The sequence below is a fragment of the Stegostoma tigrinum genome, chromosome 6 (assembly GCF_030684315.1).
Source record: "Stegostoma tigrinum isolate sSteTig4 chromosome 6, sSteTig4.hap1, whole genome shotgun sequence".
In the NCBI taxonomy this organism is placed as follows: domain Eukaryota; kingdom Metazoa; phylum Chordata; class Chondrichthyes; order Orectolobiformes; family Stegostomatidae; genus Stegostoma; species Stegostoma tigrinum.
The window spans coordinates 68,187,973-68,332,151 of NC_081359.1; positions in this window are offsets into that span (position 1 = coordinate 68,187,973).

The window sequence follows — 144,179 nt, forward strand, 5'->3', positions numbered from 1 at the left end:
ATTTCTTTAAGCTACAAAAGGTAATTATGATACAAGAAATAAGCAATGCAATATATCAAGGAAATTAACATAAATAATACACAGAAGAATGGTAGTACATGACTGTTATGGTATACTATTATTTAGATTACCACTATTAGACGCTATCTTAGCGACACACAGAAAACAAATAGTGTTTACTTTTAGACTCTTACTCAGAAACTCCTCCCAGTAGGATCCCAATACACTGTCACCACCTGCCGTCCCCTCCCTGCTAAGCTAGCTTGGAACTTTGGGGTCTTGGGAGTCTATGCTCACCAATCAGAACGCAGTTTCTAGGTGCACCTGGCTGTTCTGTCCTGCCTTATCCGGATCCTGGATGAAAACTTCAGACTATTTAGATTTTTTGGTTTGTGTTGAGTCCGCTGATGCAGTAAGGTGTGAATTGGATCTATCGGGCAAGTACCTGGCTTTCTCTACTTTCTGCTGGTATTGGCCAGCTCAGTTTTCACCTCAGTTTGTGCCTGGGACTTGTGGTATCGGTCAAGTCGGTTGTTTCTTGGAGTTAACAAAGTGTGAAGCTGGATGAACACAGCAGGCCAAGCAGCATCTCAGGAGCACAAAAGCTGACGTTTTGGGCCTAGACCCTTCATCAGGGTCTAGACCTGAAACATCAGCTTTTGTGCTCCTGAGATGCTGCTTGGCCTGCTGTGTTCATCCAGCTTCACACTTTGTTATCTTGGATTCTCCAGCATCTGCAGTTCCCATGATCTCTGTTGTTTGGAGTTGTTGGTCTCCAGTTCTCATGGTCATGGTCGGTTGTTGAGATTCTTGCCTGTTCTTGCTTTGGAACGGCCTATGTCCAGAAGCTCTTGTTTGGATTTCTCTGGATGGCCTGACCCTTTTGGATGTCTTGTGTTCCGATGTGGCCCGTGTTTTGGCTTCCCTGTTCTTGGTTCTCGGTTTGGCCTCCTTTGTTCTTGGTTTTGAAGCTGCTTGTCAGGGAAGCTCATGGGAAAGCTATTTGTGCACAAGCTTGTGGTCGAAAAAAGGCTCTCTTCAGGTGAGATCAATGCTGGCAGTTATACTGACTGTGGGCATCATTATCTCCACTCTAATCTGTAGGTTTCTTTGAACTCCTGATATTCTCTTCTGAAGTTAATTGGCTTTCCGATGACTAGAGCATGTGTGAGTGAGTTTTGATCGAGGTTGAATGCCCAATACTGTCTGAGTTGAATAGCCCGAGGTGTAAAAACTGTATTGAGAACGGTCTAGGCCCGAAGCATCGGCTTTTGTGCTCCTCGGATGCTGCTTGGCCTGCTGTGTTCATTCAGCTCCACACTTTGTTATCTTGGATTCTCCAGCATCTGCAGTTCCCATTATCTCTGACCTCAAGCTTGGGTCTGTTGGTTTGATTAATTGTTCTTTTAGAGACGAGGTATAAATTGGGATTCCAGACTGAGCAATGATCCAAGATGGCAATCTCCACTCCTAGGCCTGCAGATTGTGTTTGGTATTTCTCCCAGATTCAGTCCATCTGTTCCTTTTCTTTAAAAGCACTTAACCTGACAAAGGAGCTGCGCTCCAAAAGCTTGTGATTTCTAACAAACCTGTTGGACTATAACCTGCTGTTATGTGATTTTTGACTTTGTCCACCTCAGTCTAACAATAGCACCTCCACATCATTTAAAAGTTTTGCAAGCCCAGTGTTTTTTTCCATATATTTTAATATTGGGGATTTTTGCTCAAACATACAGGTTTGAAAAAGGTGCAGGCTTTTTCCTGTCGTTCATGGGATGAGAGTATTGCTGGCTAGGCAGTATTTATTGCCCATCCCTAATTTCCCAGAGGGCGTTTAAGAATCAACCACATTACTGTGAGTCTGGAGTCACATGTAGACCAGAGCCGGAAGGACATCGGGTTTCTCCCAACAATTGAATCGAACCCCAGTCCACAGGACATACCAGGGTTTTTAGATTACCAGTCTAGTGATAACACCACTAGGTCCTTGCCTCCACTATTATGGAATTCTCCTTTTCTGTTTTGTGGTCAAACCTGAAACTAAATTGAAATCTTTTGGATATTTATTACCAACTTGAGTAGCTAATGAAGATAAGAGAATTTTTTTTTCAAAAAGTACTTTAAAATTGACATTTAATGAGAAGAAAATTGGAATATTTTAACAATTGTTACCCTAAAGCAAAATAATGCTATGAATATTATTTATTAACTTGCTTTTAGTTTAGTTTGCTGGCACCATGGCTCCTTCCAGTTTATTAATTAACAGATTAACTATGCAAGGTTCACTTATGCCTGTTTTTATTGCCTTAACAAAGGTGAAAATAAATTGTACTAATGCAGAAATAACAAACAAAATGAAAAAAAATTTAAAAAATGAAATGTTTTAACCTCTTCCTGGGTGGCAGCATCGTTGATTTTTATTGTCGACTTTACTTCAGTAAAAGCTGAATTTCTCATTTCATGCACAAGATCATTTTAAGTCACCATAAAGGAAATAGGTAATTACAGGAAACTGAATTAGCCCTCTGAGTGAAGAACAGACTTCAAAAAGGCTTTCCTCACAACATGCTAAATAGCTTACTTTCCATTCATCGCTGAAGCTGTAATGAGAAAGTGAACATTTAAGATCTTCATTAGAAGAGTTAAAAAGGGTAATTACAGAGGAGGTGGTTAGAATGTATCATTTTCTGCTACAACGTCGAATTGAAATAAGGTCCTTAAATTATTTTAAAAGGGATTTACAAAACTACTTAAGAAAGACGGAAATTAAGAGATATGTGGAGTGAACAGGGAAATTTGATTTGGTTTGGCTTGCATGAAAAAAGCCGCAGCCCACATTTGACATGCATTAAATTTGACTCGAGCAACCTTGATTGGACAAATAGCTTGGGCAGCCCAATAATTTTCTAGCTTTTGTGTGCAAAAGTATGTGTTTAAGACCCGTCCAGGAGATGCGTGCACAGAACCTGTGAGCTGCTGTCTTTCAGTAGGATGAGACTTTGTCTCATCACCTCTCTCAAAGAGTCCATTGTCTTGAAATTGCCAAATTGCTTGTCTCTAAATTGTTGCAGCCAGATGAGGGGGTAGGAGGCAGAAAGGTCAACAGGCATTTTCCTTCTCATTTCATTGTAATAGGTATGTTTAAAAAATTGGTAAGATGGACTTGTTAATGCCATGTGCTGGTTGTAAAAAAATCAACCAAACAGGTTTTTCTCAATTTTTTTTAACAAAGTGGTCAGTTTATTGTTCTGAATCTGACTCGGGTAAAAACATAAATCGAATAAAGTCGGTCACTAGACCAAGAAAACAACACATGCACTCAAGATGCACACATAACAACACAAATTAAAACAGAATCCCTACAGTATGGAAGCAGGCTCTTTGGCCCAACCAGTCCACACTGACCATCAGAACATCCCACCCAGGCCCATCCCCTTATAACACACCCAATCTACACATCCCTGAACATTACAGGCAATTTAGCAAGGCCAATCCACCTAGCCTGCATAGCTTTGCACTGTGGGAGGAAAGCCATGCAGACACGGGGAGAATGTGCAAACTCCACACAGACAATTGCCTGAGGGTGGAACTGAATCCAGGCCCTCGGTGCTGTGAAGCAGCAGTGCTAACCGCTGAGCCACTGTGCTGCCCGAATTAAACATAGATGCAGGTACATTCCCCAAAGTACTCATGCAAAATGAGAATCAAATAAAACTAAATACTGCAGATGCTGGAGAAGGTAATTAAAATCATAAAGTGCCGTTGAAACGCAGCAGGTCTGGCAGCATTTCTGGAGATGTTTTCAAGGCCAATGACGCTTCTTCAGAACCAAGGTGGTCTGGCCTGACCGCAGAATTTGCAGGTTTTTGGTTCTCACTTGAAATGATGGTTCAATATACGGATGGTGTGCCCCTTTTTTGTCTGGAAATGTTGCTATGGGAAGTCAGAGGCTTTTACTGTAGAATTCTGGATGTAACTAAAAGTCGAGGCTCAGCGAGCTCAAAGTTTAACTATTGGATTGAAGGGAGAGAGACAGAGAGCGAATGGGAGAATACCTGTTCCTCACTCCTGCTGGTAGATTCCTCCAGCCCAGTTCAAGTAAGACACAAAGCTTTCATGCTCACCTGTGTATTTCTTACTGCAGTTAAACATTTCAAAAGTCCCTTGCATATTCCAAGAGATGGTTTTTTTCAGCTCACTTCTGCACAGTCATTTTAGTCAAGGCTTCATAGCACGAGCTGAGAATATGTTAGTTTCCTTTACCGGATGTTGAATTTGAGATGCTTGTTTAAACGTGACTGTTAATAACTGGGTGAGTGTGTTACATTTCTTGGGAGATTATTGTTCTTGTTGAGGTCCTCATGGACCCTGTATTTCCAGGAAATAGAATGTGGCTGTAATAAAACTAAATTACCAAGCATTTTAACGTGTCAGTGTCTGTTTGCTTCAAAGAAATACTCTTTTTCCAGTTGTCATGAAGATGTCATTATCAAATATTACTTGTCAATTTTATCAGCTGAAATCACATATTGAACAGTTAGTGAAAGGCACTTTCAGATATTGAAAAAGGGTATTACACAGAAACAAAGGGGCATATTAAAATGGCTGCAATTTCTCATTGCCCTGAAATTCAAGTTCCACTTCTAACATACTCAATGGTGATCACTAAAGCTTTTGGAGAAATGTAAAAATCTTCCTCTGCACCTTACTAAAAATGGAGATTCAATGTATGCAACAGGACTCACCAAGGTCCATGAAACCAGAGCCAAACTGGTTGGCGAAATGTAAATTAACCCCTGTTACCTTGTGAAATATATAACAAACACTGATGTCATTTTGGGAGGGAAAATCTTACCCTTTCTTGGTGTGACCTGTGTGTAACTCCAAACACACAGTGATGTTGTTCACCCGTAAATGCTCTCTGAAATGGCCTATCTAATCACTATTGAAAAAATGTCTGATAAAAGGAATGAGCCAGACAGAGCACCAACATTAACCAACGTAGAGGAAAGAACAACAGTACACAGACCTGCTGACCCTGCAAAATCCTGCTGACTCATGTCTGGGAATTTAGCCAAGATTGAAAAAAACTGTTCCAGTGACTCACCATCATCAGCCTGAAGTAGTCATTGTTCCAGAATCCTACTTACAGGCCATGAAGTGTAATCATCATCTTGGGTATGTCCTCTCTTACCAATAACCAACCAGATTCTGAAGCTGGAGTGGAGGACGACAGCTTAGAGGCAAATAAACCCTTCTCAGTTTGAACTCCCACAGACCGGAGTGGGACAGGCAGTGTGGAGGTCAAGGGACTGGTCACTTGTGGATTGCTCTGAAAGGAGACTAGTGAGGTGCCTGAGCATGATTCCTCCTGTGGTTTCACCTTCCGAATAGCCCTGTCTCCATGTGAGGCCAGGACACCTAAAATCACCCTATTGCCATGCCTCCAATCATGGGGCCCTCTGGAAAGGATGATAGAATGTGCAGGTCCATGCACACATCCAGCAGACGCAGAGAGTTAAAATAGATGGGATGAGGTGAAAGTGGCTGCTACAGCCATTAGGGCTGGAGCAGGTAATTGAAATGTGGTAAGCTTTCCCAGGTGAGTGGGCAGTAGGCAGCCCAGGGTTGGTGCTGTAAGGAGTTAGGTGGTAGGGAATGGGAATGTGTGAGGAAAGATGCTGCATGCAGAAGTGAGAACAGTAAAACATGAGCCTTGATGGGAGGTGCGTGCAATATTACAGATAGAGTGAGTGTGACGTAGCAGAGAGAAGATCACTAGAGATCACTAACCTTCTTGTGCACTGGTGGTCATTCCTCCAGACCACAGGCACAGCACTGGCCTTCAGTCCAGGCTGTTAGGGTTTATTGGCGTGACTTTCTCTGCTTCCAAGTGGAGGACAACCCTCCTGGTCCCTGTGAGAGAATCCTGCTGTCATTTTCTCCCCTTTCCCATATGTTTGGAATTACTGTCCATTCATGAGCAGGGCAGCTTCAGAAGGTCACCACTTGTTCAGGCTTACAATGGCTTTTGAAATACGGCATGGCTACCAGGGATGCTGGCCTTCCGGTGGATATCTGGTGAGTGCTAATGGTGCCAGAAATGATGGTGATAGACTGGGTCTAACATTGGGCAAGAGAGGCACCATAGAGGTGTGGTAAGTAGTCAACGAGATGAGTTCGGGATGAAGCCATGAGATTTCTCACTAGATTTTGCAGAGAGAAACCCTTTCTAAAATTCAATGAAATTGACGCTTAGTCAAAAAATGCAAGGTCCAGGTCAGTTTGTCTGATGATACTTAGATCAATTCTAATGGTCAATATGAGGTAATTGATCCCAAAAGGACAACTGCCAACAGTTTGTACTAAAGTCAAATACATACCACCAGTGACTAATCAATGGAGAAATGTAACTCTTGTAAGTAGGGCTCAGAAAGCCACTGGAAGATGTAAAAGCAAGATAAATGTACAGGATAAGGAGCAGCTAGGCCCATGAATTGGAACATAAAGTAAAAAAAAGAAAGCAGGAAAAAAAGGAGTGTAAATCATGGATCCTGGGAACAAGCATGTCCCTACGAAGAGATGACAAATTATTGAATGGAATCCTATTAGTAGGGAGGGACAGGTCAAACAGTAGCAGTCCAGAGAAAAAAAAAATGTAAGATGGAGGACGTGGCTTAGTAAGGACAAGAAGTATAGTACAAATCAAGATATAACCAGGAGAAAAAAAACTCATGCAATCTGAAAGAATTTGTGGCCTTGTATAAACTGAAACACAAACCAAACAAAAAATTACAAAGCTGGAGAGAATTCAGAGTGTACACAGAAGTGCCAGAAAGGGGAACAGCCAGACCATTTCAAAGGCAGATAAGGGGGAAGAGATGTCTCTTGATGGCACTTATTAGGTCAAAGCAAAACATAATGTTTTGAAGGAAACCTGTGGGTTTGGGAGCGGGGGGAGTGTACCACAATATAATAATGGATTCGCTGAAGGCAGGGAGGGCAATTTTGAAACTTTTGTTGGCTTTCTTTACAACAAATTCTTGGCTCATTTGATCAATAGATATTAAAGCTGCAATATCCTCTAAAGAAGAAGCACAAAAGGCAGAGGGATATTCTGGAAGTTAAAGAAAATAGATATAAAGTCCAAAAAAATGCCGCAAGATCTTGGTCCTTTTCAGTAAGGTCTGACCCATTAAAGTTGGGCTATTTTCACTTAAAAGCAAACCCTGCCAAATCCTACTGGCATTTTGAGAGCAGCTTTCAGGGGACTTTATGATGCAAGTAGGTGATGTTTTATGAGGTGAGAGCAGTGAATTTGAAAACATGGTTACGAATGAGCTTAAAGCAGAATGTAAAAATGAAAGACAAGGTGATCAAGTGAGCCTTTTACTGCAGCAATGTGGTTAACTTGTAACTGTCCTCTGGGCAATTAGACATGAGCAATAAATACTGGTCTGGCCAGCAACACACTCAGGACATTTGGGGAGGTGATGGCTGAATGTTATTATCAATGGGCTATTAATCCAGAGACCACAGGTAATGTTCTGGGGATATATATTATAAAAAGACCATGACGTAGGTCTGTAGAACTTGAACCAGGAGCAATTTGTTATGTGTCCTTACAGCTACATAGTCAAACCTAGATTGACCCAGTGCTCCTGCTCCTTGTCACCTGACCCACTCTCTTAAAGGGACAGCACGCACTGCCCATGACAGAAACTTATCGTTTTTAGTGATGCATCTTATGCAAATCTCTGTTGGATTCTTAAATTCTTGTCGGAGAAGAGAGCAAATGTTGTCCTTTATCTTGGGAAGCTAAAAAGCTCCAAAGAGTAGTAGAAAAATATTCTACTGGCAGAACGTCTTGCCCTCAATGAAGTGGCAGATATGGCAACGTCCTGAGTGAAAATATTGGAAGGATAATCCAAAGAAAGGAGCAATTTCTCAGAACCTGTTGGGCTTATTGGAAATAAAATGATTCTTGGAGGTTTATTGTGCTAAGAGAAAAGAAGAGGATATAAAAAGTCATCATTTTGTCTGATTTTGTTGCATCTGTTAATTTATTCAAATAAGAAAAAGACAATCTGTTGTTATCAAATACAGTCCAAAGCAATGTCCGAGGCCAAGTGGAATGAGAGAATATGCGATGGATATATTAATTAAGGGTTAATTAGATGTGAATTGGTTGTTAAATATGGCGAGCTAGTAATCAGTAATGTGTGAGTTTTATGGAATGTGGTTAACTCAAATAAGAGCTGACTAAAAATGTGGGCTTTGCTTAAATCGAGTCAACTTCTAATGCATAACTGCATAAAGGGAAGCAGAGGTACAAATGTACCCCAAGTACAAAGAACAAAGAACAAAGAAAATTACAGCACAGGAACAGGCCCTTCGGCCCTCCAAGCCTGCGCTAATCCAGATCCTCTATCTAAACCTGTTGCCTATTTTCCAAGGATCTGTATTTCTCTGCTCCCTGCCCATTCATGTATCTGTCTAGATACATCTTAAATGATGCTATCATGCCCGCCTCTACCACTACTGCTGGCAACGCATTCCAGGCACCCCCCACCCTCTGTGTAAAGAACTTTCCATGCATACCTCCCTTAAAATTCTCCCCCCTCACCTTGAAATCATGACCCCTAGTAATTGGCCCCCGCACTCTGGGAAAAAGTTTCTTGCTATCCACCTTGTTTATACCTCTCATGATTTTTTAGACTTTAATCAGGTTTCCCTCAACCTTCGTCTTTCTAATGTAAATAATCCTAATCCACTCAAGCTCTCTACTGAAGTGGGAGGTGTCAGTATTCTTTACCAAGAGTGGCTCAGTAGTATCATATCTAACTGAGCTGGCTGAGTCCCAAACAACATAGCTGCTCATCTGAGTCTGTAGTAGGATGTGTGGAAACCAACTAGAATGAAAAACCTGCTTGGGCTTCATCTTACCAATTATCTGCAGCAGACACATCTGTCCAAAACATTATGTCCTGTCTTTGTGTTGAGAATTCCTTCAATTGTGTTATGTGACATTTCTCAGTCTGAACAGATCCAGATCACATGCACTCATGAATGGTGGGTGGATAATGAAATAACTCACTGGAGGTGAGGGCATCACCAATGTCCCAATGCTCAAAGATGGGTAGCTGAACAGCTGAACATAAAGGATAAGAAATTTTCAATCCACCATGGCCTCCTTCAAAGGTCCCCAACATCAAAAATATCAAATTTGAGCCAATTTGATGCAGTCTACATGAAATTAAGAAGTGGATGAAAACACTGGGCACTGTAAAGCTTATGAGCCCTGACAACACTGGCAATTATACTGAAAATAGGTGATCCAGAACTAAAACACTGGTATCAAACCAGCAAATGAAAAATTGCCAATGTATAACATGTGCACAAACATTAGGACAATTACTGCCCCATCAGTTTACTCTCAATCATCAGTAAAGTGGTGGAAGTTGTCGTTGACAGATTTTTCAATCAGCAGGCAATAACCTCCTCGCTAAAGCTCAGTTTGGGCACCACCAGGGCTACCCAGCTCCTTATCACACTACGGCTTTGATCCAAACATCAACAATGAAGCTGCATTTAAGGTAGTGCTGTCTTTCACACTGAGATTGCATTTGATGGCATGTAGTAACAAAGAAACCTAACAATACTTGGCACAAAGGATAATGGCAGTGGCTGTTGAAGGTCAACCATCTCAGCTTGAGGGCATCTCTGCAGGAGTTCCACTGGGTGGTATCCGTGGTCGAATCATCTTCAGCTGCTACACGAATAACCATTATAATGTCAAAGGTGAGAATGTCTGCTGTGTTTGCTGATCATTGCATCATGTTACAGAAGCAGTCCATGTCAGAATACATTTCAAGTTCTTGACAATATCTTGGTTTGGAATGACAAATGGCAAGTAACCTTTACAACACGGCACAGTCAGGTAATGACTATTTCTAACAATAAAGAACAGTATCCTTTTACCATAGCATTTAATGGATTACCATTCCAGAGACACCGTTACCAACATCTTGATGCTTCCTATTGATAAGAAACTGGACTAAACCAGCCATATTAATACTGTGACTGCAAAAAACACATCAGTCAATGGGAATTTGGGAAGTTTTGGAAGTTTTGTGGTGAGTACCTCATCTACTGACTGATAAAAGCCTGTGCTCCATCTACAAGGTGGCTCAAGTCAGATTGTGATAGAAAATATTCCACTGGCCTAGGCGGTGCAGCTCTAACAGCCTAGGGCCACCCAGGACAAAGCAGCCAGCTTGATTGGCACCCCATCCAATACCCTCAATATTCATTCGCTTCCCCATTGCACAGAGTGGTAGCAGTGTGAACCATCTTCAAATTGCACAGCAGCAGCTCACTGCGCTCCATTCCAATAGCACCTGTTATTGTAATAACCTCTACAACCTAGAAGGGCAGGTCAATAGTAACATATGGGAAAAGCATCAACAGCAGGTTTGCATCCCTCTCCTGCCTGCCCCTTAGCACCGGCAAATCACAAATTATCCTGACATTGAACAATATCTCCAAACCTTTATTATTGATGAAAACCTTGGAAATCCCTCTCTAATACACTGGGAGTGGAGCTAATCCTCATTAACTGCAGTGGTTCAAGAAAGCCGCACACTACTGCCCATTTATGGGCATCTAGGGGTGGGCAACAAATGCTGGCCTGAGTAGACATCACACTGGCAAATCAATTATAATGGGAAAACAAAAATTTGTACATTTTGGCTGGAAGCACAAAATTCCGTACACTATGTAAATAATCTGTAAAAGATTGATAACATGAAACTGTGCTTACTTAATAAAGGACTGGCTGTTTAATTTATGAAGTTCAATAAATCAGTCCAGTTAATAAATTATTTCTTTAACAATGGCAGCAAGCTTATGATAAAATCCATCAATGAGATAAAAAACAGCAAGTTTAGTGCTTCAGAGTGGGAACGCCATCTTCATCCAACAGTTGTGAGCTGAAAATTTTAACTGAGCTGAAAACAGCCATAATATAAAGCTGTGCAGCAGGGCCTGGCACAGCCCAGAGTTAAAGGAAACAGGACTGGGAACATAGAAAGAATGAAAGCAGAGTCAGAGCAGAGCACAGAAAGGCTAGAAGACCTGAGCTGTATGGATAGGCCAGATTGAGCCAGAAGGCATAGAAATATTCAATCTGGAACAGCTGCGACATTATATGAGCCTGGAGACATCAAAGGCAGACTGGAGCTGTAGTTTTTTAAATCATATTAGGGCAGCTGGAAACCATCTGGTGAAGTTAGGGAGGTAGACTGCAGCCAAATTATAGTAGCCCGGAGGACAGTAGGTAATGAGGCAAATTGGGGCCTGGCTACTTTATATGGGAGCAAGTGGCAGAGAGCCATACAATCCTTGAACCAAGATCCAATGCAACCAGATATGGTTTCATAAATCAGTGGGGAGCCTTAAGAAAGTTTCTGAGACAGACCCAAAGATTGAACCTTGCTTAATATCTTCCTCTGGCTGAGATTGTAGATCAAAGATTGCTGCTGGCCAAGCAGGAAAAATGCACATTAAAGAGGATAACCAGAATGCATGTGTGCTGGGTTGCAGGGACTCTGAAAGATGAATGTTTAATAATGGAGAGATCTAAAATTCGATTATGAAACCCATGATACAACACTTACAGCATAAGATCTGAATTGCAGCCTGTAATCATGACAGATTGAGGAACTGCACACGAAGATAAAAGTACTATTGGGCTACCTGATAACCAAATGCAATGTGAAAGTCGATTGTTTACCATCGTAGCAGTCCAGACTGTTGGAAGGAAGTTCTCATGTAATGCAACAGTTGTGACCTCGTGCTATGGAGAATCATGCTGTAGAAAGTCACTGTAGAAAGTTATGTTATAGGGAGATTGCTATAGAAAATCACTATAACTGTGCAGCAGAAAGTTCACATTGCCCAAACAGCATTCCTATTCGTCGATCGCTTACCGCCAATCTGCGTTAATGAAACATGCATTAGAGCCAAACTACCTGTATAAGGTTTTTAATGAAAAATGTAGTTTGAGGTTAGGAATTATGTGGAGAGCAACTCACCATCAGTTTCCACACTGTCAGTCCACCAATTACAAAGCACAATTCAGCAGTGTGATGGAATATTATTGACTCGCCTGGCTGAGCATTGCTCCAACAATGCTCAAGTAGCTCAATATCTTCTAGGGAAAAACAACCTACATGTTTGGCATCTCATTCACTACCTTCAACATTCATTCCATCACCACCAATGCACAATAATAGCAGTGTGTACTATGTACAAGGTGCTCTATAGAAACTCTCCATGGGTCCATTGACTATACCTTCTAACCCCCGAACTCTGCCACCTCGAAGAACAAAGGTGTCAGATGCATGTTCCCGTCCAACACACCCAACATAGTGGCTGAGAAGTATATTTGTTTTCCTTCAGTGTCACTGGGCCAAGATCCTGTAACTCTTTTTTTTCAAAAGCATTATGGATCTACCTACTACACAAGGATTGCAGTGATTCAAGAAGACAGCTCATCATCACCTTCTTAAGAGTGATTAGGATTGGACAATAAATGTTGGCCTACTTGGTAATGCTGGCAAATGAATAAAAAAGGGTCAGTTTCTTAGACGTGCTAGAAAGTGTAGATTCTATAAGCATTATCTCTTTCAAGGGATGCATGACAGTTTCATTTCTGTTGCAGTGAACTGGTCACTGGGCGTTGACTTCCTGGACATTCATGTCTTCACTACCAGGATACCTGAAAGTGCAATCTGAAGATGTTGGATAGTGACAATGAGAGATATTCATGGATAGTTGTGACCTTGAGAGGCTGACTGATAGGAACAGGAGAGCAGAAACAAAAAGCTCAGCTGTCTAAGAAGAGGCCCCAGAGGAAACAGAACTGGAAACAAGAAACTGTGAACTGGGTAACTTTGCAGCCGACTGTTTTCCACAAAATGTTTGCATGCTTCGCTGAACCGCCTTGAATCTCTTTATTTTTCTTTTAGCTCAAATCGTTGCAGTTATTTGCCTTTTTTGGTCTCAAGCATGTCTTAATTCATTTTCACGTTCAAGCTGTTTAAACTGAAATTGAGTCCCCGCTGTCTCAAGTGAACCTTCACTTGGTGTATGGAACCCAGGTACTTTGGCAATATTTTAATTACCTCCACTATCATAGTTCTGGCAGGAAATTGTTTAATTCTGCGAACCTAGTTTTTGTCAAGTCTTGTGAATCCATTGTGGATAATTCTTCCAACTGCTAGAGGGTTTTGGTTGTTTCCAATGGCATATTATTTTTATATGAAAAACCTAGCATCTTCCCTTTTATCATTTGTCACTTGAACTATTTTCACATCCAATCCCCTGTCTTTGTTCAAAGGAATATGGACCCACAAACTTGCAAACTTATGTCAGGACTTAAATGGGAAGTATGCACCAATAATCCTGCCCCAATATGTCACAGGTTACCACAAAATGTATAAAATGCTGACAAAACCATCAAAATGACCAATTTGCCAGGCTGGCTGCTAGTCTGGACCGACAGAATTGATATTAGGATTCTTCAGGAATAGAAAAACAAGTCTATTTCTTGTAACATACTTAAATTTAACAAGAACAGTGAAAAGAAAGGGTTCCTAATTTATGCAATAGCTCAGTGGTTAGCACTAGCTGCCTCGCAGCACCAGGGACCTGGGTTCAATTTCAACCTCAGGTGACTGTTTGTGTGGAGTTTGCACATTCTTCCTGTGTCTGTGTGGGTTTCCTCTGGGTGCTCTGGTTTCCTCCCACTGTACAAAGACAAGTAAATTAGGTGGAATGCCCATGCAAAATTGCCTACAGTGTTCAGGGATGTGTAGATTAGGTACATTAGCTATGTGTAATGTGGGTTTACAGAGATAGGTTAGGGGGATGGGTCTGGGTGTGACGCTGTTTGGAGGATCTGTGTGGACTTGTTGGGCTGAATGGCCTGTTTCCACACTGGAGATTCTATGAATAATACCTCTTCAAAACCCCTAATACACACACCCAATCATGATTAAGACAGGTTAAGAAATAAACAAATGTTTTAAACATATACAATGGGTGGAAAGAGAATACAGGCAGGGTAAAAATGTTCTGAAGTTCATTTCACAGTCTTTTTGAATTGAATTACGATAATAAGCTGTTGTGTGTAACGTGAAGGCCATTCTTTGATTTGATGGCTGATAGATGGACTTGGGTCTTTTCTTATATTAACTCATTCTTTCCAAACTTTCTTGGTCATTCTGTCTTCTTCACATGGAGAGATGGGGGTGCAGAGAGAGAGAGAGAGAGAGAGAGAGAGAGAAATGGGTGCTTTCTGTTTGCAGGCTCTTTCATTCTGTTACTTGTGGCGCTAACAGCTTCTTAACTCTCCATAACAATCAATCTGAAGACTGATGTCAATCAGACTTTCTTTAACTGGGATAACAAGATGTGGAGCTGGATGAACACAGCAGGCCAAGCAGCATCATAGGAGCAGGAAAGCTGACGTTTCGGGCTGAGACCCATTTCTGAAGAAGGGTCTAGGCCTGAAATGTCAGCTTTCCTGCTCCCATGATGCTGCTTGACCTGCTGTGTTCATCTAGTTCTACACCTTGATATCTCAGATTCTCCAGCGTCTGCAGTCCCTATTATTTCTTTAATTGGAATGATTTTTAGTGCCATTCAGTCTAAAATTCTGCCTTGGATTGTTTTCATATTCAACATTGTAATACGCTGCTCAATAATATGCAACATTTAACTTTCAATGTGTAGAACTTTCCTGGTTTTGCAGTTACGGCAGTTCAATGTCCATTTCATGTTGTAGTTCCAACAAATGACACATGTGTGGTCTCTTTTATGATCTGAAGTTTAAACATTGCATTAATCACTGGAGACACAAGGTTTGCTGTAAATCAAACAGCCTACATTTTCTGTCCTCTGCGAATTAGTGTCTTTGCCAATTCAGTCTCTGACTTAATACAAAACCTCACATTGTTTCAGTATCATTCCTGGATTTCATTCCTATGGACTCAATATTTCTGTTCTGAGTTTAAAGTCTCCCACGACTTTCTTAGCTCAGAGTTGTCTCCATCATTTCAGCCTATTGTATAGAAAATTATAAAGTGTGATATTCTGGTGAGTTATATGTTGCACAACTGTGTTGTGTGCTACACCCTAAGCATGTTGCAATATTTATTGCGAAATATGTAATCAAATATTTTGGATAATTCACTGTTGGATCAAACAACCAAACTCCAGTTAATTTTCTTAAGATCAAAATCCTGTCTGGGATGTTAAAAATATTTAATTTGTGATTAGAACTTGTCAAATATAAATCTCCATGTATGTCATGTGAATACCATATGCAGTGAGCAGCTGCCAGCTGTGATCTTTGATAAAATGCCGGCCACAGACTATAAAGAGCTTAATGAGCAGATGCTCTGAACCACTGGGATCCCCTTGAACCTGAACCTTAAATGACACTGAATTCAAGTTATAAGTCTTTGAAAATAACTTCCTTCACTTCAGAATTATTGAGATGATGTGGCGCTGATGGAGAAATATGCTTTCAGAGTCTTGTTTTAAGTCTGGCATCAACTATGCCACATCTGGCTTCAAAATGCCATGTTTTTTATTGCCATGACACTGAGTGAAAATATCTAATTTTTTTTAACTAAAGTTTCCACTTTGCCTGCTGCATTTCTACATTACAGTGCTAACTAAACTTCAAAAATACTTCACCATTGTCTGTAAAGTGTTTCAGGATATCTTGACGTGATAGGTGCCAAATGAAAATGTTTCTTATTAGTTGTTAAAAGACTACCTTCCCAGCTTTTCCTCTTTGTTTTTCTTATGCACAATGCTCACTTGGTTATGTATTGCCATTTTCTTAAGCATTGATAGCTCAAATCGATGGATCTACTGATCTGACAGTCCTGATAATGCACCTATAGTTCCAGGCTTCTTTGCTCAAAAATAAGGCCAATCACCATCACCCTTTAAAAAAAACTGGGACATGGCTCAACACTTGAATCCTGAGAAATATTATAAAAGACACATTTGATCATCAAGTAGCTGTTGAATGAGAGAGATAATGGCACACATACATGTAGGTACTTGTATTGGAATAGATGCAGGCACTACACTGACAGAAGGAGCAGGATTGTGAAAAATAACACTGCGCAGAGCCAGAGGAACACAGCAGGTCAGGCAGTATCATAGCAGCTAGAAAGTTGACGTTTTGGTTCAGGGCCTTTCTGTAGAAATTAAGTCTAACAATTGTGATGTGTTCTCTGTTCTTGTATGTTCTCACTGAAGGTTCTTAAAAACAAAATCCATCACAGAAAGCAGTGACTGGTCCAAAAAAAAGTGGCAGTACTAGACTCCTTATCATGAGTAGTTAATGTGCTTGGGAGCCAACTTGGGGAAGAATTTGCTGTGAGTCCATTCTGTCACTTCTGGCAGAGTGTAGATTGATCAACATGTTTTGAAATGTGTTCACTGAAGGGATGCAGAGTGGGTAGATTGTTACATCAGCTGCTATCTAATGCTGTTTATATGCCATTCAGCCAAACTACAGATATCCAACCTCTCCACTAGCTTCACTTAAGGGCACCACCACCCAACTTACCAGGTAGGTGTTTTTGGCTGTGTGCTTACTGTTGCAGTAATTGTTAGTACAGTGTTGTAGGATACTCATTAAATATGATTTAAGTGGGGCTGAAAAATGTGAGGTTCTTTAAAGACCTTTCGGTACAACTCCTATTCATAGGCACAGCAGCATCACAAAGAGATGGAAAATAGGCCACAGGAAACAAAGCTCTTCATTGAAAAGAAGGAAGCTCGGTCTTATTCATCCAGGATTTTCAGAAAACATTTGTTCTTTGACACCTCTGGCAGGAGCAATTTCTGTGGTGCCTGTCCTTCACCAAGGATTGGTTACACAGCTGTGCCATCTTCTTGGACCAGAGCTGCAATGTCAGTGTAGAGCAAGGTTGCAATGGCCTCCAGTTTTTAGATTTATGGATCATTCAGTCTGGAGCCATCACTATTGCCAGCATATCATAGTTTACCCTGTATCCCAAAGATCACAAAGGCCCTGAACACCAGGAAGATGGACTAAGGTATTTTCTCTCTGAGCAGACAGACTTGGGAAGAAACCTTCCTGTGGTGCAGGGAGCTGTCAATAACACACATATAACTTTCTGGGCATCATACTTCAATCTGGGGAATTACTGAAATTACAAAGATTCACACTCACTGAATTTGCTTTTATTGTGCAACTATACCAGGTTACCTTGGTGAATTCCTACTTTCCTGAAGCAGTCAAGTTGCGTTAATCTTGTGCCGATCAATTGTTATAGACATCCTCTAGCCATCATATCAAACCAGAGGATCATTACTTACGATAAGAGCGACTCACTGGCCACATAGTTAGTGATCCCTCCTCCGGAAGTAGGCAACACTCTTACAGTGACGATGCGACTAGGAACAGTGAAGCAGACTATTGCTCTCCTGAAGCAAAATTCTGCTATCTGCGCTGAGAGTGGCAAAACTCTAACATTCACAAGAGTGTGTTTCCTGATTTGTGGTGAGTTGTTGAGTCCTCTAAAATCTGGTCACTGTGAAGACACAGTTTAGGACTTCACCAGGCTGCAGTGACTACCTCAGAACGGTGGGAAATTTGTAGAGCAGCTTGCACATATGTTAACCTCCCATCAGATTACAGATCAATCAAAAGAATCCTGAATCACCATTGCGCCAAAACAGAATATCCTTCAGTTCTGTACCATGCAAGTGTCCTTTTGGGGAGAATCCTTGGGCAGCTTTGACAGATCACCTAAGCACAGTCTGGCAGCTCAGAGGTCTTGATATCTGAGCCCATGAGCCTGAGACAAAATCCAACCCAAAGTTTTGAAATGTTCATTTATGTCTTGTCAAATGATGAATGTCAGATAGATGTATCACCCCTGAAAAAATATACACTTACAGCCTTAAAGACAAAGTAATTCAGAGAAATGCAACAATTGAATTTTCAATATAGCACACAGTATATTTCTTAATCAATTTGCATATTATTGTATATTTCTGACCACATATGTTTGTAAGTGCCACAGTTCATACAGTGAGAGTAGATCAATCAAAGTCACTAACATCAGTACAGTTCCCAAAGCCTTGGAGAGGAAAGACCCTTTTGAACTTTAACATCACACCAAAAATGCATTTCTGCCCTGCCCTCAACTTACTTTGGGAAGTTAAGTGAGCCATTGATTTTACCTTTGTGCAATTGCATGAATTTTCAGTGAATTAAGATCTGGCTCAAGATTCTTGATAGTGACAAGTTGATGTACTTTTCCAGCGTTTCCATTTATTGCTCTTCTATGTGTAGCTTAAATGGATAACTTTCAGTGATTACTTAATATTCAGTTTGACTGAAGAGTACCAGAGGAAGGAGGTAAGGTGGTTCCAGGGACATTTCTTCTAGACCTGCTGCTGCACTATTCCATCAGATGTTACAGTATCTTTGATTAGGATTGACTGGAGAGCAGGGCCTTCTGAGATTCTAGTCTACAAAGCAGATAATAGCAAAACTGCGTCATTAATGAACATCTGTGTACGGCATCTGTGTTCTACTGTACTATAATTTCGATCACTATTGCCATCATTTTTTATTGTTCCTTTGTGAGTAGTGTAAAAAATATCATTAGTGTCACCTTGTTTATGACACAAAGTTACATCAAGGGCGTGGTTCGTCGATTGTTCAATATGATTGTCATTGAAAAGTAGCAACAACAGCATCACAGGGCTGAACTACCTTCATTCATTAATGCAAGGAATAAATTACACCTAAGCCCTTCAAAGCTCACCATAACATAATGACCTACACAAGTGGGTAAGATCTTTGATTTTCTAACACACAATGAGTTGGCAGCAATTGAAACAGGATTGCACAGCCGATCTCTGATGAAGGGTCTAGGCCCGAAACATCAGCTTTTGTGCTCCTGAGATGCTGCTCGGCCTGCTGTGTTCATCCAGCTCCACACTTTATTATCTTGGATTCTCCAGCATCTGCAGTTCCCATTATCTCTGCACAGCCTATTGCATTGTTTACCAAAAATTTCAAAATTCATGTATTTCACAGCAATGATCTACACCTGGTTTATCTGAAGAGGCAAGTAAAGGGATGACTGTGCTGGGATTAATCATTTTTGAAATAAAAGTGTTGCCAGTCAGAACAAAACGGTAAAAGACATGGACCCTCTCAAGAAAGCACCTTGTTGTATCTGCAGGCAGCAATTTGGCTGAATCTGCCCAAACTAAGTTAGCCTTGAAACTGTCAGGTGCAACAAAGAAATGTTCTTGATGTACATCTCAACAACTTGCCCTTACTGCAAATTGACCCTTTATGTTTTCATACAACAGATGCACAGATCAGTAATGGGCTTTGTGTTGTGTTTCAGCTCAGTGGTCAGTATTCTTCAATTACTGACAGATAGCTGGCACCAATAGGTGCTGTCAGCTACCATAGGTTGGATTCTTCAGCATGCCTTTGGTGCTAACTGGGACCTTTGGGATCCCTTCTATTCCCTGAAAATAGCTGTCACTATAGCAAACTGTCTGACAGAACTTCATTGTAATGGTCACTGATTTTAAAATCCTCAGACTTCTGCATTGCCTATTTTGTAGAGGTGTTGTTAGAGAATCACATATACTATATCTATGTATTGCAGAATAATCAGTGCCACAGTAGCACCTGACATCTGCAAGGTACCACAGGAATTTCAGCAAGAAGCAAGACAATACAGAGTTATTTTCCACTTCCCTTACGCTATGACATAAATGGCACCTGCATAGTTATTAAACCATTGCCAACTTTGATAAAGAAGGTGCCATCTCTGTGACATAAAATGCACATGCTCAGTACAGAATCAACATATTTGTTTTTATACTAAAGGGTGCAGTTAGTATTAGTGAAAACATGTACAAGTAACTTAATTTTCAATAAAATATCCCTAAGCTATATCTTACATTTAAAACAGGCTACGGACATGCACATACATTGCTGTATTATCTCCCCTCCCACACTCCTTGTTATTAAGTCATTTTTAAGACACAAGAATGTTTTATATGATTATGATGATTAATTCCATTGTAACCATTCTTATATACAATCCTTAATTATAAGAAACTTACAACTATGGTATTCATCCAAAAAACAATGTTAATGTGAAGATTATCTGGTTACTGGAGCTCTAACTTTAAATTTATAGAGTTCTTAGTTTTGAGTTTTGTATATCAACTCCTCTCCTCTATTTTCTCCTTGCTTAGCTTTCGTTCATTGTCTTTTTGAGTTGGTGAGGCTTTATTGGATAAACAGCACAAATGCAACTTTAACAGTGTGAATGAATAAGCTGATAGCAACCCATCCCCAATTCTCCAAAACTGAAATTTATTACATTTACTTTGGCAGCCCATGCTTTGGAATCTGTCACACTTACATTTCTAGGCAACTTGCACATTTACACCCTTCTCTGATGTGAGGAGGAGTTCTCTGTAGTTCAAAAGTGTCAAGGCTATGACATTGGCCTCTTTGTGAATAGACAGTATGAAAATGGCAAAAGTGGCAGTGAAAATCACTTTCAGTGCCTTAGGTTCTCCTGGTATTTCAAGGGCAAAGCATTTTATATGGTCATACTTTGTCTTGCAGTCATTAATATTTTCTCATTTATTGTTTATCCTCTATTGAAGTCAGACTTTCGTGTAAAAAAATGAAGCATAAGCAATCAAAAATGTAAAATTAACAGTTTGCATGTTTAAACAGTTTGATATCACAGGTGATGAGGGATATACTCTGAGCTCCTTATATCATCCATTTTGAGAAAACAGAAGTTTGTAATATGCAGGCAATTAAGACTTATCTCAAAGTGTTTGTATTATGCCCTATTGTTTAATAGCTGGTTTCATTGGAAGCTCTTATTAAAATAAAGAATGATTAAATTTCAGTGCAGCATAAATGTTATAACTGCAACATGTCAGGGAACAGTCCAATCAATGTGATGCAAATTATGTTGCTATTACAAATTCAAATGTAAGTACATTTTCTGAGCACAAATTTACATTTAGAAATCATAACAGTTTAAGAATGAGATATTCCAAACACATGAAGATATGCAGGGTTTGTTCAGATTCTCTGAAAATTAAGGGAATAGATTTTTTTATGATTGAATATGTTCAACTGAATGTGCAGCTGAGCTTATATTGCAACATGTGTGTTGTATAATGACGTTACACCTTGGGCAATAATGTAAGCATTGAAACACTTTCAAGGTTTTTCCTTTGGCTCAAAAATTGATTAATTGAGTGATTTCTTTTTCTGAAAAGAGTGTTCATAAAAAGACAAATGCACAAACGGGATTGAAAATTGAGACTGAAAACTGCAACTGAAGCCACTAATTGGTGCTTGAGATGTCTCTGAACATAGTGATTGGAACAAAGTTGACTTTGTTGGCTGTGATGTAACTGATTGGGGTTGTTAACTTGGGCCAATCAGGAAAGCCCTGGATGACTAATGTAACCAGGAAATGAGAATCTCCTCAGCTCAGGGGACTGGCTCCAAGCTGGCTGGCCACAGCCAGTGTACTGTGCACAAGTAAATAAAGGGTGACTTGATGATAGGATACACTGGCCTCTATGCAGTTATTTCAATGATACAATAAAATTCAGAGCTGATTCAAGGCATTCTTCTGGACAGGCAAGGTAGGTAGTGTGCAAAGGAAATGTTTGGAGGCCTTACTGCAGCCGCACCAAGTATTCCTTCAATAATACTTTGCTGAGATATAATTTCTTAAGCAGGCACCCAGAAAGAATTATGGTTGTAGAATTATGCTTCAGCTATTCCATGTCCCTCTATCAGCTCCACTCCATTTAGCTCCTGTGTTGCTGTCAATATTCGAGCATAAAGGGGACGCCACAGGAACATAAGTGTTCGGGAATTGTGGTACATAGTGAGAGAGAAAAATGAATGCCCTACGATTGCTGAGAAACAGTTCACAGAATCTCTTCCAAACTCTACTTTATAGTTTAAGGTTCTACGACAAACACTCACGAGGACTAAAAACCCTCATCCACGACATGCAGGGCCAACGTAGTTTACAAAATACCATGCAAAGACTGCCAAAAACATTACATTGGCCAGACTGGAAGGAAAGTAGCCGTCAGGGTGCAATGGACACCACCTACCAGCAAAAGAACATGACAAACTTTCCCTCATTTCAGTCCACTCAGACAACGAAGGATATCAATTTAACTGCGATGACGTGTCCATCCAGCTCAAGCCAACCATTGACACACATGGGAATTCCTAGAGGCCTGGTTCTCTAGGCGTGATGTTATAAATAAACATGTGGAATTAGACCCCATATGCAAATCCTTGCAAAGAAGAACCAGAAATGACACAACATCACTTGATCGGTGGCCTCACCAATGATGTTCCCTGGCATAGTGTTAAAATGACTGAACTACAATCACCCAGCTCAGTGAGCAAGCCAACAGCCTGTACTTTATCGTTTAGTACAACACAGCACAGTTCAAAAAAATTGTTCCAGTAAGGAAATCTAATCTAATCTAATTTAAAAGTTAAATTATCAGTCAGGGTTTAGGAACATCCAGAAGCTTTGTGAGTTTTCAATTCCTCCTTTGTGCATGTGGGCAGAAATAAGGTTGGTATGTGAGGCAATGGAATTCATAATAAATATAGCCTTCCATTCATTAACAAATCATTTCTTCTCTTGTACATGCTTGAAGTCAGGTGCTTCTTTCATTTCCTTCTAATTTCACCAAAATCTTAAGCAATTGCAGATGGTATTGAATTCTGAGATAACAAGGTGTAGAGCTAGGTGAACACAGCAGGCCTTCTTCTGAAGAAGGGTCACGGCCCAAAACATCAGCTTTCCTGCTGCTCTGATGTTGCTTGGTTTGCTGTGTTCATCCAGCCCTACACATTGTTATCTCAGATTCTCCAGCATATGCAGCTCCTACTATCCGTGGCATTGAATTCTGATGTTTTACATATATCCTAAATGCCGAACTCACTGCTCAACAAGCCCACTGGCTTCAAATGAAACAAATCATGTTATTTTTAAGTTTGCATCTGTAGTCTTCTTGGAACAGGAGAGAGCTTGTGACTGAATAAACTCCAGGCAGTATATCTAACATAATAAAGGTTATGGCTATTTTTATTTTCACAGTGATGTGGAGGTGCCAACGTTGGACTGGGGTGGACAAGGTCAGAAATCACACAACCAGGTTACAATCCGAAGGATTTATTTGAAAGCACATTTGGACCTCATACACACACATACACACACACACACACACACACACACACACACACACACACACACACACACACACACACACACACACACACACACACACACATCCTCTCTTGTACACACTATCTCTCAAGCACGCACACATACATACACACACGTGCGCACACACACACACGGGCACATGGGCACACACACTCACACAGATCCTCTCTCGTATACACACTATCTCTCAAGCACACACACACACACACACACACGCTCGCACACGGATCCTCTCTCGCACACACTATCTCTCAAGCACACACACACGCACAAATCTCTATGGGATGCATTCTATTTGTTCACAAAGTCCACAATTTATCGACAATCAGTCAATGTGGCATTTTAGAAATTCCTACTTCAGAAATAAAACCGGTCTGACTCTAAACCAACACAAAAACAGATTTGAGACAAGGCCTCACACCTAACTTGCATTGTCTGACCTAAAATGTCACCTCTTCCTCACAGTGATAAAACCTTTAGCTTTCTCATATCATTGACTCGAAATAAATTCAGGGATTTACATATAACGATTAATCAATTGAAACCTTCTAACTGATTAAAGAGTTAACAGTATCTTAAGTTTGTTTTAATACAACCTCATCAGTTGCGTTACTCTTTGATCTCTTACTTATAAATTCTGTGTTCTGTGTGCTTCTTTCTCTCTTCACGTGAAAAAGGGGCTACACTCCGAAAGCTTGTGTTTTCAAATAATCCTGTTGGACTACGACCTGATGTCATTCATTACTGATGTTATTTTCTCAGATAATTTAAATCTTGTAAGGTCTTTGATTTGATCTTGTATATAGTTTATCAGAAGATTAGAGACAATGATTGCTGTGCTGAAATTGACAGCAATTAGGTTTAAAATGTATCTACACACCATATTTGCGGCATGATGTATGAATTTCAGGAGTTCTGCACAATTGTACAATTATTTTGGTTAATATGCAGATATAAAATGACATCTGTCATCCTTGAACTTTGGGTCTCCACTTTGCATGCAGAAATAATAATTCAAAATCGAATAATAAATAGTCTCATGGGCAAATGTGGATTAATTAGCTAAAGCCAACATGGATTCCTTAAGCGTTTAATTAACTTGATCGAGTTTCTGAAGAGGCTACAGGGAGACTTTCAAATGGTATTTGATACAGTGCTGCATAGCAGATGTGAGTAAAGTTATTATTCATGTAATAAAGGGGACAGTAGCCATATAGAAACAAAATTGGCTGAGTGATTGAAAGCAGAATACCGATATTTTTCAGGCTGGAAGATGGTCTGTGGCAAGATTTCCCAAGAGCTGTCATTGAGATCCTTGTTTTTTTCTGCTTGGTATTAATGATTTTGATCTTGCAGTGCAGGGACCAATTTCAAAATTTGTGCATTTTTTTAAGTGTTGGAAGCATTATAAACTCGAAGTTGGTCAAGGGGGCAGAATAAATTCAATCCAGTAAAGAATGAGGTGATATATTTGGGTTGAAAGAATATGGAGTGACAGTATAAGTATATTCTAAGGTTTGCAGGAAGAGAGAGACCTGGGTGTGTATGTGCATAAATCATTAAAGGTGCAGAACAGGAGGAGAGGGTGAATCACAAGGCTGGGATTTATTAATAGCGGTGCTGAGTTGAAGAGCAGGGAGGTAAACATATAGAAAACACTGGTTAGATCTCAGCGAAAGCATTCTGTACAATTATGAAAAACAGATTTTAGAAAGAAAGCAAGTATATTAGGGAGAGTGCAGAAGAGGTTTACAAGAGAAACTTCAGTTATTTTGGTAGATTGGAGAAGTTGGGACTGTTTTCTTTAGCGAGGGACAGGTGAAGAGGAGATGTAATTGAAGTTTTCAAAATCATGAGAGTTTAGGCATAGATAAACTGTTCTCGCTCATAAACAGACAAAGAATGGGAGCGCTAAGATTTAAAGGATTTCAAACTTAATGTAAAGTTAATGTGATGTGATGTGCGACAAGCTTTTTCGTGCAGTCGTTAGTTAAGTCTGTGTGCACTATCTGGAAATGTGGTTTTGGCAGGCTCAACTGAGGCATTGAATAATTACTTAATTAGGATTAATGTACAGGGTTAAAGGGAAAGGATGGGAGGCTGGAACTAAATCATGAAGATCATTCAGAGAACTACTACAGACATCATGGAAAAATAGACTTCTTCTGTACTGTAAAAATGCTGGAGGTAGGAAATAACATTTCTGCTGTTTGTGCTTTCTTTATATCTATATTATCTCTTCAACATGCTAAGTATAGTGTGGTAAAATACTAAATGACCCATTGGATGATAAAGTGTCAGGTTTTGTTTATTGGTGTTTGGTATGTAAGAAATAATAACTGAATATACTATGAGAAAACTAGAATGCAAAAACTGTTTTTTATTGTGAAATTCAAAGTGACACAGTTCTGTACCTCCAACAAGTAGACAGGCAGCATGAAACCTTTAAGCTACTGCTTCAATTGGCGTAGGTACAACATTGCCTGGTTAGAGGAAGTGACTTTTTGAAATTGATACTTCTCTTGACTGCAGCAGAAACCATTGATGTAGTCATTCAGCGGACATGAAGATTTTGCTTTATTTCATTTTTTGGTCTTTTTGTTTATTTTTTCCCTTTTATTGTCAGTATCTCAATTGTGAGCGCAGTATTTTCATCTTTACTTGTAACTGATCTCTAAAATGATTTTTTAAAAATTGATATCTACACTCTGGCAGAGATGGTTGGAAAAAGAAACCTGCTCTATTGGCTGTCCTTAATCAAAGATTATTGAGGCCTCTTGTTGCCCCTCCTTCCTTTGCCCACTACCCTTGTCTGACATGGACTGGTTAAGGAATCAGAAGGAAAACTTCTCTTTTCTGCAAGGTTTAGGTGCTCTCCACTTACTTATTTATCCATTTATTGAGGAATGCAGGCACTGTTCTGTTTGAGTGCAAAGAACAGGCTTATTCCGAGAAAAGTAACTGCATAACAACCTATAAATAAAATTATTTTGTCAAAATCTCTTCCATTCAGGATATAAATATCAACCGCTGTTATATGAGGTACTGTTTATGAGGCACCATTCAATTTGGGCCCATTTCCATTGCCCATCAGCTAGAAAGAAATGAGAGTCAAAGCACAAATATTATGCAACTTGTGAATAACCTTGGTTTGGGAACATTCTGTTTCTCAAGGTCCTTGGGATTATATCCAGTGAACTGTATAAGCACCATTTAATCAAACAGTCATACAAACTCTAAATTATTATTGGAATTAATTTACTTAACCCAGAGGAACACTAAAAAATGAGGTTGCCAGCTGCATGTCATTCTGTAAGAGGGCAAAATCAGATTTATAGACACCCATAATCAGGAATATAATGAGGTATGTTGTCTATCAACAGTGGTGGTCTGAAGAGGAACAGATTGCAACATGTTACCTCAAGTCAGAATTGCCACTGACAGCTGACCAAAGTGAACAGACCAGCTCTATGTACATGACAATGCTGAAGAAGACAACATGCTTTTATGCTAACCATAAGCTAACTGACAGCAACAGTGCCTTGAAAAACAGCAACAGCAAAGGGGAGAATCACAGAAAAAGAAAACAACATTGCAACTGCGGGCCAAAAATGTCCAGCCAAGTTCACAGAGCACTGAACAAAGACAGTGAAGATAAATGATGATCTGCGAATCTGTTGGAGGGCATGTGTGGTAATAACCGTTGTAGACTTAGGGGATAGTACTTTCTCACACATTTAATCTGTACTCAGTGTTGTTGCAAATCAGAAAGTCAAAGTGGCTCTTGGGATATATATATTTGGTCCACTATAAAAAGCTGTGCTTGACTTAGAGTATTGCTGTCTTGTAACTCTCTTTTATTATTATACCAAAGAAAATGTTAAAATACTATAAATTAACATTTCCAAACAGTGATGCAAAAAAAAACTACTTTGAAAAACCTTGTTGTTTTGTTGGTACATTTTAAAATCAGTGAAGGCAGTATTGTTCTGTGCTCCCTTAGACAATGCCATAGGATGTAAACATATGAAATACAAAATAGGACAGGGAAAGAACAACTCACTTGTCAAAACTACCAGATTCATCCTTGTACAAAATGTACACAGAATTGAAAGGGACAGACAGCACTAAAGGGAAAATAGTAAGACAGTGGAAGGGTCAGAATGCCTCGGAATACAATTGAGTTTAGATTAGGTTTACTGTGTATGTATATGAATAGATGGAGTGTGGTAAATACATTTAGTAAACTGCAGGCTCAGCTAGCAGTGGAAGGTAATGTCCCAGTGATATTGGAGAGATGGCACAACAAAGAGCAGGGCTGGGTACTAAATATTCCTGGAAATGAGTTGTTCAGGAAAAACGGGGAAGGTAAGAAAGCAGGAAGGTTATAACATAGATTTGGGATAATATTAGCGTGCTGGAGCGGGTGTTAGGGGTGGGGGTGGGGGTGTGAAAGAACAGATGCTACTTGGCCTGCTGCACCTTGTTATCTCAGAAGAACAGAATCTGTTTGGTTGGAATTAAGAACCAACACTTAATTCTTTCAGGTATATTCTACGGGTCACCAACTGGTGAGAAAGATATAGAGGAACATATTTGCATGGAAACTACAGATCGGTGCATGAACTATTGATTATTGATAATGGGGAACTTCAACTACCCCAATGTAGACTACTATGATAGAAATACTGGAAAGAGCAACAGGAGAGCATGTTCTGGGGAATTTTCTGCAAAAGTTCATGTCCAGTTTAACAAAGAAGGAGACACTGCTGCATCTGGTTCTGAGGAATGATCAAGTGGTGCACGATGGCCTGCAGTTAAAGAGGAAATAATTCTGATACAGTCAAGATATTTTTCTTGAGGGGAAAGAGTATGATAAACAAAGCTAGAACTCTTTAAGCGATTAAAGCACTAGAGGGTAAGATAAGGACGGAAAGGTTGCTTATGACAGATATCAAATTGATAACGCAGTGAGAACCAGGGTGAATATAGAAAAGATATTGATGAAGTGAAACAAAAGCAGAAAGAGAGCAATTGGGAAGTGTTTTGCAAAAAAAAAAGTCAAAGGGAAAACAAAAGTTTGGATTAAGTATGTGAATAGTAGTGTGGGGGCAAAAGAAGAATTGAGGCCAATTAGGAACCGTTAAGGACATTTCCACATTGAGCCAAAGATATTGATTGAATACAATTATATGACTTCACCAAGAAGTGAACAAAACTGTAGTGCAAATGGAGGTAGTTCAATGGGCTAAAATTAATAAAGAACACTTAGAAGTTGATCCTTGGATCAAAGGTACCCAAGGAAGCTGAGGAAACTAAGGATGCAAATTGCACTGGCACTGATCGTGTTGTGTCTCACGAGGGTAATGTGCTGGAAATCAGGCCCTGCTGTTCCCGAAGTCATCCCAAAAGTTAAAGATTTTATAAAATTTTGCAAAATTCCATAATTTACCTGTCTTTTTGAATCCAGTTTCACAGAACGCATGAACCAGGTTTCTGTCCTTAACAAGAAAAACACTTTAGTACAAATAAATAGATTTTACCAATAGATAAATAATTCTGAACCATTGACATATTATTTTACTAGCAAAGACTCTCACTCCTTTATAAAGCTACATCTATAGACACATATATAGACAGATGCAAAAATGCATCAGTGTCATCAGTAGAGGAAAAAAACTGGAAAGGTAGTCCATAAGGTTTACCGAAGTGCTTTTCTTTTGGCTTTCCAGGGCTTAATAATTGTCAGTCTCTCTGAGCATGTTCTCAGAGCCTGTAGGTGGCACAGAGTGGCTGGCTCACAATTTAAAAAGGCTCTCACTTGTTGGTTTAAAGCAACAGTTTATAGTAACAAATGAAAGAAAGTAAAATATGGCTTTCTTCAAGTTTTAGATGTTTGTTACTGCAGCAAAAAGGACTCCACTTATCCTTCTAGGTGTTTGAAGGCTTCCGGCTATCTCTTTCACAACCACAAACTGTCCAGCTACCTGAAAGCTAATCACATTGTCATTGTCATGCAGAATGCCATTGTCATCGGCACTGGTCACCATTTTACAGACCAATCAGCTAATTGTTGCCAGCTGAATCTTATTTTGGACAAACTCTCTTGAGGCAGATCATTTGCAACTAAATTTCGCCCACTTTTTAAAGACACAACAGTTTAAACAGCAACTATAATAAATGCTGGTAGCTTGCTTTTAAAAAGTGCAGCAATCCTCTTTGCGATCCATGGTTTTTAAAATAGTGCTCTCTTTTTCATTTCAGTCCACAATCAAGAAAAGAGAAAAATAAAAATATATAGTCTTTGGAATTATAATCCTCTGACATTGACACAGTAATGCCGAAAACTGGGACATGTAATATCTTGTTCTAAAAAAAAGATGCAGAATTAAATCCAGAAACTATTGGCCAAATAGTAATTAGAGAGATTTGGAAACTTTCTCTGAGACAGAATAAAATGTAAATGGAACAACTGTGTGCTAATTAAGGAACACAAGCATGAATTTGTTCAAGGCATATTATGCCTAACTGGTGTGAGTTTTTTGATTATGTAGCAGACAATTTAGGATACTATGGTGATATATAATGACAATAGACTTCCAAAAGGGACCCAAGAAAGTGCCATACATGCAAAGTTTAATCCCACAAGAGAAAAATGTGAGTGGCAGTATGGATATGCTGAGATCGTTGAGCTACAGGAAATAGAAATTTGTATTGAATGCTTGCTAATTGGACTGGGACTAGATAAAAAGTGTTTCAGCAGGGATTGGTACTTGAATCATTGTCTTCTTGATCTATTATAGTGATCTAAACTATGCCAAAGCTTGAAAATGTAGTGAATGGTGAGGAGGACGTAATAGTTTTAATGACCTCCTTTTGTGTTCTGACCATTCTTTGATTGTGAAGAGTAGATCAGCTCTGTTTAATCTAATTGTTTCTTTTTTAGTTTCTTGAGAAATCTTGGCACTTTGGTGTCACAAGTATGAAGCTTGTAAGAATACTATGATTTTGTACCTTCTTGTTAAGTTAACGCAAATGGAAGAATTAAGAATGTCATGTGACCTGTTTGCAAATTCTGTCCAACAATAAACTTAGGTCACTTGGTTATTAAAGGTTAAAAGGGGGCCCATGTGATCTCATTGGGAAAAGAAAGCAGTGAGCTATTGAAACCCATAAACATCAAACAAAACAGCTATGCCGAATTAATAGTCCGTTAGGCTCCAAGTAACAGGAAGGTTTTAGGAATACTGGGTTCAATAGAAAGTTATAATTTAAATTGTCTATTTTCTTCTCAGATAGAATGGAGCTTTGGGGTCTAAAGAATAGCTAATTAACATTTCTACCTTGATGCAAGGCCCGTATGTTTCACATTTACCTGTGGATATGAGCTGAAAAGGGAAAGACCGCAGGAAGTAAGTGCAGAATTGGGTTGTATGTGGCCAAAAATTGAGCCTGCAAGAATCAGAGAGAGTGAGAGACAGAGAAAAGAGAGAGGCACATGCAACTAGTCCTCTGCTTTAAGCAGTGACAATGCTAGACCTTGCAGTGATCACACAAAATGCAAATTAGAGCTTATGCTCAGATTCAAGGAATTGTTTTTATCAGGATCTAACCCCCCTGCTCCTCCTCTGCCTCTGTTCAAAGCAGGAAGATAAATTTTCCAATATTTTTCAGTTCTGATGAAGTCATATCAGACACGAAACATCAACTCTGTTTCACTCTCCTCACATGTTGCTAGATCTGTTGAGTTTTTCCAGCATTCTATGTGTTCCTTCCAGTAAGTCTTTGGATATTTAATTAACATTCTAAAGTCATTGGTACATACGGGTGTCATAATATTGCCTCATTCAATGTGGGAAGAAAGAAAGTATTTGCATTTGTTTGGCATTTTTCACAACCTCAGGATATTTCAAATACTTGGCACTCAATTATCTTTGAAGCAATAACAATTTGCAATGTAGGATATGTGGCAGCCGATTTTCATACAGTAGTGTTTCAAAAACAACGAAATTGTGATTATATAATCTGTTTTGAGTAAGGTTAGTTGGTCAGGCAGAACTCCCCTCTTCCTCCTTGAGCCCTGCCATGTATATTCTGCATCCATGCAAAAGGGAATTCAGATCCTCAATTTATCCAAAAGAAAAAATCTCCGACGGTACAGCATTTTGTGGAAACACTGAATAAAAGAACTTTAGGTGCCTCATGCAGATGTCAATATCATTTGGATTTGCAATATTTATATAGAACTTCTTTCAGTGAAGCAAATCTGCTATAAAGAATAACAAGATCATATGGACTGCGCTGTTTCAAGAAGAAAACTTACCAGCATCTCTTTAGGACAAAAAAATGTTCAATGATGGCCATATCACAAATGAATTGAATTCCACTTTGTGCATTAACACAGAAGTTGAAAACAGAATTTTTGTGATAAAATTATGCCGAAAGAACTACAGTATAATTTTTGACAGCCAAAACGTGGTCAGATTTCCACCACAATGTATTTGCAAATGTTTTACAAAATAAATCAATGCAAGCCTCTAAAGTAATTCTGAGCAATGCCATGTGAGATTTACTTGTAGCTTTTAAATAATTTATTTCATATTTGCCAGCCAAGAAACACAAAGTTCATTTGAGGCAGCACCATATTTACTTAACTTTGTGGCAATAACATTTACTGGAATCATTTTCCCATAACCATTTTTTACTACTATGGTGTAAAATTCCAGGAGTATTACTGGTAAATGGCAGATGTTAGCTTTAAAACTACTCATCCCCGGAGATTCAACTGACCTCAATCAACAGCTACCGGCAAACCTCTGTTTTTGACTATCTGCCAAAATAGCCCGAGCACAGTAAACAGTTAGCACTCTTCCAGCACAGATTTCAACATCTCAGCAAAGGGAGAAATGAAGCACAGGAACAGTGATGTTCATAATCTAAAACACATTGCTGGTGTTTTCAATGCATTAATTTCACAAGAAACATTTTAAGTTCCTGCAGATTTTACAGGATTCCTAATGAGGTAGGTTCACGATGCTAAAAGTCAGACATGGATTAGGAGTATGTTAAAGCCATTTTCCACCTACACCTCTTAATGAGTTTGTGGATGATCTGATTCATAGAATCCCTACAGTGTGGAAGCAGATCATTTGGCTCATCAAGTCCACACTGACCCTCTGAAAAGCATCCCACCCAGATCCAATGCCCCCTCCATTCCCCATAGCTAATCCACCTAGCCTGCACATTGTTGGACACTGCAGGCAATTTAGCTTGGCCAATCCACCAAACCTGCACATCTTCAGATTTTGTGAGGAAACTGGAGCACTTGGAAGAAACACACACAGACTTGGTCTAACCCTATTGCAAACCCAACACAGCCTGTCACCTGACGGTGGAATTGAACCCAGGTCCCTGGTGCTATGAGGCAGCAATGCTGAACACTAAGCCACCGTACCACCCCAACTATGGTCTATTGTTGGTTGTGGCCATCATTATAACATTTGACTCCTTTTTAGTCAAGAATTGATCTGTAACTGCCTTAAAAATATTCAATGATTTGACCTCTTCTTTTTGAGAAGAGTTCCAAAATCACACAACCCGTGAAGAGACAAAGAATTGCCTTCATCCCTGCCTTAAATGGGAGCTCCCTTAATTTTAGACTGTGTTCTCTAATTATAATCTCAATTGGAAAAATACTTCCAACATTGAGCCTGTCATGTCTACTCAGGATCCTATTTGCTTCGAAGGTATAATGGATACAGGCTCAGCCGATCTCACCTTTCTTCATATGGTAACTGCCCCCACCCCAAGGATTATTCGTGTGACTTTTTCTGAACTGTGACTAATGCATTTACATAAGTTCTTAAGGAAGAAAGTGGCCTCACTAATGCTCTGTACAACTATACCATGACGTATCTATTTTTATATTCTACTCCCCTTTCAATAAAGACTGACTTAAATTGGAATAACTTCTTACTACCAGTAATGCCTGGGCCTTAAAATTATTGTAGTGTGGAACTGTGGTGACAGTGTTGTGTGGTAGCACCACACTAAAACAGGCCTTTTGGAGCTGAAACAGCCTTGATGCTTTTGGAAACAATTTTCTATCGATTACATCCAAATATTCCCACGAGACCTTAAGACAAGTGTTCAGTTACTCTACTGATTGGTCTGAAGAACTCTCGGCTAGAATGGATTCAGATTTTAACAGTATCAATACCCACTGCTCTGCTCTGTGTTAGATCTTTCTTATGCATTGGCACTGAATGACATGGGATGTCACTGATAACCTTGCAATGTGTCTTTTTTTCTCTGAGTAGGTCCTTGGTGTCATCCTATCTTCAAGCAGAGTTCACATTACATACATCCAACGGGCTTAATGCTATGTATATGCTGCACAACTAGTGTCATGTAAGTCCAATGTGATTAGTATTGTTTGTACCTGATGTTGTGAGTGTCACCTTCAACTTGCAGGGCTAGGATCACCAAATTCATCAAAATCGGGCTTGTGTTAAACAAATTCAACAAGGTAGTGACACTTATATCCTAGAATGCTCATATCATAAATATCTTTATGGGACTTTGGCACACACATTGAACAAATCTCATGATACTCATATCCTACAAAGCTTGTGTCACATAGTTCCTACAGGAATCCGAAATAAACTCAGCTGATAATTGCAAAGTTTGCTAAAAGGAATTGTATTGCTCCAATATTCTGGCTATTGGAGTAGTTTATATCAACCGAAATGATTGTTTAGAACATGTGACAACTAGAGAGATTAGATGAGATTGGTATTAGATACTACATTTTGCTTTGATTATTGTTAAATCTGTTGCTGGTTTTGTTTTTCATTTGTGTTGCAGAGTGCTTTTACTAAGTGACAGTCTAATGTAAGCAGTAGAGGCAGGCAGCACCTGTTTTCAAGTTATTCTATCATATCTTGCTGAGATCAAGGTAGCATCTGTTAATACCTTTCCCTTCTTTTTAGCTGATCCCTTGAGTCTGAGAATGAAGAGTCACGTGTTTTCCCTACTGAATTGTGGCAAAAAGCATCCAAAGAAAAATTGTCAGTTTTAAAATGATGACTCTTCATTGCTTTTCATTACAACAGAGCAACATGAGGCCTGAGTAAGTGATATCATCTCCTTAACAGAGATGAAACTACTGGCTCAAGTGAGCTGAGACTATTTTCTCAAGGAGGGACAGACTATCACCTCAAGTGAATCGCATCAGCTCCTCAGGTTGTGTGGTGCTGACAACACAAGGGGGAGTGAGACAACCTTCTTGAATTATTAGGATCTATCTCCAAGTGAGATGAAACTATCTCCGTAAATGAGGTGTGACTGCCTGCTCCACTGGGCTAAGACTACCTTCTTGGATAATCTGAGACTATCTCCTCTAGTCGACTGGCACTATCTCCTCAAGTGAGGTGAAGTAAATTCTCCATGTGGTGTGAAATCTTTTTCATGAGAGAGCTAAAACAATCTTATCCGGTGAGGTAAATCTATTTCCTTCAAAAAAATGAAACTAAAACCAGACTGCATGGAAGTGCCATTTTCTGGGAGATGTAAATGAAGGCTAATTCTGGATATCTATGTTGGAAGTAAAACCACCAATGGAAAGCATCCACAATGTCTGTCACCTTGTTGCATGAGATTTCAAATTAATGAAGTAACATTTAATAGTTAGAGAGCATCTCTTACAGATTCCAATGAATCTGCTACATGCTCCAATGCCCTGACCACTGCTTTGTACATCTCTGCCTTATCTAGCATTTGAAGACATGTTTTGGCCCAGAGTGTCAGATGAATCATCTATAAATATTTCCTGATAGTTCAATCTTGCATAAAGTTTATTGGTGGGCACAAGATAAGCAGAGTTTTGGAAATTGCACCATTTTTGATGTTAGATTGAGAAACAGCCGCAGTCTCAATGATGGATATGTGAATCATAGAGTTAGAACAGGGTGAGATGAGCATTCACAAATTCTTTAACACTTCCATCCTCATGTATTCAACAGTAAAGTGATGGACAGTGTCATCAACAGTGCTATCAAGCAGCGCCTGCTCAGCAATAACCTATTTAGTAATAACAGTGTGGCGCTGGAGGATCACAGTGGGCCAGACAGCATCAGAGGAGCAGGAAAGTCGATATTTCGGGTTGGGACCCTTCTCCTGACCTGAAACATCACTTTCTGGCTCCTCTGATACTGTCTGGCCTGCTGTGCTCCTCCAGCTCCACACTGTGCTATCTCTGACTCCAGCATCAGCAGTCCTTACTACCTGCTCAGTGATGCCCAGTTTGGGTTCTGCCAGGACCACTCAGCTCCTAACCTCACGACAGCCTTGGTTCAAACATGGACAAAAGAGGTGCTTTCCAGAGGTGAGGTGGGAGAGACAGCTCTTGTCATCAAGGCTGCATTCAATCCAGTGTGGCATCAAGGAACTCTAGCTGAAATTGAGTCAGAGAGAATTAGATATTCTCTGTAGGTTTGATTCATACCTGGTACATGGGAAGATGGTCGTGGTTGTTAGAGGCCAGTTTTCTCAGCTTTAGAAGTTCTCTGATGAAATTCCTCTAGCTAGTGTCCTGGGCCCAACCATCTACAGCTGCTCCATCAACAATCTACCCTCCACAATAAAATCAGAAGTGGGCACTTCTCTGGTGACTGCATGGCTTGCAGCACCCTTTGCTGACTCTGAAACAGTATTTGCCCAAATGTAGCAAATTCTGGAGAATATCCACATTTTGAGTGAAACATGGCAAGTAACATTCACACCACACAGCTACAAGGTAATAGCCATCTCCAACAAGGGAGAATCTAACCATTGGCCCTTGACCTTCCACAACATTAAGTAGCACTACTATCATTGATGGTATCAACATCATAGGGGTTACCATTGATCAACAACTAAACCTGAGTGGCCACATTAATATAGTGGCTACAAAAGCAGGTCAGATGCTAGGAATCCTGCAGTAAGTATATTTCCTGACTCTCCAAATCCTGCCCACCAGCAACAAGTCATATGTCAGGAGTGTAATGGAATACTTTTCACTTGCCTAGATCAGATCAACTCCAATGACACTCAAGAAGCTTGACTCCATCCAGGACTAAGCAGCCTGCTTGATTGGTGCCACATCCATGAACAATCATTTCCTCTGTCACCAACACTCAGTAGTAGCAGCATGTGCCATTTATAAGATACACTGCAAAAACTCACTAAGGCTCCATAGACTGGACCTTCCAAACACAAGCACAATACCATCTGGAAGAACAAGGGCAGAAGATACACGTGAACACCCACCACTGGCAAGTTCACCTCTGTTCATTCACCATTCTGGCTTAGAAATACATTTCTGTTCTTTCAGCGTTGCTGGATGAAAATCCTAGAACTCCATCCTTACCGAATAAAAGGAATAATACCACCAAATAGACCGTAGTAATTCAAGAAAGCAGCTCACTATCAGCTTCTCAACAGAAACAAGGGATGGACTTACTCAGCCTGAAATGCACATGGTGCTTGATTAAATAAAATATTAGTATTTCCAGAGAGCAGGGTGATATTTTTGAAGGAACCCATTCAGAGATGTTATTACATATGTCTGGACCAGCTGGGATTTAAACCCAGGCCTGCTCACAAGAGCTCATGAAACTAATATTCAGAGGTGGATTCTCGTTCAAGTACTAAACAGGCTGAGTCTGGATTAGCTTCTGAGAACAGGCAGACTACTGAGGCCATAGGCCGATGTAACAGGTGCACTTCCTGAGATTTGCTCACCAAGCAAATTATGTTTAGAAAGTGGAAGCTTCTGAAAGAATAAATGTTTTTCCATGCTTTTGCTGGCTTCATAATATTACCAAATAGCATCTCTTTGCTCAGAAGTCCTTACTTGCATTCTCCATTAAGAATGAAAGGGCTTTTCACAGAATGGATCTGTGGTGTGTAAAGAGAGAGACAAAAACGGGGAAGAAACCTGCTGTCTTCACTTCAACAATCTACCAGTCACAGATGCATCTGTCTGTAACAGTATTGATAGGACTGGCCACTGCACATCCTTGTGGATAACCTCAGTACATAACATTGTGTGGCGCTTGAAATGTTTTGAATGGGATAGAATTCAAATAGATGTTGTAACTCAAAACTGCTCAGCAGCAGAACTGCATTCAACTCTGAACTATAGCTTAAGCAAGGTAAACAAGGAAAACACACTTGTCATTCACAAAACAAAATATGAAGCTGGATGAACACAGCAGGCCAAGCAGCATCTCAGGAGCACAAAAGCTGACGTTTCGGGCCTAGACCCTTCATTAGAGAGGGGGATGGGGAGAGGGTTCTGAAATAAATAGGGAGAGAGGGGGAGGCAGACCGAAGATGGAGAGAAGAGAAGATAGGTGGAGAGGAGAGTATAGGTGGGGAGGTAGGGAGGGGATAGGTCAATCCAGGGAAGACGGACAGGTCAAGGAGGCGGGATGAGGTAGTAGGTAGGAAATGGAGGAAGGGATGGGTGAGAGGAAGGACGGGTTAGGGAAGCGGAGATAGGCTGGGCTGGTTTTGGGATGCAATGGGGGGGAGGGGAAGAACTGGGCTGGTTTTGGGATGCAATGGGGGAAGGGGAGATTTTGAGGCTTGTGAAGTCCACATTGATACCATTGGGCTGCAAAGTTCCCAAGTGGAATATGAGTTTCTGTTCCTGCAACCTTCGGGTGGCATCATTGTGGCACTGCAGGAGGCCCATGATGGGTATGTCGTCTGAGGAAAGGGAAGGGGGAGTTAAAATGGTTCGCGACTGGGAGGTGCAGTTGTTTCTTGCGAACCGAGCGGAGGTGTTCTGCAAAGCGGTCCCCAAGCCGCTGCTTGTTTTCCCCAATGTAGAGGAAGACACACCGGGTACAGTGGATGCAGTATACCACATTGGCAGATGTGCAGGTGAACATCCGCTTAATATGGAAGGTCATCTTGGTGCCTGGGATGGGGGTGAGGGAGGAGGTGGGGGGGCAAGTGTAGCACTTTCTGCAGTTGCAGGTGAAGTTGCCGGGTGTGGTGGGCTTGGAGGGGAGTGTGGAGCGAACAAGGGAGTCATGGAGAGAGTGGTCTCTCCGGAAGGCAGAAAAAGGTGGGGATGGAAAAATGTCTTGGGTGGTGGGGTCGGATTGTAGATGGCGGAAGTGTCGGAGGATGATGCGTTGCATCTGGAGGTTGGTGGGGTTGTATGTGAGAACGAGGGGCATCCTCTTGGGGCGGTTGTGGCGGGGGCAGGGTGTGAGGGATGTGTGGCGGGAAATGTGGGAGACACGATCAAGGGCGTTCTCCACCGCTGTGGCAGAAAAGTTGCGGTCCTTGAAGAACGTGGACATCTGGGATGTGCAGGAGTGGAATGCCTCATCCGGGGAGCAGATGCGGCGGAGGCGGAGGAATTGGGAATAGGGGATGGAATTTTTGCAGGAGGGTGGGTGGGAGGAGGTGTATTCTAGGTAGCTGTGGGAGTCGGTGGGCTTGAAATGGACATCAGTTACAAGCTGGTTGCCTGAGATGGAGACTGAGAGGTCCAGGAAGGTGAGGGATGTGCTGGAGATGGCCCAGGTGAACTGAAGTTTGGGGTGGAAGGTGTTGGTGAAGTGGATGAACTGTTCGAGCTCCTCTGGGGAGCAAGAGGCGGCGCTGATACATTCATCAATGTAACGGAGGAAGAGTTGGGGTTTGGGGACTGTGTAGGTGCGGAAGAGGGACTGTCCCACGTAACGTACAAAGAGGTAGGCATAGCTGGGGCCCATGCGGGTACCCATGGCCACCCACTTTGTCTGTTGGAAGTGGGAGGAATCGAAAGAGAATTTGTTGAGGGTGAGGACGAGTTCGGCTAGGCGGATGTGGGTGTCGGTGGAGGGGGATTGGTCGGGCCTGCGGGACAGGAAGAAGCGGAGGGCCTTGAGGCCATCTGCATGAGGAATACAGGTGTATAGGGACTAGACGTCCATGGTGAAAATGAGGTGTTGGGGGCCAGGGAATTGGAAGTTCTGGAGGAGGTGGAGTGCTTGAGTGGTGTCACGGACGTAGGTGGGGAGTTTCTGGACCAAAGGGGAGGAAATGGAGTCCAGATAGGTGGAGATGAGTTCGGTGGGGCAGGAACAGGCTGAGACAATGGGTCGACCAGGGCAGGCAGGTTTGTGGATTTTGGGAAGGAAACAGAAACGGGCCGTGCGGGGTTGGGGAACAATGAGGTTGGAGGTTGTGGGTGGGAGGTCCCCTGAGGTGATGAGGTCATGGATGGTGTTGGAGATGATGGTTTGGTGCTCGGGGGTGGGGTCATGATCAAGGGGGCGGTAGGAGGAGGTGTCGGAGAGTTGGCATTTGGCCTCGGCGATGTAGAGGTCAGTGCGCCGTACTACCACTGCGCCACCCTTGTCTGCGGGTTTGATGGTGAGGTTGGAGTTGGAGCTGAGGGAGCGGAGGACTGCCCGTTCTGCGGGGGAGAGGTTGGAGTTGGTGAGAGGGGTGGAGAGGTTGAGGCGGTTGATGTCTTGACGGCAGTTGGAGATGAAGAGGTCGCGGGAGGGTAGGAGCCCTGGGGGTTGTGACCAGGAAGAGGACTTGGGTTGGAGGCGGTTGGAGCCCAGTTCTTCCCCTCCCCCCACTGCATCACAAAACCAGCCCAGCTCTTCCCCTCCACTCACTGCATCCCAAAACTAGCCCAGCCTGCCTCTGCCTCCCTAACCTGTTCTTCCTCTCACCCATCCCTTCCTCCCACCCCAAGCCGCACCTCCATTTCCTACCTACTAACCCAATCCCACCTCCTTCACCTGTCCATCTTCCCTGGACTGACCTATCCCCTCCCTACCTCCCCGCCTATACTCTAGTCTACACCTATCTTCTTTTCTCTCCATCTTCGGTCCGCCTCCCCCTTTCTCCCAATTTATTCCAGAATCTTCACTTCACCCCCCTCTCCAATGAAGGGTCTAGGCCTGAAATGTCAGCTTTTGTGCTCCTGAGATGCTGCTTGGCCTGCTGTGTTCATCCAGCTTCACACTTTATTGTCTTGGATTCTCCAGCATCTGCAGTTCCCATTGTCACTTGTCATTCACATGTTGTACAAAGACTGCAGGAGACAGATTTAAGATTGTGAGCAAAAGATCTCAGGGGAATATGAGGAAGGAAGTCTTCCTACAGTGACTGGCGGTGGGGATGTGCAAACAATCAGTCATAAAAAGAAATTAGATTTTCACTTGAAGGAAATTTTTAACTTGAATGGCTATGGGAAACAAGTTGAGGAGTGAAATTGACAGAATTGCTTCGTGGTCATGGGCTCAGTCGGACTACTTCTATGCCAAGAATGAGTCTGTGGATCAAATCGAAATTTTTTTCAACTGGGTCAAAGTTGTAATGAGTTTTTTTGGAGAGGCTTCCGCTGCAAGGTCTAATGGGTTTACTTGCCTTATCTTACCAGGCTTGCCGCATAAGTGCTTACCTCACCCCTCTGATGTCTGTCATGCCTGATTCTAGCCCCATCATGCCGCAGACTATTGCCAGAATAACCTTGCCAATATCTGTTATAAGGCCAGCGTTTTGTGTGGCCGTGCCATCCTTAGAAGGTGGCTGTGCACCTGGACAAGAACTGCATTCCTCAGTTGCCCTGCTCATCGATGAACAGAGTGGAGATGTTAGAGAAGGGGAAGAAAGCTCCATGAGTCTCCAACAGGGGCCCAGTAGTTCTGGTGAAGATGGTGGCACAAAGGAATTGTGTTAGCCTTCAAGGAGGACCAGCACAGGGGCCACGACACCAAACCTTGGCAGCCTGGCCTGAGTTTGCCACCATGACAGTGAACCATTCTCCGAACTGAACAGGCATGGACCCTTCACTGGGAGCACTGGACCAGACACTTGACCCTAGCCAATTCCCTGGAGTGGTATTGGAGGCTGCCATTGACTTCCTGTGCTGGGACTCCGTGGTAAGAACTACAGTCCTAAGGATTTGTAACATGGCTGCCTGCCTGTTGCATATGCAGTGTGTTTGTCACATAAGCAGCTGGTTTACAAGACGAACACAGCACACTGCCATACAGCAAGGTATATGCCACCTTTTCGGAGGATTGCTGACCGAGGAAAGCTGGTAATGTGACTACACTGACTGGCATGGTAAAGCAAGGCATGGACGGTGCAAACATTCAGGTAGGCACTAAGTGAGCTCTCAGAGACTAAGTCGGTAATGCTGAGATGTAGTCTGGTCCAATCCATGAGCTGACTATCTGTCTTTATGTGCCTTGTAGATTGGCTGGTTAACAGGAAACCGAGATTAGCAATAAGTGGTCCTTTGTCAGGCTCACAGGATGTCATGACTAGTGCACCGCAGGGTCAGTGCTGGGGTCTCAACTTATGTCCATTTGTATAAATGATTTGGATGAAGGGATCACAGGTATGGTAGCTAAATTTGCTGATGATGCAAGGATAAGTAGGACCTTCTAATGTCCACAGAATGAACATTTTACTGAAAGAACCATTGGCTGACTGCTAACAATCCACTCCCATTGATACAGGACCCCGAAAGGAACCCGCACACTTGATTGGATTCTCATGATAACTGTAGGAACACACTCCACACCCTATCAATTGATAATCCACCATCTGCTTGACTGTTAAGATAGTCAACAGCAATCTGGAACCCACAGAACATCCAGACATCCCTCAAATATTTGCGGACGTTCAGGGAACATTTTGCTCCATTTGCTTCACACTTGGAAAGTGAAGACCAGCAAAAACTGTGACTGTGGCTTTCCAGATTGGATCATCATCCAGACACTGCACTCTTGCCATGAAAGGTCTTTTTCTGCTGCTATCACTATAATTCACACTGCATCCGCTAAAGCTGTTGAATGGATTGTAAACCTTAACATCAAACGATAATTGCTTTCCCAGCCACACTAATGATAAAAACCTCTTTAACACCTTTGCTGCACCTGCTGCCTGAGTTTTCTGGCCTATTACCAGTGGGAGTCCTGGGCCAACGTCACCTTTGCCTTATGCCAATCATTGATCCTGAGATTTGTAAGGTTATTAGGGACCTGGCGTTTCAAGATTAAAATATTAGTCTCAGTTCTGCTATCAGTATTGGAAGCTGGCTAGAGCTGTGTTACTGAAATGTCTATGGGTGCGTGTGAAAAATTAAATGAAAACCTTTACCCATCCACTGACATAAAAGAAATACGTCAACCATGTCTCCAATCCTAAGATTGTTACTCAGATAGTGAAAGAAGAAACTGTTGTGATTTACCCTGGAGGATATACAGATGGAAACTAAAGCACAATTGCTTCATAGCTGTTAGCTTTCTTGCTGTTGGAGAAGCAATTTAGTCCGGAAGGTGATAATGCACAATCATGCAGACAATAAACAAAGGCAGCAACTTTAGCAAGCAAATATCACAGATTACCAAAGAAAAGTGGGTCACCTGGAAATATACATGCAAAGAAAAATATGTATTATCCGGAAGGTGCAGAGAAACGGGTAAATGCACTAAATATTTTGCAATATAGAGGATAAACAACTGCAACTCTATTCAACATCAAACACCAGCTGAAGACTTGCTGTTTGAATAATTTGCAATGACTTTCATGCTGCATTGATGCTGATAACAATGTAAATTACCATGACATTTGGAGCTCATACAGCTTCACCAAAACTCAGTTGATGATTTAGGAGTGTACCTGTGCCATGTCACTTCCAGAATGACCCTAACAGCATGATTTGTGGTGCTAATGTGTCCCCTTGTGTTATCAGACTACAATGATGAGTAAAGGAGAGAGCTGCACTTGTGAGCTGTATGGATTAAAGAATTGGGATCAGAGTGCTGCATCTCTAGCTCAAACTCATGCCTCTTTCAACCGCCACTTTTCCATTACATTTTGTTCCTGCTTTCACTTTCCCTGAAAAACATCAACTTGGAAACAAGCAACTGAACCCAATCAGTTTATTGCACTGTTTATAACACACACAAACAAAACACTTCTAATCACATTTAGCCTTACTGAATGGCCCTTTCCTTCATTCAATCTCATTTTAAATTTGTACTGGCTTGGGACTTCCTAAAATGTGTTTCTGCCCGGTCACAGTTTGTGCAGGGGAGCTCCTTGCCATTCCAAAATGAGTGTTTCTGCCTCATACATTAACCTTGGAGTAGATTTCAAGAGCCTTACAGCTCTGTGTAAATAGGTTTCTCCTGCTCTAAGCTCAACTTCTTGCCCTTACTATTGTAGATCTATATAGAACCTAACTCAGTATAGTTCTTTCTAATATGTCATATAATTTCTTTTAAGATTAAACATTTCTGTCATATCACAAATTAATCTGCATTGTCCTACCGACAAAAGGCCCACATTGTCAAGTCATTATTTCAATTTATGTTTCTTCCTGCCAAGCAGTTAAAATCTAGTTAGAAGTTTTCACATCATATCAAAATTGCACTCAACTGAGAGCTTAATAAAGTTTTATTGTTTCTGGAATTTTATACTGTAGTATGTGATACGGCTCTCAGAACTGTATCAACATTTTACCCTCTGAGAAGGCACCTACACTGTTCTGTGAAGCAATGCTTATCTGGATGTGAGTTTGCTCGCTGAGCTGGAAGGTTAGTTTTCAGACGTTTCGTCACTTTTTTTTAAATTTGAAAAAATATACTTTATTCATAAGATGTACAAAAAATAAAACATATTTATACACCTACCCAGTGATGCAAGCCACTCTGGGTTACCCAGGGGGTACGTACACCAACTAAAGGAAAAAAAACAAACAAAGAAGAAAAAAAAACAAAGCAAAGAAAATACCCCGGCAGTCATCATCCCGCACAGTCCCTGTTGGCCCCCTGACCAGTTGGGGAAGGCGCCGGCTGGGCCCAGTTACCAGACAGCGCCCTTTTTTTCTATTCTGGATGAGGGGTTTCATACGGTGGTCTTTCCCCACCGTGCCTTGGTGGCGGCTGCCCCAAGCTTTAGCGCGCCCCTCAGCACGTAGTCCTGGACCTTGGAGCGCGCCAGTCTGCAACACTCGGTCGGGGTCAGTTCTTTCAGCTGGCAGACCAGCATGTTGCGGGCAACCAAAGAGCATCTTTCAACGCATTGATGGTCCTCCAGGTGCAGTAGATATTGGTCTCGGCGCGCTTCCCGGGAAATAGCCCGTAGAGCACAGAGTCCCGCGTCATGGAGCTGCTTGGGACGAGCCTCGACAAATACCACTGCATCCCCCTCCAGACCTCCTGCGCATAGGCACATTCCAGAAGGAAGTGATCGACAGTCTTGTCCATCCCGCAGCTACCTCGACGGCAGCGTGCGGTGGCGCAGAGATTCCGGGCATGCATAAAGGATCTCATTGACAGATCCCATCTCACCGCCAGCCAAGCAATGTCCTTGTGCTTGTTTGAAAGTTCTGGCGATGAGGCATTCTGCCAAACGACTTTGGCAGTCTGCGTGGGGAACCACATGACGGGATCCAAACTCTCCTTTTCCCAAAGGGTCTCAAGGATACTACGTACTGACCACTGCCTGACAGCCTTGTGGTCAAAGGTGTTTCCCTTCAAAAATTTCTCCACAAAGGACAGGTGGTACGGGACGTTCCAACTACTCGTAGCGTTCCGCGACAATGAGGCCTCTGCTGCCTGGGATAGTCACGCCCTTCAGGCTCACGTCCTTCCTGATGGATGCGGCGAAGGGCTCCACACAGCACACGAACAAGGCAGGAGAGAGCGGGCAGCCCTGCCTGACTCCAGATCTGACGGGAAAACTGTGATTCCCACCCGTTGATCGAGACTGCGCTAACGATGTTGGTGTAGAGCAGCTGGATCCAATTGCAGATGCCCTCCCCGAACCCCAATTTGGAGAGGACGTCCCTCATGTAAGCATGAGAGACCCTGTCGAAGGCCTTCTCCTGGTCCAGGCTGACAAGGCAGGTGTCCACCCACCCGTCCTGCACGTAGGCAATCGTATCCCTGATGAGCACGAGGCTCTCAGCGATCTTCCTGCACGGCACAGCACAGGTTTGGTCAGGGTGAATGACCGACTCCAGGACAGACCTGACCCGGTTGGCTAGGACCTTGGCCAGGATTTTGTAGTCCACGTTCAATAGTGAAATGGGACGCCAATTCTTAATTTCTTATCTCTCCCCATTCATCTTGTAAATGAGGGTGATGATGCCCTTCCTCATGGACTTGCACATTTCCCCTGCCCGAAGCGCACTATTGTACACCTCCAGCAGGTCCTGGCTGACCAGGTCCCACAGAGCGGAATACAGCTCGACCGGTAAGCCGTCGCTTCTGGGAGTCTTATTCCTCTCCGAGGACTTGAGGGCTCTGGTCAGCTCGTCCAGGGATATCGGCCGGTCCAGCCACTCCCTCATGCCGTTGTCTAAGGCCTCCGTGATAGATGACAGGAATGACTCGGAGGCCATGCTGTCCATGGGCTTCGTGTCGTAGAGCCCGGCATAGAAGGATCTGCTGATCCTCAAAATGTCGGGCCGAGACGACGTCACCGAGCCGTCATCCTCCTTTGGCCGGCTAAGCACAGAGCTCTCTTTGTGCACCTTCTGAAAGAAGAAACGCGAGCACGTCTCGTCCTGCTCCATGGAGCGGACCCTGGACCGGAAAATTATCCTGGAGGCCTCCGCGGTGAAGAGCGAGGCTTGCTGGCCCCTCACCTCGCGGAGGTCCTTTGTGACATCGACCCCCATCAACTGCAGAAGGAGCAGGTTCTGCACCCTTTTCTGGAGTCGCGACAGCTTTCCCCGCCTCTCTCTCGCCTTCCGAATACCCTTGAGGACAAAGAACCTCGATGTTCTCCTTTACCATCTCCCACCAGTAGCCCGGAGACTCAAAGAGGAGTTTCACGGTTCTCCAACCGGTGTACTCTCTCTTAAGCTCCTTGACGTTCTCTGGGGTCAACAGAGTCGTGTTGAGCTTCCACGTCCCCTTGCCGGCCGGCTGGTCATCCTGTAAGTGACAGTTGGCCAGCAGGAGGCAGTGGTCAGAGAAGAACACCGGTGGACCTGACCGAGAACGCCCGTGACACAAACAGGAAGTCTATCCTTGAGCGAATAGACCCGTCTGGCCGCGACCAGGTGTACCTCCGCTGCACTCCGTCTGCAGGGATGCTGAAGATGCCGAGCAGCTTGGCGTCCTTCACCGTGCCCATCAGGAATCTGGACGTGACGTCCAGTTGACTTCCCCAACCCGCTGTCCCCACGCTGGATCTTCCATCTGCATCGATGATGCAGTTGAAGTCTCCGCCTAGGATGACCGGCCTAGACGTAGCCAGCAGGGGTAGAAGCCGCTGCAGGACCGCCAACCGCTCACTCCATACCGCTGGGGCGTACACGTTGATCAGCCTCAGGGGAGCGTTCCTGTAGGTGATATCAGCCACTAGGAGGCGCCCCCCCCCCACCACCTCCTGAACTTGAGAGATGGTGAAGTTGCACCCCCGCAGCAGAATAGCCAGGCCCGAGGGGCGACAGTTGTTATCCCCCGACCAGCTGGAAGGCCCACAGGTCCAGGCGCCGGACCATTTCCCGTACCTGCTGAGGTTCGGTATCCCGCACTCCTGCGGAAACAGGAGGTCTGCCTTGACGGTAGTCAGGTAGGCCAACGTGGACACACATCTTGCGGTGGACTTGACGCTGCGCACATTAATGCTCGCAACTCGTACCCCCATTGTGGGCAGTGACCACAGTACCCTCCCCAAGTCCGAGGTCCAGCCCCTCCATCTGTCCCTTCATGCCCATTGCCCGGGCTAACTGCTGGACGCTCTCCGGGCTCAGGAAATCGTCCGTGCTGCCTTCCGGGTGGCATCACCCCATCGGGGGTACGGAGGCAGGGGAGTCCGGCTCTGGGTCAGGCTGGGGAAGCGCTGTTTCCTCCTTCCCGCCAAGAAGTTCCGGGGGGCCCTCCAGTGCCCCAGCGGCACGTGACCAGGTGTTGGAGGGAGCCTCAGGATGCCTCCCGTCACCTGGAAGCGGGGTGCTGCTTTCCTTCTCCCTTGAGATCTTTAGCTTCTGCTTTGGGCGGGCCCCCTCCGAATCCCCCTCATCAGAGGAGCTCTTATAGCCCCCCTGTAGCTGCCTCTTCCCACCTGATGGTTGCGGTTCCTGGGCCCGCCGACGCGCCTTCCTCCTCACATTCCAGACTGTCGTCCACTTCCCTGGATCGCCTGTCGCCGCCTCCATCAACACCGGGTTGTCGGGGTTGCGGGGGGGGGGGGGGGGGGGTGTGTGGTGGCGGTGTGGAGGAGGGGAGCGGAGCCTGGAGGGATGCTTTGCTGGCCTCGGGCCCATCCTGCGGGGCTGGGCCCTCCTGCACATTAGTGGGGTCCTTGCAGTGCCCTGGTGCCTTCCTCTCCTCCGGGGTTGGGGGGTGGGGCTGACCCCGCATTGCCCCTGCCAGCGACCTGGGCATAGGTGGTCCCCCACCGCGGGCATGCCCTATAGAGGTTGCTCGCTTCCCGCAAAAGTTGCAGCTTCTCTCTCATGGGCAATCCTTTGCAAGGTGTCCCTCCTGCCTGCAGATGGTGGCTTTGCAGTTGGCAGCCACGTGACCTCACCTACCACAAGCCTGGCAGACTTTAGGTTGCCCTGCATAGGTCAGGATCCCTTGCTCCCGCCGATCGCGAAGCTGGACGGTGGGTGTACAATGTTCCCGTCCGCGCCCATCCTCAGCGTCACCTTGACCTGCCTCTTACTGGTCCAGATGCCAAAGGGGTCCATGATGTCAGTTAAGTCTCCTTCCACCTTCACGTACCTTCCAAGGAAGGTCAGGACATCAACTGCTGGCACATGCGGGTTGTACATGTGTACAGTCACCATACGGCTCCTCTGCGCTGGCATCATGAACAACACGACCGCGGTCAATACAGAGAGGGGGCCCTCACCTCCTTTCTCCTTGAAAACCTCCAGGAAGCGCTCACAAAGCTTGGCACTCCTGAAGGTTACATCGTAAAAACCTCCTCCAGGGAAATCTTGCAAGCAGTAAGTGTCCGCAGCAGCGAACCCACAACAGTCCAACAGGACCCTCTTCACGAAGAAGGTGCGGTCCACAGGTGCACCTTCATCCACCTTTTCACGGAAACACGGATGGTGTTCCAGACCTCCTGACCTCGGGCACAAGCACTTGCCGCAGCCATCGTTGCAGGTTGGCTGCTCCCCTGAACCAGCATTAGGCCGAAGCCAGCATTAAGATCCACTGGTTGCAAGGGTGCACAGCCAACCCAACGTCTTCCTTCCACCTCCAACACAGTTACGCTCTCCTCCTCTCAGTCCACAGAAGAGTGGGTCTTTATTTTGTTCCAGATGTAAGCTGGTTCACTGAGCTGGAAGGTTTGTTCCCAGGCAATCAGTCACCATTCTAGGTAACATCAACAGTGAACCTCCAACAAAACGCTGGTGTTATATCCCGCTTTCTATTTATATGTTTAGGCTTCCTTGGGTTGGTGATGTCATTTCCTGCATTGGTGATGTCATTTCCTGTTTTTTTCTCAGAGGATGGTAGATTGGCTCCAAATCAATGTGTTTGTTGATGGAGTTCCGGTTGGAATGCCATGCTTCTAGGAATTCTTATGCGTGTCTCTGTTTGGCTTGTCCTAGGATGGATGTGTTGTCCCAATCAAAGTGGTGTCCTTCCTCATCTGTATGTAAGGATACGAGTGATAGTGGGTCGTGTCGTTTTGTGGCTAGTTGATGTTCATGTATCCTGGTGGCTAGCTTTCTGCCTGTTTGTCCAATGTAGTGTTTGTCACAGTTCTTGCAAGGTATTTTGTCGATGATGTTTGTTTTATTTGTTGTCTGTATTGGGTCTTTTAAGTTCATTAGCTGTAGTTTTAGTGTGTTGGTGGGTTTGTGGGCTACCCTGATGACAAGAGATCCGAGTAGTCTGGCAGTCATTTCGGAAATGTCTTTGATGTAGGGGAGAGTGGTTATGGTTTCTGGGCCCGTTTTGTCTGTTTGTTTGGGGTTATTGCTGAGAAATCGGTGGACTGTGTTCATAGGGTACCCATTCTTTTTGAATACGCTGTATCGGTGATTTTCCTCTGCTCTGCGTAGTTCCTCTGTGCTGCAGTGTGTGGTGGCTCGTTGGAATAATGTTCTAATGCAGCTTCGTTTGTGGGTGTTGGGATGGTTGCTCCTGTAGTTCAGTATTTGGTCCGTATGTGTTGTTTTCCTGTAGACGCTGGTTTGAAGTTCCCCATTGACTGTTCGCTCTACTGTGACATCTAGGAATAGCAGTTTGTTATTGTTTTCCTCCTCTTTTGTGAATGTTATGCCAGTAAAGGGTATTATTGATGGTTTTGAAGGCTTCCTCTAATTTGTTTTGTTTAGTGATGACAAAGGTGTCATCCACGTAGTGGACCCAAAGTTTGGGTTGGATGATTGGCAGAGCTGTTTGTTCGAGTCTCTGCATTACTGCCTCTGCTAAGAACCCTGATATTGGAGATCCCATTGGTGTACCGTTGGTTTGTCTGTAGGTTTTGTTATTGAAAGTGAAGTGGGTGGTAAGGTATAGGTCCACTAACTTGATGATGTTGTCCTTGCTGATGAGGTTGGTGGTGTCTGGTGTATGTGCCTTCTGTTCTTCTAATAGTGTAGTCAGTGTTTCTTTGGCCAGGTTGATGTTGATGGATGTGAACAGGGCTGTTACGTCAAAGGAGACCATTAGTTCATCCTCTTCTATCTTGGTGTCTTTGGTGTTCAGGAATTCTTGGGTGGAGCGGATGGAGTGGCGTGAGTCTTCTACTAGGTGTTTTAGTCTTTGGTGTAGTTCCTTGGCTAATCTGTAGGTTGGTGTTCCAGGTAGCGACACTATGGGTCTGAGGGGGGCTCCTGGTTTGTGAATTTTTGGTAGTCCGTAGAAGCGTGGTGTGTTGGATCCATCTGGTTTCATTTTTTGGAAGTCTCTCTTGTTTAATTCTCCAGATTTTTGAAGATTTTTGAGTAAGGCTGTGATTCGGTTCTCTAGTTGTGTGGTCGGGTCTATCGCCACCTGTTGGTAAGTGTCAGTATCTGCAAGCAGTGCGTTCGCTTTCTCAATGTAGTCTGTTCGGTTTGAAATGACTGTCAAGCATCCTTTGTCTGCAGGTAGGATAACGACGTTTTTATCTTTTTTGAGTCCTTTTAGGGCTTTCCTTCCTTGTGCATTGAGTGTGCTTATCTGCGCCACAATCAATATTCTGTTGCTTAACTCCAATCCTACCTTGGCCCATTTGCTGTTCAAACCTCATTTTGAATTATTTTATGGGAGATATCGTTGGCAAGATAATCCTTTGTCATTCATTCATAAATGCCCATGAGAAGGCAATGGTCAGCCACTTTCCTGAGCCACTACATAAATTTGTACTTAGCCCAAGTTCTGGTTTCCATTTCTTAATTTTGTATAAATCTCTTTTACCTATCATTCCTTTGCTCTTTTTGCAACAATGGTTCACTCTTTAAATTCTTGCCTTCGGTTTCAGACCTCCCCTTGACATATCTCTGTAACGCTGCATTGGTTATTGGGGGGGAGTGCAGTAGTTGTGTCTCGAGGTTTGTAGCTTGATGGGAAGCTGAAGAGAAGCTGGAGAGAGAGCAATCTTTGCTCATTGCCCTCTGATAACTTGGAGCCAGACTCCTCTTTGATCCTTGGCAGTGGTAGGACCTTGACTGACAGGCCAGCTAATGTACCCAGCACGTTGGTGTGCATACCCATCAGTGTTCTCCTCTACAATATCCCTTCAAAGTCCTCATCTGAGTTCCCTACAGCAGAACTCATCTTTGAATTTGTTCTGTGGAGAGCTGGCAAAACAAAACTCACCCTTATCCTGACATGACTGATTCCAAATGTCTCCAAAACGACTTATTATATGACAATCCTAACTCCATAGTGCATGAAGTGTCCATATACGAGCTGTGAGTGATAGATCAAACTGCTTCTTTGTTATTGCTATGCTGCTGTTCTTTAACTTTCTCCTTGGATTGCAATGGCTGGGCAGACAGCAATGTTTGAGTGTCTGAAATAGAAACCTAGAAAGTGAAGGGTGATGTGGGGGAAGAGTAGCAGCGGGAGACTCTTGTACCAACAGTAACCTGCTTATTATGTAGATGGTAAGATGAAGTTGTGTAAGAGCTAAGCTAGGAGGGTTCTGTCATCCCCAGTACTCTCAGTGATGATGGATGCCACAGTGCCCATCAATGCCCGTCCCATGCTGTGAGAAACCATGTTCCCCATAGCACTCAGAAGCTGCAAGTATGTTTTATCCCTGACTGAAGTGTTATTTTGGAGTTCCAGTATGTTGACTATTTTTCTTTTGTAATGATAAAAATTGATTATTTGGTTATTTATTCATCTGTTACATTGAGCTTTGTTGTGTCGATTTAACATGACTACCAGTCAGAAGTTGATTCAAAAATATTCTATCGTTTGTCAAGTATTTTGAGACATCATAAGGATATCCTAATGCATTTTATAAATGGAACATGCTTTTTTTTCTATTTTGGGAAAGGAAGTATGGGGATTGTGCCTCACTTCACTGACTATAATCACAGTATTAGAGAGTGCAATAATTTTCGCTGTTTAAAATTGTTTTCTGTATGTGTTCAATTTAAAAGAACAGCTAAGTTTAAATTTGTAGACTACTGAAATAGCTAAGCAGTTTTATAATGGGTTTTACATTTTTCAGTTCAGCTTTTCTTTGTGAAAAAAAATGCAAAGAGTAATTTTGGATGAAGATCTCATAAATCTTAATACACTAATTGTTGTGGTATAAAAACCAAAATGATGGAAATACTCACCCTGTTCAAACATTTGTGGTGAACTAAACAGAGCTAAAGTTTCCGGTCAACGATCTTTCCACAAAACTGAGTAATGTTAGAGATGAGTGGTATCAGAAAAAGAACAAAAATGAATGTCTGTGGTAGGATGGGAGGCCATAAAGATTTAATGAGAAATGATTGATGGTGGAAGGGTAAAGGAAGTGGCATTGGGACAGGTATAGCAGCACAGGGAAGATATTGCTGCAGGGAAAGCACCCACTGGAGGGTTAGGACTTAGCTGGGAGGAGGCAAAGCAATGGGTGATCATGTGCCACCCTCCCATCAATTAAATGCTTTTACAGCCTCTAGATGCATCGTTTGAGAGGGAAGAAAAATTCTATTGCTGCTCAGAATTTCCATTAAATTAACTGTTCGAAGCATTTATGGATGCATTTTTGAATTGGATTTAACTAAAGCCTTGCCTAGTATATTTTCTCCACTAACTGGGTGAATGAGAAGGAAATCAAAATATTAGGCCAACTTGCTTGTGATGGGAATGGTAACTTCCTATATTTTGGACCTCCAACTTCAATCCCATTGTATTTAGCAAGTCTTCTTAGAAAAGGTCTGTAAATCAGGCTTACAAGCCATACGCATGAAAAGAAATTTCATTATAAAATAATTAAAAGCACAAGCTGCTGGGAAAAAATATAAATGGATTCAGGTTCTGTCTGACAGAGAGAATAAAACAAAGAGAAGATTGTTATTAAATTCAAGCAGAAAGGATCGATTTTCTCTCATCCCCTTTTTCGGTACAAGAGAAGATAATTCCGCTTGCAGTTTTCAAAATTAGTCCAGTAATAGGTTAAAAGTTTTGTATGATTCGAATGTAGTCAGGTCACACAAAACTGCCATCTTCCACCGAATCGAAAACAAAATTGTATTATTCCTTTAGCTTCTGAGCTAAAATGTACATGAAGGCATCATCTAACTGCAAATTCTCAGCATCAAAAACATAAAAGGAAAATGGAAAAACATTGGGAATTCAGTTCACTGCACTGGTGTCAATATAGTTACCTGAATTCAATATCAAAAAAACTAATAAAAATAAGCCATCAATGATGAACACTGATCATAACATCAATACAGCAGATGGCCTCCAGATAGACAACTGTCCACAAATTGCTTCTTAAGAGGACTCACATCCAATTGATGAGAAGTTAAAGCAATAAAGATACTACATTCCTTCAAAACTAAATTACACTTGTAGCAGCTTGAAACTGATACAAATAATATGTGTCCAAATAGTTCTGCTAGCTAAAGTAGCTGGACAGATAATATTTTGCATAACAAACTGTCTTTGGGTTTTATTTTATTAATTTGTGGGACATTGGTGTAATTGGTTAGACTAGAATTATTGTTCATCCCTAATTACCCAGAGGGCAATTAAGAGTCAACCACATTGCTATTGGTCTGGAGTCACCTATAGACCAGACCAGATAGTGAAGCAGATGGACTTATACAAGAAATGATTCTATGGTTACCATTGGATGTGGGCTTTTATTCCAGGCTTTTTTTATTGAATTCAAATTTCATCATCTGCTATGTCCCTAGAATATTAGTTTGAGGGTTTGGAATATGAATCTAATGACATTATTGGTATGCTACTGCCTCGCCTGTGTTAATTGTGAGAGCATATTTCAAATATTAGTTATTTAAGGTTAGGAAAAGCATCAATGTTCCAGGAATTTCAGCCAAGAATAAAACTACATGAATCCATCCTATGTTTAACTAGACAAGTATCAAACAAAATCAAAAATGCCTGCTTGGTTATTCTAGTGGTGAAACAAAGATATGAACAGGGAATAAATATAGGCTATTGGGCCTTTGAAGTCTGCCATTTAATAAGATCATGGCTGGTCTGATCTTAACTTCAATTCTGCATTCCTGCATATTGCCAATATCCTTTCATTCATGTGGTATTCAAGAATCTGTCAACCTCTGCCTTAAAAGTCTTTAAAACATTCTACACCTACTGGCTTTACAGGAAAGCAAGTTCAAAGATTCACACTCTCTGAGAAACAAAATGTCTCCTTATCTCTGTTTTAAGTAGCAGCCTCCTTATTTTTAAATTATAACCTCCAGTACTAGATTTTCCCACAAAAGAAAGTATCCTTTCTACATTTACCCGATCAAGCCCACTGAAGATTTTATATGCTTCACTGAAGTCACCTCTGACTCCTCTAAACACATGATATACAGGGCTAGCCTGTCCAGTCTTTCCTCATGAGGCAATCTGCTCATGCCTGGTATTAGTCTCATAAACCGCCTCTGAACTGCTTCCAGTCTGTTAACATCCTTCTGTAAGTACTGTGAACAGCACTGTACACAATATTTCAGCGCTATCACACTGCCCTGCAGAGCTGAAGCGTAACCTCTATACTGTATGCATTTCACCTCAGAGTAAACTCTAGCCTTGTGTTAGCTTTCTTGCTTATTTGTTGTAGCTAAATATTATGATTCATGGACTAGGACACCCAGATCTTTCTGTATCTCAGAAATCTGCAATAACACATCATTTAAATAATATGCTTCCTTTCCTCCTGTCTGCCAAAATGGACAATTTCACACTTTTCCACTTTGTGCTCCAATGGCCAAATGTTTGCCCACTCACTTAACCCATCTGTATCCCTTTTGGATGGTCCGATGTCCTCTTCACAGCTCACTTTCCTATTTATCTTTACGCCATCAGTAAATTTAGCTACCATACCTTTGATCCCCTTGTCCAAATTGTTTATACAAATTGTAAAGAATTGAGGGTCCAGCACCAACCCTGGAGGCTCATCACACTTGACTTCCTGTCAGCCTGAAAAGGACACATTTGTTCCTACTCTGTGTTTCCTATTAGCGAACTAGCCTTCCCATGCCAATATGTTACCCCCAGACCGTGAGTTTCTGTTTTCCAAAATAACCTTTGATGTTGCACCTTATTAAATGCTTTCCTGGAATCTAAATACAATATATCCACTGATTCCCCTATAGCTACATTGCAAGTTACTTCTTCAAAGAGCTCCAATAAATTAAACGATTTCCTTTTAACAAAAGCATCTAGGCTCTGCCTGATTACCTTGAACTTATCCATCTACGTCAAACATATTTAATAATAACCTTTAATATTTTCCCGATGACAAATGCCAAGCTAACTGGTCTGTAGTTTCCTGCTTTCTGTCTCCAACACTTTTTGATGAGAGAGTTACATTAGCTACTTTTGACTCTAAAGGAACCTTCACTGAATCTTGGAATCTTCAAATTTTGGAAATTTAAAACCAGCACATGAACTATTTCACTAGCTACATCTTTTAAAACCGTTGGTTGAAATCCATCAGGGCTTGGGGTCTTGTCAGTTCCAACAATTTACTTACGCTGATGAAGAACAGTGTTGTTCTATTCTTTTGAGATCTTTTCTTTGAAATACTTTCATTAATTGTTGTGCAGGTCTTATGCCATCTTTGGCAGATAGTACCTGAAAAGCATCATGCAAATATCCTCATCAAGATTTTCACCCCTTTTCCTTATCCAAACAAGCATCAAACAATTTTTCAGAGATAATGAGGGTTAGAGCTGGATGAACACAGCAGGCCAAGGAGCATCCGAGGAGCAGGAAGGCTGACGTTTCGGGCCTAGACCCTTCTTCAGAAATGGGGGAGGGTAAGGGGATTCAGAAATAAATAGGCAGAGAAGGGGAGGCGGATAGAAGATGGATAGAGGAGAAGCTAAGTGGGGTGGAGACAGACAGGTCAAAGAGGCAGGGATGGAGCCAATAAAGGTGAGTGTAGGTGGGGAGGTAGGGAGGGGATAGGTCAGTCCAAGGAGGACGCACAGGGGTGGGGCTTGAGTTGGGAGGAGGGGATAAGTGGGAGGAAGAACACGTTAGGGAGGTGGGGATGAGCTTGGCAGGTTTTGGGATGCTGTACGGGGAGGGGAGATTTTGAAGCTTGTGAAGTCTACATTGATACCATTGGGCTGCAGGGTTACGAAGCGGAATATGAGTTGCTGTTCCTGCAACTTCAGGTGGCATCATTGTGACACTGCTGGAGGCCCATGATGGACATGTTACCTGTGGAATGGGAGGGGGCGTCGAAATGGCTTGCGACTGGGAAGTGCAGTTGTTTAGAGTGAACCGAGCGTGGGTGTTCTGCAAAGCAGTCTCCAAGCCTTGTTATTTCAGATTCTCCAGCATCTGCAGTTCATACTATCTCTCACACAATTTTTCATCAGCTCTTAAGGTCTTTTCCTTTGTGACTTCTTACCATATTTCCTTTAATTAATCTCACCGTCCACATAAAGTATACAATGCACTGACCTTGTCATTTTCACAGCTTTTGTTATCAAAGATTTGCAATCAACAATCAGCCCATGTCAGACCACTCTCTTAACCCCTTCTCTGCCAACATCCTTTGAATAACGCTTCTGAATGGGGTTTGGTTAGCTCAGTTAACGGAATAACTTGTTCGCAATGCCAAGTAATATCAACTGTGTGGGTCCATTTCCCATACCAGCTGAGATTACCATGAATGTTTCTCCTTCACAATCTCATCTGAGGCATGTGACCCTCAGGCTCAACTGTAACCAGCACTCTCTCTCTCTTTCTCTAATGAGAGAGTAGCTTTATCGTCTGTGAGGACTATGGTGACTTTACCTTTAGTTTAATCCTCATGAGTTATCGACAGAATAGGAAATGTCACTTCGCTCCTTCACTAATTCAGACAGAAACTCCCAATTCCTCCAACATCATTACTGTTACCCTTCTCTTGCTTCTATTTTTGACACCCTTAATTTCATCTGCTTAAATTTCAAAAAAAGAGCTTTTGCTTACATTATTAAGACTGAATACGTCTGAGCAGCTGTGAATACAATTTAATCTCCCTGCTCCTGATTTCGCTCCTGTTTATAACTCAGAGAAGTTCAGCCAAAACACATACATTCTCTCCCTCAATATTTTCTTCAAATGTTCAGAGATAGCAAGAACTGCAGATGCTGGAGTCAGAGATAACACGGTGTGAAGCTGGAGGAAGCCCTTCTTCAGAAAATGACCTGACCTCAAACGTCAACTTGCCTGCTCCTCTGATGCCGCCTGGCCTGCCGTGATCCTCCAGCTCCATACCGTGTTATCTCTTTTCATCAAATATTTCCCATTTAAGAGATCTAACTCTGCTTTTGTTTCACGTTCTCCATAAGCACCTCTTGACCACATACCTAACTCTTCTTGGTCACCATAAAAGCTTAATTTATTAACAGTTCCCTTTCTTGATTCCTTTTCAGAACTACCACCATCACTTCTCTCAATAAACCTGCTCTCCAACAAATACGCCACAGCTATGGTTTCTAAGGTACTCAAATGCACTTCCACTTCCTAGCATTATGCCAACTCACTCAAAATTCCTTATTCAAATCCCTGTAAACGTATTACAGCAGAAAAGGCAATAAAAAGATTGGCACTAAGTTTACACATTCAGTGAGCCAGCAACGAATCAATGGGCCAGATGGCCCCCTTCTTCACAATTTTGTGATACAGAATCAACATAACTCTGCCTAATTTCATGAGTGAATTCTATGTTAATGTAGCGATGGTATGCTATCACCCCTTACCATTTACAAATTCTTCACTGTATTTGATTTCATCAACCACAAAAACTGTCATGTCTCATCTCCTATCTGTGCTCCAGCTCCACAGGATTGTGACACCAGTTTTTCACATCAAGATATGTTCTTCAACTGAATGGAGAGCTTTGGACTCTTTTTCAAGTCTATTAGCTCAAGCCTCTAGATAACTAGTAAGCTAATGCACTGAGTAAATCATAAGTTGATTTCAATATATTTTCTGCCAAAGCAAGAATTCATCACAGAGGATGAGAGAAAAGCGTGGCCGTCCACATCTTTCTATATCATTCACATCCCCACCTAGTCAATTATTCTTTAGCGTCAGTCCTGAGAAATCTATGACAAGGATAGTACCAGTGGGTATTTTTCATTGGTTTAAAAACAATCCATAAATTGCTGGAGTGGGCAGGACTGACAATGAGTTCTGACATGGAATACAGAGGTCAGTCTCTGACTCTCAAGCCTGTGGACATCGACCTTTCAGAATTGGTGATAAAAAGAAGGGAGCTAGATAAATATTACATTAACATGGAAGTACTAAAGCCCACCCGAGAGAAACTAAGGCAGATGGTAAAGGTTATCGCAGAGTTCAATGAGCATCTGAGGATTTGACAAACTGCAGTGCAGCTTCGCTGAATGGCATCAATGGGAACATTTGTAACTTGCACTTTGATTGCAAGGACTCAACAGCAGGACGTCCATCCAACCAGAACCCACTGCCCTTTGAGGCTTTGGAGACAATCTATACCCAATGACAGTAAACAGTTTCTGAGAGATTTACAGTGTACAGAAATTCATTGATTAAGCATTCTGTTTTGCTCCCACTCTCATTGATCAGTGGATACTCAGGCCCAGTGCCCATTATTTTGAGTTGTTTGACATCCAGTAAGGAATGAGTGGACACTCCCACCAATTAAGCATTGTAAAGGTTAACACTTTTTTTCCTGTCTCCAGTGCAAATTTCATTCTCTAGCTGCTGACTCCATCCCTCCCCCGTTACCTGTCTGGGACTGAACCAGAGTGCTTGCCATCTTAATGTTGTATTTGACCCCAGATGAGCTTTCAACCACATATCTGTGCCATCACTTTCCGGTCCATAACGTCACCCAACCCTACACATTGCCTTAACACCTCTGCTGAAATCCTTATTCATACCTCTGTGCTTGAGATGATATTTGAGTGTCAGTTTATCCAGAAGTTCTCTTTTCTATCATTTTCACTTAAATTTGACACAGTACTGTGTAAATAGTGTTATCTGATTGGTCTTCAATTAGTTTTCCAAATATCAACCACCAAGTTTTTATTTACACATTGCCACGGCTGTGAAACACAATGAGTTTTGCCTCCAGCAGATTCTTTCATCTTGTTCAGCAATGTTTACCTTATCTTCTTTAACATAAGAAGCTAGATATGAATATCATCATATTAAGGAATCCAATAGATGCTTATTACAGATAAGCATTATACACAAACATTAGGTTGCAGCACAGAGCAGCATTGATACACAGCAGTGTATCATGCTTTAATTGATCTTGGGGAGATCTTGGAATATGGACTCATTATATATACTGACATATTAATCATGAGAAAATAACACAAGATTTTTGGAAGTTTTGGAAAGGCAGGATGTGGGTAGTAGAATTTTGGTGATCTAAACAAACAATGAATGGCTAAGGATCCTGGGATTGCATTCATTAGAGTTTAGAAGGTTGAGGCGAGATCTAATAGAAACTTACAAGATAATGTATGGCTTAGAAGGGGTGGAGGCTGGGAAGTTGTTTCTGTTAGGCAGGGAGACTAGGACCCATGGACACAGCCTTAAAATTAGAGGAGGTAAATTTAAAATGGAAATGAGATGGCATTTCTTCAGCCAGAGAGTGGTGGCCTTGTAGAATTCGTTGCCACGGAGTGCAGTGGAGGCCAGGACGTTAGATGCCTTCAAGGCAGAGATTGACAAATTCTTGATCTCACAAGGAATCAAGGGCTACGGGGAGAGTGCAGGGAAGTGGAGTTGAAATGCCCATCAGCCATGAGTTAAATGGTGGAGTGGACTTGATGGGCCGAATGACCTTACTTCCACTCCTATGCCTTATGGTCTTATGGTTTTAAAGTTGGGAGATCTGAAGTGGGATCCCATGGTATCCAAGGAAATTTGGCCAATTGGATCCAGAATTGGCTGAGTGGCAGGAAGCAGAGGGTAATGGTTACAAGGAGTTTTTGTGATTGGACACTATGCTCAGGAATCAGATCCTTTGCTGTTTGTGAGATATATTAACAGTTTAGGCTAGGATCCGAGGGTTGATCAGTAAGTTCATGGATAATGCAAAAATCGCTGGAGTGGTAAATAGTGAAGAAGACAGCCTTAGATATTAGGAGGATATCGCTAGGATGGTCAGATGGGCTGAGCAGCAACAAAAAGAATTAAATCCAAATCCACATGAGTGATGCACTTGTGTAGGACAAACAAGGCAGGGGCTTACATGATGAAAAGTGGGACCATGGAAAGCACTGAAACTCAGAGGGACCCTGTTGCGTATGTCCGTTGATCACTTAATGTAGTGGAACAGGTAGATAAAGTAGTTATGAAGGCATACAGGACACTAAAAACAAAAGAAAAACAGAAATTGCTGCAGAAGCTTAGCATGCCTGGCATTATGGGGGGACAAATCAGAATTAATGCATCAAACTTTGTGCTTTGCATCAGTGTTCACCAAGGAGAAGGACATAGATGTTGATAAGATTAGAGAGATGTATGTTGATGTTCTGGGGCATGCCATTGTTAAGAAGGAGGAGGTGTTAAGTGTCTTAAAAATATTAAGGTAGATAAGTCCATAGGGTCTGTGGGGATCTATCCCAGGATGCTGAGAGAAGCAAGGGAAAAGATTGCTGGGGCCTTGACAGTAATCTTTATATTACCCCACAAAACTGGAGAATTGCCAATATTACATTCACATGGAAGTACCAAAGCCCACCTGAGAGAAACTAAGGCAGATGGTAAAGGTTATCGCAGAGTTCAATGAGCATCTGAGGATTTGACAAGCTGCAGTGCAGCTTCACTGAATGGCATCCGTGGGAACATTTGTAACTTGCACTTTGATTGCAAGGACTCGACAGCAGGAAGTCCATCCAACAGGGATAATCCAGGAAATTACAGGCCCAGTAACTGCTATATCAGCAGTAGGGAACTTATCAGAGCAGATTCTTTAAAAACAGGACTTACTCATATTTGGAAAAGAATAGACTTACTAGGGATAGTCGGCATGGCTTTGTGTGGGGGAAGCCTTGTCTCACAAGTTTGTTTGGGATATTTGAGGAAGTGACAGAGATGATTGAAAAGGGTAGGGCAGTGAATGTCATCTACATGGACTTTATTAAAGTATTTGACAAGGTCTCACATGGAACAGTGTTCCAGAAGATTATAGAAGATCACATGGGATCCACAATGAGTTTGTAAATTGGGCACAAAATTGGCTTGGCCTTAGAAGACAGAGGGCAGTTGTGGAAGGTTTCATTTTCTTACTGAAGGTCTACAAGGATCAGAGATGGGATCTCTGTTGTTTGTAATGTTTATAAATGATTTGGGTGAAAATGTAGGTGATCTGATTACTTAGTCTGCAAACTACATGAACATTGGTGGAGTTGTGGATAGTGAGGGAGGCTGTTAAATGATATAGATCAGTTGGAAAGTTGGGGAGAGAAGTGGCAAATGAGTTTCATGAGTCTCACACTGAGAAGTAACATTCCTGCTGGGAAACTCCACACGCATCAGTCAGTGTGTCCATGAATGGCTTTCACTTCTGGAAGCTGCTGTCACTCATGGGCCACAGGACTCTGTGCACAGCAAAGAATTTTACAGGGAATTTTGTTGAGTCAGCCAGCCTTAAATGTCCTGGGATACCAAGGTCCTGAGGAGTTTGCTCAACTTGGAACAATGATGTGGGAGAGAGATAGAATCAGTTACAGGATAAGAAAAATGACGGTGTAAAATCTTATGGCATCAGTCTTCCTTATAATTTGGTTGGGAAAAGTTAAATGCCATCCAGGACCAGATGTTGGAGAAGCAATGCAGTGGCAATGGGATATAGTAGAGAGGTAGGATTTTTGTATTTAGCCTCACTACTTGAGCTGTAAACGGGTGAAAGAGATCCTCAATCCAGTTTAGAAATTGCCTGATTTTAGTTTTTATTGATTGAGTGAAAGTGAAAATCAAGCGTTTTGTAGAATAGATTACTGGTCAAGTGGGTTAGCAATCCAAGAGGTGAAGATCAGAGACCTGAGTTCTCATGGAATACAAATGGAAACTTGGTACCATGGCTGTATATGCTGATGTGATGAGGCAGCAACTGCTTAGCAAAGAAGGCAAGCCAGGAATGAAATTTGGGCACTCTAAATATGTTATATTTCACCAATTGCCAATAATTGAGTGGATTCTTGATGGTTTGCTACAAGGGTTTCTGAACAGTTTGTAACAGTCTCGAATTGTGTGGAAGGTATGCCCTTTGAATGCTAAGTTGTCCTCTGGCTATAATTGCTGCAACCTTTGGTGGTTTAATGACATTAAATGCAGTTGACTCTGGCAGCTGAGTTATTGTGTAAGTAACCTGTCTGGCCATAGTGATGAATTACAGCCTAACCCCATGCTTCCCAACTACATTCTTGATGTTGAGGTCAGTTGCACTCCTGATACAATCACCCCAACTGAGTCAAAGCATCGACCACAGACTGGAACTCATACTTGTCATCCATCTCATCTCCACAGATTAAATTTTCACAAGATAAAGTATCTAATGTACTGAAATGGAAAACATTACATTCTACCAAACTGTTTATGCAAAGAACTTGAGAATATTAATGAAGGGGAGACATTTTATTGAATCTGTTTTGTCTTGCACTCATTGAAACAGATGCAAGAATGTCAAATCTCAGAAGGAGCAGTGTGCAGTATAAATTGCTGTTCACTTCTAAAGTTGCCATTAGTTCATCTCTCCTAATAGGGAATGGGTGAAAATATTCAACAGTTTGTCTCATTTTTCAGAAATATTTATAAGCCAAGTAAATGCCACTGGTGAATTTCCACATTATGCCGAGTCAACTGATATCATCCCATTTCTCAATCGGGATACAGAATGAGACATTAGATCCCTGCAAAATGGTTGGGTAAAGGATTTAGCCCTTGGGCATTCTACAACTCAAATAATAAATTATAACTATATCTGAATGCTCTTGTACATTTCTTAAGGTTGTATTAGGTCTTGAGACACTCTGTATTCTGTTCCTGACCTTTTGTTTTGTAATGTGGCTTCAAACATACTGAAAAAACTTTCAGCTAAGCCTTTATAATGGTGTCAGTGTTGTATAAATAAATTGAACACATTCTCCTAAATTCCAAGCTAATTACACTTATCTGTTTGATTTTCTTTATTGCAAAATTATGCTTCATTCATTAAAAAATTCTTTATCTACATTTGCAGGTATCAGAGGAATTCTGACCAGTCTTTGCGTATCAAGAAAAAACATCGGAATTTGGTGTTCTTTGTTTGATAGTAAAATACAAAACCCATTGAAAAATGAAGTGAATTGTAACTGATGTATACAGAAATACTCCATACCTGTTTTCTTTTCACTGAACATTTGTAGCTATTTTTGTAAAAGGTGTGTCAGAGTTCAACGATGTATAAAATTTGCTTATCTTCATGAGGGCTGAAGAACTACTTTAGCACTATTTTTCCTTTCTCACCAGTTTCTCCTCACCTATCGTGAAAGCAGTGACACTTCGTCAGGATGCAGTTCCACTCTCCCTGGTTGTTGGCGAAGGTTTAACTCAAATGCCCATAATTCATGGCTGAGCCTTGTTGGCAATTGCACCAGGCTGTGTGAGTATAGTGGAACATAACATTCCTGATCCTTTCTAATTTAGGATGTTGGAGTCTTGTTGCTGCCAGCCCAGTTGAGATTAGTGAACTCAGTCCAGTCTGGAGATCAAATTACAGATTGACAAAATTTTCACAGATCAAGCATTCACTAGGTAAAGTTGCTGATTCATGGAATTGAGAACTTTTAATTTTGCCAATGTTAGAATTTAAAATTTCGTATTTTTAAAACCAAGGGAACATTCACTGACTTTAGCTCCCATTGACTATAGAAGAACTATTGAGAAGCCCTACAGCGTGCTATTCACCCCATCAAGCCCACACTGACCCTCCAAAGAGGATTTCACCCAAGCCCACCCAACCCTACATTTTCCATGGCTATTCCACCTATTGTTATACATCCGTGAGCATAAAGGGCTATTTTACATGGCTAATCCAGTTAACCTGCACATCTTTGGATTGTGGGTGGAAACTGGAGCACCCAGAGGAAACTCACGCAGACACAGGGAGAATGTGCGAACTCCACAGGAGGAATCGAACCTGGGTCCCTGGCGCTCTGAGGTAACAGAGCCCCCAACCATACTTCCCCAAAATCCTTGTGTTTAGTATCGTTTATGTAATTTCTCTATGATTTCCACAGTTTTTCTATTAATGTTATGGTACACAGGTACCGGGCCTCAATGAAAGTTCAGTCTCCACTGTGCTATTATTTTTATTTGAGAGGACCGTGTGATCGGTATGCTTTGAACTACTGTTTCTGCAAGGCATTTCAGGCTTAATAAGCTGCGTACTGTGACCATTCCCTCAGAGGAAATAGTTGCAGTGTGTATGGGAACTGAAGTATTTTTGAGAAAAAAAATGTCATCTCTATTGTAATGAGTTTTTAGCAACCTTCTATTGCCACCTCACTTACCATTTGCCATAACCCGTATTGTGCACATGTGCAGTAATTTGCTCCTACATCGTTCCGATTATATTGTCTAAGTTTTAAGAACTCCTGACAAACAACTCTTGTGTGTTGTACGTATGTCAGCTTTTCCTTTGAAATAATAGTGAAGAATGCTGAATTGTGGCTGGCACAAATGTTTGTTTGAGTTGAGCAAATCTACACTACAGTGATGAGTGTTGGTAATGTATAGCAATTGGCTTTTAACGGAAATATTTTTCAACTCCTGATTGAATATTTTTTCAATTTTTGTGAGCTGAAAACTTTGCTCACAAAAATAGAACTTTTTGAAGAGTTTCCCTGACACTAGAATGAAAGTATTAAGTAGAATGATAGATAAGGTAATGCATGAATGTAGCAAGACGCATATTGCCGATAATCCTTAGATTTATCTACTCTCATGAGATATTTGATATTCCTCCAGCATTAGTTGGCATTTCCTGGAGTAGTGACAGTGGCACTGACCCCATGGCAGAATTCACTGTGGGTTCGCACAGGAGTCTTAGATAACAAGGTATGAAGCTGGATGAACACAGCAGGCCAAGCAGCATCTTAGGAGCACAAAAGCTGACGTTTCGGGCCTAGCCCCTTCATCAGAGAGGGGGATGGGGAGAGGGTTCTGAAATAAACAGGGAGAGAGGGGGAGGCACACCGAAGAGGGATAGACGAGAAGATAGGTGGAGAGGAGAGTATAGGTGGGGAGGTAGGGCGGGGATAAGTCAGTCCGGAGAGGACGGACAGGTCAAGGAGGCAGGATGAGGTTAGTAGGTAGGAAATGGAGGTGCGGCGTGAGGTGGGAGGAGGGGATAGGTGAGAGGAAGAACAGGTTAGGGAGGCAGGGACGAGTTGGGATGGTTTTGGGATGCAGTGGGGGAAGGGGAGATTTTGAAGCTTGTGAAGTCCAAATTGATACCATTGGGCTGCAGGGTTCCCAAGCAGAATATGAGTTGCTGTTCCTGCAACCTTCAGGTGGCATCATTGTGGCACTGCAGGATGCCCATGATGGACATGTCGTCTAAGGAATGGGAGGGGGAGTTAAAATGGTTCGCGACTGGGAGGTGCAGTTGTTTATTGCGAACCCAGTGGAGGTGTTCTGCAAAGCGCTCCCCAAGCCTCCGCTTGGTTTCCCCAATGTAGAGGAAGCCACACCGGGTACAATGGATACAGTATGCCACATTGGCAGATGTGCAGGTGAACATCTGCTTAATATGGAAAGTCATCTTGGGGCCTGGGATAGGGGTGAGGGACGAGGTGCGGGGGCAAGTGTAGCACTTCCTGCGGTTGCAGGGGAAGGTGCCAGGTGTGGTGGGGTTGGAGAGGAGTGTGGAGCAGACAAGGGAGTCACGGAGAGAGTGGTCTCTCCAGAAGGAGGACAAGGGTGGGGATGGAAAAATGTCTTGGGTGGTGGGGTCGGATTGTAGATGGCGAAAGTGTCGGAGGATGATGTGTTGTATCCAGAAGTTAGTGGGGTGGTATATGAGGACTAGGGGGATTCTCTTTGGGCGGTTATTATGGGGGCGGGGTGTGAGGGATGTGTTGCGGGAAATGCGGGAGACGCGGTCAAGGGTGTTCTCAACCACTGCGGGGGAAGCTGCAGTCCTTGAAGAACGCGGACATCTGGGATGTGCGGGAGTGGAATGCCTTATCCTGGGAGCAGATGCGGCGGAGGCGGAGGAATTGGGAATAGGGGATGGAATTTTTGCAGGAGGGTGGGTGGGAGGAGGTGTATTCTAGGTAGCTGCAGGAGTCAGTGGGCTTGAAATAGACATCTGTTTCTAGCTGTTTGCCTGAGATGGAGACTGAGAGGTCCAGGAAGGTGAGGGATGTGCTGGAGATGGCCCAGGTGAACTTGAGGTTGGTGTGGAAGGTATCGGTGAAGTGGATGAACTGTTTGAGCTCCACTTGGGAGCAAGAGGTGGCATCAATACAGTCATCAATGTAACGGAGGAAGAGGTGGGGTTTGGGGACAGTGTAGGTACGGAAGAGGGACTGTTCCATGTAACCTACAAAGAGGCAGTCATAGCTTGGCCCACGGCCACCCCCTTTGTCTGTAGGAAGTGGGAAGAATCAAAAGAGAATTTGTTGAGGGTGAGGACGAGTTTGGCTACGCGGGTGAGGGTGTCAGTAGAGGGGGACTGGTCAGGCAGTAGTCTTGTCAGTTGTATGAACCCTGTCCTGTTCTCTCATTATCAATGGGAAGCCAATTGTGTCTGTAATTCCCCTCCTTGTCCTACATGTACGACAATCCACACATATGCAAACAGATACGCAAGGAAATTTTCAACTTTACAAAGGTGAAAAAAGTAATAATAGAGGATTAACTACCCAACATTCATAGTTCCCAGATTTTTATTTCTCAGTAGCTTCAATGTAATGGAGAATTGTGTGGATGTGCAACTTATGCTCAGTATACTGTTGTCCATATTCTGCCTTGGTGAAAAGTTAAAATCAGCCTCAGTCTAAATCGAGCGATACACACATGTCTGCATCCAGTAGCAACAGAATGGCAGAGGTTGCACTTCGCAAACATTAGCAGTTGTAGCACCTGTATTCATGGTAGAGCCCATTAGATACTGGGCTTAATCTCCAATAATAGGCTTTCCCTATTTACACTTACTATGTTTCTTCTGCAAATGCAGACTTTAAATAGGATTTGGAATCTGAATACATGTGGGCTGAAAAGCAGCAGCTCACATCTCTACCAAAGAGAAACTGATTTTAGATGATGATGACCAGGAATTCAGTCATCCTCACCAGCAGGACATCTACCCTGAATTCAGAGCTGCTGCTAACGGCCACACTGGCCATCACTCTGTGGAAACTGATAACCCTACTCCAATGTGAGCTGCAGCTTCCCAATCTCAGCGGCTCTGACAAACATCACAAAAACACCAAATAACTCAGCTGTCTGGGCCCAGGGAAATAGCACTAGGCCCTCCTTTTATTGTGCACTCAGCTGACTGGAAAAGGTCTGCATGTTTGGGTTGATGCAACGTGTGGTAAGTGCACATTAATACGTTTGGTCTTAAGTCAGTGTCAGGAGACAGTTGCATGCAGTGTTAAGATTACAACTAAATTCAATCAATGGCAATAAGACAGAGGCTCTCCAGCCAGTAAATTATGTTAATAGGAGTAAAACACAGACAACATAAGGATACATAAGCAATTTCACACATCCCAGCAGGAAACTCAGTTCATTGTAATCCTCTCTTCAACTAATACTTCCTTTCAACAGTTTATATTTGTTACACAAGATAGCTGCATCCATTCTATTTTTGACAGAGATAACTCAGGACATTCTAAGCATTCCAAATTATTTATCTTGGTTATTCCAAGATAAGTTTCTCATGGACTTTTCTTGCTTTGCAAATTATTGTCGATGTTTGATTTGTTTCGTATGTATCTCACTGTAGTGGCAGGAGGTAAAGAATATTATTCAAAGAATAATGTTCCTACATGTATAAAACACAACATCAGTGAAATGGCATTCCTTTTTTTTATAACATTGGAAAATCAGCCGAATTCTGTAAATATTTTTTGTTCTTCCTTCTCATCTGGATAAATTGATCCCTATCTCAGTCTGTTTGAATTTATTTCTCACGGATAGTATTTTCTCAACTTAGTTCCCGCAATAATGGCAAAACTATTTGTGGGTCAGAGGTCTCGCATGCTTTTCAGTAGATGTTTGCTGAGGCTTCTTAGGCTTAGCTAGAGAATTAGCATTCCAACTCTAGGTTTCCTGACCAAAGAAGGTGTGCATATGACACGTCAAATCATTCACTGAGAATAGCTTGGTCAGCCCATAATGGCAGCAGGATACACGGTAGTACAATGGAGGAAACTGTATCGTGGTGGAAGGTGTATTGTGGGAGGCTGCTCCCAGTTCTATCATTCTTCGGTGGAGCTAATGATGAGCGCAGTCAGAGCCAGGAGAGAAGTCCACTTCCCTGAAGACCTGAATGCAAGATTGGCAAACATTTGCTGACATTTTTAGCAGCGGTAAGAGGTGTACCTGCAACTCTCAGCTTAGATCAATCGCTATATCTCACCACACCAACGTTTCTCTGCACTGTCTGAGTGACAGACCTTGCAGTTCCACATTGCCATTTCTTTCCATCTTCCTCCTTATGTTTCACAAATATCTTCTTCCTGTACTCCATTTCAATCCTCAACTATCAGAACTCTATCTTTGCACTGCAGGAGGAACAAGTCCACAACCTTCGCGAAATGCCATAACCTGGGTATATCACCACAGTGAAGCCAACCTGACTGTGATACAGGACGATATCCTGGAGATTACTCTGTTGATACAGTCACTCAGTGTCAGTGATAGAAAAATTGCCAAAGCCCAGAAAGCTCAAAACAACATTACATTAGTTTTTTTTCATTGAATTAATAGTAGATGTTGTAAGATCAAAGATAGAAGTTCCAACTTTGTCTGCATCTATCACTTCCTCTGGCAGTTCATTCCAAACATGAACCATCTTCTGTGTAAAAGAAGTTGCCCTTCAAGCCCCTTTTAATTCTTTCTCCTCTCACTTAAAACATATGTTCCCTAGCTTCGAATCCCCCTACCTCAGGAAAAGAACATTGCTATTCATCTTATCTATGCCCCCTCATGGTTTATGGTGTGGAGAGTTAATCAATATCTTTTAATGTTTTATTATTCCTAGACTATTCAAAAATGGTGCCAGAACCATGGTGACAGTGGAAATTTTTCACTGTATTTGACTGTATTTTTCACCATAAAATACACATAACAATAAAATCATTCATTCATTCAATAGCACCCCAACATGTGAACTCTTAGCATTCAAATTACACGAAGTTTATTGACTAATTACAGCAGCTTCACGGAAGAATGATAGAACTGGGAGCAGCCTCCCACAATACACCTTCCACCACGAAACAGTTTTCTCCTTTGTACTACTGTGCACCCTGCTGCCATTATGGACTGACCAAGCTATCCTACAGCAGTAATTTGTTGATTTAAGGCTCGAAGTCTATTTGAGATCCTGATGGAGTTGATCAGGGAGCTGTTGATGGAATATTCAGAGGAGGATGCCAACTCTGGATGCACTATATACCCCTCGGTGTATGTGAGTATATACCCCTCGGTGGTAATGCAATGGAGATAGATAGGATATAACAAAGTGAGGAACATGTCACACATGAGCAGGGCCATGTGCTGGAGACAATGGGACATCAACAGAGCTAAAAGACACTCCAAGCTCTGCCCAATTGGAAAGGGAAGTTGGAGCAGTCCATTTCAGTCATGAGTGCCATAATGTCTCAGGTGTTTGTGCTGATAATCTCTGTGGAGCGAATGGCCACTGGAGGCAAAAGGCCACTGAGTGCAGGCTACACCCAAACCAATGGTGCACACGGCTTCACTGTCACATTACACACTGGGCTGAAATATGTTTGCAATAAAAAGTTCAGTCTGGAACTAATAATAAGTAACATTTTAACAATGTGATAATTGATAATGACTGTCATCAATCTCTCTGGGAGAGAAAGGGAACATAATCTTAGAATCTCTTCCTTCAGGTAATGAATTGTTACCGAAAATTTTAAAAACAGCATTTTTAATTGTTTTTCTAACTTTTCTGTTCTTTTCTCTCTTTCTGTGAATACGATCTTCCTTTCTCTCTATTTGCTTTACTGCAACTGATTCTAATTCACCTGAGTCTGTTATTCCTTTGTTTATTTCTCAATCCTTCAATCTCGGTGCTTAAAAAGATTATTCTGAATAATGCCATTTGGTAAATGCTAAGCTCTTATCTTTGCTCATTTCACTTCCACAAATTAAGACTCAGAATAATTTTGGAGTTGAAAGGTGGAAGGAAACATCTAATGGTGTATATTGTAGGCTTCTCTGATCTAGCAAAATCCCATTCATTATATCATTGTAATGTCTATAGTGTGGGATCAGGCCATTCAGTCTGCACCTATCCTCCAAACAGCATCTCATCCCGACCCAACCCCCTAATCTTTCCCTCTAACCCTCCATTTCCCATGGCTAACACACTGAGCCTTCACATCCCTGGATGCTATGAACAAGTTAGCATGGCCAATCTACCTAAACTGCACATCTTTGGACTGTGGGAGGAAACCAGAGCACCTGGAGGAAACCCACACAGATGTGGGGAGGATGTGCAAACTCCACACAAAGAGTCACCCAAGGGTGGAATTGAACCCAGGTTCCTGGTGCTAGTGCTAACCGCTGAGCCACCGTGCTGCTATCATGGAATGTAAATAGTGATTCTGCAATCTCCATCTTCCAATCAGAGGTGGTGCTCAGAGAGATTGTACTTCAGGAAACTGTGCACACAGAGCGTGTGATTTTCCATCCAACAAAATTAACATGAGAGTGTGCGAAATTGCACAGTACATGGCATAATTTCCCAAGGCATGTTTCCTGCGTGGTTTGCTCCATTCCAGAAGCACCAAATTGTGGAAGCATTGGCACAGTTAAAGTACTCCTTAATCAATCTAAGTACTACACTGTGTAAAGGGAAGAAGATCCCTGTTTGATCTCCACACTGAACAGAGAGAGCTGATCGTAGCTTTGGGATCACAAATTTATAACTTTCTGTTGGAATCAGGTGTCAAAGGAAGTGAAAACAATCCTGAGTTGCTGCACAGGGTACCCAACCATTGTCTCCTGCTGTCAAATGTGAGACAGTGGACATTGAGCTGACCTGAGTCATATGTTCTTTTACATTTGAAAATTGTGAAATGGGAAAAGAAAGCTTCTAGTTTTCAACCCCAGCATGCTTGTCTCTTTAATGCTCAGCTGAGATTAGGCTATATATAGGCAGGCTGTCAGATGCCTGCTTGAAGAAATCCATGGGGTCAATACGATTTTAAGCTTTAAAACTCATTACAACGACTACCATGTCTGACATTCTGCACCCCACATTTTGCTGTAAGAATCAACAAATTTGGGCAAAGTCTGAAGTCTGAAAGTTGAATGGTTCAGTATGTATAAAAATGATGTTAACCATCAGAGGGGAAAGCCACAAATACGTTGGCAAGAGTTGTCAACAAAAGCCTATATTTACACGTTTGAAATGCCGAACAGTGGAAAATAAAAAAGACTTTGCTACGCAAGTGATTTTCTGCTGTTTTTCTATTCACAACAAACTGCCAGCAGTGAGCTGTTAAATTATTTGAGAGCTGAGATGGAGACCACCAAAAATCAGACTAAAAAGTGACCTCATAACACAAGTACAAAGTGTTATCCTTTACCATTAGGCAACTTGGATGCAGTCTGCCTTTCTCTGACCAGCTTGTCAGGGAGCTTGGACGCAGCCTCCCACCCTAATGAACTCCAGAAGTGAATTTGGATGCATACAGATTCTTATGGAATTAGATCACCAGGGAAGTAGAATACAAATCTCCTCTGTCAATAGCAACAGGGGGTATTGATATGTTTCCTTTTTATCTGCATGTAAAGTTGGAAAAAATGCACACTGCTATCATTGCTTTCTCTTGGCACTTTGCAGACATGTTTTTCTTTGACTTGACACACAGAGCAAAAGTTATCTCTTGGTTTCAGGTTTTTCATATTTTCATCCTTGGAATGTGGATGATGTCTACTGGTCCACAATTGTAACTAGATCTAGTTGCCTCAGAAAGAAAAAGAAAAACTTCCATTTGCATAGTTTTTAATCCACTTGACAAAGCATTTTACAGCCACTGAAGTACCATATGGTATAGGAGCAGAATTAGGCCATTCAGCCCATTGTACCTGTTCTGCCATTTGATCATGGCTGTTCTGTTTCTCAAACTCATCCTTCTGCTTTCTCCCCATTCCCCTTGATCCCTTCACTAATCAAGAACCTATCTATGTCTGTATTAGAGACTCTCAAAGATTTAGCCTCCACAGCCCTCTGCAGCAATGAATTTGACAGTTTCACTGAAGAAATTACTCCTCATTTCAGTTCTAAATGGTTGTCCCTTCACTCTGGGGCTGTGCCTCAGTTCCTGGTCTCTCCTCAAGAGGAAACATTTTATCCATATTCAGTCTGTCCAGGCCTCACAGTATTCAGTAGGTTTCCATCAGATCCCCCCTCACCCTTCTAAACTCCAACATGTATAGACCAAGAGTCCTCAAACACCCCTCATGTGAAAAGCCCTTCATTCCTAGGATCATTCTTATGTACCTCCTCTGGACTCCATCCAATGCTAGAACATTCTTCCTGAGATACAGGGCACAGAACTGTTCACAATATTCCAAATGCAGTCCGACCAGAGCCTTACACAATCTTAGCAGCACACCTCTGCTTATGTATTCTGGTCTATTGAAATGAATGCTAGCATTGCATTTATCTTCCTAACTGCCAACTGAACCTGCATGCTGACCCTAAGAGAATCCTGAACTAGATTCCCAGGTCCCTTTGTGCTTCAGATTTCTGAAGACTTTCCCCGTTTAGGAAATAGCCTGTGCCTGTAATCTTCCTACCAAAGTACATAACCACACAGTTTGCCACATTGCATTCCAGTTGCTACTTTTTTGCCCACTCTCTGAGACTGTCTAAGTCTTTCTGCAGCTTCCTTACTTCCTCAACAACACCCATCCTCCCATCTAGCTTTGTGTCGCCTGCAAAATTATGCACAATTCCCTCAGTTCCTTTGTCCAGGTTTTGAATGTACAAAGCGAATCGTTATGGTTCCAATCCTGACCCCTGTGGAACTCAACTACTCATCATCTGCCATCCTAAAAAAAACCTTTATCCACACTCTTTGCCTCCTGCCAGTCAGCCATCCTCTATTCATACCAATACCTTGCCCCAGCACCATAGGCTCTTAGGTTTTTAGCAGCCTCCTGTGCAGTATCTTGTCAAAGGACTGAAATTGCATGTGGATTTGCCAAGCCTACAGCTCCTTTGCAGTGTTTCATGAGTGACTGCAGAATGAATGGTGGGAGGCTGCTAACTTGCAATGGGGATGAGTTACTGCACATGGCCTTGGAGAATGGCCACAAGAAACTCTAGATCGAGAAGGCCTGGCTCCTGAACACCTCAGCTTGTGCAGCAGCAGTTTGAGCAGGCTAAGTGGCGACATCAATAGTATCAGCAGAGTGGTAGTGGTGGGAGCATGAGTGCCATCCTCCTGAACAAGGATAATAGGTTCGGGTTCCATTGCAATACTTACCTGCGGTAAATTCCCATCAGTCCTGGTAATGTACTGGGGTACAGATTGCTGGACTGTTCTGACAGCTTGCCTGCTCCTTTTCAGCACAGGCGATCATGACGGCAGCCATCCGAGCCTGCAGGATAACTAACAAAGATCTCCTGACTTTGCTCTTAGCTTGTACTGCAACACCTCAAACTTTGGGTGGCTTCTATTTCTCCTACAATAGAAGCTGAAGCATTAGACATCGAACACTGCATCTTTAGGTCATTAAATAAAGTCATGTAATTTGCCACAAAAACAAAGTCGCTGGAAAAGCTCAGCAGGTCAGGCAGCATCTGTGGAAGAGAAAACAGAGTTAACGCTTCAGGTCTGGTGACCCTTCTTCAGAACTGGACTCGAAACAGTAATTCCGTTTTCTTCATCACAGATGCTGCCAGACCCGCTGTGCTTTTCATGCAACTCTGTTTTTGTTTCTGATTTACAGCATCTGCAGTTTTTTGATTGGTTTTTATGTAATTGGCCACCATTTCTCTGGTGGAAAGAATGTGCTCCAAGCTCTGTTGAAAGCTCCCTGCCATGTTGGTCTCAGACTCCTTCATGGCAACAGGATTTTTAAATAGTTTCGGAGATAGTAGGAGCTGCAGATGCTGGACCATCTGAGATAACAAGGTGTGGAGCTGGATGAACACAGCAGGCCAAGCAGCATCAGAGGAGCAGGAAGGCTGATGTTTCGGGCCTGGGCCCTTCTTCAGAAATCAGGGTCTAGACCCAAAACATCAGCTTTCCTGCTCCTCTGAAGCTGCTTGGCCTGCTGTGTTCATCCAGCTCTACACCTTGTTATCTCAGGGTCTTTAAATAGCCTGTCAAACCACTAAGTATCTGATTGTACATCACAAAGTGGTATTTTCCCATATGCCTTCCCATTGCATTTCTTACCTGAGTCGTCTCAGCAAAATTTGTCAATGAGCTTAGCCTATTGTGAGCTGACAAACACACTGTCCACTCCTTGGCTTGACTGCACTCCTTTCTAACCTGGTGACTCACCATATGCTGATGCAGCCTTTCGACTGCCCTCTGACGTCCTAGTACCAATACCTGAAGGGGTGGCTGGGAGAATCAGATGAAATGACAGCACTCGTTCATCAGTCATCTACTCGAGCTGACACCCTTGATGGTTACAATGGCTAACCAGGTCGCAGTTAGTGGGAAGTATCTGAAAATGAAAGCACAGAAGAAGACGATTGGGGTAAGAGAAGAGAGAATTGGGAGTGGGTGGGAACCACAAAGTCCGCAGTAGTATCTTCAACATGTATTTGGCATCAGATAGCAGGATGAGAGTGAGGTGAGATTTGAAAAACTGACAGAGGTAGGAGCTTCCAATCATCCAAATGCTCTGAGCGACATTAGATGCAATGACCTGGGGAACTGCTGTCCAATCCAAAGAACTGTACCATTACCTCAAGGAGGACACTGGAGATGCAGGCTTGTCTATCCACTGCTAGTTCTCTGCTGACCCACCCAATTATGATTGACCTTGTCCTTCAAGTGGGAGGGAAGAATTTCTGAGAATATGTTGTAATGAGGTTGGATGAAGATATCTGGAATTATGTAGAAGCTGCAAGTAGTGGGTGTAATGGTGAGTATATAAGGATAAGGTGAAGCATTTAGATGCCAGGTACGACTCCTGGTTAGTGAGTCATGGGACTGTAGGAGCATTGAGCAGCATGTGGGTTGGAGGGACAGTGATGAAGGATATAATTAGAACATACCTTTTCCTGACCATCACCACTCATGTGAGGTTATCAAACATTTTAGTGGCACTGCTGGCGCGATCGGACTCTGAGAACTTGTTATTTAAAAATATATTGAATATGTCGGAATGCTGAAAGAAAAGCAGAGTCAGGTTGAATGTTAATTTCTGATACACAGAAGCTTTGGGTGTTTGATATTGATCAACAATTTGCTGCAAGGCAAGGAACTAATTTATTCACCAGGCATTGGTGATAATTATTCTAAACATGTTCTGAATATTTTAGAGTGTGCTTAAGCCCAGGGTCTCATTTAAAAAGAATGCAAATTAGTTGTGAAGGTCACAATTTGCTGTTTTCTGACTGTGGAAAAGATTCAACAGGTCAGGCAGCATCTGTGAAGAGAAAAACAGCATTAATGTTTCAGAAACAAAGTTGCTAGAAAAGCACGGCAGGTCTGGCAGCATCTGTAAAGGAAAAAAACAGAGTTAATGTTCCTCTTCCGGTGACCCTTCTTCAGACCCTTCCTTCGTTCTGAGGAAGGGTCACCAGACCCGAAACATTAACTCTGTTTATTTTTCCTTCACAGATGCTGCCAGACCTGCTGAGCTTTTCCAGCAACTTTGTTTTTGTTCCTGATTTACAGCATCCGCAGTTTTTTTGGTTTTTATTAACGTTTCAGATCCATTACCTTTCATCAGGACTTGTTTTATATGTAACAATTCAACTCCCTTGCCACCTACCCTTGAACCTTCACAGAATTGACCTTTCCATTCTCTATATCCCCTGGGTAAACAAATCTTATCTTCATCCCCTACCCCGACAAACTAAATCCCCAGAGCCATGTCAGAAATAGACTCTGTCGAGTCTATTAGTCTCTTGGAAACCTTCTCACTTTCCTCAAACACGTTAGAAACAGCACCAGTAGCTGCCACATAGAACATAGAACAATACAATGCAGAACAGGCCCTTCGGCCCTCAATGTTGTGCTGACCTGTGAGGTTATCTGAGCCCATCCCCCTACACTATCCCATCATCATCCAAGGAATATTTAAACCCCCCTAATGTGGCTGAGTTAACTACATTGGCAGGCATCTTGTGTCCTCTTTTGCTGCGGAAAGCTGCCTTTAAGAGCTGCAGAGCAGGTGTAAGTCATGCTAACCTCAAGTACACCTGGACCTTCTACAAAACCTACTTCCTGTCAGCAACATGTTTCACATTGTATTCTTGTCACAATCACTGAGATGAGCAGGAGGTTCAAAGCTTGCATGCTGCCAACCTCAACTTCCCTGGACATGATTGAACACGCATCACAATCCCTAGGCCTTTCAATTTAGCTCACCATCTAGTTGACTATTTCACAGATCCATAACATTGTTGTGGCTAGTTAGGCGAGTGGGTAAGAAGAGAAGCAGCAGGTAGAATATTCCTTCTATTCTTAACAACTTTAGGTGTCTTTTTTTTAAACTTGAATATACAAGCAAATCTACATTTTAGCCTCAGTGTGCAATTTAATTTGGGCACTCCCAATGCGTGTCAGACAAAGAGCATTGATACGAAGGGATGGGTGCATTAGGTTCCATGCAATTCTGTACTTCACTCTGCTGTATTTCAGTACAAAAACAGAAGCTAACAATACCATATCTGTGTAAATATGGGTCTGTAAGTTTGACATGACCCATTTAATTTGGAAGCTCCAATTTTGTTTTAATTAACTTTCAAAGCATGATCAAACACTTCAATTTCACATCTCAGGAGATTTAGCTGTATGAACTGCCAAATAGAACTTACAAACACTGGCAACATGAAGCTATTTAATCAGAAACTGGCAGAAATAGAGAACATCTTAAAAAGATTCAGATGTGCTGATCCTCTTCTTTGAAAAAGTGATTTTCACAGTTCTGAGAGTGCTGCAATCATTTCATTGAAAATGCCCCAAACCCCACCAATCTTTCAGATCTGCAAACTGAGCTCTATTTTCATAATTTGATCAGTGCTTTTGATTTTGAGATTCAATTTAAAGCCTTACATATTATTCAGTGACTTCATCCTGAAAACTTTCTCAATAAAATATATTTTGAGGAAGGAATGGTGCTGGGTGTGGGAGTGTGTGTGTGTGGGAGTGTGTGTGTGAGAGTGCATGCATGTGCGTGTGTGTCTGCGTATGCGTGTGTGTCTGCATGCGTGTGTGGTTGATGAATGTGTGTGTGTGTGTGTGTGTGTGTGTGTGTGTGTGTGTGTGTCTGCATGTGTGTGAAAGTTTTAGTATGTGTGAGAGACAGAGTGTGTGAGTGTGCGTGTATATGTGTGTGCACGAGTGAGTGTGCATCTGTGAGTGCGTGTGTGAGTGTATATGCGTGTGCATGTGTGTGTGAGAGTGCATGCGAGAGTGTGGGTATGCTTGTGTGCGTGTGTGTGTGCGCGTGCGCGCGTGTGTGAGTGAGAGTGTGTGTGTGTGTGAGAGAGAGTGTGAGAGTGTGAGTATCTGCATGTGTTTGAGTCTGTATGTGTGAGCGTCTGTGTTTGAATGCACGTCTGTGTGTGTGTGTGTGTGTGTGTGTGTGTGTGTGTGTGTGTGTGTGTGTGTATGTGCGCACGAGTGAGTGTGCATCTGTGAGTGAGTGTGTATGCATGTGAATGTGTGTGTGAGAGTGCATGTGAGAGTGTGGGTATGTTTGTATGTGAGTGTGTTCATGTGTGTGTGAGAGAGAGTGTGTATACATGTGTGTGTGTGAGAGAGTGTGTATGTGTGTGAATGTTTGCGAGTGAGAGTGTGTGTGTGTGCGTGTGTGTGTGAGAGAGAGAGAGATAGTGTGAGAGAGTGTGAGTATTTACATGTCTTTGAGTCTGTGTGTGTGTGTGCTCGCGTGAGAGAGAGAGACTGTGAGTGTATGCGAGTGTGTGTGTGTAAATGTGAGTGTGTGTGTGTGAGTGTGTGTGTATGTGTGTGAACGTGTGTGAATGAGTATGCGTGTGTGAGTCTGTGCGTGTGTGTGTGTGAGTGAGAGTGTGTGTGTATGTGTGTGTGTGTCTGTGTGAGTGAGAGTGTGTGTGTGACTATGATTGAGTGTGTGTGAGAGTGTTTGTGAGTAAGACTGTGCGTGAGTGTGTAACTGTGCATGTGCGAGTGTGTGTGAGTGTGTGTGTGTGAATGTGTGTCTGTGAGAGTGTGTGTGCGTGTGTGTGTGAATGTGAGTGTGTATGTGAGAGTGTGGGTGAGTGAGAGTGTGTGAGTGAGAGTGTGGGTGAGTGAGAGTATGTGTGAGTCAGTGAGAGTGTGGGTGAGTGAGAGTGTGTGTGAGTGAGAGTGTGTGTGTGAGTTTGTGTTTGTGTGTGTAAGTGAGAGTGTGTGTGAGCGAAAGTGAGTGTGTGTGTGTGTGAGCGAGAGTGTGTTTGAGTGAGAGTGAGTGTGTGTCCAAGTGTGTCTGATTGTGTGAGTGTGTGTGTGCAAATGTGAGAGTGCGTGTGAGTATGTGTGTCTGTGTTTGAGTGAGTGTGTGCGTGTGAGTGGGAGTATGTGTGAGTGCGACTGTGTGTGTGAGTGAGAGTGAGTGTGTGTTCAAGTGTGTCTGATTGTGTGATTGTGTGTGCAAGTGTGAGTGTGCCTGATTATGTGTGTGAGTGTGTGTGTGTGTGTGTGTGTGAGTGAGTGTGTGTCTGATTGTGTGAGTGTGTGTGTGCAAATGTGAGTGTGTGTGAGAGTGCATGTGTGAGTATGTGTGTGAGAGTGTGTGAGTGTGTGTGTGTGTGTGTGTGTGTGTATGTGTGTGAGAGAGTGTGTGTGTGTGTGTGTGTGTGTGTGAGTGAGAGTGTGTGTGAGTGAGAGTGTGTGTGTGATTTAGAGTATGTGTGAGTGAGTGTGTGTGTGTGTCCAAGTGTGTCTGATTGTGTGAATGTGTGTGCAAGTGTGAGTGTGTGTGGTTATGAGTGTAAGTGTGTGTGAGTGAGAGTGTGTGAGTGAGACTGTGTGTGTGTGGGTGAGTGTGTGAGTGAGAGTGAGTGTGTGTCCATGTGTGTCTCATTGTGAGTGTGTGTGTACAAGTGTGAGTGTGTGTGAGTGAGTGTGTGCGTATGTGTGTGTGTGTGCATGTGAGAGAGTGTGTTTGAGTGAGAGTGAGTGTGTGTCCAAGTGTGTCTGATTGTGAGAGTGTTTGTGAGTAAGACTGTGCGTGAGTGTGTGACTGTGTGTGTGCGAGTGTGTGTGAGTGTGTGTGTGTGTGTGTGAATGTGTGTCTGTCAGAGAGTGTGTGTGTGTGTGTGTGTGAACGTGTGTGTGAATGTGAATGTGTATGTGAGAGTATGGGTGAGTGAGAGTATATGTGAGTGAGAGTATGTGTGAGTGAGAGTGTGTGAGTGAGAGTGTGGGTGAGTGAGAGTGCATGTCTGAGTTTGTATGTGTGTCTGAGACTGTGTGTGTGAGTGAGAGTGTGTGTGTGAGTTAGAGTATGTGTGAGTGAGAGTGTGTGTGTCCAAGTGTGTCTGATTGTGTGAGTGTGTGTGCAAGTGTGAGTGTTTGAGTCTGTGTGTGTGTGGGTGAGTGACAGTGTGTGAGTGACAGTGTGTGTGAGTGACTGAGAGTGTGAGTGAGTGAGAGTGTGTGTGAGCGAGAATGTGTGTGTGAGTTTGTGTTTGTGTGTGTAAGTGAGAGTGTGTGTGTGAGAGCAAGAGTGTGTGAGTGAGAGTGAGTGTGTGCCCATGTGTGTCTGATTGTGAGTGCTTGTGTGAGTATGTGTGTGAGTGCGTGTGAGTGAGTGTGTGTGTGTGCGTGTGAGTGGGAGTATGTGAGAGTGTGTGAGTGAGAGTGTGTGTCTGAGTTTGTGTGTGAGAGTGTGTGTGAGTGAGACTGTGTGAGTGAGAGTGCGTGTCTGAGTTTGTATGTGTGTGTGTGAGAGTGTGAGTGTGTGAGTGTGTGTGTGAGTGTGTGTGTGAGTCAAAGTATGTGTGAGTGAGAGTGTGTGTGTGAGTTAGAGTATGTGTGAGTGAGAGTGTGTGTGTGACCAAGTGTGTCTGATTGTGTGAGTGTGTGTGCAAGTGTGAGTGTGTGTGAGTGTGTGTGATTATGTATGTGAGTGTGTGTGTGTGTGTGTATGTGTGTGTGTGTGTGGGTGAGTGAGAGTGTGTGAGTGAGTGTGTGTGAGTGACTGAGAGTGTGAGTGAGTGAGAGTGTGTGTGATGGGGATGTGTGTGTGAGTCTGTGTTTGTGTGTGTGAGTGTGAGCGAGAGTGTGTGAGTGAGTGTGTGTGTCCAAGTGTGTCTGATTGTGAGTGTGTGTACAAGTGTGTGTGTGTGAGAGTGTGTGTGTGAATATGTGTGTGAGTGAGTGTGTGTGTGCGTGTGTGTGTGTGTGTGTGTGTGTGTGTGTGTGTGTGTGTGAGTGTGTGTGTGTGTTAGAGAGTGTGTGTGTGCGTGTGTGTGTGTGTGTGTGAGCGAGTGTGTGAGCGTGTGAGTGTGTGTGAGTGTGTGAGAGAGTGTGTGTGTGTGTGTGTGTGTGTGAGTGTGTGTGTGTTCGTGTGTCTGCGTGTTTGTGTCTGAGTGTGCGTGTGAGTGTTTGTGTGCGTGTGAGAGAGTGTGTGGATTTTGGAGCGGTGGGACGAGTTGCAATGCACTGAAGTGTGACCTAATTTGCATAAAATTTAATGAAAGTTAATTTCTAATACTCAGCAGCTTTGGGTTGTTGATAGTGATCAATGATTAGCTGGAAGAGATGGAACTAATTTACTCACTAGGCATTGAGGATAGTTATCCTAGTTATATTCTGAAATTGTCAAAGTGTGCCTTAGCCCAGAATCTCATTTGCAACGAATGCAAATTGGAAGGTCAGTTGTGAAGGTCACAATTTCCTGTTTTCTGACCGTGTAAAATGATGGAAAATAACTCTAGTTGTGGCTTTGAAGAAAGAAATGCAGTTAACGGTTCTGGTTGATGACTATGTAGAAATATATCAGTTTTGTAACAAGACAGGGAAAGTGGAGAGTGAAAAACAAGATGCTGAAGCAGGAGTGATTAAACAGGATGAAAACATAATGCAAGTATAGATATAATTGTCATCTTGTTTGTCTTTGACATCTCTTTCTCATCTTCTGTTTTGTCTTTATGCAAAATTGTAACTTAGTCCTTTCACTTCTAGGAGGTGAGTTTGAACCCGATCCAAACTGATGGGAGTGAAAATCATGCTTTTGCCCAAAATCCTGCATGCCCTTATGGAATGGGTTTCACAGCTTCTACTTATTTCAAGTAAAAATTTTCAGCCCAAAATTGTTCAATCTCTTACTGGTAAACCATTCCCTCAGTAAAAATTAAAATGCTGTTTCTTATTGCGTTTTTAAATCCTGAAGCAATTAGCTTGAAACATCGTGAGCACAGTTATGTTCAACACTGGGATATCATGAGTTGCAACCATCATGAAGGCACCATCGAGTTGAAACGGAATAGCATGGAAACGGACCTTTCGGTCCAACTCATCCATGCTGACCAAGTTTCCCAAACTGAACTATTTCCACTTACCTGCTTTTGGGCCATATCCCTTTAAACCTTCCTACAGTTTTACAGAAGGGAAGTTCTGTATGAAATACAAATTCCCACCATTCAACATTGTGAAGAAGAATGGCTAAAGGTTATCTCTCTATGTATGTTGACTGTCCCTAACTTTGAGAAGTTGATGATCTTTAGTAAAAAGGAGCACCAACAGATTGGAGGCAGCATGATTCAGTTCAATCACTAATCTCCAGAACTTTGGGCGATAAAAATGGACATTCAAGGCTTTGCAGGTAATGCTGATGCTGCAGAGTTCAATATGAATTCTGATTTTATTCTCATATTGTCTTTGAAGGTTTATCATGAATGCATGATAAAAACTTGTAAATGAAGATTTATCAAGAATCTAGCTGAGCAACGGTACTAGAAATAGTAATTTCTCTATATATCAATAATTCTCTGATTTTCTTTGCAGAACAACACCAGATTAAATTTACATTGTTATTGTACCCTTAATGTACCAGGCCATTTTACAGGAAAACTCAAAAATAAAGTATGATTGACACCAGGCCACATAAGGAGATATTAAGTCAGGTGATAAAAGCTTACTCACTGAGTTACATTTAGGGAGTACCTGGAAGGTGGCATAAGAGGTGAAAAGGTATAGGGAGGGTATTTCAGAGTATGAGACGTAGGGAAGTGAAGGTACAGACATTAATAGTGCAGCAACAAACAGTGGGGATGTGCAAGGTAATGGAATTAGAGAAACAAGCGTATCTCAGTGGGTAACAAAGTGTGGAGCTGGATGAACACAGCAGGCCAAGCAACATCTCAGGAGCACAAAAGCTGATGGTTCGGGCCTAGACCCTTCCTGCCCGAAACAACAGCTTTTGTGCTCCTGAGATGCTGCTGGGCCTGCTGTGTTCATCCAGCTCCACATTTTGTTATCTCACATTCTCCAGCATCTGCAGTTCCCAGTATTTCAGAGGGTTATGTGGCTGGAGATTACAGAAGTAGGCAGTGGTGAAGCAATGGAGGGATTTGCAAACAAGAAGGGAAATAGTAAATCATTGCTTGATGGGTAATTCATGTCAGGCTTTTAGAGGAATGGGCTTGATAAAAGTTAATGTATGGTCAGTACAGCTTTACATGGCCTAAATTTATTAGGGTGAAAGATGGGAGGCATGTGTTGGAATAGTTGGAACTGAAGGTAACAAAGACATAAATGATGGTCTTGGCTGCAGTTGTGCTGAGGCGAAGGCAAATGTGCGCATTGCTATAAATAAATGGTCATGGTGACATGACAAATATGCTTTTGGAAGCCTGTCTTGGGATTAATTGTGACTCCCAAGGTTCTGGAGAAACTGGCTTAATCTCAGAGTGTTGCCAGAATGGAGTCAGTAGCTAGGGAATAGAACTTGGAATGTAGCCTCAACACATATGAAAAGGAATAAGAGCCTCAGTCAATTGAAACTGCCCTCCTATTCTGGATCGTGGCTGATAATTTACTCAATGCCATTTCACTGTATCATCTTAAATTTCTTACTGACATTAGTCACCAGAAACCTAACAATTTGTGTCTTGAACACAAGCAGTGATTGAACCTCCACGACCTCCTGGGATTAGGAATTCCAAAGAATCACCAGCTTCTAAGTGAAGAACTTCCTTCACATATTAATCTAAAATGGTCTGTGCATTAGCATGTGATGGTATTCCCTGTTTCTAGACTCACCAGTCAGGGGAAACATTCTAACTGCAACCAGCCTATCATGTCCTAGACATCATTCCACTCCCTCAATGGTAAGTATATCCCGCTTTTGATAAGGAGACCAAAACTGTGCATAATATTCCAGGTAAGATTTCACCAAGACTCCTGCAGCAAGACACCTGTATTTCTGCACTCCAATCCCATTGAAGGCCAACACACAAATTGCCTTCTTAATTGCTTGCCCCACCTGATTGTTAGTCTTTAGTGACTGATGGACAAGGACACTGTGCTCCCTTTGGACATTCACACTTCGCAACCCTTCACAATTTCAGAAATAATTTTTCCTCTTTTCTGTTCTACCAAAGTGACTTACTGACATATTCTAGCTCATTCACTTAGGCCATTTTTAATACCTCCTCACAAGTTGCAATCAGTCCCATTTTGATGTCATTAACACATTTTTAAGTGCTGCATTACAATTAGACCCCACATCCAAGTCATTTATAAAGATCTAAATATCCTTATCTTTTTCTATTACCAATTTTCAAACCATATTCTCTCAATTCCACGTGCTCTAATGTTATTCACTAACTTCCAGTAAGGGAAGCATTCATATAAAACCTCCTTTATAAGGGAACTGGGAGAGTGGCAACCTGAGTGAGACTCAGGACATAAATAAGAATAAATTATTTCTAGTCTGTAGTCTACTCTAACTTGAAGAGGAAGTAGTTGGTGCAGCAGTAAAGTGGAGCAAAAGTAAGGTTTAACGGTGGCATTGGAACTTCCTGATCAAAGCTTGAGGTCCAAAACTTGAGGGTTCAGTTAGCAGCTAAACCCCAACAGGAACACCCATCAGAAGCCAGAAAGGCTGACAAAAGTTACTTTAGCAAAGCAGTGAGGTATTTGAGAGGTAGCAGTTTTTTTTAAAAACCGTGTTAATGCTGCATAAAGGAAAGGTAAGAACTTTATCTTCTTTTAAATACAAAACTTGTTTTTCTTTCTACTTGGCTTAAATTCATGGTGAGTGTATCTATTAATTTGAAGTCATGGCGGGGGAGCTGAGTCCCATGTGTTGCATGGCCTGCTGAACATCATAAACTTAGATGCTCTTGGCAATGGGATGACCACATCTGCAGGAAGCCCTACTGGTTTGATCAACTTGGGCAGTGGGCTTTTTGAGTATCACCTAGAGGCTGAGAGCCACATAGATAGCACGTTTCTAAATGTGATCACTCCATAGCTTCTGGAAGTGCAGTAAGGAAAGTAATAGGTAATCATTAGTCTGAAGAAGAGAGATATGAGGCAGTCAAGATAGCTCCAGAGTGCTTTCTTACTTTGTTTTACCATGTTGGAAACTGGTGAGTTTGATAGTTCCACTAAGGAACACAATCAGATCCTAAACGCACAAGAGGCTGCAGAGAGGAAGAACTATTGTCATGGACACCTCAACAGAGAGGAACACAGACTGGTGCTTCTGCAGCTGTAGACTTCATTCCAGGAGAGTATTTTGCCCCCTATAGGGCCTGGGTCATAGATGTCACTGATTGACATTCTGAAATAGGATGGTTTAGAAGTCAGAAATCATTCTTCACTTTGTTACCAATGATATATGTAAAAGTGAAATGAGGTCTTACAACGAGAATTTAGGTAGTGGATTGAAAAGCAAAGCCTCAAAATTTGTAATTTTTGGATTATTAACTTGCTTGTTAGTATAGGAGTAGATAGAGAAAGCAGATTAATGTGTGGTTGAGGAGTTGGAACAACTGGGAAGGCTTTAGATTCCTGGATTACTGGGATTTTTTGGGGAAGGTGGGGCCTGTAGAAGTCTGACAGGTTTTACCAGAACCACAATTCGATCAATACTCTTACAAGGGTTTGTGTGCGCTGAATGGTGGAAGTTTAAAATCATTTGGCATGTGAATAGGATACAGAACGAAGGCATCCTGGGTGATGTACAGTGGGTGGACGATGCACAGGTAAATGTCGAAGTAAAGCCAAGTCAGTCTGGTGGGCAGAGTGTATGTTGTCAAGTTAAGCCACAATAGAGTCCGGCAAAGTTAGATGGCATTTATTTTAATGAAGGAATCTTGTGAGTTAGGCAGAAGAAGATTAAGTGCTGATTAAGTCATAAATTTGTGGCATAATTATAATTACAGTGATATGGTTGAGGGAGGGGCAGAATGTCACCTCAATATTCAGTGTACAGAATCTTCAGCTGAGACAGGGAGATGTATAAAAGTAGAGGCAGCATCTTAACATTGATCGAGGAGTATGGTCTTATGGTCTTATGGACTGCAATAAGGAAGAAAGATATTCTAGAAGGTTCTTCAATTGAGTCTGTATGAAGAGAACATAAAAGCTAAAAAGGGACAATAGCATTGCTGTGAATGTACTATTAGCCTCCAAACTGTAAAAAAGGGACAGAAGGTTAAATATATGGGCAAATTTCAGAGAAGTTTTAAAATAATTAGGGTAATAATATAAGGGGATTTTAACATTCCCAATATTGACTGTGATAAAGTTTGAAAAACTTGAAGAGGGTGGAATTCTTAAAATGGATCCATGAGAACTTTTAATCCAGCAAATGGAAGGTCTCATAAGAGACAGGATAGTGCTCAACCTAATTTTAGGAAACAAAGCCAGATGAGTGTTAGAAAGATCTGTGGGAGAGCATTTTGGTGAAAGTGATCATAACTCAGGAGGATTAAGGTCACCTTAAGCAAAAACAGGCCAGAAATAAATGTTCCGATTTGAGTGAAGGCCGATTGTAATATCAGACAGGGTCCAGCCAAAATAGACTGAGAGTAGCAACTTCTTAAAATTTCAAATATCAGTGAAAAGGACTATGATAGACTTGAAGATGTTACGGCTGAGAGAGAGGAGGTATTAACGATTATGGAGAGCTTAATATTGGGTGCACCTCTAGACCTAGGTGAGAGCTATCAATAGTTAGTGTGTGAAGCAAGAGATAAGATTGCCCCAGACTTGATTTTAATATTCAAATCCGCTCTGGGCACAGGACAGGACAGCTAGTATGGTACCAATATTCAAGAAGTTTGATCAGAATAAACCAGGGAACTATAGGCCAGTGAGTCTAATGTCTATGGTAGGGAAACTACTGGAAAAAAATTGTGAAGCACAAAATTAATCTTTATTTGGAAATGCAAGGATTAATCAAAGATGGGCAGCATGTCTTTATCAGGGGTCATCATGTCTGACAGGTTTGATATGTTTTTGTTTAGGAGGTAACTAGATGAGTAACGAGATGTGGTAAAGTGGACACAGTCTACGTGGACTTCAGTATGGCTTTTGACAAGGGACACTGCTCAAGAATCTGTGGTAATAATGTCATCACTACCAATTTTTGAAATAGCCCATCGAGTTCACTGCTGTCCTTTAAGGCAGCAAATGTGCCATCTTTACCTGGTCTGGCCTGCCTCTGATGTCAGACCCATGGCAAAATGCTTGATGTCGAACTGCCTCTGGGAAATTAGGGATGGGCAGTAAATGTTGGCCTTGTTAGTGATGCCTACATCTCATGCAAGAATAATAATAAGCAAGGAAGACATTTTCCCCTGAGTAGAGGGATAAAAAAATTTATAGATTTTAAGTAAAGAGCAGGAAGTTTAGAGGGAATTTAAGGAAGATTTTATTTGACCCAGAAGGTGGTAGAATCTGAAACTTTGTATCTGAAAGGCAAGTAGAAACAAGAAACTATCGCAACATTTAAGAAGTATTTAGATAATAGCTCATGTCCCACCGCATAAGGGACTGGAGTAGATACATCCTGATGAGGTAATAGGGAAGGCAAATGGAATGTTAGCTTTATTTCTAAAGGAGCGGAATATAAAAATAGGGTGGCCTTGCTAAACTGTAAAAAACACTAACCAGACCATGCTAGCCAGATTGTGGGGGTATGAATAATGTGACCATTTTTAGTTCCCTTACCCATATATATGGAGGGAATTTCTTATAAAGAGAGGCTGAGTGGACTGGGCCTGTACTCATTGGAGTCTAAAAGAAGAGGTGGCTTGTTGAAACATATAAAATTCTTAGGAGGCTTGACAAGGTAGGTCATAGAGTTATAGAGATGTACGGCATGGAAACAGACCCTTCGGTCCAACTTGTCCATGTTGAACAGAAACGCTAAATTAATCTAGTCCAATCTTACAACATTTGGCCCATATCCCTCAAACCCCTTCCTATCCATGTAACCATTCAGATGCTTTTTAAATGTTGTCATTGTACCAGCCAAACTCACTTCCTCTGGCAGCTTGTTCCACACATACATCATCCTCTGCTTGAAAAGGTTGCTCCGTAGGTCCCTTTTATATCTTTCCCATCTCACATTAAACCTATGCCCTCTAGCTCTGGACTCCCCTACCCTGGGGAAAAGACCTTAGCTATTCACCCTAACCATGCCCCTCAGGATTTTACAAACTTTGATAAGGTCACCACTCAGCCTCTGATGCTCGAGGGGAAATAGTCCCAGCCTATTCAGCCTCTCCCATAGCTCAAGCCCTCCAACCCTGGCAACTCCTTCCCAGCCTTTGGGCTCAGTGTTGGTGTGGACAAGTTGTTTCCCCTTGTGGGAGAATTTCAGACCAGAAGGTGTAATGAAAAAGTAAAGAATCACCCATTTAATTCCTCCATCAATTTTTCTCTCAGTGGATATTGAATCTATGCAATACTTTGCTATCAAACCTGGCTTATTGAATATATTGAAGGCTGAGACAGACCGATTCTCCATCAGGAAAGTAAACAAAGGGTAGAGAGAAATGGCAGAAAAGTAGAATTGAGATTTAACAGATCATCAATGATCTCAATAGAGGATTGAGGGCTGGATTATCTATTTCTGCTCCTATGTCTGTTGGTCTTACAGTCTTTTTAAATACAGCAATTTTAAAACTAAATTTTTTTACTGTATGTAACAGTGACAATCTCTCAAAATTGAAGCAGCTCTCAAATGATGCTTTTTAAAGAGAAAAAAGTTGCATGTTTATTGAACCCAGGGACAAAATACATCTGAGTCATACCATGCCAATTATGCAAAGACACACTTTTCAGTGAATGGGTTCTGAAATAGACTTGAAATTAACTCTCTTCCAGTAAATGTATTCTGAGTTTAATTGAGGTTGAACAGCCCACTCAAACAAAAGTAGTAAATTCCTGTTGAGCCTCTACCCGAAAAAAACTTTTTAGAAGAGTCTGAATCAAGTCAGTTGAATTATTTATGAAGTGTATTTATTTGGTTGGAGAATTTAAATTGCACAACTAAGTATCAGCAGCAGCCTGCCAACCTAATCAGGAGTGATAAATATACATAGTAAAGCCAGTGTTAATCTCCCTTGTGATCAAGTCTCTGCTGCCAACACATTTTACACATTTGTCACCTAAACTGAGGCAATTTGCAAAGCAGCACAATTAAAAATCCAGATGAATCTGAAGTTAACATAACATTATCTACAAATCCAATGATATTTGAGGCACTTCTGCAAGTACTGTTCAAATTGTTAGTCGGCAAATGGAACCTCTGCTTCTTTTTCCAGTTAGAATTTGTGGCCTGATTGTTTGTTTTAGAGTCACTGTCAAGAATACTTTAAACAACTTTATCTTTTTACATACCAATAATAATTCAATATTAACCACCTTTCACAGGATTGTCAAGTGTTAGAATTGTCTTTTATACTTTTGCTCTTATCTTTGAACATTGTGTGCTTAAAATTCTCACGCCTCATTCCATGCTTTAAGTGATTTTGCAGATTGTGGAGATTCTATTGTTAGGAAATAGCTGGTTGCAAAGTGTGTTTTCACTCATTGGGAATCATATTCAGGGGAATACACAAGTACTTGTCAAACTGTAAACTTAAAATTTCAGAGAGTTGTCTTCATGCCTGCCATAGTCTTTCTGCTGATGACAGGTGTCTAAGCATTCTCTAATCTTTACCTACTAAGCCATTGTGCATGCAAGGAATTTAAGCTTCTACAATGAAGACAATTCATTTCCTACTGGAGGTGAACAATCTCACAATTTTGGTGAAGGGACGGAATTTTTCTTGGCCTCTTAATAAATAGTAATTCCTCAACAAATGCGATGAATTTAGATTACCTGGCTACTATTGTATTAGAATTCATCTTGCAATCTGCAACTTGGCTATCAGGTTTTCTGCATTATAAGAGTCCATACACATCTAAAGCATTTCGTAGTTATAGAGTCCTCTGGGAGATCCTGAGTTAAATGGAAGTGTTTTGTAAATGTAAGTTGCTCTACCTGAGTTTACAAGTAATATTTGGGAAGAAAAAGTCTCATTTATCAAGTTCATTATGACCATCCAATGTGGAACAGCTTGGCATGGCCACCAGCAGTTCCCAGTTTCCTCTGCAGAATACAACACCTTCAGCAGCCTCAGGAAGTTGTAAAAGAGGTGAAAGAACCCTGCATTAAAGCCCCTCCATTTGCTGTCAATCACATGTAGCTGGTGGGAGGTTAGTGATCAAAAATGAGAACATTCCATCAAACACCATCAGCAAAGTTCAAGATCTATCTGTAAGTAGATACAGCTATGGTGGAGAACAAGTGATGGACCTTCCCTTAATTTTCCTTCATTGCTCATTTCATTTTTCCCCAAGCAGTGACTAAATGGAGGGAAAACCAACCTTCATTGATTCCAACTTATTTCTGATCATGATGGCCTTGATTAAATTATTAGCCATCACGGCCTGGAGCATCATGTAGCTGAAGTTAATTATTGATCAAAACTGTCAAACAATCCATTAGATGATATATACCTCCGCAGTCACCATCTTCTTGCCATCATCTATCACAGGGGGTTTCCTAAATCAAGCACCTCAGGCAATTTGTCAGACTTTGTGCTCACTCACTGAGAATAGGGTATGTGTAAAAATCAGGCCATGAAAATGTAGAACAGCTGGCTTTATGAAATGTGCTGGCAGCTAATACAGGTGGACAAAGGCCAGACTACAGATGTAAGTACATTGGAAATCACTCCACCACTAATTAGCATGATAATTTGATTAGTGTGAACATTCTGTCTACATTGAGTGTCACGGCTCTCTGTGTGAGTTCAGATAGTGTGATTAAACCTCTGAACACTTTCACGGCATACTCACTGTGTCTAGGCATGGAACATTAATGTTTATGCAAACACATGGTGTTTTTATAATTAATTGGTGAAATTGGGTTCTCCTCCTGTTGGCAAATCTCTTGCAAGGCTGATCTTCCACCCTTTCGTGTGACTCTAGTAGTAAGCTGCAGAATGTTTGAGCAAGTGCCAAGTGTATGGGCAGCTAGAGAGTGTCACAATGGTCATCAGATAGGAAAGGCAATTCCTGTGTGGGATGTTACAAGCAGGGTTAAAATAGTAATACTTATTAACTTAGTTAACAAAGCTTTTCATGCTAGAATCTCTAGAATAATAGGAAAATTCAGACAAACTACTTTTGTTGCTTATGTACTCCTGAGGGATAAAAGTTATGCACTGTTAGCAGATGCATTGCTGGAAGGATTAACATTATGTCTGCCTACACACCACCATATATGCAAGAATTATACATCGGAGTATATTTGGCACACCTGGTCCTTAGCAAATGCCATCCTAAGTGTGCCCATAAATCACGGGCAGCTAATCTAATATCAACGGCTCTTCAAAATTTACTGGAGCGCTTTAAAGGGAGGGTGGTGAGAATCCCAAACAGAAATTGTGGTGAAGCTCAACAGATTTCAACACATCTGTGGAGAGAAAACAGTTATAAAGTTTTTTAAATCCCTTGAACTCCCCCGACCACATGCCAAAACCAGCCCAGCTAGTCCCTGCCTCCCTAGCCATTCCTCCTACCTCAAGGTCCACCCCCGTCCCCTACCCACTAACCTCATCCTGCCCCACTGATCTGTCCGTCCTCCCTGGACTGAACTATCCCGCCTAACTCCCCACCTACATTCACCTTCACTGGCTCTAACCCCGCCTCTTTGGCCTGCCTGTCTCCTCTCACCCTATCTTCTCCTTTATCCATCTTTTATCCGCCTCCCCCTCTCTCCCTATTTATTTCGGAATCCCCTTCCCCACCCCCATTTCTGAAGAAGGTCATGGTAGCCCTTGAAAAGGCACTAGGTATAGAGGAAACTCCCAATACCTGTCTTCTTATCTCGTGATGGTGTTGTGACGCTTCTCCTCTGGGTTCAACCTTTTCCTTGCCAAGCTTTCCTGCTGCTCTGATGCTGCTTGGCCTGCTGTGTTCATTCAGCTTCACACCGTGTTATCTCAGATTCTCCAGCATCGGCAGTTCCTACAATCTCCATGAAACAACAACTTAGTTTTGTATAGCACCTTTAATGTAGTGAAACATCTCAGGCACTTCATGGGAGCAATACAGAAAAGAAATGACATTATGTCAGTTAAGGAGATATTTGGTTTATTGACTAAAACTTGATCAAATAATTAGGTTTTAACCAGTGTCTTATGGGAAGAAACAGAAGTAAAAAGGGAAATATGTGCAGGGAGAAAATTCTAGACATTTGGGCCCAGGCAGCTGAAGGCATGATTAGCCTGCCTGTGTAGAGAAGATAACCCAGATGTTCAGCAGTGCAGCTATAACAACTGAGAAATTCAGGAACATTTTATTCATCATATAAACAGTGTGAAGATGCTACTGACACATAAGGTTGAGAAGTGACTTGTAAGATTGATGTCTATCGCACTGTGACAACCATTTCTGAAAAGAAGCTTCATATAAAACCCAGTGAGTTACTGCCTCAGTAAGCTTGCTGATCGGCCAATGATGCTGACTTTTGAGACCCAGAATTGTTGTTTCTTATGGAAGGAACAACAAGACATGTAAGGCTTTATGCGAGGCTTTACAATTACAGAGACTGCCTTGAAGTGAGGATGAATTTTAGATCTTCAGCAAGTTTGCAATTCAGAGATCCTTGGGCAACTTTTTTCTGTTTCTCCAGACTGATCAGATTGCGGCCTTGAAAGCTTTGGAATGCAATGTTACCTTCACTATGGATTGGTTTTCTGAGTAGTTTGGACAAATGAAGAGACTGGATGCTCAGGGCATCAGAAATGTAATTTCTATGAAGCCAAATATCCACCCTCAGCAACATGAAGGTTGACACCAGGTAAGGTAAAATGCAGAAATGTGAGGTTGAGATTGTATGCTGCACCTATCTACCCCAAGTTTGACAATTTCATAGAGTGGAGAAAGAAGGTAGGAAAAGGTTGAACCCAGAAGAGAAGTGTCACAACGCCATCACAAGATAAGGAGACAGGTATTGGGAGTTTCCTCTATACCTCGTGCCTTTTCAAGGGCTACCATTTCTATCCACAACTCAGTCTCCAACGGAAGACTGTCCACTGAGAAGAGGCATGCAATTAGGTCAAGTACTCATCAACAGTAAGAATGGGGCCCACCATTATGATAAGCACTAGAAACAAATGCATTGCCCATCTATGCATTTAAGTTTTTCTATGCCCAGCAATTTATCCAAAGTTTTATAATCTGCTTGTGAAAATTCACCCATTCTCAAGCCCCACAGGATTACCAGAAGAGTTAATGATTTACTCAGAAGGCACAAAGTCCCTGAATTGCCTCTTTGGTGGAATCAAGTTAACACAGAACACTAATCAGCTTCTTGTACTCTCAACAAGAATTACTATTCATCACAAATCAGTAAATTTTCCTGATAAGTAAACAGTTATGAACTGCCAACATTAGGCTTTGCTGCTTTAAATTCTTAACTCCTTCTAAACCCCCTTCATCATTGACAGACACAGATGAACATGGGGTGGCACAGTGGCTCAATGGTTAGCACTGCTGCCTCACATTGTCAGTTTGTTTCCAACCTCGGGCATCCCTCTGTGTTGAGTTTACACATTCATACCGTGACTGTGTGTGATTCTGCGAGTTTCCCAGTTTCCCTCACAGCCCAAAGAGGTGGATTGTAGGTTAGGTGGATTGGCCATGCTAAATTACCCATTGTGTTCAAGGATGCATAGGTTAGGTGCATTAGCCATGGGAAATGCAAGGCTACAGGGACTTATTAGACTGAATAGTCAGTCTCCACACTGTGGGGATTCTATGCATATTTAAATAAAAAACCTAGGTTTTATGGGTAGGGTGGAAATAAAACTAGGAAACACAGTTCAAAAGCATCAGTTCACAGGCAATGTTACCTCTAGGCTGTGGAGCTGTATAGTCCTTCAGAGGGTCTGTACAGACTGATTGTCATGTGAACACGCTGAGGGCTGGCTCTGGAAGTCGCTGCTGAGCACAGACCACAGAGGTCAGTTCAGCAGCAGGAATCGTAGTTCACAGCGTTTGCTGACATGATCCTTTCAGTTTGTCTAGAGTTTTTGTTCTTCAATCTCTTCTTCAGATTTATAACACTTGGTTTATAATACTTCTTAACTTGTGATTGGTACATGAACTGCGATGTCTCTTAGTAACTGGTTAAAGGCTAGCTTACAGGTGAAATGTTCATACTGTTGAGCCAATTACACATAGCATCAACACATCAAGAAGTGTTATAGCCTTCAGGTCAGAAGGTACAGGCCCTCTGTTCAGAAAAAAAAATCAGGAGCAGAGTTCAGTAACAAGTTTTAGTTTTAACCCAATAAGAGGAAGAAGTTTTGGTTCAGGGCATCAGTCACCATGGCTGAACTGTTTTTAGATTTTTGGAGTTTCCAAGTCTGGAGAGCTTGTGTTGGAGCCTTTGATATATTAGAGCTGAAAAAGTTTAGGTTACCTGAATTGTGAAAATTTTGTGACAATAAATTCAGAAAGGAATGGTAACATTGCCTCGCTGGTCCAACGGAATTAAACTGGAGGAGTTAGTTAAGAGAAAACCTAAACAGTTGAGCTGGAAGAGAATTCCATCTTGAATTAAGTATCCTAGAAAGGATAATGTTGGGAAACATTTTGACACTTTGTTTTACTGTTTGACCTAAAATCTCTCTAACTGTCCACATAGAAGCATTATTGTGTAACAAAACTTGTATAGTTAAAGGACATCTACAGCCTCTTGTGAAAATGTTTCAGTAATGAACCATCACATTAAACAACACCAAAATACAAATTTAAGGTCTAGCAAACCAGACTTCCTTCCCAGTTCTGACTTGTCCAGTGTTACCATCAGCTGGAATCTTAACAGCAAATGTACATAACCACTGTCTCTGATTTGGAAGGAGAGCATGCTGGGGGATTTCCAAAATTCTTTAATTGTGAGTTTTTGAGAGGGGAGATCTATCCAATTACAGTAACTGCAGAGGGATAGCCTTAGTTTTCACCACTAGGAAGTTCATTCCAATAATCCTCCTCAATTGCCTCTTCCTAGTTGCATTACAACTGCCTTTAGAATCACAATTTGAATGTGTCCATCAAGGGGCACATTGGGCATAATCTCCACAGCAAGGTTAGTCCAAGATACATGCAGAGAGCACCAGCAACCTCTATACATGGCCTTCTTTGGCCTTGCCAACTTTTAACTCTGTCAACTGGTAAAGTGATGGAGTGGCTTTCTCAAATTTGACAGCTGGCAGAAATTGATCACCATCCTCTGCCTGCTGTATGACAACATGCAAACTGTGATCCTACTACACCAATGGATCTGCTACAGACATAATACATGTGCAGATGGTGGTCAAGCAAACCTTTGTTATCCCATCAACTTTCTGCTCCATCTTCCTCCACCCCATATCTATGAAGCTTTCCGAAGGTGTGAAGCTTCTCTGCAAGATGAGCAGGCATCTGTTCAACCTTTGTTACCTTCATTCCTGAACAAAAACCATCCTAACCTTTGTCATCGAGAATCAGTGCACAGATGATGTTTGTGTATGTGCACTATCACGGGCCAAGCTCCAGAGTGTTGTTACTCATTCATGGAGATTTATGAAAGATTGGCTTAGATTGAATATCTGGAAGACAACTTGAATTTCTCTAGAAAGAGAAAATGTGACTTTACCTTCTGTCAGCATGCTCCCAATGACCCCCCACCATGCACCTCTCCCCATCTGACTACAGAGGTCATTGGTCAATATGGATCAATTTTCATAACTTGGGAGGGCAGACCTTGATGATGAAATTCAACATTGCCCAAGCAGAAGTTACGATTGGTTATGAATTTCAAATGCTACTTAACTATTCTTAAGCTGCCACCACCGTCCAGTGAGAATATTAGGGTGAAAGAATAAATTGTAAAGTGACCAAAGTCAAACAAAAGTATATTTAAGCATACACATGCAAGGAAACCATAACTTAATGTTGGAGACCGGTTTCACATCATACAGACATATTGCAATCAAAAACTTGCATTTTCTTGACCTGGGCCAACGGAATTCAAGAGATTGCCCATTCCAATGTTTATCAGTTGAATGACAACACGGGTGGAACGTGAGATGCTTGATTGTGTCCAGACCAGGATATTTCAAGGTCAGTCACTGTAAGGATATAATCTCTTCTACAGTGAATGACCAGGCCATTGATCATTTGTCTTATCCAAGAGATCGTATAGGAACAGGAATTCAAGTTTGTTGATCTCAGTGCACTATTAGGAAAACAGGTACATTGTGCTCTGATAAATGACTCACTTGTTGTCTATGAGGGTAAAATTGTATAATAAATTTCTTCAGTTAATTAAGGGAAAAAAATGTGCTCAGATGTTCAGTATTTCATTGTCTCTGCTTGTTGACTTCTCACTGTGCTGTGTGCTGTGTATTAAATCTCTGGGTGCAGTTGGAGGGACTGAAAATAAGCAGTGATTCAAGAAAGCAAATATCTTAAAATCATTGAGTGAAGCTTGTACAACAAAACTAGGTTAGAGTTATCCTTGCATACTTTAGAAGCACCAACACAATAAAATTCAACTCTACTTTTTCAAAGAGACTGTCTATGTTGAGATAAAAATGAGATTTACGTGGGAAGTGCCTTCCAGCCAGTTCAGTTATCATGGCCATAACGTCACTCTTCACTGCTCACACATTGAACACCTTATTCTCAGGGTGGGGACAGGAAGTGAATGTGGCCCTGCCCTCAGTTCATTTTCATTTTTCATGTATATTACTTAGTAATTTCTCTTGCAAGAAGGAAATGGGTGGCCACGAAAGATATTTTAATGACATGTGAACTAACAGTGAATGATAATTCCTCAACTTCCCCATAGATATTTACATTTTTCATTCCTGAAATTGATGTTTTGTAAAGTCGTGATTGCCCAGCATTTTTGCCAATAATTGTGTGAATTTCTTATTTGTGACTGTGATTTGTCAATGCAATTCCTGGTGCTAAATAAGAAATAAATGTGTTTCATTGCTTAGTATTAATATTAATAACCATAATATTTCACCAAAAAACTGAAAGTGCCTGTGGAGGCTGAACAGGTACAGTGCATCTTTCATAAAGAATGATCTCTTAATGCTCACTGATATACACACATTGCTTGCAACAGCTTGTGTTCTTTTGTTTACAAGGTGTAAAAACATTTGATCTATCTGCAGAGATCAGAATATGAAGAACTAAGATAATAAATGACTTTAAATAGTTGTCTTAAAATTACGTTGGAGAGTTGAGCCCTGAAATTGCTGTTCCAATGCTATTGGAGGATTAGATGTAAATGGAGAGCATTTGCACTTCCTGGTCTACATACTGTTTGTTTTTCTGTCTGTTGGCTCACACACCCAAACCGTTGCCCCTTATGAACTGACTGCTTCATTTCAGATCAACATCTTGTTCATAACACTGAATTTTTCAGATCAAAGTACTAGAGCATGCAGCAGGCAATAGGAAAACATCAGGATAATCTCAATGTCATCTTCTGCTAGCTGTGTGTTTACCATGATTGGGCATAAATGCAGTGCCAAATTTTCTACATTGTCACAGTCACTAATCATTGGCAGTCTTCTCATCTGGAGGCACTTGATCGCATCATCACCTAGATTATTGTTTGTATTAGATCACACTTTATTGCATCTGTCACATATAATTCCCTCTGCATTATCTGTTAATGGCCTGTTTATTTCAGACTCACAGAGTACTTAGTTTGGTGAGCTATCCTCTGATTGGTGACTGTGAACCATTGGCTTTCTCACTTATTGGTGTTGGGCATGTCACAGCTGATGCCTCAGAACCCAGAAATCTATGAATCTTTTGAAACCACCTCAAACACATTAAAACTCTATTATTGTATTCTGTTAACAATGCCTTAAGTGAGAAAAAAACACCAGCAGTCATTTTAAGAAGGTTATAACTGAAAGGAGAGCACTTACATTAAACTTATTATCTGTAAAAGTAGACTGTCATTACATGTCTCTGCTTTTTCAGTTACTCCCAGTTTGGAGCCCTGTCCTGAGCAGGAGGCTATTCTGAGTGTTATGTTCTGTTTGAATTGGAAACATTTACTGAGGTCCTCTCAGTTACATGGTTGATTCCACATAACTCTCAAAATCTTGTCCTGCATCTATGCACGAAGATTAATAGCATGAAGGAGTTCCCTTGCCACATTTGTTACAGGACGAGGGCATCCAACATGGAAATGAGATGCCTGACTTATCAAACATGTTGTTGCGGCAAAGTTAATGGAAGTGCTTAGCAGCATCCTGAGATGCTGCTTGGCCTGCTGTGTTCATTCAGCCTCACATTTTATTATCTTGGATTCTCCAGCATCTGCAGTTCCCATTATCTCTTAATGGAAGTGCTACTGTTTTGTTCTGATGTTTGCTGTGAACAGCTGCACGGTTTTAGAATAAGGTACAAAGGCTGTCGTTGAAATGTCTCTGGGTTAGCAACATCACTGAGAAGTGAAGCCCAGGGTACAAAATTTTACTGACAACAGGTCTTTCAAGAATGTATCACTTACTTCGAGTTCTCCCAGGATCTTATACAGCTCAAGTTCCAGGGAGCTGGTCACTGAAATATACCACGTCCTCCAATACAAGCTGGATCCTTTCACGAAGGCAAAGATAGTGCTTTCATTGGCCAAAGTCACAGTGGAAGTAAACTTCTGTGCATTTGGATCTTTCCATTAGGGTGTAGTCGACATATCTGACATTTTTCGGAAATGCCATCCATTGACGCTTAGACATTGTGGTCACTCTTTTTAATCAATGAAATACATAACTTAACCTAATAAAATAACGTGATTTGTGCTGTAGTGGATATGACTGTGTGAGCACTCACATCAGCAGGGAGAAGTTTAGGAGTCACAATGGCTATCTGTCCATTGAGTAGCCATGCAAAATCCATTGTACTATTCATCGTGAGTATCTGAGCCGCCTTGGAAACATAGTGGAAAGCGATACTATCACTGGGAAATCAATCATCAATTTATCTGAACACATCCTTCACCCAGACAAAGTTCTCTGCTGAGGGCTAAATTTCTGCCCGGTTATCAAAATGGCAGAAGTCTCACGGCAGGCCCAAGGGAATGCATCAGGTGAATGAGGCTCCGGGAATTCTTCCACAACCCCAAGATGTCAGCAGCGAGCCCAACGATCAACCAATGAACCAGAACAGTCGACAGAGAGATCCGTGATGCAGCAAAGAAGGAGGTATTGAATTGGATCCCCTTGGAAGGCTGCTGCTGTGGGCTTGACATATACCCTCAAGCCATCAGGAGGTATGTAAATGTCAGATTCATCAGCCTCAGTCACAAGGTGACACAGAATATCATCCAGGCTCATTGCATTGCCGTCCAGGCTCTCAAGATCTATCACAAAATTGTCACCAAGGTAGCAGACAAAGGAGGAGCCATTGTCACACAGAATAGAATGAACTACTGCAAAGAAGTGTACCAACAGTTGAGCAACCAGGAGCACTAAAGACAACTATCTGCCAATCCGGCCAAAGAACAAGCCCGTCTACTCAGCAGATCCTTCAGAGTATCCGATGTATTCTCATCCTGTGTACTCCTTTCGTAGAAGACTTCTACTGCCTTCCAAAGATAAACAAAGCCGAAACACCTGGATACCCCATCCTATCAGGCAATGGGACCCTTTGTGAGAACCCCAGGCTGTGTTGAAACCCATTCTACAGGGAACCTGCAGCTTCTGTTGCAACCGTACAGATTTCTAATAGCCATGGGCTAGTTGAACCAGGAACATTTCTTGTCAAAATGGGCATTTCGGCACTCTATACCAATATCCCCCACAACAGCATCACTGCGATAGCGTCAGTACTCACTACCACTAACTGCCAATGTCCAGGTGCTACCCTGCAACTTATCTGCTTCATCCTCAACCATAATGTCTTCATATTTCACAATTAGTTCTTCATCCAAACACATGGAACAGCCATGGGAACCAGATTTGCACCCCAGTATGCTAACCCAAGTTCGAACAAGATGTCTTTGCTAGACAGGACCTCCAACCAATGCTATGCATCAGATACATTGAAGACATTTTCTTTCTGTGAACTCATGGCAAGGAATCACTGAAACAACTACATGGTGATATCAGCAAATTTCATCCCACCATCAGACTTACCATGGACTACTCTTCAGAATCAGTCTCATTCTTGGACACACACATTTCCATCAACGATGGACACCTCTGTACCTCACTCTACTGCAAGCCTATGGATAACCTCACAGTGCTGCACTTCTCTATCTTCCACCCAAAACATATTAGAGAAACATCCCCTCTAACTATAACCTCTGTGTTTGTGTGCTCTGCCCTGTCACTGCATCTGATGAAGGGGCTGTGCTCCAAAATCTTGTGTAATTACAAATGAACTTGTTGGACAATAAATGTGACTTCTGACTTTGTCCACCTTAGTCCAACGCTGGCACCTCTATATCATAACCTGGCAGCAGGAGTTGCACTTTAGTTTTGAAGCAGTTTGTCAGTCTTGTTCCTCATACCATCAAGAATATCCAGAAGATGGCTGCTCATGGTCAAAGGTAGCTGTTCTTAAACACCTGACAACAGAAATATCGTTTATATATAACAGAAACCTTGGAGGCAGCACTGTGGATGAGACTGCAGACAATTCAGCACATGCTTAGACTACACCAGAGAACCCTGCAGTTCATGCCAAAATAAATTTTCTGGTGATCCTCCAATCCATTACCATCAGGAACATGCAGCTGTTGTCCACTTCTCAAAAAACAACTTCCCTTTGCATGCAGGTTTGTAGGGTTTTGGTTTGTGGTCAGTAATTTGCTGATCTAAAGATGGTTCAAATCACCCCCCGATCCCTGGTTCTGATACTGGACTTATTTAGGGAATGTGAAATGAAGAAGGCAGTAGACAAGTGTTTTGAGGCTAAAGAACCTGTGTTTATTTAAATACAAAAAGGTAGTTATAATACAAGAAATAAAGGCAAATGTAATGCAACAGTGAAGTTAATGCAGTTACGCAGAGGACAGTAATTAAATACACTGTCAAATTAAACACAGGTTAAACACTATTAGAAGCTAAGCAACAGTTTTAATCACAAACACTTCCATCAAACTTCTGACCCTTGGGCTCCCTGCACTGTCACCACCCACCTTCGCCTCCCTGCTAGCTATGTTGAATACTTTGGGGTCTTGGGAGTTTAAGCTCACCACTGAGGAAGAGCATGATTTTGAAGGGCAGGTGGCTGTTCCCACTTGCCATACCTGCAGCTTCAATGTAGACTTCGAGAGGTGTAGGTCTTCAGTCTGATTTGAGTCCACTGATGCAGTTGGACTCATTTTGGATTCATTAGGAGAGTACTTGGTTTTCCTTACTTTCTGGTGGTTTTTGCGAGCTGGTTTTCATCTCTGGATTTGCCTGAGGCCTTGCGGTGTCAGTCGGGTCGGTGTTTTCGGAGGCTGTCGGTTCTTTGGTCTGCAGATCGCGGTTGGTTCCCCTGGTATGGAACAGGCCTGTGTTGGTAGTCCTTTGAAATTGTTGTCGGGATCTCTCTTCTGGAGGTTGCTGTGTAGGAAACTCTCAGGGAGATCGCTGTTTGAGATCCTCCTTCAGGAAGTAGCTGTGGGAGCTCACTGTCAGAACGGTAGCTCCTTCAGGTGAGAACGAGGCCTGCAATTATACTAACTGTGGGCCTCTGATCTGCACTTGCCATTGTGTAACTGCAGTTCCTTTTGAGGCCAATTGCCATCCTGACACTTAAGAGGATGTTTGAATGCCTGATATCTCTCTGAATGAATATTGATTGAAGTTGAAAGTCTTTGTATCTGTGTGGGTTCCACAATGTCTGAGATTGAGGTAGCCCAAGGAATAAAAGTTAGTTTCAGTCTAGAGTGTTAGATCTGGTTGATTGTTCTCTGAGAGTTGAGGTGTGAATCGGGTTTCCGGCTGAAAAATAATTCCAAGTGACTATTCCTGTGTCTGCATATTGTTCCCAGAGCTCAGCCCAGCTGCCTTGTTAAAAGTTTTGAAAAATCCCGGGTTTTCGTTCAGTATTCTAGATGATGGGGATTTTTGTTCGATCCTACAGGGTACACTGTTGTCCAACTCGGCTTCCATTTGAGATACTCTTTCTCAACATCCTGCTATAAGAGCCATGAACAAAAACCTTTCCAGCAATAACTTTATCCAAAACACATCCAATCATATAAATAACACTGAGCTATTCTCCTCGGTACATTCCCTTAAAGTCCGTCTTACAAGTGCTCGTGCCCCTTCATGTGCCCGTATGCAATGTTACCCTGCTTGGCCTGTGGAAGGCTGCTGTCAAACTGGGAGAGACTGCAGAATTCCCAAGTGAACAATCTGAAACAGCTCTGGGCCTCGAACGCTTCAGACTGGAGCATCACAGTGGTCAGAGCTGGCCAAGTAAGGGTAGAGAGAGAACATGTGTAACCATCCAATATGATGTCAACAGGTATTTTTGCCTTCTCCAGTCACTGCCACTGCCTGTGAAGAACAGATTTCAGAATTGCCTCAAGGACCTGCATGCCTCTTTCAGCACCTTCCCCGCTCTGGCAGCAGGCTGAGTGCACATCAAAGCCAACGTGGATCTTGTGATCTGAACCTGATCATCCACCGCAAAAATGAGATTTTGGGTGGCTCCTGCCAGTGCTTCAGTAGAAACAGGAAATGGCCTCAGGTGCATCATGACTGTATCTGGAAGTGCAATTATTGAGTAGGCCATCATTTCCACACTGAAAAGAATGGGGTCCAAGTTCTGTTTGTAATCTTACGCTATATTGGAGGCAAACACCTCTGTGTTCTTTCTTAGTTACAGAAGGCCATTTGCCGGGCCTGTGAATGACCAAACCCATATTTATCACCATTCTCTTGGATTCCACTAACATGGAGCAAAGCCTTCTCTCCTTAACATAGCAGGTTCACATCTTCCTACAATGTAGGTGTCACTGGAGTTTTGTTTACCCTGTTCTTGAAAAACATTGAGTCAGTCTCAGAATGCTGCTGTCATTAAAGGAGTAATTGCTGATATTAGTAAGGCTAAATATGTCCCTCTCTGCCCACACTGAGAATTATGAATTCGCAAAATGATCTAGCAGCCATCTTACAATTCACAATGTCCATTTTTAAAAAAAGTGAAACCAGCCAATATAATTAAAGATTTACAGCACACCTTTATAACAAAGTCCTCATCTGAGAGCCAATAGCTGACCACACTTGTTTCACCTCTGCTGATACACACAAATCTTTTCAATCTACCCTGGCTACAGCTCACTGACTCCTGGTAAGTCATTGTGTGTAGATCTCAACTCTATAAAAGCCTTCAGCATCTGAGCTGACATCAATTAAATGGCAGATCAAGTAACGATACATTTTTCTCTGAGGATCGTTGTCCCTCTCTATTGACCTCTGATTTGTTATCACTTGTCAGGTGTTGGTTCCTGGTTACCAGAAATCATAGAGTCAGAATGGGTGAGGCGTAGGTGGTTGACAATGTGTAAATCAAGAAGTCTACGGTTTTATCAGGAGCTTGCAATTTGTGCCATGAAGCAGTATGAGGTTGAGGTGGTAATTAACAAGGTAATAAAGCGGTAACATGAAGTCATCTTGAATGCTCTTGTTTGTGCATGATCCCACAGGCTCTGTTCTAGTCACCCTCATGATGCAAAGAACTACATCCTGCATTAGACAGGATTTTCCTGATCACCGCTGCTGCCCTGGATTTCAGGGCTCCTTGCTCTGCAAGAGCTACAGAAGGACATCTATGCTTGTATGGCATATTTCAATAAAACGTCATGCATAGCGGAACAGCTTAGGTATTTTAAGGCAATAAGAGATAGCTGTGAGTCTGCATTAATTGCAAGGAGAGTAAGCCGGATGTTGAATATCTGAATGTTAGGTGTTAGTAATGATTACTCGGATATGGTGAACTGAGTGATTGGTGGTATGATATTAGATATGATGTGAAGATACAGTCTGTGATCCTGATACCTCTCATGAAACCATTAAATACTTCCGGCATTGCTGGACTCCAGGAGTTGATCCTCTTGGTTGCCTGATGACAATCCCTTTGGATGATGGTCCTTGTGACTGTCCATTTGCAGCAAACAGCTTCCCTCTTTCAGTCGGTCAAGCTTCCTTTTAATAGGGACAGACGGCCTTTTAGACCTGAGGGTTGGCTGGAAGAAGTTCTGGCTTGACACGCTGCTTGGCCCCTGTTGTTTGAGCTAACCAATCAACATTACAGTTCTCAGAGTTAGTGTGAACTGCAGATGCTGGAGTCAGAGATAACTCAGTGTGGAGCTGGAGGAACACAGCAGGCCGGGCAACATCAAAGGAGCAGGAAAACTGACATTTTGGGTCGGTGTCCTAACTCGAAACGTCAGCTTTCCTGCTGCTCTGATTCTGCCTGGCCTGCTGTGTTCCTTCAGCTCCACAATGTGTTATCTGTAACATTACAGTTCTGATGGGAAGAAGATTTTTCAACAATTTCAAATCTGAATCCACCTCTCGTCAAAATCTCCATCTCCTAGTAATGGTGGAGGTGGGATGGGAGCGGTTACCGAACCTGCATCCACATAGCTGACCTGGCCATTCAACGCCTTATAGAGACAGTGTGGTGCTCAGGTGTGAGGTGGGATCCCCTCTGCACGTACCCCTGCTTGGGCGGACATGAAAAATTGGCCCCAGGATCCCATACCTTCCCTGGGAGCCTATGCCCCACAACCTGAGCCGTGTCCAATATTTCACACTTTCGTGTCCTTTAAAGATGTGAAATGGCGAGTCTGCGGACCACGCATTCCCTTTTCAGTTACCTCAAAGACCTCCTTTTGTGTTTCTGGCTGCACTTCAGCCCCACCGCTCCTGATCTTTGGGCAATCGGTCTGGTGGGTGGGGGGCAGTGAACAGGTCACAGCATTTCCTGGTGGGTCTTCTCCTGGGCCTGGCCAAGCTGGCCATTATTAGGTCCAGGCAGTCGGCCGTGTTGGGGGTCATCATGGCAGACTGCCTGCCCTTCTTCTGTGGGTGCATCTGCACCCGTGTTTCCCTGGAGATGGAGCACGCGGTGTGCATGGGCATTCTCAATGCCCTTTGGGAGAGGTGGGTGCCTCGGAGTATGGAGTGCTTTATTTCTCCCACAGAATCTATTTTGATTTGATCCCCATCCTCCCCCTCACTTTTTTTTTCACATAGGCATTGCCCCGAGGGTACAGATGCTTTTGTCACATGGGTGTTTTTCCTGTCAATAAAATTACTCACACACCGGTGTTTTTTTTAACTGTGTCTCATGCCTGTACACACACAGGAAAATAAAGTGGTAAAATAAGAAAAATATGGGGAGAAAAAGAGACAGTGTCATTCTTTTCTTCACTGTCTTCTACTTTCAAGTAATCTCACCTGCCAGGTAAGAGTAGATGGAAATAATCAGATCTGATATCAGAGTCTTCATGGCACTAGAATTGAATGGTTTTGGTACGTTATGGGGAAGGTCCGTCTTCCTGTCACCTCTCCATGTCCCTGTTTCCAGGGATTCTGGTCAAGGCCTCTGCATTAGCAACAGTGGCCATCCCTCCCAGAGGCGCTGGTGATAATGGAGAGTTGGCATTCTCTAACTGACTGCTAGCACCTAGGGGTGAGTTTCCTATGCATCTAGGAAATTAATTGTGGAGAAGACCTGATCTTATCCAAGTAATTCACATTTCGATAGCATCAGAAATCCTGGAGGGAAGTGACTGAGGGTCCAAGCATTGGAGGCTTCCTCACTGTACAAACTGAGTGCTGGTCCATTTGTGAGCCAGGAGAGGCAGAGTGTGTCCTCGCAAAATAGATGTTAATCCTTAATCTTTATGACCCAACCTCCACAATCACCATTTCCCATGTGATCTCTGCCCTTTGTTCTCCAGCCTCACATCATGCTCCCACAATCCTTTCCTCCTTCCAACACCACAAACTTACCTTCTCGTCAGATGTGCACTTCAGATATGCCAGAGGCCTGTTATTTAAAAGGAACCCAGGAAAGTGTAGCAATTAAAAATTAAACACAGCAGAATACAATCCTCCACTATCAGCTTCTGCCCTCCCAAAGCTACTCTTTAGCGTGAATCTCAATGTGATTTTTTTAAATCTACTGGTATATTTCCCCCTACAAATATATCATTCTATTGTTTGTCAGCTGCAACTATATTCACAAGCTCATAGCAACGCGTTTATGTAATTGTCTCCCTTCTTCTAAGGGCAAGTCATAAACTATGAGAGTCACTTGTTTTACTGGATCATAATTCACACTGTCTTTCAGACATAAATGAGAAAAGAAAATAAGTGATCCATCAGACAGATGGCACCAGATGCAACCAACTTGATATATGTGTGGCTACCAAATTACTAATCCTCCAGGAGTCATCAGTGTTACTTGTAAAAAAGTCCGTATTGCAAAGAATGAGAGTTAGGCTAACATGCTATAGGAACGTCTCTTAAAGGCACTGCTCAATCAATGTTATCCAATTAAACCTCAGCCACTTTAACACATCTGTACTCTCATTAATACGTTGGCAACAACAATTTTAATTTTCTCCATGAAGAACTATTTCAATACCTGTTCTGCCTGGGTGAGATCACTACATCATCTGATACATGTTGGGGGAAATCCCTTCAGTATTCAAATTAAAGTCCTAAATTGCTTCATTTCGCAAAGAAATGTCGATAGTTTTCATCTTTGGTTCCAGTCTTTCAGCTGCACTTCCTTCAGGCATGCTTCTCTTGTTCTTCAACCTTAAAGTTGTGTCTGTTTGCTCCTGAATTGGGTGTAGTAACTGTTGTGGCAGGTTATTATGTTATGGAGTGGCCCTGTGGGAATGGTCATGATGTTGAGCCTGTGCATTGGTGTCATATGCCTGAAATCATTGGAGCCACTGTTAAGACAATCCAAGAAAGAGACAATTGCCTCCCTTCTCTTTTAAGCCTCTCTTGGTTGTTTGCAACAATGCTTTTGTAGCATGTAGCTGCCACACTTCAATTAAAACCCACTTAACTGGATCAAAATGAAGGAGCCAACTTACAACGTTTTATTGAATTAAAGAAAGAGGCATCTTGTTAACTACCAATGCTGCAAAAGTAACAATACGATATCAACACACAAATAGACAGGAAGTAAGTTTAAAAAGAAAGAGGGAGGGTGTCTAGTATAGATGGGAGCTAAAAGGCCATTGTAGTTTAAAATTCTTGGAGGCCTTGAGTTATTAAATTTTAAACATGAGAGCATTTGTCTAATTGCAACAGTTGCAGAGTTTGTAGACCTTGAAGTCTCAATGAATGGCTATTGCCCCAAATTGCATTTTTACTGGGCGCGGACTTCAATTTAAGAGAGGAAGTTCTAGCTTCTTGTTGCTATTAATTCAATTTTTATCTTTCATGCTCTGCTTTTCTGCTTACAGCAACTGATGATATCAATCTACTTCTATATTTCTGAATCTGCACTTTGTTTCATTCAGCGGAAATATCATAATATTCAAGGCTTTTGACGTTTGACGTATGAGCCTGTTTGGACATATCATATTTTCTAGCACAGGTGTGACTTGAACCTGGGTCTTCCGGCTTAGAGGCAGGGACACTACCATTGTGCCACAAAAGCCCATGAAATCACTCTATTGAGCTATGTTGTATGACACCACTGGTACAGGTGGGACTTGAATCCAGGCTCAGAGATGGAGCCATTATCATTGCAACAGTGCTTTTCATCAATTTGACAACACATTCCTATGCACAGCTAGATATATCTGTTTGCGATAAGTTTCTATTTTATGAATAAAAGGGGATGGTATGTTTTCACTCATGGTCAGTATGTCAGCATACCTTCAAGAGCGATGTTCATGTTATCATCAATGTATCATGTGCTGTCAGGGTATAAAGATCACATACTCCACCTTACTCTGGTGCCACTTAAAACATGACACACTGCTAATAGAATCCCATTATTTATAAACTAACAGCTTAATTTGTGTCCGTACACTTATGTTTTTGTGAATTTAGTGTTGATCTAAATCTTTGTTAGATTCTTCAATAGCATAGTGTACATCTTGATTTCAGAGATAGCATAAGCATTTCCACATCTGGAGAAATACGCTGCTAGGGGTGCAATCTCATTTGCAATTAGTAAATCTAAACAGGCATAACTTCAACAGGTAGAATGCATAAAACAACCTTACACTTCCGCTTTGCTTGCTTTTGGCACAGGAGGGGAACTGGATTCGGCGATCTATTTTTGCCTGCCAAGTATGACAAAGTGATCACTTAACGCACAAATTGGGGAGAAACTGGACACTGAGAATTTGAAGGCATCTGATCAACAAAGGTCCCAGGCTAAAACCTTATACCTCAAAGACACTCTATGGACTTTACAATGCATATTTTTTCATCTTTCCCTTGTACTGCACACTATTCTATTTCAACTTGTGCCAATGTGTCCTTGCGTAGCTTGAGGTCGCATCTTTATTATTTTTTCTTGGGGTTACCAGACAATAAACTTACTCTTTTTCACCCAAGAAAACCTTGTAATCAGCTTCTTTATTGTTTCATATTCATGAGTGTAATGGATTGTAATTGGAAAGAGGATGTAGCTTAGCACCAGAAGGAAGTTTGATCAAACGTTACGGTCAGCCAAGTTTCTGAAAGCAGGAGCTGACTCATTCTGCCTCACCTGGTTGTAACAAAGGGAATATGTTTCTATATCAGGTGTGTGCATAGAAATGCCATAACACAGAAACACACAATTTGACTCATAGGTGCCTGTTGGCATCTGGTACCCTTCAAGTAAGTAAATACTTCAAAATCAAATGCACTTATCCAGATCCCATATCTTTTAAACATCTTCTCCTTTATCCACTTATCTATTCTGTGGATTAACCAAAAAAGGCCGACATCGGAGTTTTGGTGTCAAGGAAGAAGCTGTTCAGTATGCAGTAAATCACATATTCTCATGTAAGAGAAATTGAGATTGTTTGACAGTTAAGTAATGCGATGTTAACCCCATCTGGAACTTAACAATAGACAATTTAATGTTGTAATCAAATGTACAGGCAAGTATTTTCCTTTCCAGTTCTAAAACTGTAAGCAAGTGTATTTTTGATATGTACTAAACTTACTGCTACATTCTGTAATCTTGTAAACTTTTATATTCTACAGCCACAGACAAATGCACAAATCCAGGACTCCTTAGGGAAATAATGAAACTGTAATTTTCAAACTCATCTTTGTTCAGTTCATATTTAACTGTGAGCAGCCATATATCAACATTTCTTATCTATACACTGTTTAAAATTTCCCTCACTTACATTTGCTTTGTGCACAGCATTTAGAAGTACATATTCTGTAAACTCTAAAACTGGATGAGATCAAGCATGCACATTCAATTTCTTTTGATAAATGTCTGAAACCTTACAACCTGACAATGTCTGCTTTATACCTGTTACAGACTGGTATCACAGCAGAACAGGTTGTGTATAATAGACTCTCAGTCTTTCAACTCGAGTCAGTCAGTAATTCAAATTCATGTAGCCAGTTTATTAGCTATTCATTTTGATTTTCCATGACAGGTTTGTCCAATACACCAACACATACTAGTACTAGTGTGATAGTTAGGTTTCAGGAAAATGTTTCTTTTTTCATTACTCTTATTCTGAACTATATGCTCATGGGTGCCACAAGCACTCTCATACCCTTTGCACTAGTCATTTTTCATGTGTGATTCAAGGCTTTGAGTATTCACACATTATTAAATTATGGACATTGAGGGTGTTTCAACTTTTAAAGCAGCCAATGTTGTTTCACTTTTGAATTCACAACAAAATCTAATGAAAATTCATGCTAGAAAAGGTAATTCAGAAAGGCTATAAAATAAGACAGCATGGCCTTCAGAATGATATGAAGGGAATCATTGCTGGAAAGACTGGAAAAACAAAATGGGCAGGTGGGAACATGAATTGATTTTGATTATAATAGGAGAACGAACGGGAGAAAGTTATTTATCAAGATCAGGGAAAAATACCATAATTGCTGCTTCAGTCCTTTCCAAAATAATGCTTTGTAATTTCTGTCAATCATCTTTTCTAACCCTGATCTGTCTTTAATGTACATATACGAACACTCTTCAAACAAAGGCTCATTGACATTTGTAGCAATTTTTCCAGTTGATCCAAAGTAGTTAAAAGCAATAAAACCTTGCATTTATGTAATTGTCATATAATGCTTCATGACCTCAAGATGTCCCAGAGTAGATTAAATTCAAGAAAGTATTTTTAATACTTTGGATTAGGAGATGATTAGGAGGTGGTTCATTTGTCTATCTGTCTTCTTGAATGTTGATTTACTGGCAGATTTTCCAGGATCAGGATTAGCTCCAAAACACAGAACTTGTTGGAAAATCTCAGCAGGCCTGGCAGCATCTATGGAGAGACATCAAAGTTAATGTTTCGGGTCAAGTGATCCTTCTTGAAAACTCACTCAAAGAAGGGTTCTGAAGAAGGGTCACTGGACCCAAAACGTTTACTTTAATTTCTATCCACAGATGCTATCAGATCTGCTGAGATTTTCCAGCAATTTCTGTTTTTGCCTTTGATTTCCCACATCCATATTGCTTTCATTATTTTTTTAAATTCAGGATAAGCTCATTTGATAAGCTTCTAGTACTTTTTCTACAGTTTTGTTTTGTCGGCACTGGGGAACAGAAGGAAAGGCTATGCAACCTGCTACCTTGCAGTTTGGATGTGGGATTCCGTGGCTATCGCAAAACATCTTATTCAAAAGTTTCAACCTTGCTCCTTGTAATAATTTGCTCTATTTACCAGAAAGAGTAGCCTTTTGACCCCTAACCTCTTTGCACATTGTAGAAATGCTGGCTGCTTGGAGCTAGTGTTGTTAGGTTCCTAGTATTGCTAACTTACCTAACTCTGCATTTCTCAGATAAACATCTCAGATTCTCCAGCATTGGCAGTTCCTACTATCTCTGCATTTCTCTTACTGTTTACTATTTGTTTTCATATCAAGGTGATGAGATGCAATTCCAGCCCTTTTGTACAATTCAGAGACTTAACTAAAAGATTGTGAGGTAGAATGCTGAGATTTTGGGAACTTCATTACTTTAGAAGATTAGATGTTGGTAAGCTTAGTTAGCAGGTTTACAATGCAGTTTGTTAAAATTCCCACACCAACTTAGTTATCTTGAAGTCCCACCTTTTAAACCCCACTTATATGAGGTGTGGTAACCTTCAGCTTAAACTCAGTTATCTCCCTCTGATGGAGGGCAGCCCCACGGTCATGGGAAAATAAGTTAAAAGGAACGACAATAGAAAAATAGTGGCAGAAATTTAACAAGACATTTCATAACAATCAACAAAGATATATTCTCTTTCAAAAGAAAAACTCAACTTATATGAGGTGTGGTAACCTTCAGCTTAAACTCAGTTATCTCCCTCTGATGGAGGGCAGCCCCACGGTCCACTGGGATCATGGAAACTTTGCCTCTTGTTTGCAAGAAGTTGGATGAAGCATTCCCATCACTAATAAATCACTTATCCTCAACCCCCTCAATGTCTGCAATCACTTACAGTGGACAATCTCAAATGGGATAGAGATCATTGAGGAACCAATGAAATAGACTCAACTGAAATTCACTAGTCTCAATTAACTCACTACTACCCAAAATAATGTTTCTGGTGACCAAAGTATTTAAATGTAAGTCACTGCCAAAAGAGAAAAATGTAATTGATATTCTTTGGTATGAAAAGCAAAGTTTGATGATATCAAATCGTTAACTTATATCTTAGAGAAGGAGTTTTTAGATTTGAATTAGTATAAACCTGCATGGAGAAATTTGCCTATAAGGCTTTTCTATGTCCCTAATCTCTGCTTCTTGTTAGACAACAATCCTTTATTGTTGCTACACCATGATCTTTATTCACCCCTACACCATGAGCTTTTATTTTGTGAGGTAACCTTTGATCTGAAAATTCCAAATTCGAACTAGTGAAATATGGGTGCTCTTTGTGTATGAAAAGGTTTAGTATAACTTTGATATGAAAATTCTACTAAATGCCTTTTGGAAATTCCCCTTATATTCTCCTTATCAACTTCCCTTGTTACTTTCTGAAGTAATTCTCATGAATTAGTCAAACATTGTTCTCTTTCATAAAATTATGTTGACTTTGCCTGATAGTAAGACATTTAGAAAATCATAATACTCTGACCTGCTTTAATCAATTCCCTCCCTTCCAAACTGGAACCTAATACACAGTTGCTTATCTAGCTCGCTTACAAGATTTTATCAATGTAATCATAAACCTAGCACTCTTCAGGAGATCTCTCTCTCTCATAGTGTTTTAGAAGGAATCAACATGACTACAAAAGTACTTTACAATACTCTACTTAATCAGTAAACGTGTTCAGACACACAGGACACCCATATTCCACTAGTGTGTATAGACATGTATCTATATTTATATTATATAAATCTCAACACCTTCCTTTACACTTACTGAGTTAGCCATGGATGATAGATGGTGGTTCTCATTGAGTTTTTCTTTTGAAAGAGAATATATCTTTGTTGATTGTTATGAAATGTCTTGTTAAATTTCTGCCACTATTTTTCTTTTGTCGTTCCTTTTAACTTATTTTCCCATGCCGCTTTAGCTAAGTCTGTTCTCACACCCTTTATGCTTTAATTTATTTAAGCATTCTGTGAGGCAGCAGTGCTAACCACTATGCCACTATGCCATTTATGTCTGGCAGAGTAGGTAAAATCGACCGCAATATACCACTAATGCAAGTATCTGAAATAACATGCAGAATGAAATGATTCTTTTTTGCCGTAATAATCACATAAAAATCTTTCCTGACAGCACTGATGACTTGTTGCTCTTGCTTTTCTCCTTTCAAATTGGTGTAGAGTGAAAAAAGTTGGAGGTTGGTGTGAAATAAATTGTCACCCATGTCTCTACTCAGGTATTCCCAAATTTATTCCTGAGAATTGGACAAACTCAAATGAAAGATCAATGTCATTGTCTTAATGCAGCTGGTCTTGTAACTATTTTGAACATTGTGTTTATAAATTCTTCATCCTCATGCGATTTGGAAGAGTGTGGTGACAAAATGTTATATAAAGGAGAAAATGATATAAATGGCTATTGCAGTCATTTCGCCAAAATGATACTAGTTTACACTCAAAACGTTTAAAATAGACACATGTTACTTGAGCTCAAGGAGCAATCATTTTATTGAAACTTTATGTAATTATGTGGACATCTGTTGGCAAATGATCTATAATTAAATCTGGACCTTTCATCAGGCTACTGTTATAGATAATGTCCTAACATGCATGAATATTGATGGGAAGTTCTGAAAGTCATAGATATAATCCAGTAAATGAGGCAATAAGTCCCATTCTAAAGTCTAAAGTTTGTTTATACCTCACAAATTTGCTTTGCCTGTTTAAACACTTGGTAGTTGATCAAGATTTAGTTTTAATTCAAAGCATATTTCAGAAGCATTTTCCACCTTAAAGAAACTTACAGGAATCAGATCTGTAAATCATTTACATCACTTTTAATGACAATAATTTATCTCAGCATAAGAATTGTGTAATTAAATAAAGATTATTGGAAAATCTTCTGAAAAAAACATTGCCCCTTTAAAAATTGGTATGGTGCACAATTGCTGTTGTGGTGTAATCATGTGATATAATCGACATTACTTCAAGGTCACAAAATACTCATAGAAGCAGAGATCTCTTTGGCTGATTCTACATGTATGTTGTGATTTATCTTGTTTGAATTAATGAAACTGACCTGAAATTGACAAGTTGATGACAGTCTAAATGATGATAGTGCCCAATCTCAGGCTACACAAGTGCAAATCTGCAACTTTCCTAACATATTACGGGTCAACCTTGAGGCCTTTTATTTTGTGAAGTTAATATAAATTTTCTGCCGAGATGCAGCTTTCTGATACAAATGCAATACAGACCAGTATCTCCATCTCTTCCCCGGTCAGAAAAAAGTTGGCAGAGATTTGAAGCTCTCTACTCTGCTTCCAGCAGTGTGATACAGGGGAGTGTCTGCTCACCCTTGTTTGCCCAGCTGGATTCACCCTAAATCTAAGATTTGAATTATATGAATAATAAATGTGTGTCATCTACTGTTAATGAGACTAACCACCAATTGATGTCAAAGTTTATTTTACTACTTTGTTGACAAGGACCTGGAAATTTATGTGACTTAATTCATCAACTGTCGAAGTTATATTTTACCTTCCACTTCTCATATTCAGGTAACAGACGTGACAACAATCAATCTTTCTGAGATTGATAGCTGTGAAAGCACAGCATAAAAGGACCTGTTTATAGTCATGGCAAGGCAACAATACCAACTTCTTCTGGGTAAATTCACTGCTGGCCATAATCAGGAGGAACAAATGGTATTTTTGTGGGTGCCCAACAAAATGTGAGTTCCTGTATCGAACGAGGTGTCATGGCTGCAGTATGGGGTGTTGGATTGGGGGGAAGACGGGGGGGGATAGGAAATGGAACAAGGACCTTGGACCCATCAGAATAAGTCAGACTGGACAACATTGATGCAAAAGCTTGGTGGATTTGGGTTCTATTCCAATCTCATCATCCCTGTTCAGATAACAATGATTCTACAGTCATACAATTATAGAATCACAGAATCCCTACAGTGCAGAAAGAGACCATTTGGCCCAGTGAGTCTGCACTGACCGCATCCCAACCAGATGCACCTCCCCACCCTCCCACCCCATCCCCATAACTAGGTTTTTTCTTACCATGCTTAATCCACCCAACCTGCACATGTCTGGAGAGTATGGGGAAATTTTTAATCTGGCCAATCAATCTAATCTGCATATTTTTGGACTTCCATATTCAAGACTTCTAGAAACAACTATAGAAACAACTATATAGATGAAGGATCTCATAGAAGACAGGAGAGCAGTATCACAAGACAATAAAATATTTCAACAGACAATGGGACATTTTGCCCATCAGATTTGTTAAGGCTTCTTCCTGAAATATAATTAACAGCAATCTTGTGCAAAGAAGTATAAATAAATGAGGTTTGTGTAAAAGTTGAGGAGGATAATGTTGTAAAGAAACATGTCACATGAGATTCTCCCCTTTACTGTAATTCTGGTGGATCTACAGGAATTCCCTAACTTATCCCTTCAACTAACTGAAGGTCATATCCCATATTCAGGCTGATTGTCTTTAATTAAATAGGTTCCAGGATGACTTATGCCACAACTAGGTTTGTTGTTCACTGTATGGAGTAGACTGTGGTGGTTGAATGATGTCTAACCAACTTACCTTTCCAACAACTCCTGCAAGCAAGTTGGTGCCAAATGCACTGCTTCATGCTCTGTTGGACTCAGCTGAGGAGTTGGGGATGGGGCAGTCCAGGGTTTTGATTAATTCTGCCTGGACTTGTGCCCTGGAGAAGACACTCTGATGTCACTACAGAGCTTAACACACTGTTGGAGACTGGAATTTTAAGTGCAATGCTATGTTATGGTAGAAAAAGTAGTTGCTACGGATTCTCACTGATGGTGGGAGGGCCTACTGTGCCCCACTGGGCAGCATATTGCCACGAGTCAGACCACCACTGACCAGTAAGATGCTGACCTGCCATGGTCTGTCAGCTTCACTGGGTGTCAGAGCTTACGATCTCTGCTTGACAACTGGACAACATACATCACACCAGGCAAACAAATGAAATGAGCAAATAAAAAATGCTAAGGTTTAGGCCAATTGAACAGGCAGGCCCTGTACACAGGATTGTCAGACAGCTTGCAATTAACATATAAATTGTGTAACACAGCTGTGATGAAACATGATAGGCTAAACAGTGATATAACTTCATTTCAAGAAACCAGGTTCACCAAGAATTGCTGACTGAAATATTTGCACATTTATCTGTTAGGCTAAGACTTCAGAGGCAACGGATGAACAAGCATAATCTTTACTATAACTAACTTTCTATACTCAATGGTAGAACACCTTATCAATTAGTTGAAATATGTTCTCTCCAGCCAACTGTCTGAATTAATACTCCATCATTCAACAGGATAGATAGATACATGAAACTTGAAACTACATGAGCTTTATGCTGCTGCCCATGAGATTTGAATAACTAACCCCTTCCTTCAAAACAAAATATGTACAAAGGTGCTCCTGGAAACATCCAAGATCAAAGCAATGGCTGGATCTGATCATCATTAGACATGACTGTCTGAACAGCATACTTCTTGTGATACAGGTCACTCCTTGGTGTGCACCAGGGTGAGAATTTAAGCCTTGAAACAGGCTCATTCAAAACAAAAATGCTGTCCTCACACGAACATAAGCCTTACTGTATGACTAAATAAAATAACCTCAGTGCCATTGAATAGGTAATCTGCAATATTCCCGCAGAAAGTGCAGAAAGAAAATGAAACATGCTTAGAGATATTATCTATAATTTGTTACTCTCAACAAATAGAAAACAAGAACTTATAAATGCTGACTCATTCAAGGCTAACATCATTATGATAGAATCTGTCATTGAAACCGTACGGTTTCCTCTCAGTAATCATGAAAGATCCGAGCAAGAGCATTCTGAACGCACAAAGATTTTCTTGAAGAAAAGTCCAATAGACTGCCAGGTGGTTCACCAATAACTCGTTATTGCAACTCTGCTGGATAATTTGATGTCCTTTGACACATGGAGCAGCAGGGCATGTATGAAGGGATCAAAAGAACAGCAGGTCTTTTAGCAAAGAAAATGGCTCAATTGAAGGCAAAGGCTAGGGGAGTCTTTTCTGATTACAAAAAAAAATTGGTGAGGTAGTTGCTTGTTAGTACTGAATTTGAATGTTCCAGAAAAGAGAATGTTTCTAACACTGTTCTCCTTGCATTCATCAGGACAAATACAAAAAGAAAAGCCAACTTTCAAATGATCAATTACAGCTTATACCACATGACAGTAATGGTGCTGATAGGTTAGCAAATTGATCCTGATTGGCTGAGGCATTGCCATGGAGAAGACAGGATGCTCCTTGAGATAGGTTTACCAATCTTGGTAATTCACAAAGGTTCAACACTGGTTAATGTTCCTAATGTTCACAGAGAACAACTCCCTGTGTACGAATCTATATCATTTATGACACTCTTAAATTAACCAAGTTATGAGATCAATTTACATTGATGATAAGTGTAGCTAATGGCAAATTCAGGATTTTTTTTAGCAAATGATGCCTGATTGTAAAATTGCATCTAACAGTTGCCACTTTGTTTTAGAATTACAAGCATTTACTGGTTCCTGGTATTCTGTGTTCTGTCTGTAATGAGCAATTAAGGATCATGCTGTTTAAGATAAAAAAAAGGAGAAATTGGCCTTTTCATCCATTGATCCCGTACAATCATTCAATGCAATCATGCTTGATCTGATAATTTAGTTTGCTGCCTTTTCCCCACAACCTTTGATTCCCTTCCTGACTAAAACTCTATTTCAACTTTGCATATATTTAATGCCCTAGCCTCGACATTCCTCTCTGTGGTCAAGTATTCAACAGATTCACTGCCCTCTGAGATAAGAAATTTTGCCTCATCTGTCTTTAATTAGCAATCCCTTGTTTTGAGATTATGCTCTCTGGTCCTAAACTCTTCCACAAGGGGAAGCAAACTTTCTACATTTACTCTTTCAAGTCCCCTAAGAATCTTGTGCATTTCAGTAAGGTCACCTCTCATTCTTCTCTATTCCAATGAGTACAGGTCCGACCTACTCAACCTCTCCTCATAAGAAACTCCGTTCCTATTCAGGGTGAATCTAGTAAACGTTTTCTAAACTGCCTTCTAAGCCATTTTTTCCCCTTTGATAAGAGGCCCAAAACTGTTGACAGTATTCTATCTCTTATCTGACTAGTGCCTTGTTTAGTTTAAACAAGATCACCCTATTCTGATGCTCCATCCTCTTCAAAATAAAAGCCAACATTTATTTCAGTTCCCTATTACCTGCTGAACTTGGCTGGTGGCTTTTTGTGATTTATGCACAAGGAACCCAAAATCCCTTTAAACTGTAGGTTTCTGCAGTCTGTTTCCATTTAAATAACATTCTGCTCCTCTGTTCTTCCTACCAAGGTGCATAATTTCATATTTTCCTACATCATATTCCATCTGCCAAGCTTTTTGCTCAACTCGCTTAACTGTTTCTACCCCTCGGCAGCCTCTAGGTTTAATTTCACCAACCAATTATTTTGTTGTACTGCCTATATAAAAGCAGCAAAATTCACACATGATGTTGCTCAATTGTGTTGTAGGAAGAATATCATATTTGGACTGTTGACAAAATTATGTTCATAGAAAATATCACTTGCTCAGCCATTACATGAAATGGTTTACTTAATCTGTTGTCCAGATTTTGAGATATTTTGCCATACCAGGGTAATTTGAGGTAAACGGGACACTTGTTGCTGGACAAAAGGAGTGGTCACCTCCTTTTCACGCTTTGGAAACGCCCACAAAGGCTTCCTTCCTGCCTGCCATGATTTTCTTTTAACCACCCCATCCATCACCCGATCTATCCCAATTTGAACTCACCCCATTGCTGGAGTCAGATCCCCACATCCACCATTTTACATCATTGACCAGCTCCAGCAAACATCTTTGGTTGGGGCTGGGTAGAGTTCCAACAGCGGCCACTGCATCCAGTGGCCCTCCTAGTTTCATTGCCCAATAGATTTGAAAGCTCTCCTCAAGCCAATTTATGGCTCACCAACTGCTAAATTGCAACAGGGCAAGTCAGAAAAGAAGTAATATACTCATCCTGATCACCTTTTTCCATGGTCGGGGTCGGGGAGGGGTGGTGGCGGTCAACATCTACAGAGTCTGAAATTCTAGCATGTCGTACTACAATACATGCATAAGCAGAAAGATTTTACTCTCAAGGTCAGTTCCAGTGGAAAATGCAGGGTGTGCAGTTACATTCTCTGCGAGCTAACATAAGAAGTCTCCACCCTAATATTCTGCCTTAACGCACTCTAATTACACAAAGGAAATTCAGCGCGATCATATCTAATTTTCTCAACGCAATTTTGCTTTGTAACTTGGCTCAGAGACTGCACATATGCTGTATTGATTAGAAATCAGACACTTTGCAGGAGCTTAGTGAGGTCTTCATAAATCATCACACGTCGAAGCAGTCTTCAATAAAGGATTTGCTTGCAGTTTCTACACAGGCTAAACTACCCTGAGGGAGATCTGTTTGATAGCCCCAGAATTGGACTGGTATCTATCAACTTGACAAAAAATAGACTGTTTTTGTTATGATCGTTAAATGTAGATGTATTTCTCTTATGTGACAATATTGTTAGTGCCTTTTCACTGAAATCGCACATTTTACATTGACAGAAATATGCCTATATCACATATCAGCTCAATTTGTCATTGACAGTAAGTCAAATATTATTCATTTAGCCCTTGTGAAGAAATATAATACAGTGCAGTTTTCTTAACCTAACAATATTTAACATTTTTGTTCAATAAATTGAACTGGCAACTTTTAAACTTCAGAAAATTCTAAAGAAATTGAATGAATAGCTCCAAATGCATATGAGCAAATATCCAGAAGCTGACATACAAAGGCATATATACACAAACACATGGCCATGCAAAACATGTTCATACTCAAAAAACACACAACTAAATAGAGGAGGAGGGTCCAATCTAATCCTCCATGAAGGGGCTGGCCAGCACATTCTAGTAAAAGACAAAGCTAACGTATTTTCAACCATCTTCAGCCAGAAATTCCAAGTGGGTGATCCATTGCTGCCTCATCCTGAGATCTCCAATATCACAGACACTAGTCCTCAGCCAATTTATTTCACTCCATGTAATAGTAGGAAATTACTGAAGCATGGCATTCAATAAAAACTGTGAATTCTATAGTGCTAAAATCTCATGTTCCAGAACTAGCTGCACCCCTAGCTGAGTTATTTCAGCAGAGCTATAACACTAACATCTACCCGAATGGTGTGGAAGATTGTAGAGATATGTCCTGTGCACAAAAGTCAGGACAAATCCAACCCAACCAATAACTGGTTTGTCAACTTTCAATTTAGATTCTGCCAAGGCCAAACCGCTCATGACCTCATTTATAGCTTTGGACCAAACCTAGAAAAAAGCTGATTTCCCAAGGTGAGGTACAAGTGGCCTTTTGATATCAAGGCAGAATTTGATTGAGTAGGGCATCAAGCAGCCAGAACAAAGTTGAAGCAAGTAGAAAATTCTCCACTAGTTGGAGCCGAATCCAGTGTAAAGAAAGATGGTTATGGCTGTGGGAATTCAATCATCTCAGCATATCTCCAAGAAAATGCTCAACATCATCCGAAGGCAAGGTTCCTTGGTTCCTTGATTAATTACTATCCCATTCATTAACAATCATTTCCTCCATGCACTATTGCACAGCATGTACCATCTGCAAGATCCACTGCAAGAATTCACAAGGATCCCACAACAGCACAAAATACATTGGTGTAGCTGTTCAAGCAATTTTCCCTCCAAATTGCATCAATCTCTCTGAGAGCTATAGCAGTGCTTCTTCAATATCAATAATCTAGCAGGAGAAGGTGGTATTGTAGTAATGCTAGAGCAACTTACTACGGATACTGTAATCTGTACTGAAAACAGAAAGTGCTGGAAATCACAGCAGGCTAGGCAGCATCTCTAGAGACATAGCAAGCTAATGTTTTGAATATGGATGCTTTTTCATCAGACCCTAAAAGCAATGTTGTTGGACTAGCACGCCAGATGCCTTGGCTAATGCCGTGGAGTCATGGGCTCAAATCCTATCGTAAGAGGCTGGTGGAATTAAAATTCACAATAAAACTCTGGAAATGAAAGCTAACCTCAGTAATAAACCATAAACCTATCACTGGTTGTTGTAAAAGCAATTCTGGATCACTGATGCCTTTTAGGTAAGGAAATTTGTCTTCTATACCTAATGTGTCTTCAGTGTGTCATCAGGCTCACAGCAATGTCGTTAACAGAAATGGCCTAGCAAGCCTCTCAGTTCAAGGGCAATGAAGGACAGGCAGAGAATACTGACCTGATCAATGGTGTTCACATCTAATAAAAGAATATTAACAAAAATTCTGGACCTTTCTCCATAATAGTAATGAGTGTGTAACTATATACAGTAACATGGACTACAGTGCCTGAAGAATGTAGTTAACCATTGTATTCTTCTAGGGAATTAAGGATGGGCAATAATTACTAGTCCTGTTGATGCTCGCATCCTATGACTGAATAAAGTAAGTACACAAAGGCACAAAACTCATGCATATGCAATTCAGGAACACGTACACAAATATATGTGCAGGAAAAATATATGCACAAGCACACACTGACATCTGGTTTAAAAATAACACTTAAAAAATGTATGTTTTCACTGAAAGTAAAATTTGCTGCTTGTCCTCTGGTTTTCTTTAAATAAGTTGGAGAAAAAAAACCTTTGAACAGAAGTTGCTGGCTGATGATGTTTCCTAATGTTGAGTACACTGCACATGCTGGGACTACACAATTCAAATTCAGCTCACATAGTCACAGCTCTGCGCAAAAAATATCAGGTTGTGCAGGCACGAACTGTACTCAGACATTAGATAGGGATAGATCACTTTATTTTTAGAATTGGGAGTGAGAAGTGATGAATTATAAAGAAAGAATTCAGTGTAACTATTTGGTGATGGACTTGACGAACTTGAATAGAAAGAAGAGGGTACATGTTCTTCAGTCTTATGAATATCATAAAATTATACAGCACAGAAAGATGTCATTTGGCCTATTATTTTGGTCCTAGCTTTTTCAAAATAAAATCTGTAACTTATCCCACTCTTCTGCTTTTTACTCAAAATCCAGTAACATTTTCCTTCTGCTCAAGTATTTTTGCATTTCTTTCTTCAAAGTTATTGTTGAGTATGCTTCCACCTCCCAGTGCCTCACAGATTGTGCTTCTATTTCTTTTTCCTGTTGCATGTTCTCTCCCAATTACATTAAATCAGCGCTCTGTGGTAATTGAAGCTGCTGCCAGCATAAACAGGTTTACCTTGTTTATTTTATCAAAACACTTCAAGAATTTGAATTCTATTATCAAATCTTCCGTTAGCATTCTTGGATCAAATAAAAGTGATGCAGTTTATCCAGTCTTAGCATGAAACTGCAGCCTTTTATCCTGGCAGGCATGAGGTAAATCTCCTCTCCAGTCTCTCAAAGGTCTTAACATTCATCCTCAAGGGTTGTGTCCTGAACTGAACACAACAATCAAGATCCTTTGCTCAGTGGCAATCTTGAGCGCATTGCCTTTGCTCACCAAGTTTTCTCCTGCACAACAATATTTCCCATTTTCAACTGTATCTTCCACTCCCAAATGAAATGGAAATGGACAGGTGTCATCTCACCATTTGGGTCTTGTCAGAAGTGAGGGGTAAATCACATAGCAGTGGGAGTTGGTTATGTGGTCATTTACATTGCTCCATTTAGTTACCCACTGACTTAGACCCGGCATTAAATAGGCATAACATGTGCAGGAGAAGCCTGTAGGTATGTCCCATATATCTGGGCCCCATCTCCACACTGGGTTCAGCATTGGAAACATTTACCATGGGTCCTTGGCAGGTGGGAATCGGCACATTGGACATTTAATCTTCCCGTTCTTCAGAACTTCAGAAAAGTCCTGATGTGCAATTTTCATGTGCCAGCTCCAACAATCTGGAGGCCAGAAGGTGTTTGCCAATACTGCACCTAGATCATAACAGATATTTTTCATAAATATTAAGCACAACTTCTTTACTCTTGTCTTCCATGCCTATTTATAAAGACAAGAGTCCTGCGTGCCTTTTTAGCAGCCTTCATACCTTCTTCTGCCAAATCCAAATATATAGACGAATATATAGATTTCCCAGCTCTTTCTCTCCCTCTTCACCCTTTTCAAAAAAAATGAAAAAATTGCCTCCATTTGGTCTTCCTACTGAAGTGAATCATTTCGTATTTTTCAAAGCTAAATTTCATCATGTGCCTGTCCAGTATGCACGTCCTCCTATGATATTCTGAAGTTATGATATTATTCTTCCCATGGTTTATTACATTTTTGAGTTTCATTTCATCTGTACATTTTGAAATAACGTGTCACATACTCAAATCCAAGTCATTAGCACTTAACAAAAAGAGCGGCGATCCCAATATTAATCTTTGAGGAATGATATTGTATAATCATCCCAGTCAGAAAAACAACTGTCTCACAGAATCTCACCATTGTTACATTATTGGCTCTGCAACTAGTGTTATGATTTCCTGCCACTGCCTTGCCTTTTGCTCATGCTCTTGCACATCATGTCTATTTAATAATCACCTGATGCCATGTTAAATGCTTCAATTGACCATAGATCCACCACTTTTCCAGACAGTGCATTCTAGGCTGGAGCCACTCATTGTAGAAAAAAATGTTTCTCTCACATCTCATTTAATTCTTTTGAAAATCTGAGCCCCTGCATTTTTGATCCTTTAATAAACAGAAATAGTTTCTCCCTATCTACTCTATCCAGACCTCTCATGGTTTTCTAAACTCATGTCAGATTGCCTTTCAATCTTCTTCTGTCCAAGGAGAACAGTCCCATTACCTCCCACCTACTCATAACTGATATTTGTCATCTCCAGAACCACATGCACTTCTCACATTCTTCCTGTAATGTGGTGCCTAGAATTGGACACAGTAGCTGAGGTCTAACAAGTGTCTTGTGTAGGTTCATAATAACCTTCTTGCTCTTTTTCTCTATGCCTTTATTAATAAAGCCTGAGATAGTGTCTGCTTTATTAATTGCTCTCTCCACTGTCCTGCCACCTTCAATGATCTGTGCACATGTGCACCCAGATCCCTCTGCTCCTCTACCCCCTTAAGTATTTTACATTTTTTTGTCTGCTCATGTCCTTCTGACCAAAATGCATCGCCTTGTACTTCTCTACATTGAATAATTTCTCTGTTCGCTCACTCCACTAACTTGTTCTATGTTCTTTTGGACGCTACTCTGTCTTTCAGTAATATTACAATGCTTCCAAGGTTTGTATAATCTGCAAACGGTGAAATTGTCTGCTGCACACCAAGATCTATTTCATTAATACACATCAGGAGGAACAAATATCGCAATAGTGACGTCCAAGAGACTCAACTAAAATCTTCCTCCAGGCTGAAAAATATCCATTGACCATCATCCAGCCAATTTTGTATCCTCGTTGTGTCTGACTTTTCTTGTGCATCTGGTGTGTGGCATTGCATTGAATGCTTTTTGGATGACAATGTGTACCACATCAACAGCATTACTCTAATTGACACTTCCTGTTGCTGCTTCACAGAACTCCAGCAAATTAATTAAGTATGATGTCCTGTTTAGTAATCCATGCTGGCTCTTCCTAAGCAACACCCTTCTTTACCATGCGACGACTAATTCCATTCTGAATATTTGTTTATTGAGGTTTCTCCATCACTGATGTTAAACTGAGTAATCTGTAATTGCTGAGTTTATCTTTGAAAAAGGCATCATGTCTGTAGTTCTCCACTCCCCTGACACCTCACTTGCATCTGGGGAAGTATGAAAGGTTAATGTCAGTATTCCTGTAATTTCTACTCTCACTTTCTCCATTATTCATGGATACATCTCAGCCAGTCCTTGTGTCTTGCCAATTTTAAGTCTTGGCAGTCTGTCCAACAACTTCTCCTGAGGAAGTTTCAACCTTTCTAAAGACACAGCTTAGCCCTCTTTTACCATGGCCTGGGTAGCATTTACCTCATGGTAAGGAAGCATGCAAAACATTCATTTAACACTCAGAATTGCCTTTTGCCTCCGTGTGTAACCCATCTTTTTGGCCCATAATTAACCCTACTCGCTTTGCCACTATTATATTGATGTGTCGAGAGAACGCTTCGTGATTTCCCCTTTTATGCTGGCTGCCATTCTTTCTTCATGACTCCTCTTTGCATCTTGAATATGTTTCCTCACCTCTCATTTGAACTTTCCTTATTCCTCGCAGCACTCAGTCATGTTTTCTACCTGAAGTCTATCATAAGTACATTTGTTTTTCTTTAGTTTATTTCTATTTCTTTTTGCCTTCAGGGAACTTTCAATCTGTTTGCTCTTCCTTTCTCTTTTGAGGGGATTTGCTTTGACTGTACCTAAACCTTCTTCTCTTAGAAGGCAGTGCTTTGTTCAGGTACAATTTTTCCAATCAACTTTTTGCCTGTTGTCCTATTCTGTCATCATCCTAGAACTTTCAATGGAATGAGTACTATTTCCTAAATGTTGTCCCACTGACACATTATCTATTTGCTCCACTTCATTTCCAACAGCCAGGTATAGTCATGCATCCTTTCTAGTTGGACTGGTCGCATATTGCTGTGAGAAGTTCTGAACACAATCTAGAAATGTTCACAACCCCCACGCTTAACATTACTATTGTCCCACTTTACTATTTGGTAGTTAAAATTCCCTGTTATGACCATTCTATATTGTTGGTATCTTCCTGTAATTTCCTTTCAGGATTGTTCCTCCACATCTTTGCCACTAGTTAGTAGTCCGAAGACTATGCCAAGCAATGTCATTGCAGCCTTTTTGTTCCTTATGTCTAATCAGATTGATTCTGTCCTTGAACTGTTTTGGGACATCTTCTTTCTTAACTCATATCATTGCTCCTCCATTCTTTCCTTTCTTATCTCTTCTGAACATCTTGTACTCAAGAATATTTAACACCCTGAGTGTTACTGTTATCACCACGGTGTCGTATTTCCAGGTAACAATCTGTGCTTGTAATTCCCCAGCCTTATTTACTACGCACTGTGCATTCACAATAATGCACAGTAACCCTGATTTAGACTTTATTCAATACTTTCTACCTTACTCTGACTTTACGTATTGACTTTTTGTGCTAGTGCTAACTGTCTTTGTGAAATATACTATGCACTCTGGTATTCCTCTCTAACATTTTTCCTTGTTTCCCACACTCCTCCTGATGTAAAATTCTCTGAACAGAATTAGCAAAACAGTCTGCAAGGAAGTCAGTCCCACAGAAACTGTTCATCACTAACCTCTGCATTCAGTCCCTTGGCAAGAAGCATATCCAAATAGCTGCTGGAATTGAATGATTTCTCAGTTCACAGCCATTTTGGGGCATCATGGCGCCTTTTAACTGCTCAGAATATATCCAACCTGATCCGTTCTGTTCAGGATGCTAAAAAGCAATCCCATTTGGGCTGGGTCAACATGAGGTCAAGTTCTGGCTGATTGCTAGCATATTTCAACTAATTGGCAAGCTTTTCTTAACCCTTTGAGGGATATTTGGTAATCAAGTTCTGAAAAAAAACTGTATAAAATGATTGGAGTTCTTACTTCGAATATTTTTGACACTTTGAAGTGTTCCAGCTGAGTTGTGATGTATGACGTGTGAGTTTTTTAGAATGACAGACACATGCTAATGCAAACAAATTTCTGTGCTTCAGTGCTAGGACACACTGCAAATTTGAAGTTTCAGTGCTTCATTTTCTTTAATCTATTCAGTTATATTTTTCATGTTTACCTAATAAACCCTCAGGAAAACTGATAGGAAATGACAAATGGAAAGGATAAAAGGAGAAACACCACAAGGTTTCTCTCCAAGAGAAATGGGCCATAATCCCAATGCATTTAGCAGCCACTCCATTGATATCAAACGTGATTTCAGATGATTTTCGGGAGAATTAGACTGTAGAAAGCTCCCGGCCCTCAAGTGAAAGATCACTTTGCCGAGATGTAAAGTAGCTGAGGTGAAATTAGCCCCTCAAATTATGGGTTGGATTTTTCAAGAAGCAGCAACTTCATGTAAACCATCTTCACATTTCTGACAGGAAATCCTAATCAGGGCTCCTTTAGAAATGCAGAGTCACAGTTCTCACATTTCCATTCTAATAGGTCTCTCATGATGTAGAACAGTCTCCTTTGGTGTAGAACATGCTCCTTTTTCAGAGCAGTCCGTTGACATTTTCGGAAATTAAAGGCCCAGCATCAAAGACAGCCACTTTAACACTGATGCAAAATGGTTAAGTACATATGAGGGTAGGATGCATTGCAGGTGTAAGGTACCAAGCAAGCAGGGTGTCAAGAAGCTAGGAGAAAGGTTACTGGGGGATGGGGTGTCAGGGAGGTGGAGTATTGTGGGTTTGGAATTGTGTGCCAGTGAGTAGGGTGCCAGGCTGTAAGGTGGCAAGCGGACTATGTAAGGAATGGACTGTTAGGGATGGGTCAGGTTTGGTGGAGCATACTGGCTGTGGTGAAGGGGTTGTCAGCTCCTGGCAGGTGCAAGGCAGGAGTGTGGAGTCCAGCAGTGGGATGTCAGGGATGTCAGGTTTGGAGTGGTCTGGACCAGGTCACAGCAGGGGTGCAGTTGGGGCGTTGGGTGAGATCTAGAGCAGGGACCAGAGGTTCAGCTCCAGTTTTGGGGAAGAGTTGTTGGGTCATGGGAGAGTGGGAGAGGCTATTGCGTCCAGCAGTGGGGCAAGAGTGTCGGGTCTGACAGCAGAGGAGAGGTTTGTGGCCTGTGGTAGTTGTCGGGTCCCATCACCTCCTATTGGTGGAGGTCCAGGTGAACGACTCAGCTTCGTTTCTCAGTGCTCTCAGTCATCCTTGCCTTTTGCTGCTGTGGGTCCTCTTACAAATTAATGAGTGCAGCATTTTGAGCCTGATAGTCTCCCTATATCTCAGCAAATCTGTTTGGCACTGGCCTTCCAAAGATTCAGTTACTATGCCTCAAGTGATGATGACTACATCTTACAACATAGTCAAACTATTTGTCTCCCTTGATTGTGCTATCCCATATTAGGCATTGTATGTTGTGTCTCCAATAGATTTAATTATCTCCACAGGATAAAACATTAATCAGATCAAATGTCAGAGTGGTTTAGCCAGTTTGGAGCAGTAGCATTGGTAAAGGCAAAAACTGCATGAAAAAAAGCTCAAAAACAAAACAGATATAGGAAGAAATGGAATTGATTAAATATATAAGTCCCTAAGTTCTTTGCTTCTATTAAGGGAGCCAAAGGTTACTGGGTAAAAAAGGAAAGTAGGCTAAGGCCACAAGCAGAATGTTGAATGGTGGAAAAGGCAAAAATGGGCTGAATGCCCTACTGCTGGCTCTCAGACCTATGTTCCTCTAAACTAATGGATAATCATGACAAAGCTAAAGCTGAAACAATTTCGTTTACTGAAAATAAGCTGGAAAAATGGCCTAATTTAATTCAGACCAACTATTGTGCACTAAAGTTACTTGGTATGCCTAAATGTTAATATTATCAACGAATTGTGAGGGAATCCATATGGGATCACAAATGTTTTCTTTCAGTCTGCAATTTATTTCTGCATCTTTTGTACTGGAACAGTTTGAGTTAGATGAGCCTTTGAATATTTTCACCTTTAGATTTAAGTTATTTTTAAGTTAACAACATCTAATTGTATTCTTCAGCAGGAACTACATATCAGCAGTGATTATAATACCAGTTATTATCCAAGAACTTGACTCTACCGCTGAGATAGTGATAACCAAGGACTCCCAGAAGTAAAAATTCACTACAAAATCAAAACCTGGAAATTTGAAATAAGAATAAAACCATGTGCAAAATCTTAGTTGGATCTTTAAAGAGAGAAGTGGAATTAAATTTCAGGGTGATCATGATCCCTTTCTATGTCTCTTCCATTCTGATGAAAGGGTTTTGAAGTCTTACGGAAACAGGGGGAGTGTAAAATAACAGAATTCACAATGCCACAGCCAAAAAGAGTGATGATGTATAGACTGAAGAAACAAATATTTTGCCCAAATGAGGCACAAATTGTTCCGTGAGAAAAACATCTGAATACAACATAAAGGAACAAAGAAAGAAAAAAGCAAATACCAACAAGCAAAACAAAGGGAAATAAAAAAGGGAAGAGAAAAATCACATAACATCTGCCTTCATCTGCTTTATCATTTTAAGTTCATGAAAATTAATTGAGTAGTAGGCCATATGGCCCATCAGCTCTATTCCACCATTCAATAAGATTACGGGCTGAACTGATAAATCTTAAGTCCTCTTAACCTTTCGCCCCTAGATAATTTAATATTTCGAAAATGCTTTAGTGACTACTATTTTGATTACTAATGCAAAGTATTTATTCAATTCCTGTGCCATTTCCAGGTTTCTCATTATTATTTCCACAGCCTCATTCTGCAAAAAGCTTATATTTAGCTGCCATTCTTTTTGTACATTTAAAGAGACATTTCCTGTCTGTTTCGATATTATTTGCTGGATTGCCCTCAAGATTTGTATTCTCACTCTCTTAGTTGGTTATACCTTTGTTACTTTTTATCATTTTCCCAATCCCATGACTGTTTATTAATTTTGGCTACGTTTCATGGCATTCCTTTCAACTTGATGCTATCTTTCACTGCCTTGGTTACGCATAGTTAGCATATCCCTTTCCTCAATTGCTGGCTAAGACATCATTTATTGGCCAAACCTAATTTCCCTGGAAACATGATGGTGAGCTGCTTTGTTCACCACTGCAGTCCTTAGAGTGGAGGGGCACACATCGTACTGTTGAGAAGGGAGTTCCAGGATTTTGACCCAGCCGCAGCGAAGGAATAGTGGTATTATTCCAAGTCATGATGGTGTGTCTCTTGGAGAGAAATTTGTACTTGCTCCCATGTATCTTGAGTTGACCTTGAGTTGCTAACGTGATGTGGATTGAAGAATAGTGAATACTGCTCTGTCAAAAGATAAAGTGCTGTTCTTTCAGCTTGAGTTGGACTTTACTTGAACGCTATAGCAAGCCATAGTCAGAAAGGTCAGTATAGGAGCAAGGCGTAAAATTACAATGATGAGCAACTGAGCACTCCGTTATACTAATGGAATGAATGGAGGCCTTGACACTTTGCAGCCACCAAGTCTGCATTTGGTCTCTCTGGTACAGAGGACTCTGTCAAATGGGAAATGAATATGCTAAAGACTGTTACAGCTCTGACATTGGCACAGCAGAGAGAAACGTGATGAGACTCCAAAAAGATCAGAAGAAAAACTCTGTACTAGAGATTCAGAATAATGTACATGATTTTGTACATGGAAGTGAGATTCAAGAGTGTCAGAACAGTAGCAGCATAACTGGACAATGCAGCCTCTAATAGCGGCATTCAGATACCTATTTTCCCACGACAACTCAGAGTGCTTAGAATTCATGAAGGTCTGACCATGCAGACATAAATTTGCCAGAGAAGCACAATTCATAGATGCAGCTGCAATAGCCCAAGGCATTGTCATAACAGAGTTCCCTCAAAGCAGAGACTGTATTCTGAGCAGTGAATACAATATCCCAAACTGAAAGATGTAGAAGGGAATCACTGTTTCACTTGGGGTGAGTGTTTCGTGCGTTGGACAATGAAGGGCCAATTTTGGCATCTCCAGCGAAGAGGTCTCGTACAGAATGTGGACACTGTTAAGGGTGACAGTGGAGTAGAATAGGATGGCGTGCAGGAACTGGTCCCCAGGGAATGTTAAAAGTGGAAGAAAATGTGTTTGGTGATTGCAACATGATGGAGGTGGTAGAAATGGAGAAGCATGGTCTGTTCAACATGAAGGCTGGTAGGGTAAGAGGTGAGAATGAAGGGAACTCTGCCATGTTGCTGTGTGGGACTGGCAGGAATGAAAGCAGATGTGTGTGAAATGGAATGGACACATTGCTGGACCTGCCTAGAATTGGAGACAGAGATGTTGATAAAGGAAAAGAGCAGAAGATTAATCAAGATGGTTGAAGGGTAGAAACAGTCAATGAAAATTCCTAGTTCATGGTGGGTGCGGGGGCAGTGCTTGATCATTTTTGAAGATGAGTTATCTACTGATGTTAAAACAAACCCACAGTTACATCAACAGCTATCCTCCCACAGTGTTTCCTATACAGACTCCATTTCATTCTCCCAGTTTCTCTGCCTCCATCACACAATGCTATCTTCCACACTAGCACTTCTGTCATTTCTCTAACATGTCATAGCCTCTAACATGCCGAATCTATTCCTTAAACTCTGACTCTATCATTTTTAATTATTTTTCTCATCCTTCTTTTTCTATCCCTGTCTTTTGCTGTGCTTGTTTTCCCCTTGTTTCTTTATCCCCTCTTAGATAAAGTGAATTTTATGTCCTCGTTGGGACACAACCTGTGTTTCTTCACAATATCCATTACCACTCATTAGCTGTTGCAAAATAAAATACTTGTTATTTTAGGCTCCCCTGCTTCTATCCTACAACAGATCATTGCCTTTGTTCTTCCTGCCCCTTCCAAAGCCTCAAAAGCTAGGCTGTGAGTAGTATGAATGCCACCTCTAGGTGGCACAAGGAACCCAAATGTGAGAACATAGACCCAATGTCATTTGTATCCAATTTGGGGTTAATCAGATGAGTAATTACTTATTCCAGCTCCGAGATAATAGCAATGTAATAATGAAGTTTCCTGAACCATACTGCCATATCTACTATCCTACAACATTTGTCCATCTCTCCTCGTCTGAAGAATTGAAATGGCTGCATTCCTGTAACTACTGCATTTATGGAGGTGTCTCTCATACTCTCATTATACTTGATCCATTCAGGTCAGATGCTTAAAACATGTTGCTAATAGTGCCAAGGTCATGGGTTCATTCCCTGTTCTGTCCAAACCTGCTGGCTCCCAATCAAGACTTTAGGAGTCCTCTTGTGACACAAGGTAGTCTCCCTTCCTTGAGATGGGGAGACCCAGACTCAAATCCCACATGCTCCAGCAGTGTGTCATAACATTTCTGAATAGACTGGTTAAGGGAAAATAGATAAAATAAAAACTATTTTTTTTTTCGAAAACACAGCTCCTGGAGCGAAAGCAGGGCACATTCTTTTCTACCACAAATACTGGGTAAGGGCCTGCTATTGATTGACTGAGACAGTGCAGGTGATTGATAACAAAAGCAGAACGTTTTGGTTCTGAAGAATGGTCATAATGGACCCAAAATATTAATTCTGATTCTCTAGTTTTCTACCTCAAGTCCCGTCAGACCTGCTGAGTTTCTCCAGCTTCATCATCCAGTCTGGCTGTCGCTTTTTTAAAACTAAGGAACGTGAAATACAGTTTGGGCTGTCCCTGCATGAACTGACACAGGTGATGTCAGCAGTGCATATGAGGTCACATCCTGAAGCCTGTCATAGCTAGCTCATATCACCAAACACACGTGTACCTGCATCAGCTGCTATTTCTGCATTTGGAGTAATCACTCCGAACAGCTCCTGCATGCTAATTGTTACAACAATAGATCAGAACCCCAAAGTACCCCGGGCATTTAATTCCAAAATGTGTGCTGTAAAAGAGGACAACTGCAGGTGAAAAGGAAGGACTGCAATTGTAAATTCAGTGCTGACTGATAAAGTCCGAATGGAACTCGTGAAATGATGCACTTGCAAAAGTGTTAGGGAAACTTGAAACAGAGACAGAGTCATAACAGAAAGGAGGCCAACTATTGCCCCCTCTCAGCAGAAAGCTGATTCTTGTGTCTTTTTTTTGTGTATTGCCCTTCCAGGAGTACAACTTACCTAAACTATGTTAGTACTTTGGTTTAGCTCGGGGTTTTTGGGACACCTGCCAAATGATATTCAAGATCTATACCCCGTTATTGATGTTAGATTACTTTCTAAGCTGGTGGAAACCTCAGGACTTTGTGGGTGTCTCAGGGCTGGCGGTAAAGGAAAAACTGGCCATTCCATCAGTTTCCAGTCAAGCAGGCTGCTGGTTTGCTTGGGAATGCTGCTGGAGAGAAACCCTGTATGTTGCCTCCAACAACACATCAAGGGCATTGATTTCTGCAATTTGGGATGAGGAATTTAGACGGAATTTATTTCCACAGCAAGGGAATATGAAACTCTCTGCCACGTGGAGAGTTTCAAGAAATTAACATCACTGCCTTTGGTTCTGAACTCACTTCTGTTTCTCATTTATCAAAAAAGACTTCAGTGTTTGAGCCTTTAGAAAGGTTTACTCATAGTTTGGTGATGATTATCACACTTGGCTATCTCCCATGCGCTCCAAAGCAACTGAAAAAAAAAGCTCCTGACATATCTCGGCAGTATTCACTGTTGATCCTGGAGTAATGCTGCAGAAAATGCTCCCAAAGTAGCAAGTACAAGGGACAGAACTTGGAGACAGGTCTGTTGCAGCCAGCAATTAAGCTCAGCAGCAAACTGAATTGTCTAAACACGGCTTTCCAGAAGAACAGCTCTTTGATGTGGCTCATTGATAATTTTGCTGACCGAGCAACAAACAGTCTGGATTAATAGTGAGCAGTCTCTCAAAACAAACATGATGTCAGCTCTTGGCCTTTCCTTGGACTTCAGAACATCTGTATCTACCCCAATCTGGAATATGGCCATCTTGTCTGGTGCACTGAGACAGTCAGCGATTATGACAATGAAAAAATATCCAGAGCTAATAAATAGGACTTCCCACCCAACCTGTGAAAACCCTTGCACTGCAGCAGAGGAACATTGCTTCCAGAGGTTCACTTGAGCAACCATGAGTTGTAATCAGCTTTACTCAGTGCCCAGGTACCCAGAACACGCTGCCAAAGCTGGGGAGCTGAACAAACCTGGACTTTCCCAAGAATCCTAAGATTGATTAAGCGCGTCAGGGGCATCTGACAAAATGCAAAAATACACAGGTAGCTACCCAGTAAATGTGATAGTTATTGAATAATACAACCATATCAAGGCTTAACAATTGCTCAGACTATTAACCATAGGAGTTCCCATGTCATATTACAATTGTTTAGGTGAGGCCTCTTTTGGAGTACTATGCACAGTTCTGGTCATCATGCTATAGGAAAGATGTTATTAAACTGGAGAGGATGCAGAAAAAAAAATTACCAGGATGTTGCTGGGACTGGAGGGTTTGAGTTAGAAGGAGATGATGGATTGACTGGAACATTTTTCACTAGACTGTATGAGGTTAAGGGGTGACCTTACAGAAGTTTATTAAATCATGAGGAGCATTGATAAGGTGAATATCAAACACCTTTTCCCTTGGGAAGCGGAGTTCAAAATTAGAGAGTGTACTTTTAAGATGAGAGGAAAAAGATTTAAAAGGGACGTGAAGGGCAAACTTTTCATACAGAGGTGGTTCATGTGTGGAATGAATTGCCAGAGAAAGTGATAGATGCAGGTCTAGTTACAACATTTAAAAGACATTTGGACAGGCGCATGAATCGGAAAGGTTTAGAGGGATATGGGCCAAATGCAGGCAAATGGGACTAACTTAGTTTGGGAAAGTTGGTTGGCATGGACAAGTTGGATCAAAGGGCCTATTTCCACATTGTATGACTCTATGATTCTAATTGCAAAATCAAAACCTTTGTAAACCCCAAGTTTATCTCTGAGTTGTGTACTAGTTTGGGAAGTGTGTTGCTATTAATCCCCCCTTTTCTCTTTGATGAGTCCCAGGCCCCTCTTATCATCAGTGTTAGGGGATAGACCACAAGGAATCTTAACAGTAAAGGCACTTACCTGATACAACAAATAGTACATTGAAAGTTAACGATTTGTACTTTACATTAACTTGTGAGCCTCTTTTCCTCTTTTTTTTGTTAGCACAGATTTTTGACGTCAATGTACAGCAGAGGCTTCCAAAATCACAGGTCAATACTGGGGATGGCATTGACACACTGACCAGTTTGCACATGCCCCCAGAGAAGCTGCTCACCTTGAAGAGAACGCTGCTTGACAGATGAAATTGCGGGTATTTAGGACTCTCAGGAGCCATGCAGAACTTGGGAATTCATGCTGTCTCAACTGCCTCCACCAAAAGACTGTATGACATCACCAGATTGGATGAAACTTAATGCAACATTCGCACTAGTTACTTCAGAACCACTTACATATACAACACTTGATGCCCCTTTCTGTTGCACTCATGAGTAATTCAACCTTGTCCTTCCTCTGTGTGCAGGGCTGAGATGGAGGCAGCCTGCTGGCCAGACTACCCTGTGGCTTCGCATGACCTTAGCAGCTATTCTCTGGCTATCTGACACTTGGAGGGCTCCAATATGCTGACGTATTCAGACAGAGAGAGCATGTGAAAAACCTTAGAGCTTATCAAAGTATTATAACCACACAGGTGCTGAGGTTCCACTATACACACTGGGAGGTGCCCAGAAGAAGGCCCCAGATGTGTGTCAGCCACTCCTCCTCCCTTGCAAAGCTCATTTATACCCCTCTGTTGACCAGAGAAGGAAAATAACCTGTGAGGGAATTTCTTTTTATTCATTCAGGGGATGTGGGTTCACTGGCCGCATTGGTATTTATTGCCCATCCTAAATTGCCCTTGCGAAGGTGGTAGTGACCTGCCTTCTTGAGCATTTGCAGTGTATTTGATATAGCTACATATACAATGCTGTTATGAAAGGAGCACCAGGATTTTCACACAGAATGAATGATGATATAGTTCCGTGTTGAGATAGTGTGACTTAGAAAGGAATTTGCAGGTAGTGGTTCTCCAGCCACTTTGTCTTCCTCTTGCTTTATCATGAGGTATTTAGCTCACAGACAAGTCAATGGTATGCAGGTCTGCATTCAATTCTCACATTCACTGACTAGTTTACTGGTTTTATATCTCCATAAGAGCACCACATAGAGTGATTGAGTTGTACAGCATGGAGGTTAACCCTTCGGTCCAGCTTGTCCATGCTGACCAGATATCCTAAATTAATCTAGTCCTATTTGCCAGTATTTGGCCCATATCCCTCCAAGCCCGTTGTATTCATATACACATCTGCATGCCTGTTAAATGTTAATATCTGCAAACACCTGAGATTTGCAAGCATTCATGGCCTGGGTGAAGTCTTCATCAACCAGATATGGCAAAACATAACTTCTGACTTGCCTGTCTCTCAGCTCGTCCTGCAGGTCAGCAGGGCTCTCACTTCTCACTGTTGCCTCAGCTATCTCTGTTTTGTCAGCAGCCCAGGTGTACCTGTAACATGCTCACCATCATGTGACCCTGGCCAGGAGGTTTCCAGCTCTGATGAGAAAGGGAATGTAGAACTGCAAGCAAATGGTGAAAGTCGTCCTATTCTAACTCCCAACTGCAGCCTGACCTCGACTGGCTGGTCAATGAACAGCCAGGAGGTGGGTCAGCTGAGCACTCCACAAGCCAAAGGCATGGCCATATGCAGTGGCCACTAAGCTTTGACTCAAACAGTTTTTACCTTAGTGATTACCCTCCATAGCTACCTTAGGAAGATGAAGGCCTGCTAGAATGAAACATTCAATGACAACCCAGATGACAGCAGGAGCCTATGATGTCATCCCCTGTGTTTAGGAGAAGTCAATGACTGTCTTCTCCTTCCTGCAGCATCCAGGGGCAGTTTTGTTGTCATCTGACAAGAGCAGAAGGAGGGGCACTCTTAGTTTTATAACATTAATCTGGATAAACACATAGGTGACACACCACTCTTCAGTCTCCCCCTTCCTTATTTCTCAAATAGTCCGAAGCTACACAGGTAGGTGTGCAGTACAAGTGGCACTTGTACAGTAGGTTGAAGTGGTCTACAAGACCCACCATCTGTAGGTTCCAGATCTTTTGCAGCATTTCATTAGAGAAACCGTAGGGTCCTGATGGCTTTGAAATCCCAACCTCCCGTGGAATAAGGCTTCAAAAAGGGCAATAAATCCTTGGTTACTTTCAGCAAACTCCAAATGAGCAATACAATAACATTCTCCACATTTCTGTTTGGAAATCCCATGATAAATCGCAGAACTTGCTGGCTGATTTCCCAGTCTCCTAAGCAGAACTTCTGCCAACAAGTGTACAGCAAGAACAAATTCCTGACCATTCAACAAACTGAAGAAAGCCATACAACAATTGAAGCAATATTTGGAAATTCAACAGATGTGCTTTATCATCAGTGCTGAATTCCTTTCTCTTCAACTTCTTACGAATTAAAGTCAAGAAATTCCAACGGGTAGGAATGGCCTCATTACCATTAATTATTTCAGATGGGACTGAGAAGTATTTCTTCATGTAGTTACCAGATCTCTATTCTGTGCATCGTGCCAAGCCTTATTTTGTGCTCGTGGCTGCCATAAGCTAGCCTGACAAAAAGTACACAGGACTAAAAGAAAATTACAAATAATATTGACATTTTTTAATTAATCCAAGGGGTATGGAGGTTGCTAGCTGGACCAGCATTTATCACCCATCCCAAATTGCCCTTGAGAAGGTAATGGTTGGCTGCCATCTTGAACTACTTCACTCCATGTGCTGTGGATACACTCACAATGCTATTAGGGAGGGAATGGCAGGATTTTGACCCAGTGATGCTGAAGGGATCGCAAGATGTTTCCAAGTCGGAATGATCAGACTGTGGGAGGGAAACTTGCAGGTGATTTTATGCCCACGTCTGGCTGCCCTTGTCTTCCCAGATGGAAGAGGTCATAGCTTTTGAAGGCGCTGTCTGAGGACTTTTGGTGAATTTCCCCATGCATCTTGTAGATAGTACAAACTGCTGCTACTGAGCATCGGTGTTGGAGAGAGTGGATGCTTGTGAATATAGTGCCAATTAAGTGAGTTGCTTTGACATGGAAGATGTCAAGTTTCTTGATTACTGCTAGAACTACACTCATCCAGCAAGCAGGGAGATTTCCATCCCACTCCTGACTTGAGCCTTGTAGATTGTGGACGGAGCTTGGGAAGTCAAGAGGTGAGTTACTCACTGCAGCATTCCTCACCCAAGACTTGTTCTTCTAGCTACAGTATTTATATGGCTACTTCAGTTCAATTTCTGGCCAACAGTAACCTTCAGGACATTGATAGTGGGAGATTCAGTAATGGAACAGCCATTGAATGTTATGGAGATTGTCTAGGTTAGAATGACTTTTATTGAAGGTGGGCATTGCCTGGCATTTGTGCGGTGTAAATGTTACTTGAAAATTCTCACCCAAGCCTGAACATTATCCAGTAGATGCTGCATTTCAGCATTGATTGTGTCACTATCTCAGTTGAAGTGAATGGTGCTGAACATTGTGCAATCATCAGCAAACACCCGCACTTCCGAACTTATGATGGAGGGAAGGTTATTGAAGCAGCTAAGGATGGTTGGGCCGAGGACATTATCCTGAGGAACGAGGGGTTCTTTGTGGGTGCAGTGCTAATGTCCCTACCTCTGAGCCAGGAAACCTCAGTTCAAGTCCCAACTGTTCTAGTGATGTGAGCATCTTTGAATGGGTGGATTACAAAATAAATATCTTGAAGAACATTTGAAGGGATACCCTAGAATTGAGATGATCAAATGCCACTTAAACATATTGATTGTGTTGAGCTTCCAGATGATGCAAAAGGCTCTCAGCACGGCCCTTCATCTATGGACAGTCACCTGTGACTATAAAGTGATACCAGATGCCATAATGATGCCTTCCAGGTCTTCACTGAGAGGCCAACAATCAGAGATACGGGTAAAGCACATGAATCAATCCAAGTGTTCACAATAATTTACAAGCCATTGTCACCTGAACCACCAAAGTGCCCAACACATTTTTTTCTTCCTCTCCAACATAATATATCTTAGCTTAGTCCTTGTCTTGTAGCGAGGGTGGAGCCCTTTGGCTCTGGAGGTTTGCTGAAGTGACCCAAGGGGTATTTGTGCCTAGGTGGCTCAAATGTGTTGAAAGTCTTCCTGCCAAAAGCAAGTTGACCTTCTGTGGTTTGCACTTCCAAGGCTTGGAGAGGGTACAGGCAAAGTGGGCATGGAGGGCTCAACCACTTCTGGAGTGTCCTGAATGGAATGGTTCCACTTTTGCCTATGGGACAGGACATAACCAAGGCTGGTGATGGTGTCTCTGGGGTATTGTCAATAAGATATGATTCCACGAATATGACCAAGTCAGGTTAGCTAAACAGTGAGATAGTTCTCCCAGTTTTAGCACTTGCCCCCAAATGTTAGTAAGTAGGATTTTTCAGGGCTGCATTTGCCTTAGTCTATGCCTTTGGTCCATAACATAAAGCAATATTATTTGAGACCTTCCATAAACTCAAAGTATTCAAGAGCCTCTTAAGAAGAGAATTATTTTTGAAGTGCAATAATTGTTTTGCAGACTAATACGGCAGACAAATTACACACAAGGCCCCAGAAACAGCAATGAAATAAATAATCATTTAACCTGTGTCAGTTAAAAGGTAGGTCAGGGCTTCAGGAGATTCTTTGAATCCAGCAATGGGATCTAATGCAAATCTAAGAGAAACTGTCCAGTCTCAGAACTTGCCAGGATTAGTTGTTTTCAAGCTCAAATCCATCCAACTGAAAAAGATCTGGAATGAAAACCTCAAGAGCAGCCATTTTTAGGAGTAATTTGTTTTAATTTGCACAAAGTATCTGAACAGTACAAAACACAAGCTCTTCAACTTTTCTGCAGCACATTTGTACACTGAACAATAGCTGATATTCTACAGGTTCTGTCTTCAAATGCATTGAAGTTGGTAAAGAACATTGGTGAAAATTATATTAATGCTGTAACATGTGATTGTGCAGAGAAATTAATTCTCCTCCTGACCTGCATGCAGCTCCTTTTACCAGAGAATTAGAGTCTTGATTCTATGATGAAATATGGGGCATATACTGTGTGGGGTCTCAGACTCTACACTGGTGACATGCTCTTGCTTTACAAAGTATCATAACTGTGGCCTTCGTGAGTGTCCCTCACCGAGTTAGTCTCACCCTACTAAGCCATTGTGCTGCTAACTTTTTAGGATTTTCAGCCTCATCATCTCTTGCCATGCTACATACGCCTTAAAAGGGGTGACATGCCCACACGACTGCAGTTAATGAGCGCCTCACTTCAATTTTGTGTGGCTACAGGGTTGAGTTCCCAGAGTATGGCCACTTGTAGGACAGCCAGCTACTGGGAATTATGGAACACTGGTTTCTTCTTTTTACACCACTTTTGACATGAGCATACAGCGTGGCAGTGAATCAAGAGTATGAGCTCTCAGTAACAAACCCCGAGTTTAATCAATCTTAGAAAATATATAATTCATGAGTTTCCTACCTTGGGAAGCAAACTGGTCAGAAGGGTACAAAGTAAAAGTGGCCTAATAAATAGGTTATTCAGGTGAAGGTAATAGAAAGGTATTGAGAAAGGTTGTTCCAATTAATCTGATTTGTACAAATTAATAAGTTGAAAATTATAAAAAAATTTTAGCTATTAGGTAATGTAGTCCATACATTGCCATAAAGCCGGAAAATACATTCTGTATCTATGGATCTCTGAAGTTAAATAACATCTAATCTTGCCATTCCCAGAGCAGCCTTGTTTTCAAGTTACTATTCTTCAAAAAGTAATCTTCACACATTTATTCATTTAACTATGGAACTGGGAATCTCAGACAAATCCTTTCAGCAGGAATATGCCCTGTGCACCAATATGTCCACCGTTTTTTCCACCCTAAGACCACCAATTTTGGCAGCATAAATTCTGTTTCATTGTAATCGAGATCAGAGGAACTTGTTGGAGCATATAGGCTTATGTCAGATAATAGTGGTCTTAATTTCACTCTTGGTAATAATCCGAGATGGAGTTATCATCAGATGTTTAAGCTACTGACATGTTTGACATGGTATTCAGGCGTAGACAGTGCTGAGAGATAGCTATCAGAGGATAAACAGTCAAACATATTTGAATAACATTGGCTACTGACATATCTCCAAGGTTTCTATTTTTCTTTGGCTCTGAATGGCAGGCTTGGCCGGGGTTTGAACTTTATTCCTAGCACTCGTTTGAGGAGAAACTTAATGTCACTTCTGGTAATCACAAAGTTAGAAAATTCTGCTCAGAAAAATATTTGTGCTGTGAAGTTCAATAGAATCACAAAGGGGATATGAGGATCACAATATGTGATTAAAATGTTCCCTTTGCTTACAATCGAGGATACAAGTAAATTTCATTCTGCCTGCTCACTTTAATGAGTATAGCCTCCAACCCCGTGAAGTGTACCTTTGAGTGATTGCATGTCTAAATATACAGTACAAAATTGTGAAGCTGGTAGATGTTAGAACCAACCTGTGCTACTTTAAATCCATATGCACTTCTCAAGTTTTCGTTGGGGCAGATGCTGCAAATATTCCCAAAAGTGCCTTTGACCTTGAACTGGTACAAGAAAAGCTCAGCATATAGAGGGTGATACCAAGATTCTTTGCCACAGGCTGAAGTCAAGGCGTTGCAGAGAATGAGAGATGCCATTGATCTAAAGGACCCAGTAAACCCTCAAAAATCAAAAAAAAAACTCTCAGAAGATGGTGGGATTAGATAACTGTTGAAGTTGGTTTCAAATGTCTACTCCTAAGATCTGAATGCAAAGGCCTAAGAAGGTTAGTGACCTCACGTAAGCTGTCATTGTTAATGAATGCACCATCTACCATTCATCCAACCAATTGCAACATTAGCCTCAGCCACTTCTCAACGCATCGCAGCCTCATCCTTTACCAACAACTATCACCTTCAATCACATGTTATACCTAAAGTAAACAGTTTCATTAAATTACACAACCATGATAGTTTTATCCCCCAGGTATATTGCACCCTGCTCAGTAACACTCTTCCTTGTCTTTTCCAGGACTGATGCTCCATTAATGTAAGTGGCTGTCAGTATCTGATATGGCAATGCATGAGTGTTTGTGCCCAAAAGACAACGGAGCAGATTTAGACCATTTGGCCTATTGAGTCTAGTCCACCATTCAATCATGGCTTGACACCATTCTCCTCCCTTGTCTCCATAATCTTTGATCCCTTTACTAATCAAAAAGCTACTGCGTCTGTCTTAAATACATCAGATGAGTTGGCCTGCACAATCTTCTATGATAATAATTTCCACAGGCTAACCAGCCTTGGCTTCACAAATTCCTCCTCATCTCAGTTCCAAATGGTCATCCCTTCATTCTGAGGCTGTGGTCTCGTGTCTTAGTCTCTCTTACTAGTGGAAATGCCTTCTCCATGTCCACTCTATCCAGGCCTCTTAATATTCTGTAAGTTTCAATCAGATCCCCCTTCATCCTTCTAAACTCCATCGATTACAGACCCAGAGCCCTCAAATGTTTCTCATATGACAAGGCCTTCCCCCATGGAATCATACTTTTGAACCTCCTCTGGACACTGTCCATTATCCTTAGACCTGGGGCCCAAAACTGCACTCAATATTCCAATCATGGTATGAGGACAGCATTATATAGCCTTATCAATGCATCTCTGCTCTTGCATTCTCATCCTCTCAAAACAAATGCAAACATTGCATTTGCCTTCCTAGTCACTAACTGAACCTGTATGTTAACCTTAAGTGAATCATGAACTGGGACTCTTAAGTCCCCTTGTGCTTCAGATTTCTGAAAGCTTTTCCTTTTTAGAAAATAGCCTATGCCTCTATTCTTCTCACCAAAGCGCATAACCTCATACTTTCCCATGTTGTATTCCATCTACCACTTCTTTGCCTGCTCTCCTAACCTGTCCAAGTCCTTCTGCAGCCTCCCTACTTCCTCAACACTATCTTTCTGCCATCTACAAACTTAACAGCAATGTACTTAGTTCTTTCATCCACATCATTAATGTACAATGTGAATCGTTGTAGCCCTAGCACTGACCCCCAGCAGAAAACCACTAGTCTCCAGCTGCCAACCTGAAAAATACTCCATCATCCACATTCCGTGCTTTCTGCCAGTCAGCTAATCCTTCATTCATGCCAGTATCTTGCCACCAACACATGGGCTCTTATCTTATTTATCAGCCTCCTGTACCACACTTAATCAAAATTCTAGAAATTCAAACAGATCATGTCCATTGGCTCTCCTTCAGTCTAACTTGCTTATTATTCCTCAAAAAATTCTAACAGATTTATCAACCATGACCTCTCCCTGAGTAAGTCATGCTGACTCCCTATTTTACCATGAACTTGCAAGTACTCTGCAATCTCGTCGTTAATAATTTATGCTAAAATGTTACCAATGACTGAGGTCAGGCTAAGTGACCTATTGTTTCTTGCCTGCTGCCTCGCTCCCTTCCTTCGTAAATAAGGATTTTCCATCAGCCATTTTGCGGTCCTCTTGGATCCTCCCTGAATCCACTAATGCCTGAAAGTTCATCACCAATGTCTCTACAAGCTCCTCAGCTATCATCTTCAGAACCCTGGTGAGTAGTCTATCCATGAGCTTCACCCTGATGGAGAATAGGGTGACAGCCATCATTGAAGCAACTAAAGTTGTGGTGAGCAGGAGGACTGACTCATCAAAGATGATATGATATTGTATTTGCAGCTGTATTAAACTGTAGTTGGGCCACATTTGGGGTGTTGTGTGCAGTCCTAGGGATGTGCAGGCTAGCTGGTTAGTCATAGGAAACAAAAACAGAAATTTCTGGGAAAACTCAGCAGCTGTGGCAGCAGCTGTGAAGAGAAATCAGAGTTAACATTCTGAGGAAGGGTCGCCGGACCCAAAACATTAATTCTGATTTCTCTTCACAGATGCTCCCGGACCTGCTGAGCTTTTTCAGCAACTTCTGTTTTTGTTTCTGATTCACAGCATCCACAGTTCTTTTGTTTTCATTCAGCCATGGGAAATGCAAGTTCTCAGGTAAAAGTTAAATCTTTGTGAGGTGCATGGTGGCCCAGTGGTTAGAACTGCTGCCTCACAATGCCAGGGACCCAGGTTGAATTCTAGTCTCAGGTGACTGTCAGTCTGGAATTTGTACATTCTCCTTAAGTCTGTGTGGGTCCACTTTGGGTGCTCCAGAGTCCAAAAAAAAGTGCAGGTTAGGTGGATTGGCCATGCTAAATTTCCCATAATGTTGCGAGGTATGTAAGTTCGGTGAATTAGCAATGTGAAATGCAGGGTTTTGAAGTAGGGGAGGTGAGTCTGAGGTGCACTTCAGGAGTGTCAGTGTGAACTTGTTGAGGCAAAGGGCCTGTTTCCTCACCATAGGAATTCAATAATGATTCTGCTCC